The 144,179-nt window shown below is 45.6% G+C and overlaps 3 protein-coding genes across 5 annotated transcripts; 1 reads left to right on the top strand and 2 right to left on the bottom strand.

Moving 5' to 3' along the window:
- Positions 1-8,037: 8,037 nt before the first annotated feature.
- On the bottom strand, positions 8,038-11,874 carry LOC311630904 (uncharacterized protein). The gene is made up of 6 exons (XM_084900440.1): positions 11,689-11,874; positions 11,114-11,252; positions 10,013-10,140; positions 9,857-9,910; positions 9,009-9,179; positions 8,038-8,724 (listed from the first exon to the last, which is right to left on the bottom strand). Exons 3-6 carry the CDS (start codon positions 10,101-10,103, stop codon positions 8,696-8,698), a joined length of 345 nt encoding a protein of 114 aa, XP_084756566.1. The 5' UTR covers positions 10,104-10,140; positions 11,114-11,252; positions 11,689-11,874; the 3' UTR covers positions 8,038-8,695.
- A 21,652-nt stretch (positions 11,875-33,526) lies between these two features.
- On the bottom strand, positions 33,527-51,467 carry MFSD9 (major facilitator superfamily domain containing 9). 3 transcript variants are annotated; one of them, XM_084900906.1, is made up of 7 exons: positions 51,267-51,467; positions 51,171-51,227; positions 46,158-46,245; positions 45,132-45,175; positions 40,075-40,204; positions 36,684-36,893; positions 33,527-34,548 (listed from the first exon to the last, which is right to left on the bottom strand). In XM_084900906.1, the coding sequence occupies exons 1-7, from the start codon at positions 51,396-51,398 to the stop codon at positions 33,755-33,757; spliced, it is 1,455 nt and encodes a 484-aa protein (XP_084757032.1). In that variant the 5' UTR covers positions 51,399-51,467; the 3' UTR covers positions 33,527-33,754. The 3 variants fall into 3 exon arrangements, with proteins under 3 accessions (XP_084757032.1, XP_084757031.1, XP_084757033.1); XM_084900905.1 differs by having other exon boundaries at positions 51,171-51,467; XM_084900907.1 differs by lacking the exons at positions 51,171-51,227; positions 51,267-51,467 and adding an exon at positions 48,473-48,493.
- Positions 51,468-74,980: 23,513 nt separating this feature from the next.
- Positions 74,981-135,001, top strand: TMEM182 (transmembrane protein 182). The gene is made up of 5 exons (XM_084900926.1): positions 74,981-75,295; positions 75,513-75,612; positions 77,151-77,249; positions 115,164-115,301; positions 133,803-135,001. Exons 1-5 carry the CDS (start codon positions 75,164-75,166, stop codon positions 134,021-134,023), a joined length of 690 nt encoding a protein of 229 aa, XP_084757052.1. The 5' UTR covers positions 74,981-75,163; the 3' UTR covers positions 134,024-135,001.
- The last annotated feature ends 9,178 nt before the right edge of the window (positions 135,002-144,179 follow it).

Raw genomic sequence — 144,179 nt, 5'->3', positions numbered from 1 at the left:
TACAGCTGCCCAGTGAGCTACTTGGAAGAACTGTTTGTCTGCTGGCTCTTTGTGAGCAATGGCTGGTGGGCTGCACTGAAGCCTCTCACATGCCTACGGCTGCTCACGTCTTCTCCGTCTAACGCCAGCCTCTGAGGACCTGTGCTCCCACTGCTGGCACAGCCCAGCAGGATGAGGGAGGAACTTGCTCCCACAACGTGGTCTTCATGACCTTGAGCAAACTCAGCTGGGCTTGGTGGTGAGCTGTCTGCATACGAACCCACCCGAGTCAGCTATTCAAAACACGAGACTCCTTGCTAAGCAGGAAGAAATCATCTCTCACCCCATATGGTAAATGTGAGCTATTACTAGGCATTTTAATTCCCTTTTTGTCCTCTGCAGTGTATGGTTTGTGAAATGGGTTTTTGTTTACTAGTATTAATGTGCAGTGTCTTTTAAATCCAGTGATCAAAATACAGAGCTTTGCTGTAACAAGCTCCTTGCAGTCCACTCCCATGCCGCTGAGTTAGCAGTAGGAACACCCTTCCCTCTGCTTCTGCAATCTCTCCCCCCAGGAACAAGCTGGCAGCAGCCGCTTCAAAGTAAGAACTGGCGCTATTTCCTACAATGTGGAGAAGCAGGCCACCAGAGAAATTCTGTGACTTTTCACAGACACTATCTATAAAAGGGTGAGTTTAGACCATGGCTTGGGAAAAAGAAGACATCTGGAGTAATGTTTTAAAGTCAGTCCGTATTTGTGTGCCTGATGAATTAGAAATAAATCCTAGTGTGAAGTGACATGTGGCCTTGAGCCGTCGGCTGGCAGGCAGTGTAGACGCCTGCAGGCTGTGTGCACGCCTGGCCTAGCCCAGCCCGGAAGACAGGGCTTGTGGGTTACCTCCCAGCTGTGTGCTGGGGGTGGAGTTTTCAAGCTCTTCAGGATCCTGCTTTAAAACACACAGAATTCAAAAGAATGGCTCCTGAAAAGTAACGATTAGAATGAATAACCTTGCATTACAATTTTAAAGGGATTTTAATAAAGAAAATGATTACCATGTAACAGCAAATTCTTCAGGGAAAAGAGTTTAGCACTGAGGAGGGTTTTGTTGTTGTTTTCAGATCTAACCTGGTTCTCAGCTGGTGCATAGCACACCAGGCCCAGCCCCGTGGCTCTGGGCGCTGCGCACATGCTCTCTTCCCTTGGGGCGGGGCCCCTTTGTGTCCCAGAGGCCACATGAACCCCAGAGGAGTCCTGTTGTGGCCAGCAAGATCCAGTCGAGGCAGGGCTCCAGATGGCTAGCAAGACCCTGTCGAAGCAGGGCTCCAGGCCAGGGAAGGAACAAGCAACCAGACCCACAACAAAGAATACACTTTAGCCAAGCATAATTGTTAGCCATAAAATAGTTCTATTGCAAGGCTCAACCCCCAGGCAGGCACGTCCTGTTTCAAGTAGCCACAAGGCAGAACAAACAGACCAAACCAGGTCAAACAGAGACTGCTTAAGCTGAAAATAACCCCCCACCCCAGGTGTTATATAAACTTTAAATGTTACTGTACTAGTGGAATTTTCTATAGCTTATAACTGATATTTCTTTGTTAAAACTTCTAGCCAATCATAATCTGCCAGGCATCCCTAAGATGGGGATGAAAGTAGCATGCTTAGAGTGGGTCGGGGCTCTCGTTGCTCGCTGCTGTGTCAGTTGAGACGTGAGCCCGGACTCGAGTTCATAATAAAGGCTTCCTAAGTTCCAATTTGGCTGACTGGTGGTCGTCATTCGCGGGTCGCCCACAACATCTGGAGGCCCCCAGCGAGATCCACTCTGACCTCGTTGTCAGTGGATGGACACCCCAGGGAGGACACTCTGATCTCCGCCCCGGGTTCCAGGGATTCAGAGTGACCTCCGCACTAAACGGCGATCCGGTAGTTGAAGCCATCTGGGCCTCAGAGACTGAGGTAAGGCCTGGTCTGGTCTGGTCGGGGGACCGTCCAATCTGGGGGACCCTGGGAGGGCTGGACGCAGCGTAACCTCCAGGTCCAGAATCCCGCCGCGACGGCGCTCGGGATTCACAGGTCTGTGGTGTCAGGAGTGGGATCCGACAGGTGTGTCTGGTCTCTCTGTGTTGTGTTGTCTTGTGTTTTGTCGTGTTTGTGTCAGGCCTATTTGTTTTGTGTTTTGACCTCCATCAAAATGTTCAAGGTTTGTTTATGTCTTCGTGTTCCCCTCTACAGTGTTTTTTGAAAAATTTCCAGGACTTCAAGAAACGGGCGGACGAATACGGCTCTGATGTTAATGCTTTTGATTTAACCACTCTTCTTCCCAGGTCAACGCCGGTCTGTAGGATAACTTTCCCCTCACAGTTCCTAGAGTATTAGTCTTGTTTCCTTTGTCCAATATGAGTGCCATTTCTGTTTTGCTGAAACATTGTAATGTTACTTGTTTACTGAAGGGCTATAAGTACAGACGTTTGTTTGATATTTTGTTTATCTACTTGGGTATAATTATTTGTTCATATAAGTGTGAAAATCTGTGGGGAAAAAAAGAGAAAGAAAGAAACCTTTAATTTGTTTAAAGCTGAGTGCTCTGATGGCTAGCAAACTGCCCCGAGTGGCCACTGGGATTCCTTTTTCCCAGGGTGCTTTGCTTTCTGTCAGAGGAAAATCAGCCACCTTACAAGATTTATATGTTTATTAATTTGAAGGTATGAGGTTGTAACAATTATGGTCCAAAAAGGTTAAAAGCAGAGACCAAATTCTAAAATTAACTATTTACAAGAAGCAAGCTTGAGCTGGCAAAGTCACCAAGTCTGCCCAGCAAGCTCAAAAACTAAATGAAATCTTATTTCAGACACCTGCCTCCACCCAGTCTTCATCAGTGGTGGAGGAACGGTCTCAGAACTGTTTGTTTCAATTGGCCATCTAAGTTTAATGTGATTAATGATTACAGTACATTGTAAAATCTTTAGAAGAAAAGGAAAATATTTTGAGGGCAACTTGGTCCTTGTGTGTGTGTGTCAACTTTTAAGTTATAGTTTTAAAATCAATAATATTAATGGAAACACAGTCAAGCAGAGGAACTTTTCAGAACATTCAGGGAGTCTGATTGCAATGTAGGGGTCACCAGTTCCTCCACAGGAGACAAATGTTTTTCCCAGTGGGAACAGAGAGGATTGCCTCGCATGGGTGGAAGACACCTCCTTTGCCACCTGGGACCTGAGCTCTCCCTGCCTCCGCCCACCTCCAGGGGTTGTTTTGAGTAGCTGGAGGCAGCTTCGATGAGGAAAGAAATTCCTTTGTGACCCCCTGAACCCCAATGAGACCCCAAAACCCCGGGTGACTGCTTGGACACTTTTCACTGTGTTCTGTTAGGGGGCTTAAAGGCACAGCTAGAAATTCTCCTGTTCCCCTTTTCAGGCTTATCAGAATCTGAGATCCTTATCTGTAGGAAAAATGTGGCAGTTTAAATTTCAAGTGGCTGGAGGCCTGGGAAGAGGGTACTGAGCCTGCTCTCTCCTCCCTCTGCCTTTTCTAAATATTTAAAAATAATAGGAGGTTTGAGGCATGGTTATGCATTTTTGAAGGACATAGAAAGAAGGTTTAAAGGCTAATTTGAAATAGTGAAGGTTTTTGTGAAGGTTGTACATGTGATGAGAAGGGGAACAAGAAAGGATTGAAAGGAAGAGAAAGCCAGCAGCAAGGAAGGATGTCCTAGCAGATTAGCTGGAGAGGCAAGAAGGGAGACTTAGACTCCAAGGTTTTGTTTGTTTTTTTGTTTGTTTGTTTTTTGTTTTTTTTTTTGTTTTTGTGTGTGTGTGTGTGTGTGTGTGTGTGTGTGTGTGTGTGTGTGTTTATCTTAGAGGAAGAGAACTGACAGGACCGGGGCTCCTTTTCATTAAGCCCTCACAGGTAACCTCACAAGTGAAAGGCAAACCTATTAATTTCCTGGTGAGCACTGGGGCAGTTTATTCAGTCTTGACAGGGCTGATGGGACCTCTAGGACGATATCAATCCAGGGAGCCACCAGACAAACTGACTGTTTTCCTTGGACATCAAGAAGGACTGTGGACCTCAGAAGGAACATGTACTGAGGGAACACAACTGCTGAATTGGACCAAAGTGGAACAACGGGCCTTTGAGGAGCTAAAGAAGGCTCTGGTCTCAGCACCTGCCCTAGCCTTGCCAGATGTCACAAAGCCCGGCTTCCACCTCTACGTGAGTGAGGTAAGGGGCATTGCCAAAGGGTTCTCACTCAGACTCTAGGTCCCTGGAAGAGACCTGTTGCCTATCTCAGCGTTTTTCAACCGCTGTTCCTGGTGTGCCGTAGGTGCAGACAAGACAAGAATTTTATAATTTTTCACTATTTTGTTTACTTAATATTTCATAATAAAGTAATTATAAAATACTTTCTTTGTGTTTATTTGATTCCTATTCAAGAGAATTACTTTATATATAGTCAATATAGGCACAGAGTTAAATTTTTTAACATTTTCTAATGGTGGTGTGCCTCGTGATTTTTTTCATGAAACAAGTGTGCCTTTGCCCAAAAAAGGTTGAAAAACACTGGCCTATCTGACCCTGTGGCAGCAGGGTGGCCAGTGTGCCTCTGGGCAGTGGCCACCACAGCATTGCTGGTGAAGGAGGCAGATAAGCAGACTCTGGGCCAGGAGCTAGCCCTAACAACACCCCATGCCATTGAGGCCCTCCTTTGAGGTGCTCCAGAGAGATGGATGTCAAACACCAGAATCACCCAGTGCCAAGCTCTTCTCCTGGACCAGCCCTGCATCCGGTTCCAAAAGACACTGGCCATCGACCCTGCCAGTCTGCTTCCAGATGATCCAGAGGAACCCATTCATGACTGCATAGAGGTAACAGACTCAGTACTGACAGATGTCCTGCCATCATCACCAGATGAGGTACTGTACACTGATGGGAGCAGTTATGTTCAGGATGGGATCTGATATACAGGGGCAGCAGTAGTCACCCTGGACCACACCATTTGGGCACAGTTCCTGAACTTTTGGCCTTAATCCAGGCCCTTCAATGGGGACACAGTGCCATCCCCCAGGAAAGAGGGTTACCAACTTCAGCCAGAAAGAACATTAAAAATAAGGAAGAGATTTTAGCTTATTTGAGGCCATCTGACTCCCAAAAGTAGTTGCAATAGTGCACTGCAAAGGGCATCAGAAATGGGAGACAACTGAAGCCAGAGGAAATAGAGCCACAGACCAAACTGCTAAGGAAGATGCCCCAAAACCAGTGGGGCCTTTACAAGTCTTAGTAACCCTGCTGGACCCCAACCTACACCAACCAAGAGGAGAAATTGGCTGAACAGAAGCAAGCCATCAAAGGACCAGATGGTTGGTGGACCCTACCAGATGACAGGCTGTTGGTCCCAGAGGCTCTAGGTCAGACGTTAGTTGCCCAGTTACACCAGGTTACCCACTTAGGTGTCACAAAGACTTCTGAACTTCTGTGAGGAAGATACTACCAAGCTTAGATAAGATAATTAAAAGCCTAGTTGCTAGAAGTACTGTCTGTATACAGGTAAATGCTGAGATAGGAGGGTCCTCCTGGGAATTCAGGCCCCAGAAAAATTCCCCAGGGGAGCATTGAGAGGTGCATTTCGCAGAGATTAAGCCACCAGCATTGAGGTACAAGTACATACTAGTTTTTAAAGACACCTTCTCAGGTTAGGTCGAAGCATACCCCACTAGGACAGAAACTGTCTCTGTCAAGAAATTACTCCAGGAGATTATACCTAGATTTGAGCTGCCAGTAGTCATAGGATCAGATAATAGCCCAGCCTTTGTAGCAAGGTATCTCAAAGTATAACTCAAAGCCTTAGGACAGGCATGAGCAAGACTCTAAAAAGTTCAATTAAATTTGTCCTGGAAACCGGTGAAAATTGGACCAACCCCCTGCCCTTCGCCCTCTTATGGGCCAGGTGTATCCTCTACCGGGAGAGGTCCCCCCTCCCCTTTTTGAGATCATGTATGGTAGACCTCCCTCCATCCTTCCCAGGGTCAGGGAGAAACTGAAAGCTAGAATTCATAACCATTCCCTTGCTCAAGTCCTTACATGCTCTGCAATTTACCCAGAGAGCCACCCATAAGCTTGTTCCAGATACACTGCCAGTGCCCACCATGGACCCTGTACACCCCTTCCAGCCCAGAGACTCTGTGTGGGTAAAGAAGTTCACTGCCTAAGGGGCAGTCCCCCAACCTGTAAGGGACGATACACTGTTATCCTGAGCACACCCACAGCTGTTGAAGTAGACGGCACCCAAACCCGGGCTACACCACTCCCAGCTCCTGCACAGAAATCAACCTGGATCCTGGCAACCAGCAGCCTCTCCCATGAGATTCCTAGTCTGGGCTCCAGAAAGGCCAGGAGGAGACTTGATGCCTGCAGGAGGGGAATTGGACTTCAGTGAGGACAGTACTAATGGGAACTGTGATACTAGAGGTTTTGGTAACTGTAAGAACATTTTTGCTAGCCAGTGAGAAAGTCCAGGGCTAAGTAAGACTAAATGTGCTATGAGACTGGAGAACAAAAACAGAATAGAAAATGCCCTTAAAGGAAGTAGGATGAGTCAATGATTTGACTCATGCACACAAAACCAGTGGGGAATGAAATATAGTGGCAGCCATACTTTGGTAAAAACTGCTGTTTGAATTTTAACCCTTCTAGTTTGGTTCCTGCATCTGATTAAAACACAGGGTACTTACCTCAGCTTCCAGGTGGAGACCTGGAGGCTAAGGCAATTTTCCCTTGCTTGGGACCAGAACCACAGGAGATTAATTCCCACTGACTCAGTAACTTCAAGGATAGAAACTGTAGATAACCTTTAGAGACTAACTGCTGAGCTCTGCTTCTGTGTTATCGGCTATTGCAAGATAGGGCCACATTCCAATATCCAGCAGGATGTGACTGGGAACCAACCCTGTGGGCTGTCCCCAGTCTTTAGAATTTAGTCTTTAAGATTTAGGAACAAAGGAAAATTCTTGCAGTTTAGGCCTTTAAAAAGACTTGCCTACACTTGGAACAGTGCAGTCATGTGGAGTCCACCTGTGTGTGGTACTCTCGCGGCTGTCCTGGCCAGTTTTTCAATAAATCCTTGCCGGCTTTTTCTAATTAATCATCAGCCTCCAGTGGTCTTATTTTGAACCAAGGATTTGACCCCACAACATATTTCACAACCCAAAACACTTTTTTTAAGTTTCTCAAAGACAAGTGGATGGTCACTGAACATGGATACAAAATGCATCTACACTAAAAAGAGTTCCTTAAATGTTTTAAATTTTTTTTCTCATTATAAAAATAATACAGGATCTTGGGTAGAAATTTAAAAAGATAGTATAAAGTAAAAGAAACAACTTATTTCCACAATCCAAGGTTAACTATTGTGAACATTTCAAATTATTTCCTTTGGTCTTTTGTAAATTTATATATTCAAATACCATTTTGAGGTGATACTATTTATTTATTTATTATTTTAATATATTCGTATTGACTTCAGAGAGGAAGAGGGAAAGAGAGATAATAGTATGGATGAGCCGAAACTCGTTTGGCTCAATGGATAGAGCGTAGACCTGTCAACTGAAAGGTCCCAGGTTCGATTCCGATTAAGGGCATGTACTTGGTTGCGGGCACATCTCCAGTAGGGGTTGTGCAAAAGGCAGCTGATCGAAGATTCTCTCTCATGGATGTTTCTAACTCTCTATTTCTCTATCTTCCTCTCTGTAAAAAACAAAACAAAACAATAAAATATATTTTAAAATAATAATAATAATAATATGGATGAAAAAGAATCATTGATCAGCTTCATCCTAAAAGCCCCCTACTGGGGATGGACCCACAGCCAGGGCATGCGCCCTGAAGGGGACTCTATGAATGACCTCCTGGTTCCTAGATCAATGCTCAACACTGAGCATGCCTCCAGGACAAGATACTACTATTTATTACGTGTGTATCCTGATCTGTTTTCTTTTATTTGTGGTGCATCCATTCCATATGTTTATAACCATTTTTTCCGATTCAGTAAGACACTTTTTATTTTTCCCAACTTTATTGAGAAATAATTGATACAGTGTTGATAGCACAATGGTTTGATTTACAAAATTGTGAAATGATAACCACATTGGATTTAGCTAATATCCGTCGAAGATGTGACAAACCAACATTGAAATCTCTAATGTAATTTGAGTTAGTTTTTTTCTTCAAAGGCAAACCTTACTGTTGCAAAATGTTGTGCTGTTTGCAAAATGAGCTTATACTTGGAAATAAGTGCAGAGTGTGGTCGGTCTGCAGGCTGGGACTCTACAGCCCTGGCCTTTTGCCCTTGACCCTGTGCCTGTTCACATGCAGTTCCTTTCTCCTTCCAGACTTCACATGAGGCTGGGGATGGATGTGCTGCCCCTACTGGGCGGGCTCCACAGTCTGCCTTCCCACCACTGGGTGGCAGAGGTGAGAGCGCACTGTGTCAGGCAGTGGAGCATATGAAGTTCAGACCTCACTTCTGTGTCAGCAGCTCTGGGGGTGACCTCAGCACCAGCATGTGCGGAGCCTGTGCTGGCCTCTGGGGTGTGCTCTGTGCAGGCCCAGTTCACTCACAGCTCCTCTCCCTCTGATTCTCAGCCACCTTCCTGGTCCTTCTGCTAGAAGCTCTGGTTCTCTCAGAACTTAGACTCCTCTCCCCCCATGAGCTGTGTTGAAGCTTCATATAACAGGATGGTTTCCAGGGAAAACTGGAAAGAGAAAAAGAAAAAAAAATTAGCAGGAATCCCCCCAATATTTTAGAGTCTAGGGCCCCATTTTCCCATGTCCTAACCAGAGATGGTTTATTTCTCAGTATTTCAGAGACTAATGCCAGGGCCATGGCTTTAGTGCCAGGCCAGGAGAGAAGAGGGAAGGGTCCAGGTGAGCCCCCACTCTGGATCCCACAAGCCCCTGGTCCAGTCCCCTCTGAGAGTCATTCATGTCCTGCTCACAGAGCAGTGCTAAGACTCACTGCCACGACGAATCAGCTCACCCCCATGCTGGTCACTCGTCGGGTTCTCACTTCTATCCCCGTCTCCCCACTGCTGTTTCTCTCTGGAGTGCGCAGTTGCTATTCTGTCCTGAAACCATGTTATCAACATTGGGTAGAAAGCTGGCCACAGACCTGCTCCATCTTGGTGGATCCAGGATGATGTGTTCTCTTCTTTGAGAAGAAGAAAAGGAAGAAAATGGGTCTGGACAGCAAGTAGCCTTGCTTTAGAAATACATGGAGAGGGGTTTCTTTAAGTACTTTGAAGTGCTATGTGGATTGGCATGAGGTACTTTTATTTTATTGTTCTCTCTGGATGTTCTTCCTGAAAGAGGTGACTGCATTGTCTGGCTGCTCAGGTACAGAAACAAGAGGGTGAGTGTGAGTCCTATGAGCCAAATGCAAGGTGTTCGTCCTATTCTGAGTTTCTGAGCCTCTCTCACCATGTGAGTCAGGTCTGGCCAGAGACAAGGACAGTCATGAGTGGCTGCCCCAAGGCCTTCCTGACAGCACTCCTCTGTCTGACTTCTACCCCTGTGGTCTGTGCTCATTGCCAGCTGAATCCACAAGCCAGAGGAGGCTGGAGCCCGAGTCACTGTGGAGAAAGGACAAGCTTTGGTGGCTCCCTGGCCCACGTCATGGTACACAAGGAGCAAGATTTTACTGGGTTCAGACACTGAAATATCCTTCATGACAGCCCACATTATTAGCCTAATGTCTCAGTCTTTGATAAAGAATTAAACCCTTGCTGACTGGACCACAGTGTTAAGGGTCAGACCTTTGATGAATCATGCTCTGTCTCTCATCTTCAGTTAAGCCCCTAAAAATGGGGATGTGTTGATTTCACTCACCAGCATTCCTTTTTTTGTCTTCCAGTAAAGTTGACAGGTAAATTGGAGCCATCTCTGGAAGGAGAGAGCATATAAAGACAAGGTATTATTATTATTACCTTAATTTGAGCACCATGCTGCCGAGTACACACAGAAAAATTGTTTTTTCTCTCTGACCTTTAACATAGCATAAATGTCGTTTCTGCAGTTGCGATCGGTAGATGATTAAAAAGCACGTTCTTCCAATGACAACAGTGCCTTCCTTCATCCTTGTCCTTGGGTAGCATCTCTCCTGGGCACTGAGCCTAGGACCCAAACAAGACACCAAGAAGTGAATCTGCTCTGTCGACAGGACCCTGGCCCAGCATTCCTGGAATGGCACAACACGCCCATCCTTGTCACTTGGTGGATGTGGTTAATGAAGTAGAGGGTCACTGTGGGAGGACTGTGCTGCCCATGTTGTGTTTGTGAGAAGGTTAAAAGGTTTGTAAGCTCCTTTAAGAAACCATGTGGTACAGTGAAGGAGCTGTTCCCACTAGTGAACGCATAAGAAGTGGCTGAGACACAGCAGCTTATTAAAGCCTGTGGTGAGATGAGAATGTAGCTGTGGAGGTCACTGGTCTGGTGGTTGACCCACAACCCCACTGATTCCCAGTTCCCCTCAGCAATTCCTTATACTCAGCCCGGGCCCCAACTGAACTTGCTGGGCCCGAATCTCTGAGACAAGAAAACCAAATCTTGGTCACCCCCTTTTATCCTTTAACCTTTTAAAAAATGTAATTGTGGATTCACATTATTTGTAAGAGATAATGCAGAAGTGGCCCAGCTAATTTAACCCGGTTTTCCTCAATAATATCTTATAAAAAGCTCACAACCAGGTTATTGACATTGACCCAACCACCTAGTAAGGGCAGGTTTCTCAATTCCCTTTGTGCACATTTTCTCCTGTGAGTGTTGAGTCCTGTGCTGTTTGATCACGTGCATTCGCCAAGCGGTCCAGAGAGGGAACAGCTCTCTACCTGATTCCCAGCACCAAGGAAAGTGGCTTCTATTCTTGTTTTTGTTGGTACATTTTTATCCCAGAAAAATATACACAATGAAATTTAACAGTTTAACTGTTTTTCAGTGCGCAGTTCAGTGGTGTTAAGTACATTCATATTGGGGTGCTGCTGTAACCACAATCATCTCCATCACTGTTCTCATTTTCTCCAACTGCAGCTCTGGCCCCACTAAACAACAACACTGCACCCATCCCACCTCTGGTCCCCTCCACCTTACCTGTCTCTATGACTGACAGATCCAGGGACCTCATGTGAGCGGGGTCACACAGTATTTGTCTCTGTGACTGGCTTCTTTCACTGAGTCATGTCTTCAGGGTGCATCCAGGTTGTAGCATGTGTCACAATCTGCTATTTTTCTAAATTGAATTTATTGGGGAGAGATTGGTAACAACATTATATAGCTTTCAGGTAAACAGGTCTATAATATACATCATCTGTATGTTAAAATGTGTGTCTCACTGCCCTTGCCCCTGCCCCCAAGTCATGTCTCCTTCTGTCACAATTTATCCTTTCTAAACCCTCTTCTACACACACCCCTTTCTCTCTGAGAATCACCAAACTGCTGTCTGTGTCTTTGAATTCTTTTCTTTGCTTAACACCTTCGCCTTTTTCACCTAGTCCCCCAACCTCCCTCTCCTCTGACAACTGTCAGTCTGTTCTCTATATCGATGATCCTGTTTCTATTTTGATGTAGTTTAATTTGTTCATTAGATTCCACATATTAGTGAAGCCATAAGGAACTTTTGTATTTCTATGACTGGCTTACTTCCCATCACTGAGCGTAATACTCACCAGCTCCATCCGTGCTGTTCCAAAAGGAAAGATTTCCTTTCTGGGTGTGTGGGTGAGTAGTATTCCGTTGTGTATAATGTAGCACAGCTTTTGTCTCCGCTTATCTGCTGCTGGGCACTTGGGCTGCTGTGAAATCTTCGCTATTGTAAATAATGCTGCAATGAACAAAGGCGTGCATACATCCTTTCAGATTTCTGCAGATATATTCTCAGAAGGGGAAATGCTAGGTCATTCTGATTTTTAATTGTTGAGGAAACTTCATACTGCTTTCCACCTTCATACTGCTTTCCACAGTGGTTGCACCAATCTGCATTCCATGTGGGTTCCCTTTTCTCCACATCCTCACCAGCACTTGATGTTTATTGGTTTATTGATGATAGCCATTCTGACAGATGTGAGGTGATTCCTCACTGTGATGTTCATTTCTATTTCTGTAATGATTAGTGATGCTCAGCATCTTTTTGTTTGTGTAATGGTCACCTGCAGGTCCTCGTTGCAGAAGTATCTATTTAGGTACTTTGCCCATTTTTAAATTGGATTGTTTAATTTTTTATAATGTTGAGTTTTATAAGTTCTTTCTAAATTTTGGATATTAAGCCAGCCGTTACCAGCTGTATCATTAGAAAATATGTTCTCCCATTCAGTGGGTTGTCTTTTCATTTTGTTGATGTTTCCTTTGCTGTGCTAAACATTTGTTTGATGTAGTCCCATTTGTGTAGTTTTTCTTTTGCTTCCCTTGTCCAAATAGATATATCAGAATAAAAAATATTGCTATGAGTATTGCCTTTATTTTCTTCTAGAATTTTTATGGTTCAATTTTTACATTCAAGTCTTTAATCCATTCTGGCTTTACTCTTCTATAAGGTATAAGAAGGTAGTCTGTTTCCATTTATTTTTGTACATATCTTTCCAATTTTCCCAATAACATTTATTGAATGGACTATCTTTAGCCCATTGTATGTTCTTGTGTCCTCTATCAAATATTGAACATAAATGCTTTGGTTTATTTTTGTTCTTTTTATTCTGTCCAATGACCTACATGTGTGTTTTATGCCAGTACCATGCTATATTTATTACTCTGGTCTTGTAATATAGTTTGATAGCAGGTAGCATGATTCCTCCAACTTTGTTCTTCTTTCTCAAGATCACTGTGGCTTCTGGTTTGATTTTGTTTGATTTATGTGAGTGTGTGTGTGTGTGTGTGTTGTTGTTTTTTTTCCCCTCTTTTTTTTTGTACTTCTATACACATTTTCGTGATTTTTGTTGTAGCTTTCTGAAATACGCCATTGAACATTTTAATGTTGTTATTTCCTTATCTGTGAACACAATATATGCTTTTATTTGTATCTTTTTCAGCTCCTTCCTTTTTCTTTCTTTCTTTCTTTTTTTCTTTCTTTTTCTTTCTCTTTCTTTTTTTCCTTTCTTTTCCCTTTTCTTCCTTTTTTTTTCTTTTTTCTTTTATTTATTTATTTCTTTCCTTCCCTTCCTTCTTTTTTTACTTCCTTTCTTACTTTGTTTTTGTATGTGTGAATCCTCACCATAGGATATTGTTTCCTTTGTTTTTTGAGAAAATGTGGGAGGGAGACAGTGAGTAGAGAGGGAAGGAAGGAGGATGGAAGGGAGGAAAGGAGGGACGGAAGTGAGAGATAGAAAGAAAGAGAGAGAGCTAGAGCCAATGATATGAGACCCATGATTCATTGTTTCCTGCACTCACACAAATGGTGACACCAGGAATCAAAACTGTAATGCAGGTATGTACTCTTGACCGGAAATGGAACCTGTGACCATTTGACACTCTAACCATTTGGCAAAACTGATCAGGGTTTCAATTTCTTTTCTTCAGTGTCTTTTAATTTTTCGAGTATGGGTCTTTTACATTCTTAGTTAAATGTAATTTTAGGTATATGTTTTTATTCAAATGTGAATGAGTTTTTTTCTTAGTTTCCTTTTTCAGAGGTCATTATTGGAGTGTAAAAATGCAGCTGATTTCTGGATATTTATTTTCTGTCTTGCTATGTTCTGAATTCATTTATCAGTCCTATAGTTGGATGTTTTTTTGTTTATTTTTATTTTTATTTTTTTATGGAATCATTTGGGTTCTCTCTATACATTATGTCATCTCCAAATGATGACAGTCAAACTTCTTCCTTTCCAATTCAAATGCTTTCCATTTCTTCTAATTGCAGTGGCTAGGACTTCCAGCACTATGTTGAGCCCGTATGGTGGCAGCAGACATCTCTGACTTGCTCCTGATCTGAAGAAAAACACTTTTACCTTTTGTCCATGGAGGATGCGATAGCTTTGTCCTACATGATCTTCATCATGTTGATGTGCTTTCCTCTATTCACACTTTGCTGAGGGTTGTTAGAATGAATGGGTGCTGAGTTTTGTTGAATTTTCTTGATGCATCTATTGTTATAAATGTGTAATTTTATTCTTTATTTTGTTTATGTGGTATCATGTTCTTTATGTGCAGATACTGTACCAAGCTTACAAGCCCAGAATAAATCCCACTTTTTAATGTGTTACTGGGTCCAGTTTTCCAATATTTTGTTGAGGATTTTCGCATCAGGGATATTGGCTTATAATTTTTTTCTTTCTAATGTAATATTCTGGTTTTGGGATTAGCATAATGCTGGACTCATTAAGCCCAGTCTTTTAATTTTTGATTAAAAGCCCTGTCTTTTAATTTTTGTCTTTTTAATTGTGATTTGTTTTGGCCTTTTTGGGTTCATCTCATTTTGGGCTCAGCTTCCTGGACTTGTGTGTCTTTTCCTCCACCAGGGTAGAGAAGTGTACAGTCATTATTTCCTTTAATAGGCTGCAGTCCCTTAATCTTTTTCCTTCTCCTACTCCTTTAATGTGAATGTTGTCCCAAAAGTCCCTCATTTTTAAAACTTTTTTGTTTTTGCTACTTTTGTCTTCCACAACTTTATGTCTTCCAAATCACTAATTTGATTCTCTGCCTCATCCAACTATTTATTTCCTCTAGTGTATTCTTCATTTCAGAGATTGTAGTCTACTTCTGACAGGATCTTTTATGTTGCTTAATTGTGTGTTGGTTTTTTTTTTTTTTTGTTTGTTTGTTTGTTTCTTTATGCTTACTATCAGTTTTCCAGGTCCCACTGATTTCATTTATTCTTCAACTAACTGTTATTAACATCCTTAAAACCACTTTTAAAAAGATCTTGCATCTGATATATTGCTTGCCTTCACTTCGTTGAGCATTTTTTTCTGTGTGTATTTCCTGTTCTTGAAATCGGGGCATGTGTCTTTGTCATCACTTTTTGGGTGCCTCTGTGTGTTTGTTTCTGTGTATGAGAATCCACGTCTGGGTAGTATGGCTTTGTGTAGCAGGTGTCCCATGGAACCCAGTGGCAGAGTCTTCTTGATCACCTGAGCTGAGTGCTCCAGGGATGTCCCCTGTGTGTGTTATGTGGACCTTCCTGTGGTGGTTGATTCTTGATTACCATTGGCCCATGCATGTATTGAGTTGATGCTCAGGCAATTTGGCTGCGACCACAGTGGACCCTGCCTACAGTGTATGAGCTGCTGACAGGTGTTGACCACGTGGAGCACAATTCAACTCAGCAGGGTCTGGTGCTTGCTTAGATGTCTCTTTGGATATGGTGCTTGTGAGGCTGGCCCCTGGGAGTGTTGGTCCTTGGGCATCCTGGGAGGGACTCTGGTGCTGACCAATATCAGATGCTTTATGTGACTGGCCCAGGACAATCTATTTGGATCTACAAAGCAAGTCACATTTTGTGACTGCCACTGCTAAGGCTGAGTGAGCTCAGTAAGGTCCAAGCAGGGCACCCAAGCTGGCTTTTACTAGCACTGAGCCCAGGGACAGGTCAGCAAAAGTCCCAGAGCACTCTGTGGTCTGCCTCTCTGTCTGCCTCCACCTTCTGGGTACCTGTGAGCCTCAGTCAATGACAGAGCCTCTGCGAGTACTCAAGTTACAGGAGGACGGTTCTCAGGGAGTCCCCAGGTTGAGCTGAGTGGTGTTCACCAGATTGATGCAGGTTCAAGCTCAGTGTCAGTGTTGTGTCTGAGGCAACTCAGCAGAAGTCCCAGGGTACACCAGGTCCAGCTGCCACACATCTTTGAGCAGTGTACAGAAGATGCACACCTGGCATTCTTTGTAGGAGAAGAACGATAAAGTCAAAAGAGGCTGCTTCCCAGAATTTAAGATGTTTTGGGTCTGTAATTTGAGATCATCTGTGTGAGCCTCAGGGCTTTGCAGAGGGTCTGTGGATTCTCAAAGGCCAGAGAGGTGCTTCCTGTTGTGGATGATCCAGGGTCCCCTGGGAGGAGAGCCAGAGCATGGTGTGATCCTGCAGGTGTGATCCCGTCATCATGCTGTGAAAAGCAGAGTCCCCTCATGCTCAGTGGATTTTAGCAGAGTCATCCCTCCATTTCCATCCCGAGAGAACTGCAGCTCTCTACACCTTCCCACCACAGGCACGCTCACTGGCTTCCAGGCAGCACTGTTCTGCCTTCTTTCCTGAAGGCTGGGTGAGCCAGGCTGGCTGGAGTGTAGGGAAGGGAGGATAGAGGTCCGTTTGGTGGTTTGAAATGCTACTAGGACCTTTAAGGCTTAAATTTATTTTTTCTGTGTCTGCTCCCACTCTAGACCTAAGCAGCCAAAGTAGTGCTTAGCTCGCTCTCACGGAAGCACAGTTCTGCCTTGCACCAGGCCCCATGTCACCAGATCAGTGCAGGGAGCAACTGGAGGAAGAAGACAGGGCATTCCTCTCCCAGCAGTGCAACACCGTCAAAGGCATGATGCCGCCTGGAGAGCTACCACAGCTGGAGTGAGCGCTGAAGGCTTTTAGGCACAGAGTGAAATGATCTCATATCTTTTCAAGATCACTCTGATTTGCACTTTTATTTTACTTAAAATTGTTTTACTAATTTAATTTTTTCAATTAGAGATAACGTTCAATATTAGTTTCAAGTGTACAAAATATTGGTTAGACATTCATATAACATAAAGTGATCACCTGATAAGTCTAGCATGAAGTATCATTTAAAAGGTTATTAATCCTATTCATGAGGGCTCCAACCTCACAACCTAATCAACCTCAAAGTTACAGCTTTTCTTTATTTTTAATCAAACTTATTTGGGAGACATTCATTAATAAAATTGCATAGGTCATGTGTGCAATTTCATAATGCATCATCTATATACTGTCCTGTGTGATCACTGCCTTCAAGTCTCCTTCCATCACCATTTATCCCCTTTATGCCCACTTTTCCCACTTTCAACCCCACACTCCATAACCCTACCTCCCATCCCCCACATTTCACCCCCAACTGACACACCACAACCCACACCCCACAACCCACAACCCCAAATAAGATTCCCCACCCGCCAGCCCCCAGCACCCACAATTACACCAAGCCTACCCCCACATTTACCATCCACTCCACCCGCCACCCTACATCCCACACTCTGCACCCAGTTTCAACCCCCACCCCCACCTCCCTTCCACCAGCCCCCACCCCCTTCTTCCCACCCCCCCTTCCCCTTCCCCTGCTTGTGATTTGACATTTGAAATGATATTTGAGATGTGTCTTGAGGGCTCAGGTAGGATTCAGACAGATGAAGAGGGTGAGAATGTGCTTCAGCTACAGAGAGTGGACACTCGGCCTGGAGGCAGGAGAGTTGAAGATTGGAGAGACCAGAGCATATGCCCCTCAGCTGCCTGTGAGTGAGGGGTCAGGGCAGGGAAAGAGAAGACCCTTCATGGAGGGAAAAGGCAGAGGAAAAGGGGAGCAACCACAGAGCAAGGGAGAAAGGGGGCCCCCATGGGAAGACCGGCAGGAGGACAGGGGACCAGGGAAAGGGGAAGGGCTGAGGAACAAGGGCTCCACCATGGGAAAACAGGGGATTCTCCATGGAGGGGTGTTTCCCCTGTTACCTGTCTCTACTCCCATGTACCCCTTCCCTGGCCCCTCCATGGATGGTGCCCTGAGCCCACTCTCCTGCTCAGACCATGTGGGGTCTTTTTTCCTTCCTGCCCTCCGACCATCATGGAGGATGCCTTCTGCCCCCTGCCCTGCCATCTACTTAAGGACTGAGCCTAAGTCCTCGCTGCCTCAAAGTAGGGCTCCCTCCTCCCCCTCCCCAGCCTCTCCTCTGCATGGAGGGCTCCATTTACCCCTTGCCCTGCCGTCTATTTAAGGACATGAGCCTAAGTCCTCACTGTCTCAAAGTAGGATTCCCTGTCTCCCAGCCTCTCCTCTCCATGAAGGGTTCTCTGTTCCTATTCCTCAATGCCTCGTCCCCTGCATGTAGGGTTCTGTCTCCTCCCCACCCTTCTCCCTCAAAGTGAGATTCCCTGTCCCCCTGTCCTGCCCCATCCATGGAGGGTACCTTCTCCTCCCTGCCCCTCCCCGTCCAAGTTAGGATCCCTGTCCCCCTGCCCTCCCCCCTTCATGGGTAGTTTTGTCTCCTCTCTGGCCTGCTCTCAGTGGGTACCCTTTCCTGCCGACCTGCCCCCTGCATTGAGGGCTTACTGTCCAACTGCCCAGACTTCTCCATAAAGGGCTCCTTGTTTCCATTCTCCCTGCCTGCCTGCCCCTCTAACTGGGTTTCCCGATCCTCCTTCTCTTTCCTCGGCATGGAGTGTTTCCTGCCCCCATAATCCTGTCCCTTCAAGTGGGGTTCGCTGTCCCCCAGCTCTGACCCCTCTCTGAAGCATTCCCTGTCCACACTTCCTGCTTGGAGGGTTCCCTGTCCCCCTGCCCTGTCCCCTCTATGGAAGGTCCCCTCTCTCCCTGTCCTGCCCCATCCATGGCGGGTTCCTATCGTCCTGCCCCCATCCCTCCATGGAGGGAACCCTCTCCTTCCTGCCCCTTTCCCCTCAAAGTTAGGACCCCTGTCCCCCTGCCCTGCCCCCTGCTGTCTCCTCTCTGGCCTGCTCTCTCAGAGTGGGTTCCCTTTCCTCCTGACCTCCCCCTGCCATTGAGGGTTCCAGGTCCACCTGCCCTGCCCCCTCCATAAAGGGTTCCTTGTTTCCATTCTCCTCCCTGCCCTGCCCCCTCTAACTGGGTTTCCCTTTCTTCCTGCCCTCCCCGCTGCATGGAGGGTTCCCTTCCCCCTGCATTGCCCCCTCCATGGAGTGTTCCCTGTCCCCATGCCTTGCCCCCTCCCAGGAGGGTTCCCTGTCCCCTTGCCCTGTACCCTCCATGGAGATTCCCTTCTCCTCCCAGCCCAGCCCCCTCCATGGAGGGTCCTCTCTTCTCCCTGCCCTTCCCCCCTCCATGGAAGGTCCCCTCTCCTCCCTGCCCTGCTCCCTCAATGGAGGGTTCCCATCCCTCTACCCTGCACCTTCCATGGAGGATCCCCTCTCCTCCCTGCCCTGGCCCCTCCATGGAGGGTCCCCTACCTCCATGCCCTCTCCATGGAGGTTCCCCATCTCCCTGGCCTTCCCCTCCATGGAGAGTCCCCTCTCCTCCCTGCCCTTTTCTCCCATCCCTCTACCCTGACCCTCCATGGAGGGTCCTCTCTCCTCCCTGCCATGACTCCTCCATGGAGGGTCCCCTCTCCTCCCTGCCCTGGCCCCTCCATGGAGAGTCCCGTCTCCTCCCTGTCCTTTTCCTCCATCCTTCTACCCTGCCCCCTCCATGGGGGGTCCCCTCTCCTCCCTGCCCTGGCCCCTCCATGGAGGGTCCCCTACCTCCATGCCCTCTCCATGGAGGTTCCCCATCTCCCTGGCCTTCCCCTCCATGGAGAGTCCCCTCTCCTCCCTGCCCTTTTCTCCCATCCCTCTACCCTGACCCTCCATGGAGGGTCCCCTCTACTCCCTGCCCTGGCCCCTCCATGGAGGGTGCCCTCTCCTCCCTGGACTGCCCCCCTCCCTGGAGGTTCCCCATCTCTTTGGCCTTATCCCTCCATGGAGGCGTCCCCTTTCCTCCCTGCCCTGGCCCCTCCATGGAGGGTCCTCCTCCTCCCTGCCCTGGCTTCTCCATGGAGGTTCCCCATCTCCATGTCCTGCCCCCTCCATGGAGGATCCCCTCTCCTCCCTGCCCTTCTCCCTCTATAGAGGGTCCCCTCTCCTCCCTGCCAAGTCCCTTCCATGGAGGGTCCCCATTACCTCTGTCCTCCCTCCTCCATGGAGTTTCCACTCTCTTCCAAGCCCTATTCCCTCCATGAAGGGTTCCCATCCCCTACACTCCGCCCTCCATGGAGGGTCCCCTCTCCTATTCTCCCTGCCCACTTCCTGGATGGTCACCTCTCCTACGATACTCTCCCCTCCAGGGAGTGTCCCTGTACTCCTTGCCGTGTCCCTTCTATGGAGGATTCTCATCCCCTACCCTTCCCCTCCATGGAGGGTTCAACCCCCTACAATCTCTCCTCCATGGAAGGTCCCCTCTTCTCCTTGCCCTGGCCCCTCCATGGAGGGTTCCCATCTCCCTATCCTGCCACCTCCATGGAGGGTCCCCTCTCCTCCCTGCCCTGTCCCCTCTCCTCCCTGCCCTGTCTCCTCCATGGAGGGTTCCCATCCCCTACCCTGTCCCCTCCATGGAGGGTCCCCTCTCCTCCCTGCCCTCATCCCTCAATGGAGGGCTCCCATCCCTTACCCTGTCACCTCCATGAAGGGTCCCTTCTCCTTCCTGCCCTCACCCCTCAATGGGGGGTTCCATCCTCTTTGCTGTCCCCTCCATGGAGGGTCCCATCTCCTCCCTGCCCTCATCCCTCAATGGAGGGTTCCCATCCCCTACACTGTCCCCTCCGTGTAGGGTCCCCTCTCCTCCCTGCCCTCACCCTCAATGGAGGGTGTACATCCCTTTCCCTGACCCCTCCAGGAGGGTACCTTCTCCTGCCTTACCCAACCAACCCCTCCATGGAGGATTCACTGCCTCCCCTGCCCTGCCCCCTCCATGGAAGGTCACCTCTCCCCCTGCCCTGTCCCCTCTATGCAGGGTCTTCTGTTTCCCTGCCCTGTCCCATCACTCACAGGCTCTGAGAGGTATGTGCTCCGGTCCCCAGTGTTCATCTCTCCTGCCTCCATTCCGTGTCCACTGTCTGTACCTGAAGCACATCTCACCATCTTCATCTGCCTAAATCCTGCCTGGCTCTCAGGACATATGCCAAATATCATTTCAAATGTCAAATCACCGAGTCTTCTTTAAAAACATAAATCTTATGACCCTTTCTAATGCCTAAAAGCCTTCATGCTGTGACAGAATTTTCAACCCACACTGTGGCTTTTTTTTTTTGCCCCCCCCCCTTCCCTTTACTGTATCCATCCAGCCTGGCTGTCCTTGCCCTGGGGCACTGGCTCTCCTTTTGGGGTGGCTTCCCCAGGTCTCCAAGCCAGCTCTGTCTCAACAACTAGGTCTAAGTTTAAATATCTTGGGGAGCTCTTCGCTGAGCCTGCTGGGGATTCACAGTGCAGGGGAGCCCCTTTATAGCCCTGTGGGGTACACATGGCAATAGGTCACAGTACTAACAGAGGTCAGAATGGAAAGATAGGTCATAGAGGTAACCTAGCAACCCTTTGAGGTCAGCCATGTTGGCCAACCTCCTAAGTTTTTCTTGTGTTGTTGTTCAAAGTCAGTGAATAAACTTTTATTGATACCAACACACCCCAGGCCCTCTTCAGAAAGCCTGGAGGTGTTTCTCACCCAGAGGTGTGGCCCTCCATGACCAGCGGTTCTTTAAAGTGACAATTCGGTAATAGGGTTGGTTAGAGGAGCACGAGGGACTCAGCTTGGCTGGCTGGCTTTGAGGCTGGAGGCAGGGACCAAAGGCCAAGTATTTTTGTGAGGAGGAAGCTGGCAGTGACTTTGGCTGGACACAGAAGGGAACTGTCCCATTCGGAATGGATTCTGCCAGCTTGCCTCGGGTTTCTGACCCACAGGACCTGGGATCCCACACTTTGCCATTTGAGCCATTGTGTTTGATGTCAATGGTTAGGAGACCAATAGAAATCCTTGCAGTCTCTGTAGCTCCCTAGTCAGATAAGCCAAGTCTGTTTTCCTCATGGCCCTTCTTGTGTCCTAAAATCAAGCGTCGCCTTGGTTCTTGTTGGCCTGTCTGTCTCCCAGCCCCTCTCAGCACCTGAAAGGTGACCTGTTAAGGCTCCGCCCCAGAGACCCAGGTAGAAGGCCCACACTTGTTGAATGAATTTCGGAGCAAAGAGCTCTTTAATGGTTTCATAAATTGTGTATATATAATAAATGTGATTCATTAACATGCACATACATATGATATCTTATACCTCCCTAGCACATCCCACATAGATTCATGAATTATTTAAAATCTTATTTATTTATTTATTTATTTATTTATTTATTGTGAAAACCTGTGTCTCAATTTTTTGTTCAGAAATGCAGTAGCTGCTTTGTGAACTGCCTCTTGAGGGAGAGGTTCCTGACTGCATAATAAATAATCACATTTATTACAAATCTAGGCTGTGCCTCCTGTCATTCACAGGCCAGCCCTTTGGCCTCTGGGGGCCTGTTGACCCATGATGGGCCTGACACCTCATCTCGTGTTCCCCAGCCTGGTGTTGCTGCCTGTGTTGGGCACACAGTAACACAGAAACCCACACCTGAAACCTATATGTTCACATTGACCAATGTCACCCCAAAGGATTTAATAAATAAAAATATTTTTTTTAAAGAAACTCACACATTAGTAATTTTGCAGATTGAATCTGGTTCAGGGAGATGAAATGACTGCTCGGAGGTCCCCCAATACATCCATGGTCTGAAGCCCAGCACTTTCTTGTCTTTCTCCCATTAAACTTCAAAGGTGCTGCCTTTTAAAAATCCAAAGAAGGTAAAAAACAAACAAACAAACAAAACAAAACAAAAACAGCAGGAAGATTCAAATCTCCTTTTGAAAGAAAACTTTAAAGCAGAGTGGAACATTTACTCATCAATGTTTCTGAACCGATCTTTTCAGTACTAGATCTGCCTCCCAGAAGGCTGCTAGGCCTTTGCTAGGACCAGAGTCTCAGTTGCTGAGTGAGAATTCAGCAATTACATTTAAATGTTTTTTTCTTAAGAAATATATACACATTCTGAAGTTTACTTTTATCACCAGACTAGTGTCCCAGTGCATGAAATTCATGCATGGGGCATGGGTCCCTCAGCCCAGCCTGCACCCTCTCCAATCTGGGACCACTTGAGGGAAGTCTGACTGTCCGATGCAGTCAGACTTCCTCTCACAATCCAGGACTGCTGGCTCCCAACTGCTCATCTGCCTGCCTTCCTGATTGCCCCTAACTGCTTCTGCCTGACAGCCTGATCACCCCCTAATCACCATTAATGCCTAACTGCTTCCCTGCCAGCCTGTTTGCCTCTAACTGCCCTCCCCTGCAGGCCTGGTCCCTCCCATCTGCCCTCCCTTGTTGGCCATCTTGTGGCAGCCTTCTTGTGTCCACATGGGGAAGCCATCGTTGACCACATGGGAGCAGCAATCATGTGTGTTGGAGTGATGGTCAATTTGCATATTACTGTTTTATTAGAGAGGATATCTAATAAAATATTACTGTTTTATTAGATAGGCCTGGTGCATGGGTGGCCAGCTGGTTTGCCTTGAAGGGTGTCCTGGATCAGGGTAGGGATTCCCTTGGGGTATAGGGCAGCCTGGGTGAGGAGCCTATGGTGGTTTGCAGGCCAGCCATGCCCCCAGTGACCCAAGCGAAGGCCCTGGGGTCTGAGATTTATTTATCCTATATAATTGAAACTTTGTAGCCTTGAGTGGAAGCTTAGGCCAGTCAGGGTGTGCAGAAAGCTTGGCTTCTTCCATTACCAGGGAAACCCAAGCCTCCTGCTCATTCTGTGGCCACAGCCATCTTGGTTGGGTTAATTCGCATACTCTCTCCTGATTGGCTGGTGGGCATGGTGTGTGGGAGTAGTAGAAGTATGGTCAATTTGCATATTATCCTTTTATTAGATAGGACACTGGGAAGTGTTCTCTCCTCATAAGAGCTTTTATGCTATTCTCTCAAGACCCCTGCCCAATATCTGGTGAAAGGAAGCTTAGCTTCTTTTATAGAAATACAACAGCTGAAGCCACAGTGCTATATTTATAATAAAACATTTCCTTTGGACATTGTAGCTAGGAAGAAAAACCTTTAAGAATAAATGTCAGATATAGTTACAGTTTTGTATGAATAAAGATAAGTACAGATCAAAGTTGCAAATGTATTCATTATGTTAAACGTGCACAGGAAATATAGCTTGCTTATTTATTTATTTATTTTGTTCTAAATGAACTTTCTCTTGCCCCACCTGAGGACAGAGGGGAGAGGAGCAAAAGAAAGTATTTGGTCATCTGAGTTCAGTCTCATGAACTGATTACTGTCTTTAAATGTACAGTCCCTTCTGCATTGGTGTTATATGGGGATGGGAGGAGGAGCTATTTTGTTTTTATGGCAACAGGGGCAGAGTCTTTGTATCTCCTATTGTCTCTCATGGAGTAGCTAGCCTGGGTCCAGGCCTGGGGTCCTACTCCAAGTTTACCTCTGGAGTTCTACTCACCCAGAGAGAGAGAGAGAGTGAGGACATGCAGTATCTCTCCTGGGTCTGCCTATCTGCCCCGATAATCCCAGAGGAGCAGTCCTCCACCCTCCAATACTAACCCCAGTGTCTGTATGTTCCCCTCTCCCCTCTGAGAGTCCTGGCTGCAGAGGAGGGAACGGGGGCATCTGCAGCTCTCCGTCCTCAATCTCTTCATTTCTTCCCACAGTTATCAGAGCTCAGAAGGTGTTGCTTCTACTTCCTATCCTTACAGACCTTCCCTGATGGAAAATTTAAGAACAATTGCAAAACAGGACACGTAAAGACTTTTCAAGAGTATGTAAGTGTATGCAAAGTTTTTGAGAAAACTAATTTCCAAATGCTCCATTTCTTTTAGGTGCTCTTTGCAAATTTGATCTGTGACTTTTTTCCCCCCATCTCACCTTTCACAGTCTCTCCTCTCATTTTAGTAAAGAAAACCGTTCATTCCCCACCTCCTCACAGTAATCTTACCATTGCTCCTGATGTGACACTCTCCAGCCCTCTGAACCATGAGTGCACGTCAACTAATTGCCCTGCATAAACCAAACTCTATCTGAGAAGGAATTCTTAGGGTAATCTGAAGGCAGCAGGGGTGTGCGTGGGGGAAGAGAGAGAGAGAGAGAGAGAGACTTCAGAGGAAACCACTCCAGCCTCTGACACTCCAGCTTCATAATGTTAAACACAGCCTGGCAGTATAAAAATCTCACAATCCTCAAAATAGTTGATAAAGGGGGAAAATTGCTTATTTTTTGTTAAATAAACATCTGCATAATAAGAACTAAAAACAAACAACAACAAAAACCCTAGCTTTTCAGGCACTTTACATATATTGTTCTAATCCCACAATGGTCCCCATGTGCCTCCCCTTTTAGAAGGCAGAAAACTCAAGTCAGAGAACTGAAGACAGGAGGCCAGATCCAGCCAAGTCGGTTCCCCCAGATCAAGCTGCCTCCTGTGTCCTCGTCCTCCCTGATGGAGAGTCTGAGCTTCAGTTCGTAAGACACATACTGGTGTCTTCATTAATTTCAACCAATTTCCAAAAGTGGGAAAAGAATTTTTATGGTTCAGGACTAGCAATAGGGACACAGAAGAGACTCTCATTCAGAACAATTTGACCTTAGAAAATGTTTGATAGATCTGCTTCCAAATAAATGAATGAATGTCACACTGGGCTCAGCATTTAGACAGAGGCAGCTACAGAGAGACTCCAGAGACCGCTCAGCTGCTTTGTAGACATCGGAGCCTCCTATGAATGACACTTGCCTTGACAATTGCCTTGGTGACAAGAATTATTCAGATGGCTTGAGCGGATATACAAAACTTTATATAAATTAAAAAATCTTCAGTTGGTTTTTTTTTTTTTAATGAATTACTGAATCTTCTGAAACATATTTTGGCTCTTGCAAAAGATCAAAAAATTCCACATTCTTTTTATAGTCTCTTCTTTTATTGATTTTTTTCCTCCCTGGTATTGGAAAAAGATTAAAAGTAAAGGCATGTTGAAAGAAGAAAAATAATATCCTCCATAATTTCACATCCCACAGTTAACAGATAATAGTATGATCTTTTTCCTTTGTTTCTTTCTTTTTGTATAGGTATGTATATGTATGCACAGTATAAAATTTTCAAATTTGGAATTATATATTCAAATGTATATGTACAGGTATTTATAAAAATATATGTACTTTTTGCTTCCTCTTGTCCTTAAAATTATACCATAATTTTTGCTTCCTCTTGTCCTTAAAATTATACCATAAACCTTCCCACACATTCTAAGAAAATACTATTTTAATGGCTTTGTAATATTCCAGCATACATTTAAATCCCAATTCAAATAACTAAAATTCTATCACTGGTCCTTTAAGTCTCTTTCCACTTGTTCAGCATGATGAATAATAGAAAGAATCAGCACTTTCTCAAACTACCTCTGTTTTTTAAATTAAAGAATACTAATTTTAAAATCACTAGAAAGTCCTGTGAGAATAGAAATGTTTTATTTTGCACTGTTCACTAGAGTAGCCAGTAGCCTACATGGCTATTGAGTTCTTGATATGTGGTTAGTGCAACTTAGGAGTGTGATTTCTCCTTTTACTTAATTTTAAATCAGCCACATGTGGGGAATGACTACCTTCCTGGTCAAAGCAGAACTTGAAACTTGGTTCAGTGCACTGCTTTGAGCATTTTACTTGTATGCAGGAATACCCCCATCCTGTGGTCTTTTAGAATATGGCTTCTGAAATATTGAGAACTAAGGTGTATTAGCAAGTGTAAGCAAGTATTTTTTCTTATAACTTCAGAATGTTCATAAATCATAAGAGTCATCTGGTAAATTATATAAAGTATCTGCAAGTTTAAGACTTTGCGTGGGTAAAAGACAGTGCACAGGGCAAACGAATTGCAGGGGACAGTAAATGTTTAGAAAAGAACTAAGAATATAGAGTCACTTTTTTGATTGGGACACATGGCAGATTTTAAACAGACAGAACTTGCCTGGTCCCTCTCTCTGTCACACACTAGTTTATATTAAACTACTAGAGCCCTAGTGCATGAATTTATGCACCAGTGGGGTCCCTCAGCCTGAACTTTATGGTTGGCCCTGGGCGACTGGGCAGCCATCATCTGAGGCTTGCCTGTGCCTTGGGCCAGTCCTGGGTGGCTGGGGGCTGTGGGGGCTGGGGAACTCTGGTGGTAGGCACACAGAGCGGCCAGACCCACCTAGGAGCTGGCCTAGCTATGCTACACACCTGCTGCCCCAGTGTGGCTGGGGGGACTGAGCACCACCATCTTACGGCTGTGAGTGCTGCCATCTTGTAAGGGCATGGCAGTTAACTAGCATATTCCTGCTTAATTGGTGATGGGCGTGTCATCTTTTGAGGGTGTGACTGTCAATTAGCATATTATCTCTTTATTAGATAGGAAAATTGTCACCCAGCAGGTGTGGCTTAGTGATTGAGTGTCAACCTATGAACCAGAGGACATTTTTCAATTTCTGGTGAGAGCACATACCAGGGTTGCAGGCTCAATCCCTGGTGTGGGGTGTTAGGAGGCAGCTGATCATGATTCTCTCTCATCACTGATGTTGCTAGCTCTCTCTCCCTCTTCCTTCCCCTCTGAAATTAATTTTAAAAAATACATATAGTAAAACAAAAACAAACAAACAAACACACACCTAGAGTTATTTGTGATGGGTTCCTGGAGTAGACCCTCTATCTAAATTCCAGAGGCAGGGAATGGGGGAGGTACAAAATTCTTCCGAGTCTTTGTTTTTTTTTAAATGACCAGCTTAACATCAACATCCAAAGTGGTGACTTTGAGCTGGGTTCTGAAGTTTGAATACATGTGGCTATTACATGGATGAGAAGCAATTCAAAGGATTTACAAATATTTTTGTAAAATGATATTGCAGTTGATTACAATGAAGTTCAGAACATGACTATGATAGAGTAGGATGGAGAGATAATAGAGATTGTGATTTGAAAAGAAAAAAAAATCTCCCCTTCTGGCCTTTTTGTTGTTTATTTTCTTTGAGGCTGTAGGAAAAATATCCTGTGAGGGCCAATGGCATATATGAATTATTTATCATTAAGAAGTCAAGTAGCTGACAATAACCTTTGTTAAAACTATCTCTTCAAAAGCAGTGTTTTTCATTCCTCTATGCCCTGACCATGGGTTTCTGCATGTGATGCAAATCAGAAGACATATTGAGCCTGCTGTTACTCCCCACTTTCTTTTTAGGAGGAAAATCTTATATCACTGGAGACACAGGAGCATGTGCAGGCACCAAAACTGCCTGGGCACGTGGAATGCTGCCTTCATTGAAAACCCAGAGCCCACTCAGATGGAAAGATCCAACCACCTAGTCCACTAGCTTCCTTGCTCCAACACAGGCAGCTTGACTTGGAGTAGCCAGAGTTAATGAGATGTCTCATTAAAAAAGACTTTTGTCAGAATATTTTTCCTGCCATTTAACATTCTCCAGAGCATTGTTGTCAGATGTGGGGCTGGGAGTCTCCAGTCTCCTCCACTTTTGAGCAGTAACATAATGGAAAGGCCTCCCTGGGTGCAGAGCATTTCCACTGGGTGCCAGTGTTTCCCACACGCTCTCAGTAACTCTACCATATTCACCATGTGTCATCCCCCATGCATGCTGGTAGTATGAATCTAACATTTCATATGCGCTTACTAGATCTCTGTAGCTATAGGAAATGCTTCAGATGTGTTACCTCATTTATCCTTAAAACCACTATGACACACTTGTTACTATTGTTTCCATATACAAATCGAAAAAGCAAGATTAAGCTAGATTAAGTTGGTAAAGTTGAGATAGTATTTCATGCATCCAGACTAGTATGTGCATACTCTTTTTACTGTACCATTCTACTTCTAATAAGGCGTTTTGTCTCGACAGAAGGCTAAAAAATATGGAATAAATTCAACAAGAAGAAAAAAAAACGTTATCCAGGAAAATAGTACATAGAACAATTCATGTTCAGTGTGGTTTTGGAGCATTCATATCAGTTTCATTGGTTCCTCCCCTCCCTCCTCTTTATTCTTTCCTTCGTTTCTTCCTTTCTCCCTCTCCCCCCCCTCCCATCCTCCTCCAACTCCTCCTCTTTCTTCTCTCTCTCTCTCTCTCTCTCTCTCTCTCTCTCTCTCTCTCTCTATCAGTTTGTAAACTTTCTCAGGGTACATTATGAAATTTCCCTCTCACACTGGAGACATAGCAGACTAGAGATTTTATCTTCCCAATTACATGTGGTCAGTAGTAAGTGCGGGAATTTCACCTCTCTCATGAGTCTGACTACTTCCTACGGTCCACATGCTATCAGTACACCCATTTGTCAGAAAGCACTCCAAGGATAGAACTCTCTCTTCTAATTAATGATACTATACTATACACCAGTTCTTTCTCTCCTTTCTCAACCAATACCCCATTTTCCCACACCTGGAGATATGAACACAATATTGGTCACTTGTAAATGAGCTAAACTGACAGTTGGTGGCACTGCTTCTCAACTAAAATTCCTAGTGCATACCGTATTTTCCGGCATATAAGACAACCCCCTAATTTTACAGTTAAAACATAGGTTTAGGCCTATATTTGCTGTATAAGACTACCCCCCACTTCCGAGGCAACACCAGTTCTTTTTTAAATTAAATTTTTAATGAATGACCCCCAATTTTTGGTTGACTTTTTTTCATTTCAAAAGTCGTTTTATACGCCGGAAAATACGGTAATCGTAAGAAATTCTATCTTTGTTTACCACAAGAGGTGATCTAAGCTCTAAAAGACATGAGAATTGCTAGAACAGATTTCTGAAACCAACCTCCCTGCCTCTATAGTAGTCAAGAGATTATACCTAGATTCGGGCTGCCAGTAGTCATAGAATCAGATGACAGCCCCATCTTTGTAGCAAGGTATCTTAAAGTATAGCTCAAGCTTAGGACAGGCATGAGCAGGACTCTAAAAAGTATAATTGAATTTGTCCTAGAAAACCGGTGAAAATTGGACCAAACCCCTGCCCTTCACCCTCTTATGGGTCAGGTGTACCCCCTACCGGGATGGGTTCCCACCCCCCCTTCTTTTTCTTTTGAGATTATGTATGGCAGACCTCCTCTCCATCCTTCCCAGGGTCAGGGAGAAACTGAAAGCTAGAATTCATAACCATTCAAGTCCTTACAGGCTCTGCAGTTTACCCAGAGAGCCACCCATAAGCTTGTTCCAGATACACTGCCAGTGCCCTCCGTGGACCCTGTACACCCCCTTCCAGCCCGGAGACTCTGTGTGGGTAAAGAAGTTCACTGTCCAAGGACTCACCCCAACCTGAAAGGGATGCTACACTGTTATCCTGAGCACACCCACAGCTGTTGAAGTAGACGGCACCCAAACCCGGGCTACACCACTCCCAGCTCCTGCACAGAAATCAACCTGGATCCTAGCAACCAGCAGCCTCACCTGTGAGATCCCTAGCATGGGCTCCACACAGGCCAGGAGGAGACTTGATGCCTGCAGGAGGGGAATTGGACTTCAGTGAGGACGGTACTAATGGGAACTGTGGTAGTAGAGGTTTTGGTAACTGTAAGAACATTTTTGCTAGCCAGTGAGAAAGTCCGGGGCTAAGTAAAGCTACATGTGCAAGGGAACGGGAGAGCAGCAAGAGGAACCGAGAAGACAAGAAGGAAATTGGTATGAAAAGTTCTTTTCCTGGTCCCCCTGGTTAACGACCTTAGTAACAGCTATAGCAGGGCCCCTCACCCTACTCTTACTCATGTAACTCATTGGACCCTGCCTCCTCTGCAGCCTGGCAACCTTCATACAGGATAGAATTCAGGCAGTAAAGCTCATGGTCCTACATACCCAGTATCAGCCGATCCGGGAGGAGGAATGGGAGCAGCCAGAATCAACGATTTGATTCCCCGATAAGACCAGTGGGGAATGTTGTGGCCAGCAAGGTTCGGTCGAGGAAGGGCTCCAGATGGCCAGCAAGGCCCTGTCGAAGCAGGGCTCCAGGCCAGGGAAGGAACGAGCAACCAGACCCACAACAAAGAATGTAGCATGATTTGCTTTAGCCAAGCATAACTGTTAGCCATAAAATAGTTCTGTTGCAAGGCTCAACCCCCAAGCAGGCACGTCCTGTTTCCAGTAGCCACAAGGCAGAACAAACAGACCAAACCAGGTCAAACAGAGACTGCTTAAAGCTGAAAATAAACCCCACCCCAGGTGTTGTATAAACTTCAAATGTTACTGTACTAGTGGAATTTTCTATAGCTTATAACTGACCTTTCTTTGTTAAAACTTTAGCCAATCATAACCTGCCAGGCATCCCTAAGACGGGGATAAAAGTAGCATGCTTAGAGTGGGTCGGGGCTCTCGTTGCTCGCTGCTGTGTCAGTTGAGACGTGAGCCCGGACTCGAGTTCATAATAAAGGCTTCCTAAATTCCAATTTGGCTGACTGGTGGTCGTCATTCGCGGGTCGCCCACAACAGTCCGAGCTCCCGTGTGCCCCCAGTGCCCCTTGCCCATCCTGCAGACCCCTCCCAAGGCCTCGGCTTATGGGGGACGATCCTCAGGGGAAAATCCTTAGTTCTGAACCCAAGCCCAGCGGCTGCGCCCTGTGCGGTACCCAAGGGCGGCAGGATGCGCTCCCTGGGGCCCTCCTACCCTCGCAGGGCTGTGCCCAGGCCAGGAGCCTGGGTGCCACTCACACCCCTCCCAGAACCCCCTCCCTCAGGCTGCCCTGAGAGTCACCAGCCTTCTGGACCGTGCCCCTCCCTCTCCCAGGGCCAGGACCCCCCAACCCACCTCCGCGCCTGCCTCTGGGTCCTGCTCCACGCGGGCTGCTCCCTCTCGGGCTCCTCACCTCCTGCTGCAGCCAGAGCATCTCTACAGCATCCCGCCCAGAGCAGCCAGCAGGTCCTCAGTGGCCCCCTCTCCCCGGCTGAGGAGGGGGGGCCCTTCAGGCCCTCCACCATTCTCCATCCTGTGTGCCTTACAGGCACTGTCAGGGCAGGCCTGGGCGCCCATGACTAACATGCAGCGGGCAAAGACCACTGCCTCCAGCCCTCTGTTTGCCCTGGGCCTAACCTGCCCAACTTCACTGGTCCAGGAGGCCTGAGCTGAGATGGGAGCTGGACACCCTGGCGGCAGGGCTTCGTGTCCCTCTGGATCTCGCTTAGGCCTCTGGGCAGAGGGCCTGCCTTCCCTTCCTCTGCAAGGGCCGCTTCCCTCATAAACCCTGCAGGAGGCCCAGGCTCTGAAGCACGATTCCATGTAAAGGGTTACGGATGTCACTCCGAAGGATTTAAGCACCACATCAACACAGACGTTACCTGAGCAGATTTATTTCCCTGAGTTCGCTTTCCATCTAGGATCCAAACCCTGCCCAGCCCCGCAGTGGTTTTCAGAGCACAGAGGGCAGGCGTCCCGCGGCCCGCAGGTCGGAGGCGGCACATTCCGGGGGTCCTGGCACTGCCGGACCCAGAACACGCCCGCAGGGCAGCAGCGCATGGGACCACTACAGAGGGCTGTACGGCCATGTTCAGTCATCGTGTGGACGGCAACTGAGTCCCCAGTGCAGCAGCGTCTCTCCGAGGCTGTCTCTGGTTTTCAGGTTTCCATGTGTCTGAGTGAGTATAAAACCTCATTACTTCAGCGGCTTGTATTTAACTTCAGAATAAAGTGCTGTGGTTTTAAAGTAACAGCCAGGCTATGCCTAAGCTTCTGAGAAACCTATCAGAGGAGTTCTCCTTCATTGCAGAGCTTGGCTGGCTGCCGACTTCCGGTGCAGCCGCGTGGCGAGCCGGCCACTCCAGGGGCGGCCTCTGCACACCCAGGGCGCTCCCAGGCACGGCCCTGCAGAGGGGTCACAAGACGGCGCTGAGGAAAAGCCTCTTTCCCTGCGGCTGGACCGGAGAGGACGATCCTCACTTACACTCCAACTGACTCTGTCATAAAAATCGGAGTTTCCCCACATCCGAGTTCTAAACCTACAGAAATACTTCACCGCTTTGCTATAATAAGTAACAAAGCCATAAAAATAAGTGTGCTAGAACCTCACCCACAGTTCTCTGTGGTGGGGCGAAAGCAGGACTTCACCCCAGTGGGCTGGTCGAGAAGATGGACGTGGGTCGTTGGTGGAGGAGAGGGAGGGAGCACCTACGATGTCATTGGTGACCGCTGTGGTCCAAGCAGTCGGTGCCCGCAGTGCCTTCCCCGAGCCGTGCGAGCCCCGGGCCCTCGCCCCTTGGGCACTGACCTTGGAGTGGCAGCTGTCCAGGCCCCGGAAAAGGCTCACCAATCCGTGTCCGTGGAGAACAACAGCTCTTCCGTTCACAGGAGTGACAGCGAAATGAAGGAAATGACCTTCCATACCAGGCAATGCAGAACTAAGTCCCCGAGGAGGCGTGACGCCTGGCACTGATTCTGCCCAGAGTCAGGGCTCGGTGCCCGCTGGGGAGGTCCAGTCCAATAAGAGGAGATGGCCCCTCGTAAAGTGTTTTCCTCTCATCAAAACCAGTCCGTCTCAGAGCTCCTTTCTCTGCCTCCACGAGGAACTGTACGAGGAACTTCCCGAATGCAACCGAGGTCTGGCCTCACCGGGGCCGCAGGTCAGTCCCAGGGCCGAGGCTGGCCTCTGACTCTGAAGCGGGTCCCGGGTGGAACCAGCACCCACGACCCTGTTCTGACTGGAGGACGTGGCAGACCGGCTCTCAGCAGCTCCTTCCATGTCCAGGGGCCGGCAGCGGAAAAGCCCTCTTCGCTCAGTGGACAGGCGCGGTCCCAGCTGCCCGCAGTCTGCTTTTATCAAGGAGGGAGCCGGGTCCCTGCCTTCCCGCACAGCTTCCTGTCCCCTCCCCGCTCTCCTCTCCCGATGGACTCTGATCATCCACAGGCCTGGGCGGGAGCCGGAGGCTGGCCTGGAGGAGCCCGCCTGGAAATATCTTTTCACCACTCACCCCTCCTTCCCAATGCACCCTCCGGCCTGGCCTCTGTCCCCATCCCACCTCGGGTCAGGTTCGCCGGCTGTCCAAATGCTTCTATTCACTTTTTAACCGGCCGCTGCCGTCCCCGCCATAGCGAGGTCTGTGCAGCAGCATTATGGAAACAGCCGCCAGAGCCAACGCGGCCCCCAGGCTGGGGGGGCCACAAGGACTGAACTCCTGGGCGACTCCGGAGAGGAGGGGGGCCACGACCCGGCCCACGGCCGTCACGGACTGCCCCAGGCCTATGAGGGCGCCCCCGGCCCGGGCCCCGCCGGCGGCCAGCTGGAGGTCCGTGATGCAGGTCCTGCCCACGGCCGTGGAGAAGGCCAGCAGCAGGGCGGGGGCCGTGGCGGCGCCCGCGGTGGGGGCGGTGGCGAAGAGCAGCAGCAGCAGGCAGGTGAGCGCGCTGGAGTGCAGCAGCAGCCGCGGGCAGTCGTGCCGGTACAGCCGCAGGAGCGGCCCCAGGGCCAGGCCGGCCAGGGCCCCCAGGGCGCTGCAGCCGCTGATGAGGTGGCCCGTCGCCTTGGGCCGCACCCCGAAGCGCTCCTCCAGGGCCAGGACGAAGTTGCTGTGGTACAGCATGACGGCCAGCGCCATCAGCAGGCGCACCAGGAGCACGTCCCCCATCTCTGAGGTCACCAGGCTCCGCAGGCGCTGCAGCGCGGCCGCGCCCTCCGCCCAGGGCCCGCGGGCCTCCGCGCCCTCCTCGCCCTCCAGGCCGGGCCCTGGGCTGGCTTCTGGTCCAACACGGCCGGTCTTCCCCGAAGGGGCACGGCTTTCCCCCAGCCTCAGGCCGCTCCTTGTGCTCCGGATGCTGGCTTCACTCCATGGACACAGCCACACGAGACCTGTGGAAACAGGTGTTACAGGGGGCTGACATCACGGTCACACTCGCCTCCCACGGGGACAGCACTGACTGGCTAAGGTTTCTGCTGCAGCTTTTGTTAGCAGATTTACTCACCTGTATTCTCGAATCCAGCTTTTGACCATTCCCACAGCCACTTCTACTCCTATTAATATCAGAATCTGCAATTCACCTTAAGGGAAAATCTATGCCTAAGTAATACTATTTTCCCCAGATCAAAAGCCGATGAAGGTTTCCTATTTGCCACCATTTCATATCTAAGTTCTCAGGCTTCACATTTAAGATCCTCCCTCACTACTTTGCTGATTCTCTGACTATCCTCCATCTGACCACCCGCCCCACACTGAATAGTCATGCTTCTACATGCTGAATCCCATGCTGGCTACGACATTCACACACAAGGCCAGGCCTGTACAATCCCTGTCCCCCAGGAACTTAAACCTGAGGGGTGCGGACACACAAAGGGCAATTCCACTGCATGGTCAGCGCTATGCTTGGGGGGTGGAGGGGTGGAGCAGAGGTGCTGGGCCGGCCAGCCAGCCCTGCAGGGAGTGGCCGGGGTTCCAGCAACAATGGCCATTGGGAAGCACCTGCTTGGATCTATGCTTTTGCCAGTCTCATGTCGCAACCTCTGGGGGCACCATTCCCATCGCCCACGCCACCCTTACCCTTACCCAGCAGCTCTGTCCCTGCTCGGCTGATGCCCTCTGCCCCCAGGGGACAGGCTGGTCTGGCCTCCGATGTATGATCCCGCCAATGACTTCGTGCCAACCCTGCCTGAGTTTTCTGAAAACTGAACTGGAGCTGTCACCTAGGATAGTTTCCTAACTCATCCCTGTGGCTGCAGTCCTTCAGCACAAGTCCCACCAGCTGGGCCGCCGGTCAGGGCTGCTTCCCGCTGGCCCCAAGCTACATCATTCTCCAGCCACAGCATGTGGCCAGAACTAGCCAGGCACTAGTTTAGGCCAGAAAGCTGATCACGTGAGACAGCAGGCCTGGACTTCAGACTTCTCCCTCGCTCTTATGTATGCCAGTTAGTTCCCTGTGACAGCTCTCAGAATCCTGATAAGAAATGAAGAACTGTTGTTAATGGACTGGAAGAGAAGTACAAATAATAATAATAAAAGGATAATGATGACAGCAACTGGCATCTACTGAGTGGTTACCATGTAGGGAAGTGGGTAAACTGCTTCTGCGACAACCTTGACTCTCGTTCTCACAAGTCGACTCGTTCTCATGACTGTGCCCAATCCCTCAGACCGGAGCCCGAGTTCTTACCCCGAGAAAACAAGTCATTGTGAGGGACGTGAAAGACCGGAGCAAGACTGACATTAGTAAGCCCCTGAACTTTGCTTCTCGAGGCTGACATACCAACCCAGCATGGAATTCATCACTCAGCCTGAAGTCTTCAAAATGGATATCAGGGAAAGTAGAACATAATTAGATTTAGGACAACTGAACAGCATGAACCCTTTGTTAATAAAGCTATTTATCTAAGGGTTGCCCTGCACCAGTCTCTGGGCAAAGAGGTTCCTCCTCTCGGCTTTAAGCAGCTGGCTGAGCACCCACGGGGCTCCTATCCAGCATGCCTTCTTTTATTCATCAACTATCACTGAACATCGGCTACCTGTGCCTGTCCTCTCTGGGCACTGAGCAAATACAAGCTCTTGTGGAGTTGACTTTCTAATTGTGCGTATTGGGGGAAGGGGAGAAAATACATTAGTCATATGATTTCAGAAGAGCTATAAACAAATACAGTTATTTTAGACAACATCATCAAAGAAAGCTTCTCTGAGGAAGCAAACAGTTTAAATGTGATGACAAGAGAGAGCCAGTGAAGAAACGTGCGGTGGAGGGAAGAGCACGTGGCAATGCCGTCCTGTGGAGTGAGCCTGTCTGTGTGAGGGCGACCAGGAGGCCGGTGTGGGGAAGCACCTGGAGGGGAGCCATGCCTCAATAGGAAGAGCCGTGTGGGGGGGGGGGGGGTGTCTGTTTTTCATTTCTGAATAATGAACTGACCAACTCTAAGAAAAATAATTATTATAAGGAGATAAAAGCAGGTAGATCAGTCAGTATGAATGAGTAAACCAGTCTTTTCATTATTAAACAGCAACTTACCAGCATTGAGAATGAAGACAGAGAAACAGATGAAGCACGTTAGACAAAATCCACCGTCCAGTTCACTAAGATAGCCACCGACCACGGGGCCCAAGATGAAGCCCACACTAGACGCTGTGTTTAACTGTCCAATGGCTAATGGCCGCTCCTTCTCTGGAACCAGGTCAGAAAGCATGGCCCTTGAAATGGAGAGGGTATGTTTAAAAATACCTGCAAGGAGACAAGTAACAGATTCTGTAACATTTTCCACATTAAAAAAAGGGGCTTCACCTTTATCCCTGATGGGGGTCCCTTCCATCTTCTTTGAACCTCTAAGACCACATGGTCCAGCTGCCATGATGGACTCTGGTTAGCCCACCATCCTGGCTGGCCACCTTGTCTCTGGCAACCAGGCTCCTGAATCCTCAGCTTCCCACCCACCTCCCATCAGGACATCCCAGTGTCTCCAGCCATCTCTGTGGTCCAAGTACAATTCACGGTGGCTTCTATACGGAAAGTTATCCTTCATCATTCACAAACTCAGGGAACAAACATTGTCTGCATGCCTACTGTATGTCCAGCACGAACCTTGACCCTGAGGGTAATGCAAGGAACAGAAAGGCAGGAAAAAGACAAATAACCTGTCCTCACAGAGCCTCCATATCTCTGGAAGAATGAGAGGGAGTGAGTAAAAACCTAAAGATATGATGCCACCACTGATTTTCTACTAGCAAGAGGCTTGTGAAACTGTTGACTATACAAATTGAAAGCTGTGATACTTTACTGATGTATTTGACTTGTATGCACCCACACATTGAACAAACACATACATAAACAGAATTATGATGACATAGTTTGCCCACTAATTTTATCAAGACACTAGAGGCCCAGTGCACGAAATTCGGGAGGGGGGGGGTCCCCTCAGCCCAGCCTGCAACCTTTCCAATCTGCGACCCAGCGACTCCTCCTGCTGAGGCATGGCTCCCTTCCAGGTGCAACCCCTTCCCCGTGATTTCTTTGTTCCGCTTTCCCTCCGACTGCTGGTTTAGGCCCAGGGTCAGGCCTAAACCGGAAGTTGGATATCCCCCTCACAATCCAGGACCACTGGCTCCTAACTGCTCACCTGCCTGCCTGCCGAATTGCCCCTAACTGGCCCCCCTGTTAGCTTGGTCACCCAAATGCCCCCCTGCCAGTCCAGTCGCTCCCAATTGCCCCTGTCCCACCACCGCCGCTGGCCTGGTTGCCCCTAACTGCCCACCCACCGGCCTGGTTGCCCCTTACTGCTCCCCCTGCCAGCCTGGTCACACCAACTGCCCCGCCCCCCCCCCCCCGGCCCCGTGGGCCTGGTCGCCCCATGCAGCCTGCTGCTCAGTGGTTTGGTTGCCCCTCACTAACCCCCTTGCTGGCCTGGGCGCCCCACACAGCCTGTTCAGGGGTCCATTTGGTTGCAATGGTCGCTTAGGCTTTTATTATTATAGAGAGTAGGTCCTACTAACTAATGCTGCCGGCAGGTCTGCCTGATTGCTCCTGACCGTGATGGAACAGTGGTCTCCAGGGATCTCCCTGAAGGAAGCAGCTGCATATCACTACTCAACCAGTTTGGCTGACATTAACATCATCATCCTCCACATGAATCTCTACACATTTTGTAACAAGTTTATAGGTGGTATTGTACAGGGGGAATTGTCACCTGCCCCACCATTCCTGTGACTGTCTGTGATGCTGACTCTGACTAAGATGTAGCTTGTAGATGAACAGCGTGTTTGTGTAAGAATCCTAGGAACTAACCTCAGAGGATGCAGACTCCGATCTCGTCATCCCAGCTCTGGGGGATTTGCTGACCTTCGGCCATAGAACCAGAGGACACAGACCCAGGATGGCGGAGACCAGGATGATGCCACCAGTCCATCACGTGACCAGTTTCAAGGTCCTTATCGGGATGGACTGTGCTGGCCTGCACACAGAGAGCTTTCAACCCCTTCCCCGTGATTTCTTTGTTCCCTTTCTCTCTCCCTCCTCATAAAAACCTCTGCCTGCACTGAGATGTTGCAATGGGTTTTGTGACAAGAGTTCCCCATCTTATCAGGTGTCTAGTAGTTGAATACGTAAACCACTTTCCTTTTTCAGCAGCATATCTCACAAATTTGGCTTTCGTGGCAGCAGGTGGTCAAGTCTTAGTTCCAGTTACACTATTTATCTCTCATCTGTTCCTTCTGAATTCTGAACAGCCTTACCAGTGAAGGTGGAGTGTATTATACTGCACAAGGACACACTGCCACCCAAACCAAGAACATAAAATGACTGGGACACAAGGTGCATGGAAACCGCTGTCAGCTGGGTTTTGTGTGTGTGCAACAGTGGTGCTTGTTAGGATGACTGATCACGTTTAGAGCAAAGGCATTCATAAACCATTTTCTTAAATAGACAACAGCAGCAAACAGCGTGGGTTTTGGAGGGTGAATACAGGAGACTTGTCCACCAGAGTAGCAGAACCTGGCAGTGCTCTCATGAGGAAGGTGAGAAACTCAGGGCTCTAGTCACCAAAAAGGCAAGGAGGGAATTAAGAGTAACTACCTTCCCAGCATCTCAACACCCAGCACTCACAGGTAGTGTTTCAAAGAATGGAAAAATATTTTAATGATGGACAAAACAAAAGCTATTTCAAAATGGAAGAAACATGCCGAAACCGGTTTGGCTCAATGGATAGAGCGTCGGCTTGGGGACTGAAAGGTCCCGGGTTCGATTCCGGTCAAGGGCATGTACCTTGGTTGCGGGCATATCCCCAGTAGGGGGTGTGCAAGAGGCAGCTGATCAATGACTCTCTCTCATCGATGTTTCTAACTCTCTATCCCTCTCTCTTCCTCTCTGTACAAAATCAATAAAATATATATATTTCAAAATGGAAGAAACATTCAGGAGCAGTCTGGAACAAAACTAACCACTGAGCCACTACATCATAACCCTAACATCCCTCCACAAAGCCATGGCCAGCTTCACAGAAGGCAGCAGGAAAGCTATAGTGGTCAGGATCAATTTGAAGTCAGGAAGCCCAACTTCAAAACTATAAGCTCGCTGAGGGACAGAATAGTAGTCACAGTGCTGGTCAAAGACATTGAACAAGTCATCCTCATTGAGAGAGATCAATGGGAAGGAACAAGGCTCCCTGCAGAGAGAGCTGTGCCCTCTGACAGACACGGCACTGGTTCCTGCTCCAGCACGCACAAGGTCTGATGCCCTGGACAAGTCAGCAGAGCCTGACTGATGGTGGTGTTACAGCTCTAATTTCATCGCCATTATGCCCTCTATACAAGCTCTAATCAAAGGGGCATTGGCAAGCAGGGAAAGGTTTTCTCTATGCATATACATATAAGTGACTTATTTTGAAGGAACACACACAGGGGTAAGAACTCACCCACAGAGACTCTGGCGAGGACAAACAGGAACATGTTGGTGGATACTCCAAGAATGAGGTAACCCAGGGCACTGCAGAGAATGCACACCAGCAAGGAGAACCGTCGTCCAATCACATCACTCCAGCAGCCCTGAGGAAGCAAGAACACAAACAGTCCTTTGATTCACTGTAAAATCACCACCTTAGAAATGCCCCCAAATGCAAACCAGGGGAGAGAGCAGGGCACTGGGGCTAAGATCCTCAGGCGCTTAATTCCATTATACCATTTGTCAGAGTATTTTCTTTGGTCTTTAACAAGTTGAGTGGAGAATACAACATAGATCGTGTTCTCTCTCTCTCTCTCTCTCTCTCTCTCTCTCTCTCTCTAAATCCTCAGCCAAGGATATGCTTCACTGATTTTTAGAGAGGGAGGGTGAGGGGGGAGAGAGAGAGAGAGACATCAATCATCTGCCTCCCGTTTGAGCCCTAAATGGGGACCAAACCTGCAACCTGCTGATTGGTTGCATCCTGCACACTCCAGAGCGGGGTTTGAACCTGCAGCCCAGGTACATGCCCGTCACCGGGATTTGAACCCATGACCCTTCAGTGGGGGTGCTCTAACTGCCCAGACACACCAGCCAAGGCCATTTTTATCTTCATTATCACTTTACACACCTCAATTCATCAGAAGCAATATTCAATTTAGAAATTTAGGAAATACTAAAAAACAAAAACGAATATAAAAATGCTTCACAATCCCCAAATCTACAAATGGTATTTCTAACAAAATATAGCATACTGTATTTCGTAACTTGCTTTTCCACTTAACAATAAATCTCGAACATTATTCCATGCCATTAAAAATTTGTGTCCCCCCCCCTCCCCTTTTTTTTTTCTTTCTTAAGAGCACCTATATTCTAACATCATGACAACCTTGGATTTTATCATTAACTTTTTTGGTCTGTTAATCCTCACCTGAGGATATTTTTCCCATTGCTTTTCTGAGAGTGGAAGGAAGGGATTGCAAAGGGGGTGGGGGGACCTGAGAGAGAAATGTCAATGTAAGAGACATGCCTGGTTGCTTCCCACACACGCCCTGACTAAGGGTGGGGAGTGAACCTGAAGCCCAGGCATGTATCCTTGACTAGGAATCGAACCTGCAACCCTCTGGTATGGGGGCAACACTTCAGCAACACAGGCCAGGGCCTATTAATTTTGTCAGCCCATAGGACTTACATGTACTGCAAAATGATTCCCACAGTAAATGTAATTAACACCCATTGTCTTAAATAGATGTAAATAAAAATGAAAAATGTTCTTTCCTTGTGATGACAACTTTTAGAATTTACTCGTAACAACTTTCAAATATGTCAGTCAGCAATATTAAGCATAGGCACCACGCTGCACAGTACCTCCTAGTACTTACTGATATGGGAAGTGTGTACCTTTTGAACACCTTCACTCAATTTGTTCCCCTTGCCTTTGGTTATCAGAAATCTGACCTGTTAGAAATCTCATTCAGATGTTTTTAGATTCAGCACAGAAGGAGATCACACAGTAGCTGTCTACCTCGTCTTCCTGAGTTAGCAGAGTGCCCTTAGGCCCAGCCATGTGGTGACAGCTGGCAGGATTCCCCTTTGCATGACCAACAGCATCCGCTGCGCACATACAGACATCTGCTTTATCCATTCATCTCTTGATGGACCAAAGCTGTGTCCATGTCTGGGCTGCTGTCAATATAGCTACAGTGAACCTCTTCGCACATAGAATTGCTGGATCACATACGTGTTCTTTTTTAATTTCTTGAGCAACCTCCACAGGGTCTCCACAGTGGCTGCACCGGTCTGCACTCCCACCAGCAGTGCACAAGGGTTTCTTTCCTCCACATCTTCACCGTCATTTATCTTGTCTGAGGTGACAGCCATCCTAACAGGTGTGAGAGATGCCTCACTGCAGTTTTGATTTGTATTTCCCTAATGATTAGTGATGTTGAACACCTTTACCATTTACCGAGATCCTTTGCCAACTTCTTAATTGGATTATTTCTTTTTCTGCTATTCAGTTGTGTAAGGTCTATATATATCTGAATATTAATCCTTAGCAGATATATAGTTGCAAATATTTTTCCACTCCAGTGGCCTTTTCCGTCACATTGTTTCTTTTGCGGTGCAGAGGCGTTGAAGTTTGACATGGAGTTTGGGGGTGGTGCGGGGAGGGTCAGACACCTCAGGAGCAAAGCGCCGCCTTCCCAGCTCACCCGTCACTTCCCTGTGTTCGAACCATCTCCACCGCAATGGCTAACCCAAAACACACCTCCTATAGCTAGAGGCCCTGCCTTCAGAGATGCAGCCGGAGCACTGGCGAGGCCTCTGAGAAAGTTCTCTAGAGTGGGCAGGGTACTGGCAGTCTCCTCTTCCTCCTTTCCTCTCCTGCTGAGGCCCTATCCACCTCGCAGGAGGTGAGCTGCTGCTAGTAAGGAAGCTGGGTAAGATGATGCGCGGTCTCCAGCAGCTCCTCAGGCTCCTGCCAGCCTGGGCAGGCACGCTCTCCTCTTTCTACGCTGCAAGTGCCGTGCAGACTGACACACACCTGACTGAGGAGCCCGGCCCGGCTACAGCGCTGCCACACTGAGCAGATACCGAGGTTCTGGGCGAGGCTTTGTTTGTAAGAAGTGTCAGCATAAAATCACTGAACGCTCAGAGCTGGAGAAAGGTCAAGGGCAGGGCTCCGGCCACGTGGCCTGGCACTGGCTGGAAGGTGGTCCACAGCCTCCTGCTTCTTTACCCCTCAGGCTGCCAATGACCCCGCCCTCGCCAAGGAGCCGCCACACCGACACCGACACCGACAGGGAGCCTGCCTCTCTGCTTTGCCAGCAGCAGCCACCTCTGTCCTGCCCTTCCCCCACTTTTACATTTATGTTTATATTTTTCTAAAAAAAAAAAAACATGCAAAAGATCTTTTTACAGAGGACAGATATGTTTATAAAAATTAAAGGGCAAATATTCTAAAATACTATCAACTTCTTCCCTAGCTCTCATTGCAGTGGACTGAGAATTCTCCACTTCCCTCCTGTGTCCGGGGCAGTGCTGTGACCTGGCAGGTCCACGGGGCCCTGCGCTTGGTGTCTGGATGCGACCTGAGCTCTTACCATTCCACATGCCACGGGCCCTGCTCCTCTCTCTGCAAATTAGGAAAAATAATAGTATCTGCCTTGGGGAGTCTTCCCCTCCACACTGGCCGGTGCTTTATGGGAAATCAGTCCTTAAGGCCGCAGGACCTCAGGAGGCTGGCGGAGCAGTCAGGGCTGAATGAAACCAAGCGCTCAGCACAGGGTCGGATAGGGAGTAAGTACTTAAGAGACGCTAGTCATTTTTATTAAAATAGATATATTAAAATTATTAGTCAAATCTGACACATACTTTTCTTTTTAAATTAAAATATTTCTAAGAACTTATTAAAAATTTATGAAAGCACTGGTTGACAAGAAAATGTTTATTTGGTATTCCACGTGAATGGTTTCTAAGGAGTTTCTCTATAGACATCACAGCTAGAAGGTTTATGGCATGTGCTTTGTAAGTGCAGATATGGTAAAGCAAAGGCTTACTTGGAAAAGAGGCTGGGCCTCGGCTGTGATAAAATCTGTCACCACTGCTCCCACTTGCCAGTGCTCCGAGGAGCGCTCCTTCACTCAGACCAGTGGTTGGCAAACTGCGGCTCGTGAGCCACATGCGGCTCTTTGGCCCCTTGAGTTTTTAGTAAAGGCCAGCTTAGGAGCACCCTAATTAAGTTAATAACAATGTGCCTACCTATATAGTTTAAGTTAAAAAATTTGGCTCTCAAAAGAAATTTCAATGGTACCGTTGATATTTGGCTCTGTAGACTAATGAGTTTGCCGACCACTGACTCAGATCATCAGAGCCCAGCAGGAGGCGCTGGCTGGAGGCTCACACACTAGCAAGTGTGTGGGTAGTGAGTTTCCAAACAGAAAGAGAAGCCCTTTGCCAAGCACAGGCAAATGCTTTCTCAGGGCCCTGCTGCCCTGAAAGTGAGCGCACCTCCTGTGCAACCTGAGGCTGGGTGTCCTTCACTGTTTTGGATCTTTAAGGCCAAGACTGTTAGGGAGAAAAGAACCCAGGCTTACAGTGTGGGTACAAGATGAGTCACTTTGTCAAATTATCTCACATTTGTGTTTGTGAGCCTTAATTTCCTCCTGTGTAATAAAGGGAGATAAATACTTTGCTGGGTCATTGTAAAGGTCAAATGAGAATAAAATTATTATTGTTACACAAATTTAACCTATGAAAGACTTCAAAATAAGATAAACCAGGGAGTAGCTATTTATTTACCAAAGAATTCATTACAAAATCTGACCAAATTTCTTCTCTTTTAAAACACATTTTATGTGTAAGCCGCTCTTGGGAAGCAGTCCCACCTCCGTGTTCACTAACCAAGGCCCCAGCTGGTCAGCCCGTGGACTAGCCTGACAGTTCTGCCTGGCCCTCCTGGACCCCTGGACACCGAGGCTAAGACCCAGTGGCAGCGTGCAGGTCAGGAAGGAGAAGGGGAGGCTCGGCTCAGAATTCCAAATTTCAAACAGTGAGTGGTCCATGGGAGTGACAGTGCAGCTCTGGCTACTTCCACCCACGCTGTGGGCAGACATGACCTCCAAAGGGCTCCTGTCTGCACACTTCAGTTTTAGAATTAATAAACCACGCAGTTCAAGACGCACAACTTCAAACAGAACCCTAGAGGCATGGCTGGATTTGATTATTGTCAATTAATTGAAACAAATGCTAAACTTGGTAATAACCATTCTCTTTCCCAGTCAAAGGTCAGCAGGGAATCATGGGAAGGACATGGCACAGTGGGCTCTCGTTCTGACTCAAGATGCTCCTTCCAGAAGCCATCACTCTGGTACACAGAGGCCCAACGAGAAAGGCAGTGACTGAAGGGACCTTCTGATCTAACGCCGGGATCTCCCAATCATTGGCACACCCACTTTGGAAGCCCAGCCCCGATTCTGCAGCCGCTGGGCTGGGTACACTCAGAGGGTGTGAGCCTGATGGAAGGTAACTTACCACGGGGGTGCTAGACAAGAGCTGCAAGATGCCATAGGAGGAGCCTGCAAAACATCAACACCAAGAGCGAGATCAGCCAAGATCAGCCAACCCTGGCAGAACTGACAATGGGTAACAATGCACACAAATTAACAGAAAAACATCAAGAAAAAAAAGGTCATTTCAAAAAAGAAATACCCCCACAATGTTTTTCAATTGGAAGAGTATAAGTAATCTAATTAGTAAGTAATAAAAGGTCTTCAAAATAAAATGAAAGCAAGCAGAAGAGAGACTACAGGCAAGTTCCCTTAGGACCTTGAGACAGTCCTTCCTCCGTGTGAGGTTCCCGGAGACGAAGCAGAGCCGAGGGGAGCAGAGCCCAGCCTGGCATCCACCAAGTCTTCAGCTGTTAACATCAGCAATGCACGCACCTCTCTCTGCTCGCGGTGCTTTTATTTTATAAAGAACGTAGTTCACACAGTGCTTTGCCCTCCATTATATCCATAACATGTCTCGTAAATAAAACCCTTGTGCTGCCGGCTGGTCCAGTATAATTCCAGATCCCTTTCTGAGGGAATACAACACTGGCAGGGGCAGGGCTTACTGAACATGCGTCCCAAACTGTCCCCAAACACCTGCCTATGGAGCTTGTGAATGATCGGGGACTGAAGCCTTAATTGGTCATTCATCAGCCAATCCAAAGCCTGCTAGGTCCTGCCTCTCTGAACATCAGTGACGCCGGGTGGAGCTTGGCGTGTGGGTGGAAACTCCTCACAGCACTCTAACGTGCTGGTGCTGGTGCTGGTGCTGGTGCGGGGAGTTCGCAACTGACCTGGAAGGTTTGTCCCCCTCCCCTTTCTGCCCGTCTCAAAGCCGCTCAGAACATCGGCGGTCTAGGAAAAGATGAATGACGTATTCTGAGAATCCATTTCATAGCGTTTTTCATTTACTTTAGGGTAGCATTGAGCTCGAAGGCTGAGCCGCTTTCAGGCACTCAGTGCAGGGATGTAAGGCGCCGCTCTGAAAATGTGCAGTGCACTCACTCACCTGCTATCCCAGCCACAGTGGGACTCGCTCCAAGAGACTTGACGTGAAGGCCCAATAGAGGCACCACCATGCTGACACCAAACAAGTCCTGAACGACAGAGCACCGATTAACTCCAATAAGTCTGGTGTTTTTAAAGTGGCGATCCTAACTATACGCTGATTTTCCAATTAGGACCGCTATCTAAAACTGAGCAAATAAGAAATCCTAAGTGCATTCCCTATGCTATACTCATCAGATCCAAGTTATCCAGGATCCAAATGCAATGTGCTGTAGCAGAGGCGGCCTGCAAATGTGCGGGCCACTCTGACCTAGAAGCCATGGTAACTTCAGCGCCTCTGTAACCATCTTTAATATTCCAGAAGGATGTGCTGCCAGCGTCCCTCCAATAAGAAAACAAAACAATTCTGTGAGCAATAAAGCGAGAAAGGGGGTAGGGTGATGTGTGTTTCTGGACAAAGCAGCTTGTACTTAATGACACGCGTTTCCTCCTGCAGCTGGGGAAGGTACTGACCGTGGCTTACAGCCTAACAAGGTAATGCTGGAAAGGACATCGCAGTGAAGCGAAGGCCACACTCTGCAGCTACGTCACGGAGGGAGCGTGCGCTCTGAGGTCGGACAGACAGTTCTCAGCTCCAGTCCTCCACTTACTAAGCAGCCTGTGGATTGGGGAGTTATGTAAGGCTACCAAGCATGCTGCTGTCACCTGCCTGGCAGAAACACGATGCACATGAGAGGCAAAGGCTGAGAAAGCTGACACACAACACAAGCTCAAACATTTTCTCTTCAGTTCTGAGAATGAGTATTGATCCTTCTTTGTTAACAGATGGTTAATTTTCCCTTTAAATGTCACTCTCATTCTTACTTCACTTGGTTACTTGCTACAACTGATTTAGGAGAAAAAAACACACACATCATAGCACACACAGTGTCTTTCATAGTCAACCTGAATATCTTTTCTGGTAACTCTAAACAGAAATACTTGACCAAGTTGTGTGTTTTTTCAGCCAATAATTCATCTCTCGCTCCCTGTCTCTCTTGGTAGCAGTACATCCATCTAATTATAGAAACATAAACTTCCCATACCCTTTTCAGTGTTTTCCCCATGGTTACAGCTGTAGATAGTCATGTAAATATAATATCCAGTGACCTTAAACAGCTCATAAACCTACACTCCCAGAACTATGGCACACTGTTTTGGTTTAAGATTGCAGCAGTGCTCCCTTGTCCTTGGGGGATGCGCCCCAAGAGGGCATGAAAGCAGAGTGCCCACACCAAATGTGTTCTCCTATCCATGCATTCCTACGACCAAGTTTAATTTCTAGGTCAGGCCCGGTAAGAGGGGAAAACAGTAACTATAGAGCAGAACAATGATAACAACACATTGTAATAAACCTACAAACTTCTGATGGCTGTGCCCACCCACTTCCCGTGCTGCCTGGGATGTACAGTGCCTGTGTGAGGAGCTGGACTGAGGCGGGACGAGGCGTTGTGACCTAGCACTGGCTGCCGTGACACAGCACTGTGTCCATCCTGGTGCCCGAGAAGGCTACCAAGTGACTGACGGAAAGGTGCAGTGTCCAGTTGTGGACCACAGGGCGATGGGACACTTCGCAGACGGGCCTGGACGAAGGGGGCAGCGGGAGATTTTAAACGGCGCGCAACTTACGTCTGGATTTCCCCACGTAAGTTTTTGGACCAACGTTGACCACAGGTAACTGAAATCATGGAAAACAAAGCTGCCAGGAAGGGAACACTAATGTACTTAGCATTTCTTTTGAGTCCAAGCCAACTTTTGGGGAAGGGCTTTACTGTCAGCTTTGTTCTATCAGCCTACTGATATTTTATATCATTTATAAGACTCAAATACATTTTCTGGATCTTTAATACAAGGAAACTCAACTATCCAGCAAGTATGTTATCCCAAAAAATTCCCAGTACTGTTTGTATTTAATATTGGAATGGTTATTCTAAATAAGGGCTGGGAGAAATATTTCAGTAGGTAGCCAACATCTATGGAAGACAGATATAAAAACATAGACTCATAAGCAATATAGGTGATGAGTATTATTTTAGTATTTGTGAGCCTGAAAAGGATTATCTTTCCCCAAGGAGGCTGGCTGTAGCTCCTTCCTCCGAGGAAGCTCTGCCCTCAAACTGTCTCCTAGTTTAACAGAAAAGGGACTTCCAAGTTGGGACCTGGGAACCAGGTGAGAGGGCCATGTAACCCTTCCGCAGAACACCTACATGTCAATGCAGACTGAGGGGTACGTTACAGGTTACAGCGTTTTGGGATCTTTTGAAAATTAATTCTCACCTGACTAAAGGTGATGGAATGAGATACAGCTCTCCCAGGCACCGGGAGGGGAGAAGAGACTGAAATCGTAGGTCCTGGCAGCACCTTAGCGTGCTGACCACGAAGGACCTCCTCGCCTTAGGCTTCCTCTCCACACCACCTGAAACCTACACACGGAGAGCTGGAAACGAAGCATTTGCACCAGCGAACTCTTTAACTTATTCATTTCCTCTCCCAATTGGAAATCATTTCCCCAAAGTCTTAGGGGTCTTCTCATCTCTGTATTAAAAACCGTAACTGAGATATGTATAATATTCCTTAGCTGTTACCTAACAGGCATTAGGTGCTGCAAGTTGCATATATTTTGTTAACAAAACTTTCCATTTAAAAAAAAATCCCGACCTGATGATTCTCTTGCATAATTATTAAAATTAAACTTTTACACCAGGTCTGTCAGATTAGGCTTGCCATGAGGACAGCATATGAGGAGCTCTGATTGCAAAGCTGAACCCCAAGGCCAATCATAGGAACACTCTCAAACTAGGTTCAATTCTAGGTCATGTTGGCTTCCAAAATTCTCTGAATTCCGGTGTGGACTTTCTGGATGAGGGTCCAGATCCTGTCCACCTGGCAGATAGATCGGCATGCCATCAGAGGTAGGGCTGCAGTGCTTGGGGCCCCCTTCTTCTACCAGAAGGTGGATGGCGGCCAACCACTCACACTCAATGGTTTTGGATTTTCGGTGACTGGATTGGTAGGAAGAAGAGGAACCTGCATCCTCAGGCTCAACTAAGAAAGAAACTAGGCCTTAACCGGTTTTCTCAGTGGATAGAGCATTGGCCTTCGGACTGAAAGGTCCCAGGTTCGATTCCAGTGAAGGACATATACCTTGGTTGTGGGCACATCCCAGTTAAGGGTGTGTAGGAGGCAACTGATTAATGTTTCTCTCTCATTCAATGTTTCTTTCTTTCTTTTAATATATTTTATTGATTTTTTTTTTTTTTTTACAGAGAGGAAGAGAGAGGGATAGAGAGTTAGAAACATCGATGAGAGACAATCATCCATCAGCTGCCTCTTGCATACCCCCTACTGGGGATGTGCCTGCAACCAAGGTACATGCCCTTGACCAGAATCGAACCGGGGACCCTTCAGTCCACGGGCTGACGCTCTATCCACTGAGCCAAACCGGTTTCGGCTCAATGTTTCTCTCTATCTGTAAAATGTTTCCCTTCCTCTCTGTAAAAAATCAATAAATTAAAAAAAAGAAAAAAAAGAAAAAAAGAAAGTCAGAAGAAGTTCCAGGCTCTGAACTCGAGGGCATTAAGCAATCTTAGTGGGAGGCTGGGATCCCTCGGAAAAGCTGCCGTCCCTGACCGGCTCTCAGCGTGTGCTTACAGCAATAAGGGAAATACGCTTTCATTGCCTTACAGCTCTCAATCCCACAGTAAGCCTTTCGGGCCGTTGGACAGCTTGCACTGATGAGGGGAGGCAGACTGCCTCCAGCTCCTCAGCCAGCTAAGTGCGACTCAGGTGCTAACTCAAGCGAGGCACCCTTTAGTGGTCAAGACAGTTTGGGGCCCAAAAGGGAAAATCCTCCTGGGTCTCTGCCCACGCTGGATTAGCTCACAGCCGGACAACTGGAGCAGGTCTACACTTGGAAACAGGAGTGAAAAGGTGGGCCCGGCTTCCTACAGAGAGTGGTCCACAAACCTCCAGCACACGCTTCCCAGCAAGGCGGTGAGTCCTCCCAGGCACTGGTGGTATGTACAGCAATGGGAGCTCCACACTAACACACAGCCGGAGTCCAAAACCCCATGAATAATAAATGAGCGGGTGGACGAATGAATGTACTCACCACATACTCAGCTTCCTAAGCTTTCCATTAGACATGAAATTGTTAACTGTGCTATTAACCCCCCCCCACACACACACACACACAATGACAAAGCCCTGCACCCCACAGCATATAAAGTTTGTCCACAGGGAGAAGTGTAGACTCACTGTGACTTGCATTTTTAAACATTCCAGTGTGCCAGGAACCCTAATGAAAATGTGCCAAGTGGGGTCATCAACAGCAACCCCCGGACCCAGGCTGGAAAAGGCCTGCGTTTCCCCGGCAGCCACTGCCAGCGGGGCTCTGCCAAGCTTGCCCAGGAGAGCCTGCTCTCCACTGGCACGCCTGCACCGCCATGCCACCAACACCTGGGATCTAGCCATCAGGGTGGGCCAGGCCGGGTGGGTGGAGGCTCCGGCCATGAGCGGTGGGGTAAGTCCAGAATGCAGGCGGCGATGGGGCACCGGAGGCGCCACCGGGCGGACTCGGTTGGCAGCCGGGCTGAGCCTCGCGGGGCAGGCAGCTGCCAGGCGGAGCAGGAACAGTAATCAGCCGGTAGGATAGGGAAGGTCACCAGGCGCGGACCTCACAGGGTGGGACTGCCCCAGGGTGACCTCTTCCTCTCGGGCACGTCACTGGTCTCAGGTTCGGCCTCCCTGACTCTCCTATCTGGCCATAGGTCAGACCGCCTCCCGACCTTTCCTCCCCGGGCAGGGGCTACTCCTTAGAATAAACGTGTGAGTCTCAGGTTTGAGTCTTGCTCTGAAGTTTTTCTCGGCCCAAGCGCCAGGTCAGGGTCTCACACCGGCGCCCTGAGGTCACCCACCGCCCGGAGCGCCCCTCCCGGCTCAGCGCCGCCGCCGGCCCGGCCCCGCCCGCACTCACCAGGAAGCCCACCAGGCAGAGGCAGCGCAGGAACAGGGCGGCCCGCAGCGCGCCGGGCTCGGCCCCGGCCCCCGCCCCGGGCTCCGGCCGCTGGGCCCCGGCCCCCGCCCCGGGCTCCGGGCGCGCGGCCTCGGCCCCCGCCCCCGCCCCGGCCCCCGGCCGCTCGGCCTCGGCGTCCCCGGGGCCTTCCCGCGGGCGAGCCCAGGACGCGGAGGCCCGCAGCTCCATGTGGACAGGACCGGGTCGCGGACCCGCCGAGCCCGCGAGCAGCGCTCACAGCCCCGCCCCCAGCGGCCGCGGCCGGCGTGCGCCTGCGCAGAGGCGCTGCGGCCGGGCTCAGGGGGCGTGGCTGGCCAGGCCCGGCTGGAGTGGACTCCTCCCCTCCGTGTGATGGTGTTGATGATGCCGTTTCCTGGCGTAAACATCCTAATGTCCCGGCGTTCGGAGGCGGGGTGGGAGGTGGGAGTTGTGATAAGCTCCAGCTCGGAGGATGGGGTTGTCTATGAGAGTGTCTAAACTTGTAGAAAAGTTTTATAGGAGTTTGAGTCCAATTTTCAGGACACACCTAGAAGCAAAATCTCAATGGATTTGAGAAAAAGCCTTGCCACATGGCAATATTGCAGTTTATTTTGCCCATTACAATCAAAGGAGATGTAAGGAAGGTGCATGAAATCCACTGGTGGTGGGTTAAGGAAGCCAGGAGAAGTGTATGTGTGTGAGGGGGCGGGGGGGGGGCGTTTCTAGGATTGGATAAAAAGTGCAATGGAGACACTCCAGTTAGGAATTTATGATCTGATCAGCCAGTGTGGTTACTTTTGGTCCAGCTTGTCAGGCCTGCCATGTTTTTGTGATTTCCACATCTGGGGTAGATGCCTTGAAAGGGGATGCTAGTTGCCAAGACCAGTTTGGCTCAGTGGATGGAGCGTTGGCCTGTGGACTGAAAGGTCCTGGGTTCGATTCCAGTCAAGGGCATGTACCTTGGTTGCGGGCACATCCCCGGTGCGGGGTGTACAGGACGCGGCTGGTCGATGTTTCTCTCTCATCGACGTTTCTAGCTCTCTATCCCTCTCCCTTCCTCTCTGTAATAAATCAATAAAATATATTTTTTAAAAAAAGGAAAAAAAAAAGGGGGGATGCTAGTGTTCTTCCAGACCTATCAAACCGCCTACCTGCTTACTAGACAAATGGCTGGGTTAGACGCTCAGAGTGCTCCAGGGAGCAGGCAGTCACTAATGACCAGGGAGGACATTGCTGGCAACAAAATACTGGAAAGACTCTGCTAACATATAGCCAGCACAGACCCTGGAGGTCTTTGGCCTCTGGGAAGTTCCTTACAACCAGTTGACTGCAGAAGGAAATACACGAGTCTGGTGTACAAATAGATCTGCATAATGTTCCAGTATCACTTAATATCACTAGTTTGACATAGGGGTGGCTCTGAAGGATAGTGGTGAAGGGAAATCTTACCATTAATTGGAACTCCAAGTGGTATTTTGGTTATTCACTTTGTCTGGAGAGGTGGCCAAAAATAAATTACATTATTCATGGCCAGTACCTAACAGGCTATATGTAACAGAGTTGGAAGATTAATGACAAAGAAGTCTGGAGAACAGATGGGGATGGAGGTCTCAAAGGGGCACAGGATGGCCTGGTTGGTGGCCCAGGGCTTTGAGCATGGACCTATGAACCACGAAGTGATGGTTCCATTTCTGTCAGGGCATATGCCTGGGTTACAGGCTTGATCACCAGTAGGGAGCATACAGGAAGCAGCTGATCAAATGATTCTCTCATCATTGATGTTTTTTTTCTCCCTCTCCCTCTAAAATCAACACACACACACACACACACACACACATATACACTCACACACACACACACACACACACACACACACATATATACGTATGTGTGTGTGTGTATGTATATATGTGTGTGTATGTGTGTATATATATGTGTGTGTGTGTATATATACATATTAAAAAGGACACAGGATGTAGAAGATACTTTTGTCTCCTGGGAATGTTTGTCAATAGGTATCTACTGCAGAGGAGACTTTTAATAATCAGGTGGATTCTCTATTATACCTAACTAGAGTCCCAGTGCATGAAATCCGTGCACAGATAGGTCCTAGGCCTGGCCTGTGATCAGGGCTGATCAGGGCCTCCCCTGGCTGCCAGCTGCTGGCTGGGCCTTCCTTCATTCCAAACTACCCCCTGGTGGTCAGTGCATGTCACAGTGAGCAATCGAACTCCCAGTCTCCTGGTTGAACTCCCAAGGGGACAATTTGCATATTAGCCTTATATATACGTAGATAACTATTTTATAGAACACTAGAGGCCCAATGCACAAAATTTGTGCAAGGGGCTTGGCCCTTGCAGCCCCATCTTCGTCCGGAAGATTGTCCAATGGTCATTCCGCTGTTTGGACATCTGGTCTAATTAGCATAGTATGCTTTTATTATCATAGACTTGCTTCCCATTTTGGTAACGTTGACCTTTCATTTTGAGGACTTTAATCCCAAGAGGGCAGTGTGTCCACCAAATGGCACAGCAAAGGTTCTATTGAATTAAAAGATGTTTTAATGTTATATTTTAATGTTTTTGTTTTGTATATCCCCTAGCTACTTATTGTAATTATTGATTTTGCTCCTTTGTAGTTTAATCTCCATACTAGTCTTTTAAGTGTCTGATTCACTGTGTTTACCATATACTAGAGGCCTAGTGCATGAATTCCTGCACTGGTGGGGTCTGTTCAGCCTGGCCCCAATCAGGGTGGATCAGGGTTGGGCCTATCGGGAGGAGGAGATGGCGGGAGGTTGGCAGCTGGCCCACCCTGATAGAGCCTGATCAGGACTGGACTGGCTTGGGGGAGGGGCTGTAGGAGGTTGGCTGGCCAGCCCCGCCCCTTATTGGGGTGGGGGGCAACCAGGGGTGTAGGAATCTCTTTCACGTCTCACATGGAAAGGGTTCCAATTCAGGGTTCAGGTTCTGGAGAAGGGCCACACACAAATGAAAAGAGACTTAAAAGAAATTCAATTTGGGGGGCCAGGCGGTAGTCCAACTCTAGTGGGATAACTACTACTGCTCTAGCCCTGCCATCCCTTTTATTGAGGCTTTGGGGAAAACATCTTAGGTAACATAAACAGAAATTTACATGTAGCCCTTAGGCAAGAAATAACAGAAATGTACATGGGACAAACAAGGTGGAGATTGCTTCAGTTACAACTCTCTTTTAGTGAAACTGATTTGTTTCTGGCATCTCCCCCGTTTTCTTTCCTTATGCAGACTAGAAATAAACAAAAAATGAGACAAGCAACAATGGCTATGCTGAGAGTCAAATTAAATCAGTCTGTAGTAAGTTTCTTTCTGGGCCAATAGTTTTTGAATCCCAGATTCAATGTCCAACAGTTTTTTGAGTACATGTCAGCAATGGTATCCGGATGATGGACAAATGGTGGCAATGCAGGTCTGACCTCTGGTTTGGTCCTGGGCAACCTGCAGCGATGCACAGCTGCTGACTGCTTGTATGGCAAGGCATCCTCAGCATCTTCCATCTCTGGATTGTTTTTCCTCTTGCCTTTATGGCTGGAGCACTCCTGTCAATTCCTCTCTGTTGCAGGAATCCACATGGTCTTGGGGTTGTTTTCTGAAAATATACAAACATATTCTCGACCAAAAGTTAATAATGGAATCTTCTCTATAAATTTTTACTGGGGATCCTTTTTATTTTTGCCCAAACGGCTTATTCTGACATCATGTGTGTTTTTCGTCCTGCTATTAGCATTATGAATGAAAATTAGTTTTTAAAGAAAAAAAAAATTCTGGATACGTTTCCTTACATAGATTTGCCTTTCCTGGTGGTTTTTCTTTTCACGTATTTTCTTTTTTTCATGATTCCATTTATATGAAATACCCAGAATAGATAAGTCCATAAAGATAGAAAGTGGTTTTCTGAGGCTGGTGGAGACAGAGTGACTCCTAATGGGCAGTGAGCTTCTATTTGGGATAATAAAATTGTTCTGAAAGGAGATATTGTGATGGCTGCACAACTCTGTGAATATACTAAAAACCATTGAATTGTATATTTTCAAAGGATGAATTGTACTGTAAGTGAAAATCTTAGTAAAACTGTTATAAAAACTAATCAACAGAAGTCTCCAAACAGAAAAACGAGTCAAATAAATGAATAGCCAATTTACATAAGAAGAAACACAAGAGGTGTGTTTCTCTCTCTCTCTCTCTCTCTCTCTCTCTCTCTCTCTCTCTCTCTATATATATATATATATATATATATATATATATATATATATATAAAAGTTCAACCTCACTAAAAATCAGATCAATGTAAATAAGCACAAAATATCACTTCTAGTACCAGCCTAGAAAAAAACTGAAAAGATGGCCAGTTTTCATTGATTGTAGCCAAGGCATGTTCCCAATGAGCAGGAACAGAAAATGGAACTCTGTCCGGATGGCAGCCTGCCAGTACTGAAGCAGATATTGAATGCAATAATTGGTTGGGTAAAATGTAATGTTTAGATGTGAGTGATCTGAGGGCCCATGGTACAGATACTAGGTTTTCCCAAACTAACAGGTATTTCACCAGCTGTAAGGAAACTGTGAGTCCTGGTAAAGAACTATGCCCAGAGAAAATCCAGCCATAGTAATAAAAATAACTCCAAGCTAAGCACTCAGGGAGGGCCACGGGCCAGAGGAATTCTGGACTCACTTTGCCGAAGGGCAGTGGCAGATGGCAAGAACACCAACAGAGTTAGTCCAGTCCTGAGGGCATCACTGGAATAGCTGCTGTGGGAATCCACCTTCAAAGCCGGATGACACCTGTGGCGTGGATGTGGAGCAAACGGCGTTGTCTCATATATTCTCTTATTTCTGGTTATGACCTTTTCTGCTGAAAACCCTGAGCATGTTTTGTAAAGCCAGTTTAGTGGTGACAAGCTCCTTGATTTTGCTTATCTGAGGAACTCTTTATCTCCCTTCACTTCTGAATAGAGTATTCTAGGTTGTAGGTTCCTTTCTTTCAGCACTTTAAATATAACCTGCCACTCCCTTTTAGCCTATAAATTTTCTGTAGAGAAATCAACTGAAAGCCTTATGGGGTTTCCTGTTTTTGCTAGATATTTTTCTCTTGCTCCCTTCAAGATTGTCTCTTTAACTTTTGCCATTTTAATTGCAATATGTCTTGGTTTGAGTCTTGTTGGGTTCCTCGTTTGGAATTCTATGTGCACCCTGGACCTGGGTTTTCTCCCCAGGTTGGGAAAGTTTTCAACCATTATTTTTTCAATTAAACTGTCTACCCCAGCCCCTTTTGTGTTCGTTCTCTCCCTCTCTCTCCTCTCTCTCTTTCTGTAATGCCTATAATGAATGTTAGCTTTTTTATATTGTCCCAGAAGTCTCTTGAACTTCCCTCATTTGCATTATTATTCATTTACCTTTATGCTGTTCTGTTTGAGTGATTTCCACTACTCTGTCTTCCAAGTTGCTAATCTGTTTTTCTGTATATTCTAATCTACTATTGACTGCCTCTAGTTTATTTTTCATTTCAGTTGTTATATATATATATATATATATATATATATATATATATATATATGACATATATATATATATATATATTACCTCTAATTGATCTTTTTTAGTGTTTTCATAAAGAAAGTAAAGAAAAACACATTTGTTTAAATAAAAAAAACACACAAGATATAATATTGTACCCCTGAAACATATATAATTTTATTAACCAGAGTCACCCCAATAAATTCAATAAAAAAATAAAAAAAACTACTGCAGAAAGGAGATCTGGGCTGGACCTACCTCTTTTAGAATGGGTAGGGATTTATTAATGTTTTAAACAAAACAAAAAGGAAAAAGAAATAACTGTTTTGTTCAGTACTGTTTGGCACAACGGTATTGTTTTTTCATGCTTTAAACCACACATGTCAAACACAAGGCCCGCGGGCCAAATCCGGCCTGCCAGGCCTTGCAATGTGGCCCGCACCTCGCTGTCATCACTGCACTCCGCTGCGTTCCATCACAATGACGCGCGGTGACATAGGAGGCTTGTGATCTCGCCGGCCGCCGTACTTGCTATCTATTACGCATGCGCATAGATAACAAGTCACTGGAGATTCAGGAGGCATGACCTATAGTTAGTCCAGCATCCGATGTGGTTGTGCGGGTGGCAGAGCAGAGGAGAGAGTGAGTGTGCGGGCATAAAAAATACACAGCAGAAGCTGCCAGTTCCTGGCATAAAGTGCAGGCATAAAAATCGCAACAGAATCTGCTATCTGTACCCAGCCAGGCATTTATTGACTGACTTTTTTTTCCTCCACTCCATCTGCCAAATCAAGCTATCCCTGTGCAGTTTTCAACTTTTTCCTTCTAACGCAGATTTCCAATAAACTACATCTTTTACTGCCAATATTGATTAACCAGAGTGACCCCAATAAAAGAAAAGTTGACGGTGAAGGCAGACAATTTAATGACAAATGGGAAAATGAATACATGTTTGTGCTTAGAGAGGGCAAACCAGTGTGTATATTGTGTTATGAGACAGTGTCGGTGATGAAAGAGTACAATATACGTCGTCATTTTGACACCAAACATAATGTTAAGTATGGCAAATATACTTTGGAAGAAAAGCATAAAATTGTTAAAGAACTAAAAGGCAAACTACAATCACAGCAGCAAATGTTTACAAAGGCTACAGCGAAAAATGATGCTGCAGTGAAAGCAAGCTTTATAGTGGCTGAAGAAATTGCCCATACTTCAAGGTGTTTTTCAGAGGGTGCCTTTTTGAAGCAATGCATGCTAAAAGTGTGTGAGCAAGTATGCCCAGACCAGATACAGAGTTTTCAAAATGTCAGTTTGTCAAGAAACACCATTGCAGATAGAGTTCAAGAACTCTCAGGGAATCTATCATCACAGCTGGCCGAACAGGCATGCAGTTATCTCGCTTTTTCACTTGCTATCGATGAAAGCACAGACAACACTGATACAGCGCAGCTGTCCATCTTTATACGTGCTACGAAGACCGACCTCTCTGTCACTGAGGAACTTTTGGATGTAGCTGCCATGCATGGGACGACGACTGGTAGAGATATATTTGAGGCTGTGGAGAAATCTATAAATAATTTTAAATTACCCTGGGAAAAGTTGGTGGGGCTAACTACCGATGGCGCACCTTCAATGTGCGGAGAAAAGAAAGGCTTGGTTGGACTAATGAAGGAAAGAATGCAAAAAAGTCACTGCCACACACCCTTGATTACTTATCATTGCATTATCCACCAAGAGGCTATGTGTGGAAAAGTTCTGGACATGAATGACAATGACCACAGTCATTAAAACTATTAACTTTATATGGGCACGTGGCCTGAATCATCACCAGTTCCAGCAGTTTTTACAGGAGGTGGGTGCAGAGCATGGAGACGTGCCATACCACACAGAAGTAAGATGGCTGAGCAAGAGCGCAGTCCTCAAAAGATTTTTTGAGCTCAGAGAACAAATTGCTCTTTTCATGGAAAGTAAAGGAAAGCCCTTGCCTGAACTGTCGGATCCCGCCTGGCTATGTGATTTTGCTATGATATGTGACATATGCGAGCATCTCGCCCAACTGAATCTGAAGCTGCAGGGACGCAAACAAGTCATCACGAAGATGTCTGACATGATCACAGCATTCCAGCGTAAACTTCAACTATGGAAGTCCCAACTGGAACAGGACAATCTTGCCCACTTTCCCGTTTGTTTGAGTATCTCAACCACTATTTCTGGTACTTTTCCTTGCAGTCGGCTGGCTACCAAAGTTAGCCGTTTACTAAGTGAATTTGAGCGGCGCTTCTCTGACTTTAGAACACAGCACTCAGGCTTTGACATCTTTGCCAATCCTTTTACAGTTGATGTCAACAATGTGCCCCATCACCTTCAGATGGAGATAATCGAGCTTCAGTCTGACAGTGGCCTGAAATCAAGGTTTCAGGATGTTGAAATTGAGGACTTCTACCCTCTACTGCCCCCTGACTCAATGCCAGAGCTCTGACTTCATGCTGCCCCGTATTCTATCCATGTTCGGGAGCACCTATCTTTGTGAACAGATGTTTTCAATAATGAATCTGAACAAAAACAAGCACAGATCACGCATTACCGATGACAACCTCCATGCTGTTTTGCGGGTTGCTACAGCCCAAGAAATAAAACTGAACATTGACTCATTGAACCGGGAAAACGGTGTCAGACATCTAGCCAGAAAACAAAACAATGAGCATTTTAGGTACATTCCAATATTACTGTTTTGCTTGATACCAATACTACTGTTTTGCTTGATAGCATGTGAGTTGGTTAACAGCACTGTTAAGGAAAAGATTGTTCCACTCATTTTAAATTCACATTTCTGGTTAACATTGTCAGTTTATGACTGTTCAGTAAACCATTCGGCCCGCGATTTAGGCTGGATTTTAGATTTTGGCCCCTTCTCTGATTGAGTTCGACACTCCTACTTTAAACACTCAGAACAGCCACTTCAGGAAGCACTGAGATGAGACCAGCACGAATGGCTACTGGTGTCTCGGCTCTGTAATATTTGGGGAGAGGCTCTGAGAGGCAATTCACCAAAGGCCCCCCAAATCCACCCTATTTTTTATTCCACCTACTTTTGCAATGAGGAAAAAAAAGGCTCAAACTAAATTCTCGATATGTTATATTGGGGTGGGGGTATGTGCGCCAATGGCCAGAAAGCTGCTTGGTACCAGCTCACTAAGAAAGAGGGTGGTATTTGTTGTCCCTGCTGGATAGTGAGGTCCTTTTAGTGGTTTGGAAACATCACAGAAGATCTTTTCCCTCCTAAACTCCCCCAACCTTGAAGGGTAATTACAATTAGCAGCTTCCTGTAGGGACCCAGCTGGGTTAAGTAGCTTCCAGTTTTAATCTCTGGTTGTTGGTTTCCTGGCCTATTCCAGAGCTGGAAATGGAAAGTCAGTTAGAACAGGAGGCAGGACATGAGGCAGGGAGGGGACTGGGGCAGGGAGGAGGCAGGCAGGAGTGCAAGTGACTCCTGAGCAAGACGCCCAGCTATTTCGATGGCCAACCTAGAGCTTTTAAAGAATCTTTGTTGTCAGCCATACCTGGCAGCTTCAGATTAACTAAATTATGTGCCCAGAGCAAATTTCACTCCCAAGCAAGAGTTTCCTACTTCTCTTTGTGGTGATGGTGTGTGTGTGTGGAGAGAGAGAGAGAGAACAAACAAGTAAAGCATAGGGCCCCAATCAATCCCAGGGCAAGTTTTGATTTCCCCCAGAGCAAGTAGCCTGGCTCTCAGGGGAGACACTCAGGCTGTGGGGCACAGCACGGGCCAGGCGTGCCTGTGAGTGAGGAGCCCTTTACACTGCAGTGAGGGGCTCCCGGCCCACCATTTCCCCAAGCTCCGGGTTAGGCCCTGGGGTTCTGCCCCCAACAAGGGTGAGCACAGCGCGTCTTCTGGGGGCCGCTCGGAGCTCTGGTCGGAAAGCCTGCCCTGCAGGGAGGCCAAGGCGGGAGCGGGAGGAGGGGTCTCTTCGGTGGGCTGACACCCATGCTGGCCCCAGCGGTAGAGAACCGTGGGGCCTGCGATCCAGCGGGAGGCGGAGCGGTGGAGGGCTGGACGCCGGGAAGCCCAGGCCACCGAGGCCACCGCCTCGGGTTCCTTCGGTGTGCCCGGCGGGGTGCCCAGCAACTGCAGCAGCTTCGGCTGGGTCCGCGGTCCTTCCTGGCGCCTCACGAAGCACAAACGACCCTGCCCTCGAGCGTCCGCCTGAGGGCCGCCGAGGAGGAGGCCACGCAGCCGGAAGTTGATGCAAGGAGCGAGTGGCATGATTGGCTGAGAGGAACATAGGCTCCGCCCATCTGCGGCGTTGATTGGTGCCAGGCCAGAGCCTTGTGTCTGGCAGAAACATGCCCGCGGGCTTGGGCTGCACGTGATTAGTCCCAGCGGCAGTCATGTGGGGGCGCCGTGCCCAGGCGCTCAGCTCTCTCAGCCGCCCGTCCGCTTCCGGCTGGCCACTCTCACGTGGAGGGTGCGCGTCAGCAGGTCGGCCTCGTGCACGCAGGCCTCCCGGAACTCGCCCATTGCCTGTCCTCCCCGGAGAGGTGCCCGCTGCCCGGCGCAGCCCGTTTCCACCTCCGCACAGTGCCCAGCGGGAGGGCCTGCTGGTGCTCGGGCATCTGTGGTGGGTGAACCTGAAGAAGGCCGGCTGAGGGTCTGGACCCTTTGTCCGCTGGGAGGAGGGCCTTCGCGGGGCAGGGAGCAGGCAGGCCTGCCGTGGGCCGGGCCAGGGCTCGGAGGGCACAGCTCCAAGCTGACGCGGAGCGCAGGCTCTGGGCACTCGCAGGGTACAGGAGGTGGGGGTGGCCCCGCTGCCAACATCTGCTCAAAGCCCACAGATGGCGCCGATTCATCCCCAGGATAAAGTCCACAGACTGACTATTCACTGAGCCAAACTGGTTTTGGCAAACTATTCTTCATTTTGATTAGTGTGTCCTTCATTTCTGAGATGGTCCTTTTTCATGTCTTTGATGTTCTTATTAGTTTTTTCGAAATTCTCACTAAGGTCATTGGCATTCTCACTAAGTTCTTTGAAGCCCTCATTAAGTTCCTTGAGCATCTTTATAACCATTGTTGAACTCTATATCTAGTAGTTTGCTTGCTGTCATTTAATTTAGTTCCTTTTCTGGAGATTTCTTCTGTTCTTTCATTTGTGACATGTTTCTTTGTCTGCAAATTTTGTCTGCTTCCTTTTGTTTCTATGTATTAGGTAGAGTGCTAATTGGTTCTTTTTTTTTTTAAAACATAGTTTATTGATTTTTTTACAGAGAGGAAGGGAGAGAGATAGAGAGCTAGAAACGTCGATGAGAGAGAAACATCGACCAGCTGCCTCCTGCACACCCCCCATTGGGGATGTGGCCGCAACCAAGGTACATGCCCTTGACCGGAATCGAACCCGGGACCCCTCAGTCCACAGGCCAACACTCTATCCACTGAGCCAAACCGGTTTCGGCAACTAATTGGTTCTTTATTACATTTTCTAACTCTTTGCTGAAGTTTTCACTGAAGTCCTCTATTCTATTGTCAAGTTGGGTGAGTATACTTATGACTGTTAGTTTGAATTCTATATGATAAAGAGCTAATATGTGAATAGTCGCCACACCATAATGGTTCAGACACTCAACACTGGGGAAAGAAGAATGAGGACCAGCCTGGCACAAATGAGCTTGTGAGAGAGAAATGGCAACCATTCGGGCTGTGGCCTGGGAGAGAGATAAGCCATCTGCCCCGGGGTCCCAGGCTCCAGCAGCTGCATCTGCACCTGTGGCTGGGAAGAGGGACAAGCCGCCTGCCCCAGGGTCCCAGGTGCCAACACCTGCGGCTGTAGTCTGGACGAAGCCACCCACCCATGGTCCCCTGCAGCTGTGGCCAGCCTGGGAAAATCTGGCTCGGTTCCTGGGTGCCTGCAGCCAGCCAAAGGGAGGGAAACCTGGGTTCTGGGTGCCTGTGGCTGGCTGGAGGAGGGAATCCAGGGTCCCAGGTGTTGGGGCAAGGCAAAGGCCGTTAGGGGCGACCGGGTCAGCAGGGGAGCAGTTAGGGCGATCAGGCAGGCAGGCAGAGGTGGTTAGCCATCAGACAGGCAGAAGTAGTTAGGAGCAATCAGGCAGGCAGAGGGGTTAGGGGTGATCAGGCAGGCAAGCAGGGGAGTTGTTAGGAGCCAGCAGAACTGGATTGCGAGAGGCAGTCAGACATCCCCCAAGAGGTCCCAAATTGGAGAGGGTGCAGGCCAGGCTGAGGGACTTACCCCCTCCTCTCCCCATGCACGAAATTCATGCACTGGGCCTGTAGTTCTTTATATATAACCCCTTGCCTTAGTTCCATGTTCTGGGGTGACACATGAGGGCCCAGCCTCAAGTCTTCACTTAACCTGAATCCCCTTCAAATAGGCCCTCTTTCCAAATACAGTCACATTAGGGGTTAGGGATTCAAGATATGAATTTTGTGGTATGCAAAAGAGTCCATAATAAGAAATCTTGCCACAGAGAGATTCAGAATTGCCTCTTTTTCCTCACTGCTAAAATGGGGGAAAGTGTAGCACTTATTGCATTGGGTTATTGTGGAAGTTAAATGAGTTAATAAACCCAAAGCACTTAGAATACTGCCTTGGATAAAGTGAGTGCTCTCAGTGCTGGGCGTTATTATTCTGTTGCTGCTGTCATGTTTGGTATTTAGTTGTGTGTTATTAGAGTATCCTCAGATGTCCGAATTTTTAAGCACTTACCCATTACCACACGTGCAAGCAACTACAATACTAGCAAAGGAGCTGGCTGAGCAGAATCAGAAGAGAAGGCTGTGGAGCCATCAATGCAGGAACTGTGGCAGCACCTTCCAATCCTGAAGACAAGGGCCTCTCCCTCCCTATCTGCTGCTTCTGTTTGCATTTTCACACCAACACCAGCTACTTTCTCCTCAGGCAGACCTGGGGCAGTGAGGGCATATGAATGTGTCTCCTCCCCTCCCCCAGTCTCTTTCTCTTGATTGTCTTTCCTCTGGGGCACAGGACCTGACCTGAGTCAGGGACCCTGGGCTCCCCTGAACCTCTCTCCTTGGGAAGCAGTTGGGAATGGAAATTAAAAGTCCATCTTCATCTTTATCAACAAAAAGGACCTACTGGCAAGGTATTTAAGGAGAAGGTAGCATACCCCAGTGCCAAGGTGAAATAAAAATGTCTTTCTTTAAATTAAGGCTTACGTTCTTGCACTCAAATTAATGAAAAACACTTTCACCACCAAGGGGCAGGAGAAGGAAACCTTTCCATTTGTGTGGCTTCTGGCAGATGGAATGATATATACACCCTCAGAAAGAATTACAACAAAACAAAGGAATGAAGTAGATTAATCAAAATTATAATTGTTTAAAATGTCTATTTACCTAATAAATTCCTGCAAGTTACACTTCTTTCCATTTCTGGTTTTATGAATCAAAGAATCTCCACTTTGGTCTCCAGTTTTTTTTTCAAAATGTCTTATTGTAGATTGATTGCAAATTAGGGCAGTTTTTAAAGAAATATGTTCCAACTTTTTGCCCTTTCAGGAGTCAATGCACTTAAGTGCACTAATAAGGTTCCTTATGGAACTGAACCCAGAGTTGGGCAGCAAACCTTTTTCAAAGTGAAGGACCTTTTTGTAATGTAACTGCTTCTGTGTGAGTTGCTTGTGTGTGTAGCTTCAATCGAATGGACTGTAAACTGCCTAATTAATGGGGTGAGTGAGTCTCTGGATCTTGTAACAGTGTGTTCAGTGTGAGTTGTTCCTCAGGGCCTGGAGACTTTGATGGCACCATCTTAAAGCTGTAAAGCATCAAACTCTGTGAAAATAACAAATCCTCAACCACAGTGTTGCATTATATCAAAAACCTGACAACTGATCATAGTAGTCCTTGGAATGCAAATTTTACCAGTGGCCAGCAGATGGCAGTGTTCAACCCAATTCAATTCAAGTCAGTAAGAGTATTGGACCCGCTAAGTTTTTCTGAGCACCCACCTAAAGCACTGTGCTGGGTGTTGTGTAAGCCGTAAACAAAAACAGAATCGCTGAGAGTTATTGCTGCTATAGAGTTTGCTTGTTGTTCCTGTACTATGTGTGAGAGGAGAAGGCTTGTGAATCTGTTAATGTTGTACAGTGTGGTGCTATTGTCTTGTTGCTGAGGGAGGTAGTGCAGAGGATGAAACACAAGAACCAAGAACTGCAATACCAAGCAGAGATTAACAAGTTCATCAGAGTGGTAGAGACGCATGGTGATGGTTCACTGGGAGTAAAAGTCTGTTTTAATGATGATCCTGGGGAAACCATTGGTTTTAGGGTCATCACCCGGTCCATCTTGTATGTAGGACTCCAGGACCACACTCCCTTATGTGTAGCCTTTAGGACAGATGTGTTTGGAACTCAGGATTTGGGGCGATTTCGGACAAGTAACTGTGTGAACATACTGTGCATTGCCTAACACTCTTGGTTGAACTTGGGGAGCCCTGTTGTCTAACATACTCATTCTTCAGCAATCAAACAAATGAAAGCTCACACTATAGTTTATCCACATGCTATGCCAGTCAGGGCTGCTTTGTCTAAAGTTTTTGGTTTTCAGAGATTTTAGATGTTGAAGTGGCAGATATAAGTATTGTGGATGTATAATACATTACCTCATGATTAAAAAGAATCTACTCTAAAAAAAAAAAAAAAACCCACACCAAAAAACACCCTAGTTTTCTGGAAAATGATTCCTATTCTGTAAGAGCATTGGGAATTTGATTTGTACATTTATTTAAAAATTTGTTCAGCATTGTTTGATGCTCTTCTATTTTTTTAAGCTAAAGTGAACTGGAATTAATTTTGTATTGAGAATGTTTAAATAGTTTCATTAGATATTTTGAGATAATTAAGACTATTGCAACATCAGGATGGGAAATTATGACCTTAGAGGGGAAAGCACATGCACACACAGTTAACTAATAAAAGGACATTATAATAGATGAAAACAAGCAAAGCCTTTCATTACTTACAGTCATTCAGCCTTTGGTTGTCAAGTTTCGCCTAACAGGTAACAAGAAACAAGGGGGGAATTCAGTCCTGTATCCTGGAATGCTAATGATCTTCATATACAGGTTTTAAAAGGTTCATTTTTAAACTTTGTTTTAATTTAACGGTTACGTAAAAACATTTTTGCCACGATTTCTCTAAGTGACAAGTGCCTCCAAAAGGGGAGTTTGCAGGAAGTCTGGAGGATCTCAGGTAAGGGTGTGAGAGGAGAAACAAGCAGGACGAGGGGAAAGGGGGAATGGCTATAAATAATTCAGGGATCTTTCTGATGAAAAAACAAAATGAGACCAGCATTTTTAGCTGGACACGCACCCCCTATTACGTGATTTCACAAAATGTCTGTTTTGCTTCATTGTTTAATTTTCATGTTCTCAAAAGTATTTGAAGGAGCTTACATAAATGCATTCTAAATAACAGGTTAAAAAGGTGTGTATGAGAGAAAGTCAGGGGCACCTGGGAAGAAAACTGGGGAAGTCCGGGTTGAGGAGGGACCGTTGCCTTTTACCCATTGGCCTCCAACTGTGTAGGTACCAAAGGGAAGAGAAGCCCTCACAGTGCCCTGAGAAGATAGCTGGTTAAGGTTAGAGCACATCTCGGGCCTGTCTCTGCTCTGGGACACAGCGCTCTGGCTCAGAATGGGTGAGTGATCAGCACTGATGAATTGGCAGTGTCTCCAAGGTTAAAGTGACAGCAGTGTTCTATGGAAACACTTCTCTTTGGGATTCAGAAATTCCTACTGGTCTTCATAGGGGCACTATGGGACGCATTTTTTATGGGAAGATTCACTTATTTGGTTATTATTAAATTAATTGGCTAATGAACAAAACATTTCTTGATTTATTTTTCCCCCATGAAGCAGGGTTGCAGAAACTGCCTATGTTACTGAATTAAACAAAATGGAAAAGTGTTATAGGTTGTGTAACACAGTCTTGTTGAAACTCAATACTGGACCATGCAGCACACAGTAGAGACTTGGTGAATATTTGTTGAGAGGGTTAATGAGGAGTTGGTAAGGGAGGTGGGAGAGAATGGCCTACAACCACAGGGACACAGTTAGGCACAGGTTTGGAGAGGAAGGATGGTTACGTGAACATGGCACTTGGTGAGAAGTTAGTCTGTGAGATAAACTCAACCTGAGTCAGATCTGGAATGCTAACATAGGGACTTTTATTTTATTTTATTCCTTTTAAAACTTTTTCATCAAGAATGATCTTCAGCTAACGGCAGGAGAGAAAGAAGCCTGATGTATGATGCATCAACCTATTGGGCCCTTTTCCTCTTGTCTGATAGCCCCGTCACCCTCTGAAGCACTGTCCCCATTTTCCCCATAAAAGCAGACTCACAGAGATGAGCAATTTGCCCTAGATCACTCATCTCGAAAGAAAATGCTCATTCTTCTTAATTCCTTGAAATCCTCATTCTGAAAGACTGTCCATGGGTGGGGGGCGGGGACAGGATGTGACAAGGAAGCTGGCCCTGCAGTTCCTGTTCTTGCCCCTGGTTCACCGTGGAGGGTCACTCCCACAATCCCTCTCAGCTCCTTGCCCTTCATTTAGCTTCGGGGGTACAGGGAACTCAGGGTTGAAAGCTGTGGCGGAGCCATGATTAACATAGAGGACATAAACATAGAACATAACCCATAAAGCATTGGGAATTGCCTTTGGCACTGAGGGTCCACGCAGACACACAGATCTCTCTGCTTACCTCTGGCCTTTTTTTTTTTTTTTAATTTTAAAACCCTTTTCAATAACTTACTATGTAATTCCCCTGCTAAGTTGGCACCCATCTGGCACCATCAGATTGTTCTGTGCATTTATGGGCTTGTTTCTGTTTTGTTTGTTTTTAGATTTCACATTTGAAATGATAAGAGTGTCTTTCTCTGTCTGACTTCTTTCAAGTAGCATAATAACTTTTAGGTTCATTCTTGTTGCAAATGGTAAAATTTTATAATGGCTATCATCAATAAATCAACAAACAAAAGTGTTGGCAAGGATGTGGAGAGAAGGAAACCCTCGTGCACAGTTGGTGGGATTGCAAATTGGTGAAGTCACAATGGAACACAGTATGGAGGTTTATTAAAAAATTAAAACTACCATATGACGACCAGCAATCCCACCTCTGGATATTTATCTGAAGAAATCCAAAACATAAATTAAAAAAGACATATGCACCCGTATGTTCATTGTGACATTATTTATAATAGCCAAGACATGGAAGCAGCCTATGTGTCCATCAATAGATGATCAGATAAGGAACACAACGATACATATATGCAATGGAGTATTATTTGTTCATAAAAAGAATAAAACCTCTGGTCTTCTTCATGTGACCAAGGAAATGTTTAACTCCTACGATCAAGACTTTTACATGTTAAAATTTCTTACCAACAGAGTGGACACCCACTGAAAAACTGGTCCTTTCATATTCTGCCTATTGAAGACTTAGTTGTATTAAAAGTATTTAATGTGCTTACTATGGTGTCTGCTACATGGTGGGTGCTTATGAATATTAGTTATTATTATTCATCTTGGTTTACATTTTTGATAGTCCAGCTCTCCTACAGGTGGGAGCCTGAGCACCATGCTTATGCTTGTAACTATGAGAGTCAGTGTAACAGTCATATCAGCATGAAAGTGGGTTCAATATTCACACAAGGGACAGGTATGCACAGTAGCAGTGGAGTTGTTTCATCATAGGACTCTTGTGCATTGAGGTTGGTGCCCAGGTGTGGTTGTCTCCTCATCTCCTGGCCTTTCACTAGAAGAGGAAGAAAGTGAAAAGGGAACCTGAGCCCACATTTGTAGAGATCATGAGAACACACCTGTTTAACAATCTTCCTGCTGCCCAGGCAATTTTGTAGGCTGCTGAGAGCGGAGGGGAGAGATGCTGAAGGGCTGGTAGAAATATTTGAGAATCATGGAACTCTAGAGGAGTTTTATTTATTTATTTTTTTATTATTTTTTTAAAATCAATCTTTATTGTTCATATTATTACAAAGGTTCCTCATTTCTTCCCCCTTCCACCAGGTTCCCACCCCACCCCCCGCCCTCTCCCCACTCCCCATTGTCCTTATCCATAGGTGCACAGTTTATGTTCGGTCTCTTCCTCCCTCCCTTTCCCCAGAACAGTCAGTCCATTCCCCTCCCATATCACCGACTCTACTACAATGAACCGCTATTATCGTTCATCAGGTTTTTCAATCTCCTTTTGTTGTTGTTTTTTGTTTTTGTTTTTTTAATTAATAAACTTTTATACTTCTAAGAATAAATTTTAAAATCTAATAATTCTAAACCTTGTTTTTTTTTCTGCCCTGGGAATTGAGAGCAAACTTGTTTACATGTAAACTTGCCCTTAGGCTATCAAAAGGTGTAGCCATTCAAGTGTAAATGGACACATTGTTTAAACATAGCTGCTGGTTGGAATTGGATTACCTGTTCTGGGTGGGAAGGGCTTGTCATTCCCTTTCTCCATTAAAATTAAGGTGTTAGCTTTAAAACCTCTTTTTGGCAAGAGACCTTAAACTTTCAGAACTTTAAATTTTTCAGATAGTAAATCAGTTACTTAGCATTTTCTCAAATCAATAATACCTCCACATGCCCAAGGATACACTTCACACAAAAGACATTTCCCAATAGATGAACCAACCTCATCCAGGCCCCACACAAGGCACTCACAGATCAACACCCCAGCGCTATACTAACTCAATACATCCAGATATAAGCCTTCCTCATTTGATTCAACAGACCCTCAAGTTCCCCCAAAAGTTTCTAGCCATGTCTGAGAGGCAGCCTTGGGGTGGAGGCAGGCGAGGAGCGAGCTGTTCCGGGCCTGGCTGCTCCGGGCCTGGCCTCTGTTGCTCTGGTCCGGTCCACAACCAGCTGCTCTGGGTCTGGCCACTGCCGCTCCTGACCTGGCTGCTCCGAGCGTGGCTGCTGCTGCTCTGGGCCTCGCCGCACCCAACCCGACTGCTCTGGGCCCGGTTGCTCCGGGCCCGGCCACTCTGGGCCTGGCCGCTCCCAGCCTGGCAGCTTCTCCGGCCTGGCCGCACCTGACCCGGCTGCTCCAGGCCCGGCCGCTCCAGGCCTGTCTGCTCCCGACCTGGCTGCTCCAAGTATGGTTGCTGCTGCTCTGTGCCTGGTTGCTCCCAACCCGGCTGATGTTCTGGGTCTGACTGCTCCCGACCCAACTGCTCTGGGCCCGGCTTCTCTGGGCCCGGCCACTCTGGGCCTGGGTGATCCTGGACTGGCCACCCTGGGCTTGGCCGCCTCCGCCTCAGGCCTGGCTGCCACTGCCCCAGGTCTGGCTGCTCCAGGCCTGGCTGTTGCTGCTCTGGTTCTGACTGCTGCTGCTCTGGGGCCTGGCTGTTGCTGCTCCAGGCCTGGCTGCCACTGCCTTGTGCCTGGCCACTCTAGGCCTGGCTGCCGCCGTTCCAACATTCTGTCCTTTTTTAAAAAAAAACAAACAAAAAAAACCACGCATTTATGTTGCAATGTTGGCTGCTGAGTTGAGTTCTGACTTAGTCTTCAATTTTTCAAGATCTTCTTTATATTCTTTCTTAAGTAATTTTACTATCTTTTGCTCTCACTTGATTTCTTCACATTGCAAACTTCTTCGGTTTCTTCCTCCTTGTCCTGGAAGCTCAGCAGGTTGGCCTGTGGCACCCCTTTGTTCTCCGTGGGCTCCTGTGCTGCTTCAGCCTGTTGCAGGGGTCGGCGCTGCCCAGGAAGCAGCCCCCGGCCTCGGCTCCGTGGCCTGCACTCAGCGGTCGAAGGCCCAGGGGCTCCCCTCCCCCTGGGGGCCCCCATCGCCCAACTCCTTGCTGGTGCCCGGCTGGCCGGTGTCCGGCAGGGGCTCCTGCTCCTCGTCACGTTCCTCCAGTCTGGAGCTTTTTTTCTCCTTCCTGCTAGGGGCCTCTAGCATCAGAGTCAACAGACTGTCCTCTGCGCGCAATGTGCGCGACTCCAGGGGCTCGGCCTTTCACCGCTCCCCCAGGTCTCCACCTCACAGCCCCATCTCCTTCTGCTTGAGCCTGGGTCCCCAGGGATTGGCCTAGAACTGGGGTTCAGAGCAGTCAGGAGTGGGGCTCAGCACCGCTGGAGGTTTTGTTTCTTCCCGCCAGGGGAATCCAGCATCAGAGTCTACATTCCGTCCTCTGCGCGCAATGTGCGCGACTCCGGGGGCTCTGCTTTTCGCCGCTCCCCTGGGATTCCGCCTCACAGCCCCGTCTCCCCCTGCCTGTGCCTGGGTCCCCAGGGTCTGGCCTAGAACTGGGGTTCAGAGCAGTCGAAACTGGTGCCCAGCACGGCCGTAGCTCCTGTTTCCTTCCCTCCAGGGCAGTCCCGCATCAGAGTCAACATTCCTTCCCTTGCAAGCAATGTGCGGGACTCCCGGGGCTGGGCCTTTCGCCGCTCTCCCAGGATTCTGCCTCACAGCCCCGTCTCCCCCTGCTCGAGCCTGGGTCCCCAGGGTCTGGCCCATAACTGGGGTTCAGCGCTGCTGGTTTTGGGGTTCAGCCCAGGCCGGGGTTTTTATTTCCTTCCTGCTAGGGAATGCCAGGCATGCACCCAGCCTTCTCCTCCTCTCCGGCTGCGTCCTCTCCGCGCGTGTGCGTACGCGCAGCATGTCTCCGTACCTTAGAATTTTTCAGCTCCTCTGATTTTCCTCCTGGTTTTCTCTTTCCTTCTTGTTGTAGAATTTTCAGTCAGTCGACTACCTGTAGCTCTGGGCAATGTCCACTCTACATTTTAGTTGTATTCCATTGAAATTGTTGTGTGCTGCTGCGGTTAGGTGTCTACCTGAGCAGCCATCTTGGATCCTCCTCTAGAGGAGTTTTAAATGATTGGCAAAGGATCTCATTTTCTGAAGAAGATACTTTTTGATCCTTGGATTGCAAGTTTTATTTCATTTTTCCGTAAGAGTCTAAAATAGATTTTTAAAAGATGGTTTGTGGGCATCTTTGGAGAAAGCACACACCCTGATAAATTCCATCTCTCCAAATTTCACAAAGAGCAGGCCAGGCCAGATGGGGGCCGTCTCTGGATGGGTAACTCAGGAGGTCATGCATTTGCCTCTCAGCCAAGAGTTCTAATACACATTGATTTTCATTTTATTTTAGTCCTTGTTATGTGTCAAGTACTGTAAGAAGCACTGAGGATAATTGAGCTAAAATATTTCAGTTTTATGATGTAAAGGTATTGCATTATATTTTTCTCAAGTAGGTGCACATGATTGAATGGTTGAAAATAATTAGGTCACATTAATAACTGGCTTAATATACATTTTTAATAATGATGCTTATATGTTTTAGGATATGGTGAGAAAATCTTAGTCATTGGTGAGTCTATCCAGAAGATATATATTTTGTCATAAAAATGTATGCATTAATATGAAATCTCATATATTTTTATGACAAATCATTGAGATAGAAGTAAAATAAGTAAAAGTCTTCCTAAAAAGATTCTCGTTTCTCTCCCAACAGCAAGTTGTCACCTACAAGCACACTGCACAACCACAAACACGTCCCACTAATCCTGGGGGACGGTGTGAGGTGAGCAGAATGTACCTGGGGCCAGAAGGCCATCATTTCAACCTCTATGTACTTAATTCTAAGGAACCATTTCTGTCACCTAGCTCAGGAATTCCTCAAGGTCAAGGACTGTATTGTAACCTTAAAATTTGATAAAGTCCTGGGCCCTCACAAGTTCTCAATAAGCACTTTTTGCAAATTTATTCCCCCCTCCCCTGCTAAAATCTTATTTTGATCTGATATTGCATCAATTATAAAATAGCATCTATAATATATTCATTTCGATTTACTGCTCTATCAAATTGACACAAAGATAGTGGCTTATAACAACACAAATGTATGACCCTATATGCCCAAATGTCAGAAAGCCCCAAATTGAGATGCTGGCATTCCTTCCTGAGGCTCTCAGGGAAAAGCTGTCTTCTCTTCCAGCCTCTAGAAGCCCCACATTCCTTGGCTGTGTCCTCCTTCCTCCCTGTTCAAAACACTCTGACCATTTCTGATTACATTTCTTTCTCCCACCATTCTGTCTGGAAAGATTGTCTTCTTTAAAAAAAAAATGATTTCAGAGAAAGGATGAGAGGGATAGGAACATCACAGATGAGAGAGAATCATTGACTGGCTGCCTCCTGCATAGCCCCCTGCTGGGGACCCAGCCCACAACCTGGGCATGTACCCTGACAGGGAGTGGAACCGTGACCTCCTGGTTCATGGGCTGATGCTCAACCACTGAACCACACCAGCCAGGCAGAATTCTTTCAAGAATTCATGCATTTAGGTGGCCCTACCTGTATAGCCCAGGATATTACATATAAGGAATCACGCTCACATATTATGTGACTATGTTTAGGATCAGAGTTTGGCCACCTTTGGGAGGCTGTTACACAGCACCCAAATGAGGAAAGGGGTGGTATGAGGCCATAGACTACACTCAGAGTATTTCACTCTGTTCACTTCCATCTTCAAATTTGTAACAAAGAAGCAGAGCAGCAAGGAAATTTGGAGTTGTGTCGATCTAAGGGATGCTTAAAGGAATAGATGTTTACTTTAGAAGAAAAAGACCTATATTTAGGGGAGGTATGTGATTGCACTTGTAGGAGGCACGAGATGATTACCTCCTCAAAATATCAGGAGGTCCTGTCATGTGCAATCAGAGGACAGAATAGGGTCAATTAACTTTAGGGAAACAGCTTTTGGCAGAAATTAAGGCAGAACGATGTGGACATTACTGATGTCTTAAATACTACATGCTGGAAATGGCATGGCTTGATGACTTGGGGAGTCTTTTAAAGGAGATTTTGGTATTAGATGAGGGATCAGCTGAGATGAACTCTCAAATCCCATTTAACTTTCATGGTCACTGGTTTTGTGACTTAGAATTCCATTCATGTCTTCTGAGCACCTTCAGTTGCATATAGCAGGAGCTGGCCAAGGCCCTACATCCTTACTGAGGTGTCATCTTTGTGTTCTCTTACCAAATATATACCTGAAGATGCCAAACAGAAGTGGCGAGGGAAGCCAGGATAATTCAGATGCTTCTTAGAAGATGAGAATATATGGTGCCTCATTACCATTGAGAATATAAAACCACTTGCCATAGGGACAGTCAAGTTTAAAAATATTATACAAATACCTAAAAATATTCTCTGGCATATTCAGACATGAAAAGAAAACACAAACCATAGAGACAAGGCATGAAGAAAGTGTAGTTCATTGCTATTAGGTGGCTTATATGGGTATCAACTATGACTCATCTTTTGAGGAAATTGAATACTTACAATGAAGAAGGCAAAAGAAAGGGAGGACCAAATTCTTTGATCTTAATCCAGAAAACCATATATTTTTGAGAATTCTTTTTCATCAGTCCACTTTGGGGATGATTACTTGGAATGACTTGTATGAGATCTGGGAGCTGGTGTAGAAAATGCTATTTTTGTGTCAATACTGTGTGCTGCATAGAAGTACATCTTATTTTATTTTCCATCAACATTTATCCCCCTCTTACCTCTACCCCCACTCCTTTCTCCAATCACCACACTGTTGTCTGTCTCCATGAGTTCTTTCTCTTTCTTTTTTGTGCAATCCCTCCGTCCTCCCCCAGTACCCTTCATGCAGAGCTGTCTGTCCACTCTCTATTTATGAGTACAATTTAATACTTTAAACAGTTTATTTTACCATATTCTTGGATATTTTAAGTACACATCTAAATCTCTAGGTTATAAACTTGAACTTTATTCAGTTTTATGTTAGACCATTTGACCTACAAATTATTTCCTGTACCCAAAACATCCAAAATAAATTAAGAAATTAATTACAACTTCAGTTGTATTCAAGAGAAGTCTTTGTGTTTCTTTATGGCTGTGATTTCTGTATCTTCAAAACAAGTCTTACGTGTCTTTGGGGTTCAATGGCCACTCTAGATTAAGAGGAGCTTGTCAGGCACTTAAGACTGGGCCAATACTGTCAAGGCTGTGCCATTCCATCTTCCCTCCACTTCTATGGATTACCCACCAGCGATAATGATCATTCCAGCTCACGATACCCCTCTCCACAGTCAGGAGAAGGTCAGCTATTTTTTGATTCCCATAGGAGAGAGAAAGCTCCTCAATCAGTTTCCTAAAATAGCTGGCCATTCTCAGCTGCTGGGCTGGAGTCCCTCCAGGGGTGAGCAAAGGGAATACAATCCACCAGCTGGTTGTGAGTGAGAAGTCGCCAAAACATGAGCTAGGAGAGGCTTCTCAAGACGGTTCTGCCTTCTCAGAAATCTTTATTCCTTTTTTGTTGAGGAGCTAGGTGTTTGCCACTTAAAATTTTCTTGTTTTGTTTAAAGGGAAACCAGTGAGTTGAAAATGAGACTAAATATCGCCATCTTCTTTGGGGCTCTCTTTGGTGCTTTAGGGGTTTTACTCTTTTTGGTGGCGTTTGGATCGGACTACTGGCTTCTTGTGACGGAAGTGGGGAAATGTTCAGGTGAACAGAATGTGCGTTTCTTTTTCCTACTATTCGTGTATTTGGTGAGGAAAGTCTTTTGCTTTCTCTTGAAATGGGAGAATAGTAGAGGAGTGCCTATTTCTCCATAGGAGAGACGTGTAGAAAACTAGTGACCATCACTATTGGGGTGGCATTCGTTGCTTGCAAAGCCCCCTGGCCATGAGAATTCAGAGTGTGCTCCTTGTGCCCCGCTTGTGTTCTGTGCAGGTAGAGAACGTGACTTTCCACCACGAGGGGTTCTTCTGGAGGTGCTGGTTCAGTGGGGCCGCGGGGGAAAACCAGCCCGATCTCTGGAAGTTCTGGTACGGTAAGTGCACTTCAGTTTTACCTCCTTTGCCTTCAGAATAAAAACAAGCGGCTTCTTATTTAGTACCTGTCAGTCACAAAAAGGATTGGATTCTTAGTTGTAGAATTTCAATAGGTATCTCCAAAAGGTCCAGTGAGTAGGAATGGCTGTAGCAATCATTATTTTATTCCAACATATAAGTAGGAGTTTAGATTTTTATCTGTCGTTTTCTTGTTCATATTTAAAATACACCAACACTAACTAACAAAGAAGTATTATTTATAGTAGTTTTGAGCGTTCTTTATTATATTGCAAATAAAAATATTTATTTTTAAAAATATCCAGAAATAGAAATGTATTATTTTAAAAGTTAAAAAATCTCTTTTTAAATAATGAAACTTAATTACCACCTCTGGCAGATGAAAGTTTGCTCAATTTGAGTTTCAACCAGGTTTGTGGGCAATAGCAAGAAATGCCTTGTCTTTGATGTTCAAATTCTCTCACAGAAACGTTAAGGTTGTTAAGGTGGGTGAGCAGCTTCTTAAAAATGTGATGCATTCTTTTAACTTTATTCCTTTTATTGTATTAATCTTCAAAAACAAATTTACTGAAAATAATTAGCCTTTATCTTATTGCTTCCAAGAAAGAAAACTGTTTATTACCCTAAAGCTTATTGTGGGTTGACATTATTAGTCTCCTTATGAAATATTACTGTGATAAACCCAAGTATGATATTTACTCAAAAGTCAAAATGATGGAATAGATCGTAAAAATATGGGGAAGACTTGAGCAAGCTGATGGCAAGCCGGCATATGCAAAAGGAACAGCATGTGTAAATGGCATTTTGAGAGGAAGATTTGATAGACTTTCTTATAGTCATTTCGGGAGGAAAATAAGCATGTGATGTGTCAAAAATTATTTAGACTGTGGTAAAATGGAGTGAATAAGACTGTGCAAGAGGAAGATTTTGCCAAGGACTTAGAGAAAGGAAGAATATTTCACTGCCCCTTAAAATGTATAAAATGAAGTCTTCAAGTTTTCAAACATAAAAGTTATTTCTTGTGGTTTCTTCAAATGCTAGAAATGTATTTGAATTATTAAGTTTTGTGATCTATTATTTCCATCTTTTCCCTAGAAACAAGTTATAAAATAAATTTTATATTTAATGGGACTGATCAAGGTTAAACTTAAGTTTATGAGACTTTCATAACTATTATTTTTTAATAATTAAGTATGTGCTAGGCATTATGTCAGGAAAATATGGGCCTGAAGATAAGGGAGCCAGCGCCTTTGGGTTAAGGTGATGCAAGAAAGGCCTTGTCTGCATTGAATCACGCCAGGAGTCAGATGTTCAGGATGTGTCCAGGTTCCAGGTTCCTCGTGCTTCTTTCTACGAGATTTTTGGGAAGTCTCCCCCTTCACTCAGCAGTTCTCTGAATTTGTTGATCTCCCTACCGTTTTATTTAGCTGATATAACCCAGAATCCCTGCTTCTCTTCTTTAGGAACAGTGCTCACTCAAGTGCTCAATAACATACCACTGTTCTGCTCTCCTTCCTAGGCAATCAGCCGGCATCCAAGACCTGCACACATGCTTACCTGTCGCCATACCCCTTCATGAGAGGCGCGCACAATGCCACCGCCTATGACTCTGCAGTCAGTAAGTACCTCGGCCTGCAGTGTCTCGCTGAAGACATGCCCCTGAAGGATGCCCACAGCACTCTTGTGGGCTGTTACAAATAATTTAGCACCTTTACATACCGAACAATAGGGTATCATTTTAACATTATAAGCTACTGTAATTTACTTGCCACTTATAAAGATAACTTTTTAAAAGTATGTTTTCCCATGTGGAAATAGTACTGTTTGTTAGGAAGAACTGTTTTGTAAGTGTTTAACCGAACTTCTAGCTCTACAACAGAAAAAAACTGTAGTGTACACTCTGATTTTAGAGCATATCTTTTTTTGCAATTGCTACTCACATGAATCTGATTTTGTTGCTGTATTCCTGCAAGGTGAATGCACTTGGTTACAACGCACTGAGGAATAGCCAGGTGTCATTAACTGGGAGTTATGATCATCTAGCTTTTTGTGTGTGTTTTCATACTATTTGTTCTATTGAAAGTAGATGAATGTAGTTTCTATGGAAAGTACATAATATGTAGTACGTAAATCTAGTTTTATAGAAAGAATGTAAGCTCAATATGTCAACTTTATTCTCAGCTGGTTTCATGAAGTTTTAGATAGAGTGTTCATCCTAATCTTAAAAAAAAAAAAAAAAAAAAAAAAGCAACACAAATTGAAGCATTGGTAGGTCATTTCAGAGAAAGCTTGTGGAACCAAAACCAGGAGCTCTTAACACTGTGACCAAAGATTGAAGTTCTCCATATGTTGTAACTGTCACTCAATAATGCTGTATTTTCCTGAGGAGATAAAATATTTAATTGCTCATATCCATGATTCATGTTGTTGGAAAATAAATAAATGCCTCTCAAGTTAAAAAACAAACAAACAAAAAAAACCCCCAAAAAAACAAAGAGTTGGTATAGAACTTGATAATGTTCTGTAAATAAACAGAGTCAAAAATATTTGTTTTTTAAAGAGAATACATAACCTTATATAATAAAAGGCTAATATGCAAATAGACCAAACGGCAGAACTACTGGTCACTATGACTTACATTGACCACCAGGAGAAGATGCTCAATGCAGCAGCTGCCTCCTGGTGGTCAGTGCGCTCCCACAGGGAGAGTCTCTCCTGCCTCTGTGTTGGGGAGGGGGGACAAGGCCTTCAGGGGAGGGCAGTTGAGGGGGATGAGGCCAGCAGGGGAGGGCAGTTGGGGGGGGGAGGGACCCAGCCCTCAAGGGCTCCCAGACTGCGAGAGGGCTCAGGCCAGGCTGAGGGACCTCATCCTTTAACTCCTGAGTGCACAAATTTCATGCACTGAGCCTCTAGTATATTTAATATTCTGAATAAATGTAAATTAGTCAAGATTCTCCAGAGAGTCCTAGCTAGTTTGACTCAGTGGATAGAGCACCAGCCTGCAGACTGAAGGGTACCAAGTTTGATTCTGGTCAAGGGCAGGTACCTCTGTTGCAGGCTCCTCCCTGGCTTGGGCCCTGGTCAGGGCTCATGCAGGAGGCAATTGATTGATGTGTTTCACATCTGTTTCTCCCTCTCTCTTCCACTCTCTCTAAAAATCAATGGAAAATGTCCTCGGGTAGGATTTAAAAAAAAAAAAAAAAAGGAAATAAAAATTCTCCATAGAATCAATATAAAGATGAGATATTGAGGAAGGGACTTTAAGGAATTGGCTTATGTAATTATAAATGGTGACAAATTTGAAATCTGTAGGGCAAGCTGTAGGCTTGGAGAGTCAGATTATTTGGTACTGCTGTCTTGAGTCTGAAGGCTAGAAATTGGTAAAATTTCTGCTTCAGTATTGAAGAGAATTCCTTCTTATTCAAAATACCACTGTCCTTGTTCTTAAAGCCTTCAACTGATTGGATGAGGCCCATCCTCATTGTGAGGGATAATCTGCTTTACTTATAGTCTACTGATTATAAATGGTAATCACATCTAGCTAGCACCTTTACAACGACATCTAAATGAGTGCTTGACCGAACTACTGGGCATCATAGTCTAACCAAGTTGACACATAAAATTAACCATCACAGAACTTCCATTATTCATCTATTTTTCATCTTTCTTTAAAGTTATCTATTTCCATACATTATAATTTTTTTAAAGTATGTCAAAGGTTGTAGCATTTGGTGTTATCACAATATTAACAGGACATTTTATGGAGTAGCGTGGGGTCTTCATGGAAAAGAGGTGAACTGATCCACAGCTGTGCTTGTTCACCAAGGTTGCTGGCCATAATATGTTTGGAAGAATTGTGACTGCTGGTCTAACAAATGTGTGTGGCGTGGATACTCTTTCCATTAAAAACTGCATGAGGTGCCTGGCCAGTGTGGATCAGAGGGTTGGGCCTTGTCCCACGTACCAAAAAATTGTCGGTTCAATTCCTGGACAGGGCACATGCCCAGGTTGTGGCCCGATCCCGGGTAGGGGTCATGCAGGAGGCAGCTGAACGATGTTTCACTCTCATGTTGACTTTTTTTCTCTGACTCCCTCTTCCTTCCTGTCTCTCTTAAAAACAAACAAAACCTGCATAAGGAATCTCATTCACATTTGTTGGAACCTCCTGCATCCTGTGTTATGTGGACCTTCTTGCTGCTAAGAAAAGAGATGGTGTAGAAAGGAGTAGTGTAAAACATTTTAAATTACAAAAAAGACATTCCTTTCCCGGCATTCTTACTTTTATTAAATAAACTAAGAAATAGTATAGGATTGGCTTTCCAGACATTATCTATTTGCACACATATTAGTATTGTTATTGTTGATATTTATATGTTGAACTCCTGAGATGAGGTAGTATTGTAGGCATTATATTTTAAAGTGAATCCATATGATTGAAAAGTCTGTACCTCCAGAAGATAGTGGAAAACTTGAAAAACAGGTAACATAATCCATGCATAATAATTATGATAGAGATGGATAGTAAATGCATGACAAAGTAATTACACTGCAATTGCAATTAGAACTATTATGTAGCACTGCATATAATTACTGTGTCATTTTTGGATCTAATAACAAAACCATATTCAAATTTAAAAAAAAAAAATCAAATTCCTCTTTGGCTCATTCACTTTATGCAATTTTATCAAATACTTTAAGTAAAAATGACAGATGGGAAGAGGTATGTCCTGCAACTGAGACAGTGTAATCACATACCATTTATCTTCATTATATCATACAATATCTGACATTATATTTGGATGATTTTTTAATTTGTTCTTTATCCAAGATAAGGGCGCGGATTTCATGAGGTTTCTATCCTCCTGCAAGTATTTGTTTCCTAGTCACCGAGTCTTCACTGGACTTCGTGTGCTTTATAACATCGGGCATTATACATTACCAGTTTATCATTTGTAAAGTCTCATGTATCCTGTCTGGCAAATTATTGATAAATGGCTTTGTATTTGTAGGAATCTCTTTCACGACCTGCGTGGAAAGAGTTCCAATTCAGGGTTCGGATTCTGGAGAAGGGCCACATGCAAATGAAGAGACTTGAGACTTGAAGAAATTCAATGTGTTTATATGGGGGGCCAGGTGGTAGTCCAACTCTAGTGGGAGAACTACTCCTGCTCTGGCCCTGCCATCCCTTTTATGGAGGCTTTGGGGAAAAACATCTTAGGCAAGATAAATAGGAATTTCCATGTAGCCCTTAGGCAGGAAATAACAGAAACTTACACGGGACAAACAAGGTGGAGGCTGCTTCAGCTAACAATGTCTCAACTAAAGGGTGAGTGGTTAGAGCAATTAAGGTTGTTGACCAGCCTTCCTGGCTTCCTGTCAACATCTCTTTATAGTGAAACTGATTTGTTTTCCAGTAGTATTCTCCTGAGTTTTTACAGTTACAGTTAGCCAAACTGAAATCAGTGAACATAATATAGTGCTGTGTGATATTTCTGGAAAGACTGCTTTAGAATCATTGGAACTACTGACGAAGTTATCCTGTTTCTTAATACTGAGACTAAGACTGATTCAGAGAAACCACGTGACTGTCTTGACAGCTGCTCATTGCCAGAGCTGATCAAAGGTTCAAGTGTCTGGATTTTGTATACTGATAATCTTATAAGCTATAGTGAATAAAAGAGCTAATTTTAATGCTTAAAATTTTAAGTCTAAGTCTTTTAGTTTCATCTCAGTGAAAGAATAAATTAAACTCATGTTGATTTTCCCTACCTTTCTCTCTGATCCTGACCTGTGTATAATCAAGTCTAATTCAGTGTTTTCTTTATTTTTTAATATCAAATATATTAACTGGAATTCAATTATGCTCAAATCTATTATGTGAATGGCTGCCCAAGCCTACAGGGAGTGATCTAATACTAAGTATTGTATTTGAGGTAGGATTGTGTACTTTGAAGTCCATTAGACAATTCCATTGCCTTTGATATCTTCCAAATTTAGATTTTCTGATTTGTCTCATGCTTAAACTCAGTCACAGTTCACTTATTTAGTTTCATTTGATAATGATGTGATGAACATAGATGCATTTTTTAGATAACTCAATCCCGAATGAGCTAATCATTTCTTTTGGATGCCGCCCCTCCCATCCTGCCCCGTCCCAGTCTTTGACCACACCTCCACAACAGTCCTCCTTACACTTAACTGTAATTCCTTTTTTTTTTTTTTTTAATATATATATTCTAATTGATTTCAAAGAGGAAGGAAGAAGGAGAGAGAGGAAATTGTGGATCAGTTGCCTCCTGCAAGTCCCTCCACTGGGGAATGAGCCCACAACTGGAGCATGTGCCTATGGTCGGAATCGAATCTGGGACCCTTCAGTTTGTAGGCCGACGCTCTATCCACAGAGCCAAACCAGCTAGGGCTTAATTATAATTTCTTCTTAACCTCAGTTTCCTCCTTATTTATTGCAATCCCTAAGGCACAGACTGTACTCTCACATTTATATTCCCAGAAATTAATATAGTGTCTGGTGCTTAATAGATATTTGAAAAAATATTTGAAAAAAAATGACAATGCAAAAATTACTGATAGTATTTTCAACAGTTAACTATTTTGATTTTAATTTTTGAAGTGGAACATTTTAAAAACTAATTCCATACTTGGCTTTTTCTCTTGAGAAGAATATATTGAACCTAGTTTCATCTTTCCTCGCCGAGTTGGAACACACGCACAGGCTGGCCACTGTGACCTTGAGTTCCTCAGAGGCAGTATTCACCAGCCCTTCTCCCAAGTGCTATTGCTCTCCTTGCACCCTCCTCCCTCCATTTCTCTAACAATGCAGGCTTGTCCTTAGTTTTCTAAGGAAGCCTTCCTTGCCAGCAGCCTCTACCCCACTAATACTGGTACTAGACCAGTTCTCTTTTATAAACCTTAGTAAGGAGGACAGAGCATGAGACAAGAGGCTGCTCTGAGTGGAAGATGAGGATATTTTTGGATTTAGATATATTCAATTTGGGTTGATGGTAAACACCAGCTTGAAATAATTTAGCAAGTAGCTTGATGTGCACATTTCCTGAGAGACATTAATTAGCACAGCAGATACTAGTGAGGAATTTCAGGAGTGGTTTTTGAGATCAGATATAATCTTTAAGAAAAATGATAGGAAAGAAGACAGCGAAATATCAAAGGTTCTTAGTGGGGGAAGGAGAGAAAGAAGGTGGCCCCTGAAAAGGAAGAGAATGAAGCTGGAGAAGCAGGCTGGTGCGCTGTCAGAGGGGCTGCTGGAGGGGACAGTCTTGGGAAGGAGATGCTGTCCTCAGTGCGGAATGCACGTGAATGGAGATCAGAACAGAACGATGAGGCAAAAGTTCAGTGGCCCCTGATGGCTCCTCCCACCAAAAGACTCAGCCTTGGAGACCCACGAGGCAGCTCTTTTTAGGCACATCCTTCCACTCATGGGCATGAAAACCCACAGGCCCTGCTGTGGCCTGAGACTTCCAGACCTTCCGCCCTGTGTCCCACTCCTGCTCACTGCCAGTTCCTTGGATTGGACTGGAGGGCCCTGCTGTCTTTCTTGGTAACCCCCTTCCTCCATTCCATTTTCCTGCGCACTCTGCCACCTGAGGACCCTCCTGAGAGCCACGCCCTGCCCCAGGCGCCCTCTCCCCCTCTCATGCACCGGGCCTCTAGCAGAGAGGTCAGAAAGCAGTGATATTAAAGGGGTGGAGCCACAGAATGCTGGGAATGTGAAACCTCACACTGGGGCACTCAGGGACTGGGTAGTGAGAAATGTGAGACCTTTGCAGTTAGTCAACATTTGGACTTGGAATAGCTACCAAAAGAGCACAGCAGTACAGAGTACGAAGTCCTTATAAAGTCATCCCTTATGTACACATACAACATCTTGCTCTGCTATGCAAGGCATAATCAGATCAAATATAAAAAATGAAATATAAAACTCCATGGTTTTAAACAGCACAGAAATGAATTAAAATTTGAGTCTAAAGTTAATATAAATCTATACTAATAAAAGGGTAATATGCTAATTAGACCAGGTTGACTGGACATATTCCAGTCATCTAGTCCTCCTTTCAGAAAAAGCCATGATATTGGGGGCAAAGGTAGAGGTGGTTAGGGGTGATCAGGCTGGCAGGGGAGAGTTGTTAGGGGCAATCAGGCTGGCAAGGGAGGGAAGTTAGGGGTGATCAGGTTGGCAGGAGAGGGTATTTAAGGGTGATGAGATAGGCAGAGGGGTTAGGGGTGATCAGGCAGGCATAGTGATTAGGAGCCAGTAGTCCCAGATTGCAGGAGGGATGTCCTACTGCTGATTTACCAGCAGTAGGACATCGCCCAAGGGGTCCCAGATTGGACAGGATGCAGGCCAGGCTGAGGGACCCCCTCTCATGCACCGGGCCTCTAGTATGTAAATAACTGAGGAAACATATCTAATTTTGTTGGAATGGCCTTTTGCTTCCAGATCATTCATTACACTGGTGTAGCTGGATGTTATATATATATTTTTTTAATATTCAGGTATAGGGAATCTGGAAACTGTCTTAAATTTACCAAATAGTTTTAAGTACTTTACTCCACTCAGCTTTAGTTGTGTAGAAAAAGAAATACCTTGCAATCTATAATGGAAAATACATTTCAGTCTTTTTCTGGGGGTCAGAAATGTCAAGTGTTTCCCAAACTTCTCTCATGATGAGAATCACCTGGTGGAGTTGTTAAAATACAGATTCCTGAATCCCAACTAAGAAGTGCTAAACTAGAATTTTTGGGAATATATAGGTAAAATTGTATACTTAGTGCTCTACCAGGTGATTCTCATCATGAGAGAAGTTTGGGAAACACTGACCTAGATATTTAGAAATGCCATACCGCCCGCTCAATTTCCTCCTCCTCGTTCAGACGTGTGGACCACGTGGCCATGGCCACAGACACAGCAGTCCCTGACTCTGGCTGGCTTTTCACTGGTCCCAGCACAGGCTCCTTGCCTCTAAGCTGGAGCACCCACAGGCGCTCGCCTCGCTTCCCAGGGCTGCAGTTCATGAGGGCACAGCTGGCTTTTCAGTCCCAACATCAAAGCTGTAATTAAACACCAGTTATTCAGAGGAAGTTACTCTGTGTTTTCTACAATTATTCATGGGCATCGAAGGATTGGTTGGCAGTTTCTATAATGTCCTCCCAACAGAGGAGACGCTCGCTTTCTGTAAACAAGGCTGCATGCTTACTTATGACAGTGCGGACTGCCCTCCTTCACAGAAAACCCGCCCGGCCTCTATCTGTCTGTGCAGGCGATGGCCATGCTCAGAGGAAACATCTCCTCTAGTGACAGGGCACCTCTTGGTGCTCCAGACCAGGGTGTCTCACCTCAGCAGTGCTGATATTTGGGGCCATATCATTATGTGTGTGGGACTGTCCTGTGGCCGGTAGGATGGTTAGCAGCATCTCTGGCCTCTCTACTCACTAGATGCCAGTAGAGCCCCTTAATCACGGCAATCAAAATGTCTTCAAACATTGCCAAATGTCCTGGGGAAAGTGAGTACAAAATTACCTCTGATGAGAACCACTCGGGTATTCTAGACTTTCACTCCTAGCACTTCTGACCCAGGGCCCAAGCTCTTCCTCAGAATTATACTTATACTGCCTCCACTCTGTGCTCAGCTCTAGTTCTGGGCCCCCAAACACCTAAATAATGGCTTAGCTTCCTTTTGCCTTTTTTAATGCAGAGTATCCAAACCATAAAGGAGAGGCCTAAGCCTGTTTTTTCTTTAAACATGATTGCCTCTGCTCCAAGCTTTGGGTCTTTTTAGAAGAGAGTATTAATTAAATGAAATGGAAAAAAATATTGAATACCTATGTACTCTATGCTGTACACTGTTATTGGGTGCTTCAGAGTCAGTCCTAAATTCTTGTCCTCATTGAATTTTCGTTATAGTGGGGAGACAAAAAATAAAATGTCAATCAGATATTTTCAGAGAAATAAGAAGGAATGGAGTGTGTGCGGGGAGGGTGCCGTTTTAAGTAGGGGGCTGAGGAGGCCTCGTGGAGAAGACGATGCCCATTGTGGTCTCTGGCCCTGGGTTAAATGGTGCTGCCAGCCAGCTAAGCCAGCGATTTCAACCTGTGTGCCCCAAAGAGTTTTAAAACATGCAATCCTGGCTATGAGGTTGGGCACTGACCTCTTTTCCTTTAGAGTGTCAAATTTAGAAAATTAAAAACAGCCAGTGCATCAATAGCTGTCCTGTGTGAATGAGTAAAAAATTATACTTTTTTTGGGGGGAGGGGGGGATCAGATCAACAAAAAACACATTTTTTAGTCATTAGTTTATGTGCCATGAGATAAAAAGGATTGAAAATAGCTGGGCTGAGCCATCAGAGTCCCCTGGTTCCTCCTTTGGGGACTAGATGGGCGCTGTGTGAGTGCTGAGCACAGGCCGGGGCCCTGGGAGGCTTCGCGGGGCTGTAAATCCGTCCAGCCCGGTGTCTGTGCTGGAGACCTGGAGCCACGGCCCGGCTTCCTGATCTCCAGAAGTTCACTGCATTCATTTGTAGAAGGAAGATGAGTATCGTCTCAATCTCACCCCGTTGTTAAAATGAAAAAATAATAATGCAAAGGCTTAGCAGAGCAGTGGCCGTGTAGTTGGTATCCCATAGATGTCAGCTATTTTTATGACAGTGTACCAATTCAGAGCGCTGAAAGTAAGCCATGCTCAGGGCACGCTGATTCATCATGGCTTCTCCTTAGTGAACACTTCCTGCTCTGTGAAGTGTGTGTGTGTGTGTGTGTGTGTGTGTGTGTGTGTGACATCAAGTATTTGGAAAAAAGGAAGGACTTCAAAAATAATGTTCATTTTCATGATCCTGATGCCACCACCCTAGTACAAGATAGTTAACATTACCGTCTGTACTGGCCAAGATTTACCACTGCTTATCTGGTGATATTGATTAAAATTTATTCAACACATATTTATTGAATACACATTATGTGCCAGGCACATTTTTAGGTTTAGGGGACCAGCAGGGAGCAAAAGGGAAGGACAACTCTGTACTGTGGAGCTGACATTCAGTGAGAGGAGAGAGACAGAGCAACATGAAAGTAGTTAGTATGTTGGGAAAGGACTAGTGCTTTGGCGAAATAGGAAACATGCACAGAGGCTAGAGACTGAGGGCCTGGGGGCATGAGTGGGGGTGGCAGAGCTCTTTAATGTGGTCAGAGGGCCACATGCCTGTGAGGAAGGGACATTTGAGTGGAGATGTGGAGGTGAGCCGTTTGGTGTCCAGGAGAAAGTGTTCCAGAGCGGGACACCAGAGGCCAAGGCCTGGAGGCCGGGACACCTGATGTGTGCCAAGAGCAGAGAAGTGTGTGCAGCGGAAGAGCGAGCGAGGAAGGAGCAGTGGAGATGGTTAGAGACGGAGGTGCTAGGAGAGGTGGGCCCGTGTAGGGACCGCTTTCACCTGGAGAGGGATTGAGGGGGAGGCTGTGAGGGGAGACCTGCTGTATATTGTACACGAAGCTTGGCAGCTACAGAGAGGCAAGGGTGGGATCAGGGAGCCCAGGAGGTTTGCTTTACTTTAGGTGACTAAGGTAAGGATGTTAGAATGGGGACATTTGTCTGATTCCGGAATTTTAAAAAAATTATTAGCAGTTGGTAAGGAAATTATCAAATGGACAATACCTGTAACATAAGACAACAAAACAAAACAAAAACCCCTATGTCCTGGCTATTATGTTCCTTACAATATCAGTCCTAGATTCCATTTATGTCCTACTTTGTTTGAAACTGTTCTGTTATAGACATTTTCAACATTTATAGAAATGCAGAAAAGAGTGTAGTAAACCCATGCATTGTCATCACCCAGTTTCAATAATTATCTACACATTTTCTCAGTAAATTTTGCTGCTGTGAGTTGGAGAGTTCTTTATACATTCTAGCTGAGTCATTACTACATATGTGGTTTCCAAATATTTTCTCCCACTCTGCAACTTGCATTTTCATCACCCTAAGGGCTTCCACATAATAAAAGTTGTGAATTTTGTTCAAGTCCAATTTATGGAATTTTATGAATCATACCTTTGGTGTCTTATCTGTAAGACCAAGTCTCAGGGCCTGCAGATTTTCTTCTGTTTTCTTCTGAAAGTCTTAATGCTTGATATTTTAGATTTAAATCTATGAATCATTTTGCTTTTTGTATAAGGAATGACATATTATTTTTCAAATGTACATCCCATTGCTCTAGCCATATTTGTTGAAGAAACAATCTTTTCTCCATTGAATTGCTGTGCACCCATGTCAAAATATTGTTGATCATACTTGTGTGGGACTATTTCTGGGTTATGTATTCTGTCCCTTTGATCCCTGTGTCTGTCCCACTGCCAAGCCACACCATGTGGATTACTTTAGCTATATGTCCTGAAATTGGGTTGAACAATTTCTCCCACAAGATTCCTCTTTTTTAAAGTTTTCTAACTATTCTAGGTCCTTTTCTTTTCCATATAAATTTTAGAGTAGTCTTGTTTATATCTTAAATTTTTTTCTTGTATTATAGAATTATTTGTATGTCAATTTATAGAATTAATATCTTTATTATGTCGATTCTTCCAATCCACAAATGTAATATAGCTTTCAGTTTATTTAGATCTTAGCTATTTTCTTTCATCAGCATTTTGTAGATTTTAACATACAGGGCCTAATGTGCTTTGTTAGATTTACATCCAGGTATCTCATTTTTTGACCAATTATAACTGGTATTCTGTGGTGTTTTTTTTGTTTGTTTGTTTTGTTTTTGTGTGTGTGTTATAAAGTCTTTATTTTTATCTCCTTTTCTTTTTTTTAGTTAATCCTCATCCGATAATATTTTACCATTGATTTTTATAGAGAATGTAAAGGAGAGGGAGAGACAGAAAAATATTGATGTGAGAGAGACACATCAATTGGTTGCCTCCTGCATGCACCCAACCAGGGCCAGAGAAACTGCAGCCAAGGTACTTGCCCTTGACTGGAATCGAACCTGGGACCCTCCAGTCCACAGACCTATGCTCTATCCTCTGAGCCAGACTGTCTAGGGCTGGTATTATATTTTAAATTGTGGTTTGCATGTGTTTATTAGAGTTAGAAATATAATTGATTTTATCTTGTATTCTGAGACCTTGCTGAATTCACTTGGTTGTTCTAGGAAGTTTGTGTTTATTTTTTTATTTTTGTAGATTACTTGGGATTTTCTGCATAGATAGTCATGTCATTGGCATTTAGGTATAGTTTTATTGCTTTCTCTCTTTTTGTTTTTTTACATGCCTTTTATTTTATATTCTTGTCATGCTGCACTAGGTGTAACTTCCAGTGCCATTTTAAGTAGCAGCTGTGAGAACAAGCATCCTTGCCTTGTTTCTGGTCTTCAAAAATCACTCAGTCCTTTTTCATTAAGTAGGTTGTTTGTTGTAGGATTTTTACAGATTTTAAATTAAATTGAAGAGGTTTCCCTCTAGTTTCCTGTGAGGTTTTGTTATGAATATATGTTGATTTTTGTTAAATGTTTTTCTGCATTAATTGATATATGATCACAAGATTATTTTCTTTTAGCATATTAAGATTGTCTATGACATTTATAGATTTTCAAATATTAAAGCCATGACTTATCCCTGGAATAAATCTCACATGGTCATGATGTATAATTCTCTTTATACTTTGCTGAATTCTATTTGTTTATTTTTGTTAAGTATTTTTGCATCTGTATTTATGAGGGATATTGATCTGTATTTTTTTTTTTTTTGTACTATCTTTGGGTCTGGTATCAGAGTGATACTGGTTTTATAAAGTGAATTGGGAAGTGTGGAAACCATGCCAGAGTCGCTGGATAATGAAAGCAATGGAGTGTGAAAGTCCTTGTTGGTGGTACACCGGACAGCCAAGGCCACTCTGAACATGGAAATCTTAATCAGAATGTTCAAGGCTAAGATGCAATACATGGGTGCAAGGACACAATGATCTCACTATGCACTGTGCCCTTCTATAACCCAAATGTTTGACTGGCCTCTTTTGTATAAGTAATATAACATGTTACTGACAGTTACCATGTGAAGCTAGTGTGTGGGGAAAATTCAGAGAGAAGCAAGAGAGGCTGGAGAAGCTTCTGAGGCAATAGCTCTAAGAGAGATCTCAGGTGCTGCTACTCTGTGAGGTGGTAGGTCAGAGGCAACGTGCAGCTGCTCAGATAATGGCTGTGGGTACAGAGACTGCTACTGCCTAATGGGAAAGATGTATTCCTTTATTAGCAGGAGTGCGGCTACCTGTATGGGATTTTGCTGTGAAGGACTATTTTGTCTGATGGCTATATGGCCACTGGCTCCTACAATAGGACTCCTTCTTATACACCCCACTTCTCATGGCTTCTCCATCCACCATCCAGCGTCCAAGGAAGTCCAGCCCCTTGGCAGAGGGGCTTGGCCCTGCCAGTTAGTGCAATGGGCAGGGTTTGAAAAGGAATCTGTCCTGATGGTTGGCGTAGTCAAGCAGAATTCAGAATATATGGGCTCAGAGTATCTGTGCTCTGACAGGAAGTTTCCTCTCTTCCGTTTTCAGGAAGGTGCTAATTCTTCTTTAAATGTAAATGTATGTTGGAATTCATCAGTGAAACCATCTGGGCCAGGAGATTTAACTTTCAGGGACTTTAAAATTGTAAATTCAATGTCCTCAATAGTTACAGGGCTTTTAAAACTATGTATTGAGTATTAAGTGAATTGTGATAGTTAGTTTTCTAGAATTGATCCATTTTATCTAAGTTGTCAAATTTACATCTGTGCATCCTTTTATATATGTACTATCTGTGATGACATCCCTCCTTTCATTCCTGAGATTGGTCATTTGTTTTTTACATTGTCTGTGTCAATATTGCTAGAAGCTTGTTCATTTTATGGAGCTTTTCAATGATCCCGCTTGTTTTTTATGTTTTCTTTTCTGAATTTCATAAATTTCTGCATTTATATTTAATAGTTACTTCTTCCTGCTTGCTTTAGCTTTGTCTTCTTTTTATATTTTCTTGAGCTAAAAGATTAGATTATTGATTTTTTCTCTTTTCTATTTTAAGCATTTACTGGTGTAGATTTCACTCTCAGCGCTGCTTTAGCAGTTTCCCACACGTCTGATATGTTTCATTTTTATTTTAATTTAATGTGTTTTTAAATTTTTCTTGAGAATTCTTCTATGACTCATAGATTATTTAGAAGTGTGTTGTTTAGTTTCCAAGAGTTTAGGGATTTTTCTTTAATCTTTCTGTTACTACCTTTTAGTTTGATTCCATTGTGAGCACAGACCATACTCTATATGAGGTTTGTTTCGTGGTCTGGGGTGTGATCTGCTGTGCTGTATGTTCCATGCAGCCGGTGTGGATAGAATGCACTAGGAGCGTCAGTGTGGCCTGTCGCGCATTGCTTACTGCGCTGCTGAGTGCTCTGTATCCGCTGGTTTCCTGCCTCGTGTCCTGTTAATTGTCAGAGGTGGTATGTTTTCTACCTCTATTGAAGTCTCCAAAATAATTGCGGATTTATCTATTTCTCTTTTTGTTCTATCAATTTTTGCTTTGAAGTGTCATATAGATAGCATATATTGGATGAATTTTAAATTAAATCTGCTAAGCTTCTCTTTTTTAAATTTTAAGATAATTTTTAAAAAGCAGTTTTAGGTGTTATTCTTATGTATCATGTAAGTTGGTAGTCTAGTTTCATTGTTTTTTTTTTTTTTTTTTTTTTTTTTTTTCATGAACCTGTCTAATTTTCCCAACATCATTTATTGAAGAGACTGCCTTTACTCCATTGTATGCATTTGCTTCCTTTGTCAAATATTAATTGAGTGTAAAGGCTTGGGTTGATTTCTGGGGTCTCTGTTCTGTTCCATTGGTCTGTATGTCTGCTCTTGTGCCAGTACTAGGCTGTTTTGGGTACAGTGGCTTTGCAGTATAACTTGGAATCTGTTATTATGATTCCTCCAACTTTGATTTTCTTTCTCAAGATTGCTGCAGCTATTCTGTTTTTTTTTTTTTTGTTTTGTTTTTGTTTTGTTTGTCTTTTTGTTCCTTTTATATTTTTAGAGTGTTTGTTCTAGATCTGTGAAATATGACATTGGTATTTTAATGGGGACTGCATTGAAGCTATAGATTGCTTTGGGTAGTGTGGACATTTTAATGATGTTGATTCTACCAATCCATGAACACGGTATATTTTTCCACTTGTTTATATCTTTTTCTATCTCTTTTTTCAATGTCCTATAATTTTCTGAGTACAGATTCTTTACTTCCTTGGTTAAGTTTATTACTAAGTATCTTCATTTTGTTGTTGTTGTTGCAATGGTAAATGGGATTGTTTTTTTTTTTGTTTCTCTTTCAGAGTTTATTATTGATATATAAAAAAGTCATAGATTTCTGGGTGTTAATTTTGTATCCTGATAGATTGCCAAATTCATTTATTAAATCTAATAGTTTTTTTTTTTATGAAGTCTTTAGGGTTTTCTATGTACAATATCATGTCATTTGTGAATAATGACAGTTTTACTTCCTCCTTTCCAATTTGGATGCTTTTTATTTCTTCTTGTGTGATCACTATAGTTAGGACTTCCAGTACTATGTTTAACAAGAGTGATGAAAATGGGTTTCTCTGTCTTGTTCCTATTCTTAGGGGAAATTAGTTTAGTTTTGTCCTTTGAGTATGATGTTGGCTATAGGTTTGTCATATAAGGCTTTTAATATGTTTTTTTAAAATATATTTTATTGATTTTTTACAGAGAGGAAGAGAGTTAGAGAGTTAGAAACATCGATGAGAGAGAATCATCGATCAGCTGCCTCTTGCACACCCCCTACTGGGGATGTGCCTGCAACCAAGGTACATGCCCTTGACCAGAATCGAATCCAGGACCTTTCAGTCCGCAGGCCGACGCTCTATCCACTGAGCCAAACCAGTTTCGGCCCTTTTAATATGTTGATATATGATTCCTCTATTTCCACTTTGCTGAGAGTTTTTATCATAAAAGGGTGTTGGAATTTGTCAAATATTTTTCCTGCATCAATTGATATGATCATGTAATTTTTATCTTGCAATCTGTTTATGTGCTATATCACAATATTGTACCAGCCTTGCATCCCCAGAATAAATTTCACTTTTCATAGAGTATAATCTTTATAATGTATTGCTGGATCAGATTTGCTAATATTTTGTTGAGGATTTTAGCATCTATGTTTATCAGGGATATTGGCCTGCAATTCTCTTTCTTTGTAGTGTCTTTATTGTGTTTTGGAATTAGGTTAATGCTGGCCTCATTAAAAGAGTTTGGAAGTGTTCCTTCCTCTTGAATTTTTGGAATAGTTTGAGGAGTATAGGTGTTCTTCTTTAAATGTTTCATGAAATCCCTCTGTGAAGCTGTATGGACCAGGGTTTTTGTTTGCTGGAAGTATTAGTGCAAAATGGATAAAATATTTAAATGTAAGTTGTAAAACAACAAAAATCTTAGAAGAAACCATAGGCAGCAAAATCTCAGACATTTCTCATAGCAATATGTTTACAGATACATCTCCTAGGGCAAAAGAAAATAAGGAGAAAATAAACAAATGGGACTACACATCAAAATAAAGGGCTTCTGCACAGCAAAATAAACCATTGGCAAAATGACAAGAGAACCCACTACATGGGAGAACATATTTGCCAATGATACATCTGATAGGGGGTTAATCTCCAAAACATATAGGAAACTCATACAACTTAACAAAAGGAAGATAAACAATCCAATTGAAAATGGACAAAGGATCTAATAGACACTTCTCCAAAATGTACATACACAAGGTCAAGAAACATATGAAAAAATGCTCAAAGTCACTGGCCATCTGAGAGATGCAAATCAAAATGAAAATGAGGCATCAAATCACACCTATCAGAATGGCTATCCTCAACAAATCAACAAGTGACAAGTGCTGGTGAGGATGTGGGAAAAAGGGAACCCTATTACACTGCTGATAGGAATGCAGACTGGTGCAGCCATTGTGTGTCTGGGTGCTTGTCCCAGCCTTACAAAGGTAGATGATTAAGGAGTTCGGAGACGAAAGATAATTTTGAAAGGCATTGGGGGTCAGAGGATCTTCAGCTAAAGGAGCTGCAAGACTCCTTGTCTAGCACTCCGTGCTTTTATTCAACACAATTTGTCCTTAAGGCAAGGTGGAGATATAAATCTTCAAAGGGTAAATGGGGCACTCTTTTTCCCACTTCCTTGCCTTTTCCCATGTTTCCTCCATAGCCCTGTGTCCCTGAAAACATCACATGGAATGGGCTGGTGGTCTGCAGCTGAGACTGCAAACTAAGGTGGCCTGATGCTTGATTGGACACTGCTCCAATGCAGAATGAAAACTCTGGACACTGATTCTGATTTTAGCTCCACTGAAGCCCCAGCTATCCTTCTTCTATGCGGGACTGAGGGAGAGGGACCTTGGAAACACAGTGGTTTAGTTCCATGAAAATAAAGCTTTCTACAGTATTTCATCCTACTGTGTGAGTCTCAGAAAATTCTTCTTCTTGGGATATCACAAGGATTCCACTCCCATGAACAACAGGTGGGCGGAGGACTTCTCACTTCCATCAGTAGCAACTTCAGTTTCTCTCCTTTGTCAATGGAGGAAAGAGTTCCTCTTCTCCCCCAGTTGCTAGTGGGTTTGGATTTTTTGTGATATCCCAAGAAAAATAATTTTTTGAAACTTTCACAGAGGATGCAATATTATAAAAGCTTTACTTCTGTGTAATCAAACACTGAATTTTAAAATTCCCATTTCTCTTTGTCCAGTCATAGAAGAAATATAGATGTGGCTTCAGTAGACCTAAAATCAGAGCCAGTGACCAGTTTCCTTTCCATGTTGGAGCAGAGTACAATCCAACTTCAGGCTAATATAGTTTGTGTTCCCCTCTGTAGTACTTCAATCCAGTGCATATGGGGTTCACAGGGCCACATGGCTATGGAGGGAATTCAGGCAAATGCAAGGAAGGCAAGAATGAGCCAAGAGCATAAGAGTAACAAAAGCAACAAGAGCTACAAGAGAGCAACTTTCTTTGTTTAGGAGCTTATGCAGTCTCAAATTTTCATGCATTTACAGTGGCCACACCCATTCTGGCTAATGATCTTTGTTCCCAGGTGTGACTGATAGGCAAGTAACTTCCTTATGTCACCCCAACTTGACTGGGCATGCATCTCTCTTCCCTTCGTTGGATCCTTTCCCCATTGTTTTGCAAGGAATAGGCCAGTGATTTTCTGGGGAATGTAAAGTTGTAGCTTCCTGATGAAGCCCAAATGACATGCCTATAATGTCTGGCGTTTCCCTTTACTCATTTTCTATTATTTATAACTAGAGGAGGCCTGATGCATGAAATTCCCCTGGCTGCCAGCACTGGCTTCTCTCGGACTGCCTGAAGGCACCTGGGACCTGGGCTTCCCTCAAAGCCCTGGCTTTGTCCAGAAGGTTGTCTGGAAGGATGCCCAGTCTAGTTAGCACATTACTCTTTTATTATTATAGACTCGAGGCCCAGTGCATAGAATTTGTGCACAGAGGAGGGATTCCCTCAGTCCAACCTGCACCCTCTCCATTATGGACCCCTTATGGGACATCCCTCTCACAATCTGGGACCACTGGCTCCTAACTGCTCACCTACCTGCCTACCTGATCACTCCTAACTGACTCTGCCTGCCTGCCTGATTGCCCCTAACTGCTCTCCCCTGCCAGCCTAGTTGCCCCCAATTGACTTCCTCTGCTGGCCAATTTGGTTCTGATTGGTCAGTTTCAATGCCAGTCAGCATAGGCAGCCATTGGCTCCCCACAGCACCCAGATTTGGTTCTGATTGGTCAGTTTCTATGCATCAGCATCAGTAGCTCTGCCTTCTAGGCAGCCATTCACTTCCCACAACATCCAGATTTGGTTCTGATTGATCAGTTCCTATGCCAGTCAGCATCTCTGAGCCTATCAATGGGGCCTGATCAGAAAGGTGGGGATGATCAGCAGCCCTGATAGAGGCCTGGAGAGAAATGGAGGCCAGGCTGCTGGCCAGACTGGCAGAGAAAGAGAGAAACAAGTGCTGATCAAAAGCTGCATAAGTTTCTGCTTCTCTCTTCAGGCCTCTTTCTGGCTCTGATTCACAGCCCCCTCAGGAGTCAGTGCTGGGGCACCAGGCCTGCAGGGGAAGCAGTCAGCAACTTCCAGTTGGTCAAGCCTTGATTGTTATTGGTCCTTAAGAGCCAGGATTTTTATATATTAAGATTAGCTAATTATAATGTTATTACTTGCAGTTCTATTGGTTTTAGCCTCATGTAGTTTGATATTCTCTTGTTAAGTACATATACATTAAAGAAAAAATATTTTTAAATTAGTGTATCAGATACACTATTAGGCTCGGATCATTACAGCTTTTACCATGGCTTTCACTGACATGTGGCCCCATTACTACTGGATGGTGGTGAAATCTACATTTGATTTCATAGTTGATACGTTAGGAATTAATCCTGCTATTTTAATTTTTGTTTTCTCTTTATTCTTCTTTTAATTTTCTGTGTTCTTTCTCCTCTCTTATAATAAGTTACTTATTTGTTTGTTATTTTGGAATTTCATTTTATTTTTATTTATCTCATCTTTTTAGTATATCTCCTTTCTTCACTCCATCCGACTACTCAGAACACCAACTGAGTTTTTAGTTTTGGTTGTTTATTTTTCATTTCTAAAATTTCCTTTTGGGTATTCTTTATAGTTTCTATTTATGTACCAAGACTTTTTCTCCAATTTAGTTAAAGTATGTTCATCTTTCTCTTTGAGACATTTTGTCATGGATTATTTACAATCTTTGTTAAATAATACTAACACTTCTCTATTTGTTGACATTTGTTGCATAATCTTTTTCATTGAAGTTGACATTTTTCTTATTCTTTGTATGAATAGTTTTTTATTTTTCAATTAAAACTTGGAAGTTGGGGAGTATTATGCTATAAGACTCTGGAACTTCTGTTTTGGTTGGCTTTTTTGATACTGACCCTAGGAAGAGTGGACATTAAAAATCAAGTGGGAGTGGAATTCCAGGTTCCCCACTTGGTCTGTGTTGACAGGAGGAGAAACCTTTCTTCTTCTTCTATTTTTTTAATCCTTACCTGAGGCTATTTTCCCACTTATTTTTAGAGAAAATGGAAGGGAGGAAGGGAGGGAAAGATTGAGACACATTAACTTGAGATAGACATATTGATGGGTTACCTCCAGCACATGCCCTTACCAAGACCAGGGATTGAACCTGAAACTGAGGTATGTGCCTTTGACTGGGAATCAAACCTACAACCCTTTAGGCTGTAGTTTGATGTTCTAACAGCTGAGCCAAACCAGCCAGGTTGAGGAGCCTTTCTGGTACTGCTGGGAATGATGAGAATTTTGGCTTCCTGCTATGATTCCATTGATGCCATCCTGGCCAGTAGGCTGAGGCTCTGATCTTTACAGCTTTTACCATGGCTTCCACTGACATGGTGGGTATGCAGGGGTGGCCCCATTACTACTGGGTGGTGGTGAACGTTTTGACTCTCTATGAGGCTTGCTCAGAAATTCCCAAAAGGGCAGGGATGCCTCATTTTGTAGGTGTGGAGTCCAGCTCCCCACGTGATCTCTAGTGTTTCTGTGAATGGTGGCTTCATTACCCCTGCAGAGATGAAATCCTAATTCCTTATCTAGCCTTTTCTGCCACATCCTGTGTGCATGTTTAGTCGTGGTGTAGGGGGCACCTTGTTATAGCCTATCAAGGGTTCAAGTCTACCCTCTCCTCTTGGTCTTTGCTCATCTGAGTGTAATTGAGGGCCACTGCTTTATTCTGGGATGTTCGACTGATATAGAGTAGTTATTTTCTAAAAGTTTCTTGCCTTGTTAGGTGACCCCTTAATCTCTTGGTTAAATAGACTTGTTGGGTTTTTATTTTTTGGGGTGGTGTCTGTGATTGTTGGCATTTCTTGGTTTCTGCTTTTCATTGCCACTGATACCTGGTAGTAATGAAAGCCCCACCTCCCTTCCTTCTCTGACACCACCCCTGCGGGGGTGCTGGCATATTCCTAAGGGTCTGCTGAGGGTGCAACTAGACCCTCCACTCAGACTTTGTTGAACTTTTCTTCTGTGGTGTTTGACGGCAGTGAGCCGTTATTATATAAATGTTTTCTGTCTTGATATACTGCCCTTTTCCTGGTAGCTAGTCTAAATCAGTGGTCGGCAAACTGAGGCTCGCGAGCCACATGCAGTTCTTTGGCCCTTTGAGTGTGGCTCTTTCACAAAATACCACGCCCTGGGCTAGTCTATTTTGAAGAAGTGGCGGTAGAAGAAGTTTAAGTCTAAAAAATGTGGCTCTCAAAAGAAATTTCAATCTTTGTACTGTTGATATTTGGCTCTGTTGACTAATGCATTTGCCTACCACTGCTCTAGCTAAACCAGGTTTTTGTTGTCAGTGTCTGACTCCTCTAACTTCTGTATGAGATGCTAGTAAATGAGGCCAAAAGAAATCCCAGGTAACTCACCACTGCGTCATTCCTAGGGTTCCGAGATCCCCAATTGGTCTGCCCCTTCATCATTCGAATCTCTTTATGTTTATTTCACAGATAATCTCCAGGGGTTTGTGAATAAAAGAAAAATTAGAGAAAACTATGTCTGTTTCATCTTCCTGGAAGCAGAAGTTCACAGTATCTGGTTCTATTCTGAGGAGCAGCTGGCCAGATTAGCTAATGGGTTGGGTGTAGGGTGTGGAGGAAAGAACAGTCAGTGATGACCCTTTTTTATCCTTACCAACTGGCGGGATGAAGTGGCTATAATTAGAGATGGGGCAGGCTGATTTTAAAGAGGTAGTATTTGGACATGTTAAGTTGAAAACACCCTGTGAATATGGAATGTTAACTTTTGGAACAAAGCCTATTAATCTATTGGCAACTGAATAAAAAGAGACATTTTATTTTTTAATGTCACAGCAAAGAGGCTTACTTCATTTTTACGACAAATTAAGGGGATTGATGGGAGCATATGCAGCTGCTGTTGTGAGCAGTCACTGTGCAGGCCCACCTGCTGTCCGCATACTGCCCCTTGGGTCTTGGGACAGCGCTGGGAACTAGAGTTTATTGCTACTCCTTGAAAGCTGATAAATCTGAGATTGACTAAGTTTCTCAACATAAAGATCGTACTTTGCAGTGAGCTGTGTGCATTTCCATAATCACCTTCTTGATGTCACTGTAGGGAAAATTGTTCCATGTACCTAACAAGCAATATAGACTAAAAAACTTTATTTATTAACTAGAGAAGAATTGGTAAATCCTATTATTTTATTATTTTGTTTTGGTATGATGAGTCAATATCAGTTTTTTTTTTTCTATTTATTACTCTTTACAAACTAGTTTGGGAGTATAGAACTAAAATTAAAGTCACTTTTAAATATATATTAAAAATATGGTAGGTTTTAATAGTGTTTTTCCCAGTACTCAAATTCATTGCTTCTAGTCTTGGAGTAGCCAAGGCTATTATTCACATCAACAAAGCATTGGTTCAGTGCTGTTAAGGGGAAGTCAAAATGTTAACTTGTTTCCAGAACAACAGCTATTATCATGCAATGGGGCCAGTATTTGCTCTAACACTTTATGTTGAATAGCTGAAGAGGGAAGTCCTCAAAGGAGTGTCCTGTCACTGCAAATCCTATATAATAAAAGGGCAATATGCAGACCGACCCTAACGGCAGAACGACTGCTCGATCAGTCACTAAGAGGTCACTGACCACCTCTGGGTCCGTTTCCCTGGCTGGCAGGCTCTGACCACCCAATGGTGAATGGGAACCAGGGATGGGTGGCAGAGGATATGGGTGAAGCCCCCACCCCACCAGTTGTCCCCCACACAGAGACAACCTGCGGGTAGGGGTGGGGCCAGCGAGATGGTGGAATGGCTGACCTCTCAGTTCCTTCCCTGGTCAGCAGGCTCCAATCACCCAATGATGACTGGGGAGCTGGGGGTGGGTGGTGGCGGGGGTGGGGCTGGCTGCAGACAGCCTGGGAAAATGGCCCTGATCACAGGCCAGGCCTTGGGACTGTACCTGCACATGAACTTCATGCACTGGGCCTCTAGTAAATAAATACACCAGATCATGCTCCAGCCAGGTGGCTCAGTTGTTTGGAGCATCATCCTGTACACCAAAATGTTGCAGGTTCAGTTCTGGGCAGGGCATGTAACCAGGTTGCAGGATGGAGCCCAGTTGAAGCATGTATGGGTGGTAACTGATCCATGTTCTTTCGCACATTGATGTTTCTCTCTCTCCTTCTCTCTCCCCCTTCCTCTCTCTAAAAACCAATAAAACATATTCTCAGGTAAGGATTAAAATGACAACAAAGATAAATAAGCCACTGGACCATGTACAGAACAGCTATGGGAATGCTATGTTAGACTTTCCAGTGACTTTCTGGTTAAGATGGGCAGTGTTAGAAGGCTGCTCCTTGTGAACAAAGACCTGGAAGTTCCATTTATTATCACAGGGAAATATTGCCCTCCACTTGCTGGGACTCAGGAGAGCTAGCAGTTACTTCTGGGACTTCTGGTTCTCCCTTTGTGTCAAGAAACAAGCGGAGCCCTAATTGGTTTTGCTCATTGGATAGATCATTGGCCTGTGGACTGAAGGGCCCCAGGTTCGATTCCAGTCAAGGACATGTACCTTGGTTGTGGGCACGTCCCAGTAGGAGGTGTACAGGAGGCAGCTGATTGATGTTTGTCTCGATCGATGTTTCTAACACTATCCCTCCCCCTTCCTCTCTGTAAAAAATCAATAAAATAAAAAAAAAGAAACAAGCAGAATCTTAGGGAGGCTATTTAAATGGCTCACTTCTAAAGAACACACAGCAAACAGTTGACAGGTCAGTGTGACTTCAAGGCTGCCAGGAGGCATTTCAATCATATTTTTTCAGACTGATTCCTGGAAGAGGCCAAGTTAATGGAAGGGCCCAGGAAGGCTTTAGGTACTGTACTTGGTGAATACTGACTTTGTACACCAAGGATCATGTTTCGTGCAAAGTGGGAAATCATGACTCAATCTGTTGTGAATAAGCAAAGTAAGAACGTTTGTTCTGGAGTAAACGAGGCATGCTTGCCCTGCCAGAGATGCCAGCTGTGTCCCAGCAATCTTGTCTGTCCCCATGAGACACTCATCTTACTTGGGCTGAGCTAGCATTCCGTGCACGCGGGGTTCACAACCACATTACACAGGAGCTGGCGAGCATTCTTCCAGGTAGTCGCCGCCAGGGACCGGCCATTGCTTGCTGGGACAGCCCTCTCGCCCCAGCAGCTGATGGTTACTCTCATTGTAATACCTTTATTTTCTTCCTAGATACGTGTTTGGTTCCTTTCTTTTTCATTCCAATTCTTTGATAAGGCTTCTTTGCCCATTTCATTGTCCCCACAAGGCAGGGCAGTTACTGTGAAGAACTGTGAGATTTTTCTGGTGGCTTTATCTCATAGTATTTTACCCCTTTAAAAATATGTTAGGAAATATAAACTTCTATAAGAAAAAATGGAATATGTGTTTTTCTGCTTTCTATTTGTATTTCTTTCTCACTGAAATACCACCCCCCCCCCACCAAAAATAAAATAAAAAAAATAACCCGGACTGCAAACATGTTGCCAATGGTTTGAATATTGATAGATTGAAGCTCCTTGTGGATAAAAAGCCAATATTAATTTCAGTATCATGATTCATGATTTACAGGAAAGTCATACAGCATGGGTGAATTGTTCCAATGGAACTGACCTGCAGGACCACCATGATCTGCCCCCTCTGGCCACTTCCTCTAACACTAACACTGGCACACTGCCCTCCTGTGCTTTCTCCTCTCTGCCTCCATTTCCCACACTTCTGTTCTCCCTTTTAAGAGACACCTCCTTTAAGAAGCCATTAGTAATATGCCAAGATTGGGTCCAGTACCCTTCCTTTGTTCTTGGGTCATATGCACAATTTTCTCCTGGCATAGCTATAGTCATCTGATTGTGTATTTGTTCCTCTCCTATTAGACTGTTGATGGCACACATTGTACTTTTCTGTGTCATATCAACAATACCTGCATACCTAGCACAGTGCCCGGCATAAGGTAATTGTTTTTCAATCAATCACAAATTTGAATAGAGGTGGATGAAAGAGTGGAATCCAATTTCGTTGTCAATCATTCTTTTGTTGGGTGTTTTATGATAAGCAGAGGGGGAAATCCCAAATCATTGTAGGTCATGGAATTCCTAAACTAACTCTTCTGATGCAGAAGTGGTAGAACCTACTTTTGGTCCTGTCCCTACGAAAAGGAGTGCAACCTGGGTGCAGGTTGCTATAAAACAGTATAAAATCCCCAAAAGAAATGTGATTTCTAGGGTGTTAGAAACTTATAGAGACAAATCCTGGCACAAAAATTAATACTTAGAACTCAGTGAGCAAGACTTTGCAATGTTTATTTTCAATTGTGTCTAAAAAAGCTGTGGGTTAGCAGGTTCAAATCTAATGACAAAGAAGCATTGGATAAAATGTCCTCCAAATGTCCTTTCCATTGGTTGGTATAAAGGATAACAGGTCTTCTCAGGGACAGTTAAGATTTTTTTTAGAGGGAATTGGTGAATGGGGAATGTGTCTGTCTTCTGGCATTTTCAGATCTGAATAGGAATACTAAACAAATTCTTTTTTAAAAAAAAAATATTTTTATTGATTTCAGAGAGGAAGGAAGAGGGAGAGAGAGATAGAAACATCCATGATGAGAAAGAATCATGGATCGGCTGCCTCCTGTAAGTCCCCTCTCCTGGGGATCGAGCCCACAACCTGGGCATGTGCCCTTAACAGGAATATAACCTGGGACCTTTTAGTTTGCAGACTGATGCTCTATCCATTGAGTCAAACCGGCTAGGGCTAAACAGAAATTCTTGATCTTCTTGGCTTGCTGCCCTGGGCTGGTGTTCAGGAGCATGGACAGGCCTCAGCCCTCTGTCTGGGTCCCTTGGTGATAGCATCTCAACACTGACTCCTCAGTTCTTCAAGCTCCTGTTTTCCCTAGAAGGAATTTAAGTGATAAACACTCTTCAACTGTTAGATAGTTGCATGAAGTCAAGATTGTGATGCATTTCTGCTTTGAATGCATCAGCTTCATTCTGTTCCATGGCTATTAACTATCCCACCAGCTTTGGCTGTATACCTTGAGGATTCAGTGGGAACTGTATGTATACCTTGAGGTTTTGGTGGGAACTGAATGATTCATTGCTGATTATTCGCTCATTCACATTTTATTGAACATAAAGCTTCCCCTGGGGTTAGGCAGATGAATAAGGCTGAGTGTTTGCCTTAGGAATTCATAGTCAAGAAGTGAGGTGGAGATGAAGGGAAGGAGACAGTGCAGAGTGCTAGTTCAGTGGCTGGCTGAGTCCAGTGGCTAGGAACACTGACTGAGTCTGAGACCAGATATTCTGCTCAGTGCTGACCCGTGTTAACTCTATGAGCCTCATAGCAGCACTATATGATAAGTATTATCATCACATTTTATGGAAGGTTAAAGTGAGGCAGGGATAACTTCCACAAGGTCACACACCTGGTGAGAGGTGTTCTAGCTCTTGAGTTAATATTCCTACTGATTCCACACCCTCCTGCCTTTTGGTGGATATGATGGGGTAGCTGCACTATGTCCTTTCGGGGAGGCGTGATTGGACGTGGAAGCACAAGTGAGAGGGAAGAACATTGCACACGGCCAGACGCACGGTGACAGCATTTCCCCCGCAGCAACTGTCAGGGTCCATCAGCATTTCTGCAGGATGAAGTAGGAGCAGGGGGGGAGGGTGTGAGTCTAAAACACTTAGATGGAGCAGTGACAATTCATTTGAAAGCACAGCAATCACAGACAGTCCAGGTGTCTGAGGCTGAGTCAGAGAGCCTCACTCCAAGTTTTACCTTGCCATTTCCTGGCTACTTAATGTTTGAATTTCATCTCACTTCTCGGAGCCTCATTTATAACATACACACCAGGGATTGATGAGAGCAGGAGCCGCCCGCTGGGCCACAGCGTAGGTACAGCACTTCTCCAGGAGACCAGGAGCTCCGGGGAGGCTGGGCTGCAGAACTTCTCAGCTGGACGCACAGCCAGCTCTCCTGGAGGCTTCAACAACACAGTTGCTAGCGTCCACCCTCAGAGTCTGGTTTGGAACCCTGGTTTGGGAATGGTGTGAAAGCCCACCAAGTGGCTCTGACTCTGAGGCAGGGGTGGGGGCTCCCGTCCAGGGTACTCACCTTGCCTTGTGCCAGGATCCAAGAGGCCCTGTACACAACAGCTCTGTAAGGAAGGGAGGGCTTTTCCCTCTGCCTCTCAGATTCAGTGAGAGGCAATTGTTACAAATACACAGCGAAGATGCACATAGCCTCAATAATTTTTTATACTTTAAAAAAATAATAATAAATGTGGATATGTAACAAGACAAAGGGAAAGGAGTTTGGTCTGGGGTGGTAAACTGTGAGATGGTGACCAGGGAGTATGTGGGGAAGTGAATGCATGAGAAAGGTTCTGGTATAAGGAATATTGCATAAGGCTATTGTAAAAGGGCTATCATGCCAGGGCTGTCATACAAGGGCTATTGTATAAGGCTATGTGCAGAGAAACATTAAAAGAGAAACATTCAAAGTGCTTCATTCAAAGTAATATCCAGCACTAGCTACACATTTCCCCCATCTTTCAGATAATTTGTGGAGACCATCCCAACAGAACTTTTCTTGTTTTGAGGCAAACCATTCAGAGACCCAATTTTCTACTTCTTCATACATTTTGAAGTGCTGCTCAGAAAGTGCGTGTGTCATCAATCAGAACAGGTAGTCATCTGAAGGAGCAAGGTCAGGTGAATACAGCAGGAAGGCTAATACTTCCCAGGCAAGTTATTTTAACGTGTCTTTAACTGGCTTTGAAGTAAATGATGGTGCGTAATCATGAAGCAAAATTACTTTGCCATATCTTCTGGCTTATTCTGGTTATTTCACGGTCAAAGCATGGTTCAAATTGATTATTTGTCAGTAGCGATCAGTATTAATGTTTCACCTGGTTTTAGAAGCTCATAATACACCACACCTTCCTGATCCCACCAAACATAGAGCATTGTCTTCTTTCCAAAGTGATTTGGCCTTGCAGTCGATGTTGCTGGTTGACCTGGATCAACCCATGATTCTATGCATCTGGAATTCTCAAAATAAATCCACTTTTCATCGCCAGTCACTCTCTTTTGTGCCATTGAAGCAACATTTTACTGATGACTTTTCGGTTTTCCATTTATCTTTCATTCAGTTGATATGACACCCATTTTCCTTCCTTTAAAATCTTTCCCATTGCTTGTAAATGGTAGGAAATTCTTTGCTGAGCAACATTTAATATTTCTGCAAGTTGTTTTTCAGTTTGACACGCATCTTCATTCAATAATGCTTGTAATTGTTGGTCTTCAAACTTTTTTGGTTGACCTGGATATTCTTTGTCTTTCACAGCAAAATAATCAATTTTATAGTATTTAAACCGGCGCTCACAAGTATCTTGAAATGGTGCATGCTCACCATAAGCTTCCCAAAGTATATGATAACTTTCTTCAAAATAAAGTAATGAATTAAAACTTCCTGCAAATTCTCTTTTTTTTTTTGGCATGAAATTCAACATTTTTAAGTGTAAAATATTTATGATGTCAACACCTTTAGCAAATTTGACATATGAAGTTTTAAAACTTGCTGTCAATACAATAAAATAGCATCCATATCAAATCACGTATATATCAACATAGGTGTAACTCCATCTATTGAAAAAAAATGCGCATTATTAACTGGTACACCTAGTATATATCCAAGGAACTCATATCTGGGGTATATCTGAAGCCCAGCTCTTGTGGCTCAGTGGTTGAGCATGGACCTATGAACCAGAAGATCATGGTGTGATTCCCTGTCAGGGCACATGTGGGTTGTGAGCTCCAACTCCGTCAGGAGGGAAAGGAGACCTGACTCTGGCTTTCCTCCCACACCTGGGAAGCTCTCACCCTGTGAAGAAACCCCTCTCTCTGCTCCAGGGACCGCCCAAGGTCACAGCCTCAGGGCAGGTGAAGGCTGGAGCCTGCCCACCTCTTGCTTCCTTACTCCCTCGCTGCCAGTGCTCACCGCTGGGAGGTGACTAGCCTTTGTCCTGCCCTCCTGCTCTTTCCTCCCGGGAAACCGGTGGGCTGTGCAGGGCACGTGGCTTGGCAGGTCCCCAGTCATGCAGCTGGAACACGGGCATGCCCACACCCACAGTCTTCCCTCTGTTGTGGGTGGGCATCGCCGTACTTTTAGACTGGGCAGCTATGGGGCAGGCTGGTGTGGGTCCCCGTGGCCGGGTCAGTGTGGGGGGAATGGGGTGTGTGTGTGTGTGTGGGGGGGGGGCTTCACACCTTGGTGCCTGAGCACACATTGTTAGCTTCATCAACCAGCGGGTAAGCTGTTCTGAGGCAGGATATGGGCTTGGCAAAATGAATAACATCAGTGCATCTTTAAACTGCAAGTAATTTACATTTTATACACACAGAATAATTTATCAAAAAACTCTGAATTTGGGGTTGTGGTCGTTTGGGTTGACATTTTTACTTGACTCTGTATGGAAGGTTTGTTGTAGAAAGTATGATCTTGTGAGATCAGAGGTTTGTTAATATCCTGACGGACAAAAGGTTCACGCTGCAGGATCTCAGGCCCAGAGCAGCGGCCCCAGAGCTGTCTCTCTCCTTGCAGTGCTGCTCTGGCTCCAGTGTCCCTGCGGCGCTTGTCCTGCCAACCCTCCTCCACACAGTGCGAGGATACTGTTCCGACGCAGACAAGGCTCTTACACGCATTTCTGAGGGCTGACCTTCAGCATACCTGGAGGCCTTGACTACCTGACTAGGTCCCCATTTTCTCTTCCCCTCTCCTCTCTGGGACAGCTGCAGGGAACCACTTTCTCTTCCCCAGTCCCTGGGCCGCTCCTGCATGGGGTGCCCATGTCTATAGCCCAGGGCACTGCGAGAGGCCACTCAGCTCCGCCCTCCCAGCCCCGGGCTGGCCTCTGCGCAGCAGCGCTGGGCTAAGGCTCCTCTGCGTCCCCCCCCCCCCCCCCCCCCCCCCCCCCCCCCCCGGGTGCCTGCCAGCCAGGGTGAAACGGCTGCTTTCAGGCCAGGACTGACTTCCGAGGCCAGGCTGTGTGTATCTTACGGGGCAGTGTTTGTTCCTGGCACCTGGAGAGACCGGAGGCATATCTGCTAAGGTCAGTGGCTGCAGGGGTCAGCAGTGTGCCCAGCGCTCAAGCAAGCTGGCGGCCTGCCCATCTCCCGGAGAGACACTAGTTGGAGCTATTGTCTGCATGGGAGTGGTTTGGAATGGAGCTATTCTCAAACAATCCTCAGTTAAACCTGCTTTTGCCATTGTCTCAATTAATGAGGTCTTAGTGTCTGCCTGTTTATTACATTCCTACTGGAAAAAGAACTAGGGCAGGGCTTTATTTTTCTAACCCTTACATGCAACTAAGAACAGATGCCAATTCTAGCATTAGCTTCCCATCTTGGTCTGCATACAGGCACAGAAGCACACACCCACATGCACACATATTAATGTGCACAATTACTAGTCCACTCTGTTCACAGCCTTCCCTGAAGGTTTGGATGATTTTTAAATATCTGTATTTTATTGATTTCAGAGAGGAGGAGGAAAGAGAGAGAGAGGGAGAAAGAGAGAGAAACATCACTGATAAAAGAGAATAATTGATCAATTGCCTCCTGCACACCCCCTACTGGGGATTGAGCTCACAACCCGGGAATGTGCCCTGACAGGGAATCAAACCATGATCTTCTGGTTCGTAGGTTGACGCTCAATCATTGTGCCACCAGAGCTGGGCTTGGATGATTTTTGTTTCCTGCCTGAAGGATTTTTAATGGATGGCTCCCTAACACTTTCTATTTATGCTTCTTTGGAATTTAACCTTAGATATACACAGGATATAAGCTCCTTTGATATATATTTGAATCTAAAATTTGAATTTGCAATGAAGTTAATACTCTATATGTAATGTACTTTTTATAAATAAAACCGTGACATCAGGCCTTGGCTGGGTGGCTCAGTTGATTGGAGCATTGTCCTGCCCACCAACATGTTGAGGGCTACATTCCAGTTGGGGCAAATACCTAGGTTGTTGCGGGTTAGATCCCTGGTCAGATCGTGTACAGGAGGTGACCAATCGATGTTTCTTTCTCCCATCCACATTTCACTCTCTCTCTTGCTCTCCTTCTCTCTTAAAAAAAATCAATAAACATTTTTGGATAAGTATAAAAACAAACAAAAAATGGAGATATTAGGAACATAGCTTAGCATTCTATGTTCCTAATATACAATCTTATTTAACAAACTAGACCATCTCAGTGACTTTATGTCTTTTTCTATTTAAAAAAAAAAAGCAACAGGATTGTTCTCAAGTGAAAACTAGAAAATATTTCATAGCCGTTAAAATATTGTAATACAGGCAGTCCTCGGGTGATGTTGGACTCGACATACATTGTTTTGTAGTTATGTTGCCATCTCCCATTTATTTATTTTAAAAAGTTCATTTCAACATATGTACATATGTGCTTTATGTTTTTTATTATTTACCACAAGTAAAGGTTAATAATTGTTATCTTTCTTTTAATTTTTTTTTTTTTACTGTTTCACTCACTTCATTATTGCTGTGTATGTTGCTCCATGTGAGTGACATAGGTGCTTATGTAGGTGGGTTCCGACTTACAGCGAAAATCACATTACATCAGCCGTAGGAATGGATCTCTGAAATAAAATATTTATATAGAATATATTGTTAGGAAATTACAGCATACTCTGAGCTGATGATTCTAGATCTACTAGAATGAAATTACTAAGCAAATTAGTAAGAGTCATATTGTAAGGTTAAAAATTTACCCAGGAAAACAAACTGAGGACACTGGGAGGACCATTTCTATAGCATCTGTTGTCAGACTAATTACTAGTCATCCTCCTCATTACACTTGTCAATCTGTGGTCATTGATGCCAATTCAATACCAACAGGAACCTCCAATTTGGGGTACTATGAAGAAGGAAGCTTAATTCAGTTCAGAACAGCTCAATTTTGATATAGCACAGCTGTGAGGCAGTCCGGGGCAGGGCCAGACCCTCTCCTTCTAGGCAGCTTTGCTCTGCTGAGGCAGCTTAGTGTTTCAGCTCAGCCAAGGAACTGCACTCTTCAGTCTTAAGTGAAAAGGGAAAGTGCACTCCTCCAGCCGGAGGGGAGGTGGTTTATATGGATTGAAGTCCCTGCCCTTGGTCTCTGATAGGTCTATCCTCATGCAAATGAGGACTCCAAATCCTCAAGTTTGATTGGTCCAAAAGGCACTGTGGGACAGAACAGAACCACTCTGATTGGCCAGGATTGTGCAACTCTGATTGGATGGGGGAAGACTCAATCCTATTGGTTGAAATAGGATCCTAGGAAACCTTTATAAGGGCTGGCTCAGCTGACAGAAAAAAACAGGGCAGGCAGGCAGTTCAGTGTTGGGGAGCACAGGAGACTTGGTTGGAAAGTTTGTAAGAAGGACATTCTGAGAAAAGGGATGTGCCAAAGGCAGGACCCCTAATTATTCCTTGACCTTTCCAAACAAGTCTGTGCATATGCAGACCCCTGGGTGTTTACAGGAATCCTTATGCTTAATCTTTGGGTGTTCTTGCTTCAAGGGCACTGCACACACATGTGTCCTCCCAAGATTACTTACCTTACTAATTGTATCTATAAGATAAACTTTATCTCAAAGTGCTGCTACAATAAAAGCCTAATGAGTTAGGTGATAGAGGCTGTCAGGTTCCTTTAGCCAGGCAGTCCCTTCGCCCCTCTCTTTCACAGCAAATGTATCAGAATAATCCATTCATCCATAGCTCAGGGTCTGCTGGTCAGCCCAGGCAGTTCAGCACAGGCTTTTCCATGAGGTGCATCTTGCCTGAGAGGCCTCTGTGCATAAATGGCTACTAGGCTTTGTTTTTTTTTTAAAACTTGAGCCTATTTAACTACCAGCAGCTCTTCCTGGTAGGTGCCTTTTTTTCTCTGTGTTTACACACTTGACCAAAGAACACTTTGTAAGTCAAGTCACCACCACTTCATTTATAATCAACAGAACTTCATTTCTTTGGAAATAACCATTAATTCTTGCCTTTCACAGATTCATCTGAGACTTTCTTTTGATTGATCCAAATTGTGATGATAAAAAGTACATGTAAACCCACTTACATTATAAATCTTGCTTCATGTTCTAATAGGAACTAATAGAAATTCAATATTGCTCAAGTTAAGCATTGACTTGTATTTAATAGCACAGATGGATTTTAGAGATGTTTTCACTTGGCACAGTCCAAACTTTCAGAGAAAGCTTTTCTGTTTTATAGATCATATAATGAACAAGAAAACAGACTAAGGTTTTCTGAGACACATTTAAGACCTAGGAATCTTAAAAATATAAACCACAAAAACATTCTAACCAAACAAAAACTTTCTTCCCACTAACATTTTATAGTTCTGTGTATTAGGCAAACATATTTGAAGTCTTACTGCATGCTATTTTTTATATATTTCCTCAATCCTTTCTATCGATATAAACTTAGGTGAAGAATATTGTTTTCTATATTAGAAAACTTATGTCCATCAAAGTAAAAATTAGTAAGGGAAGAGGCTCCAATCTCTCTATATAAAAGGCTAAGTGACCATCGCATCCGAAACAACCGAACAGACTGTGTGGGGCAACCATGCCCACAGGGGGTGGGGGGGAGTTGGGGGCAACTAGGCTGTCAGGGAGGGAAGTGAGAAGTGACCAGGCTGGCAGAGGGGGTTAATGAGGGACAACCAGGCTGGCGGGGGTGGAGGGGAAATTGGGGGCGACCATGACAGTAGAGGGGGAAATAAGGACCGACCGGGTCAGTAGAGGGCAGTTAGAGGTGACCAGGCCAGTGGGGGGGGGCAGTTGGGGGTGACTATGCTGGCAGAGGGGCAGTTGGGGTGACCAGGCCAGTGAGGGGGGGCAATTAGGGGCGATCAGGTGGGCAGGCAGTTGAGCAGTTAATTATGGTTCCAGATTGTGAGTGGGCCTAAACTGGCAGTTGGACATCCCCTAAAGGGTCCTGGATTGGAGAGGGTGAAGGCTGGGCTGAGGGGACGCCCCCATGCAAGAATTTTGTGCACCGTGCCTCTAGTCTATAATAATAAAATGTAATATGCTAATAAGACGAGGTCCTTCTGGATGTCCTTCCAGACAAAGCCTGGACTATGAGGGTAGCCTGGGTCTTGGGTACCTGAGGGAAGCCAGTGCCAGCAGCTGGGGGAAGGAAGGTCTACTCTTGCACCAAGTTCATGCATCGGGCCTCTAGTATCATATAATTCTCTTCATGTTGAAGATTCTCTCAAGGCCTCAGTCTTACTTCACCCAGTGAAAGAACTCTACCCAATTCCACGTGACGATTCTTCATTATGATTGAACATTGTAATTCTGGAATCAAAGTGTGCCATATATTCAAACTAGGTGATATCATTAGCTAAGAAACAGGATGTTCCAAGACATTTTGAAATAGTCTTGAAGTTGAGCAACTCTGAAAGCTGAAGCACAGGCAGGAAAGAAAAGCACACTGTTGGTGACCGCAATGAGGAATCTCACTTGGAAGCTATTTCTGTGTGTCTAGACAGCCAGATCCCCCTTTCCCTTAAACACAAATCCATTGCTCCTGCCTTCTCCAGGGAACGCAGAATGAAAAGCCAGGCTGCTTTGTTAGAGCAAATGAAAGGACAGAAGCTAGCATTGTCAGGGGTGACAGCAGCTCTGGGGAACATTTATCCATCTTTCTGTCTGGCTCTGTCTCAGTCTCCTTCTCCAGGTGTTTCCTCTCTTTCTTATAGTCTCTCAGTGGAGAGGTATCCTGCTTTTTCTGTCTTCTTTGTAGCCTGATTCATAATTCCTCCCTCCTGCTTGCATGTGATCTTGGCTTCATGGTTCTTTTGGACTTGGCTAGTTCAAGGTTACATACATGTATAAATGGCAAACATTATATTACTCTAATTCCAAACCTATATTTCTTTCATGTGTTATGCTGACAGTGTATTTTTACATTTCAAGAGTCAATATATTTTAAATAAATTAAGATGAGGAAAATAGTCTTCTATATTTATCTAGATATTCACCTTTTCTGTTACCGCTTACTTCATTCTTGAAGTTACAAGTAAACTCTGGTGCCATTATCCTTCAGCCTAAAGAAATTCCTTTCACACATCTTTGGAGAGCAAATCTGCTGTGATAAATCCCATCTTCCTACTTGAGAAATGACTTTCTTTCACTTTCATCACTCAAAGGTGTTTTTACTAGAAGCAGACTTTTAGGTTGATAGGTCTTTACTTTGGGCATCTTAAAGATGTCTTCTGGCTGCCACCTTTTCTCATGGGAAACTTTCAGTTCTTGGGACTGTTGGTCCATACATTTAATATTGGCATCCCCACCTCACCCACAGTTTGGCTGCTTTCAAGACTTTTTATTTGTCCATAGTTTTCAGTAATTCTCTGATGTGTCTGAGCTGAGTTTTTAAATTTATCCTCTTGGGAATTTGTTGTGTTTCTTGAACCTGTGAATTTATTTTTTACCAAATTTGGAAAGATTTAGGGATTCTTTTTTTAAATATTCTTTTAGCATTGACATTTTTTGCCTCTGCTTTAGGGACTCCATGACACAAATATGAGATCATTTGATGTGGTCCCACAATTCTCTGAAACTGAAACTAGTCATTTTTGTTTTCAATCTTTTTTATTTCTATTGTTCAGATTGGATAATTTCTATTGCTCATTCTTCAAGTTCACCTGCTCTTTCCTCTCTCATCTCCATTCAGCCATTCAGCTTGCATAATTAATATTTAATTACATATATTGTATTTTTCAATTCTAAAAATTTTCATCGACTCTATCTGCTAAGAATTTCTACCTTTTTGTTCATTTTAATAATGTTCACTTTAGTTTATAGAAAGTGGTTCTAATAGCTATTTTAAAGTCTGCCCACTAATTCACGTATCTGAAACTTTGGGTTGGCATCTGCTGATTGATTCTTCCTTTGAGGATTGGTCAGATATTCCTGATTGTTAGTATATAAAGTAATTTTGGTTGTATCTTAGACTTTTTGAAGAATACATTGTCAGACTAGGCATACTGTTAAAATTCTCTGGCAAATACTGATTTGTTGTTTGAATAGGCAATCAACCTTCATGGCCTGCTCATTTTTTCTGATACTAGTTTCAATGTCAATTAAATTTTCAGTAATTTTTATGCTATATAGGTCAGGGGGACATGCACCCCTCAGGGCTAGCTCTGGTGCTGGGGTGACTTTATCACCCAAGAGCTGTAATTCAGTTTTTAAACTTTTGTTATACCTTTTTGGTCATTTTCTACATATGGTTAACTTGGGGTGTGAGCTCAGTATTTGAATAGGTTCAAACACAGACAGAGAGTCTCTCATCTTAGTTCTCGTATGTCTGTGGGATTTTCCCCACATCTTCTGGCTTCTAGAACTCCCTTGCCCAGTTTTTTTTTTTTTTTTTTTTTTTAAAGATATATATTTTATTGATTTTTTACAGAGAGGAAGAGAGGGGGATAGAGAGCTAGAAATGTCGATGAGAGAGAAACATCGACCAGCTGCCTCTTGCACACCCCCCACCGGGGATGTGCCCGCAACCAAGGTACATGCCCTTGACCGGAATCGAACCCGGGACCTTTCAGTCCGCAGACCGATGCTCTACCACTGAGCCAAACCGGTTTTGGCAGTTTTTTTTTTTTTTTTTTTAACAACAAAGTCTGGGCTTTTAAGAGTCTTGGTATTCTTTACTGTGGCACAGTTTCATGTAGTTAACCACAATGCAAAGCAGGAGGGAAAGGAGAAGACACACACCATGGACCCCCCACTTTTTGCACAATAGATGTGGAATTCTTCTATTTGAAGGACTGAACACCATTTGAGATCATACATGTCCACGACTGCACTGGGGAAGCAGTGCAGATTTAATTTTGAGGCAGGACTGAGAGAACACAAGGAGATAAGCAGACATGAGCGTTTTCCCTATACTTTGGCTTATAGGGGTCCTTCATTCTGCTTCTACAGAATGAAAACTTAACTAGGGTATTTTTTTTTCTTCTTTCTGTTTTCATCTTTTACAAAGTTCCCAACTTAGCTCACCTTCAGGCCAAGCTCAGGAGGAGAAAAAAAGGAAAAATTCAGGCGAGTCTTTGCAGCTGAGTTCACCTCAGCTACAGATTCGAGTTCCTTCCTTAATCCACTTGCTATCGCTTGCTTTCTGGAGTCCTCAGCTAAGTCTTTGCCATGATTGTCCAGCTTCAGTGTGATCAGGGGAGAGGCAGAATGGGCTCCTCTCAGTAATGTTTTTACCCTTCACACCTGCCCCGGAACCTGAATGAAAATCAACAGCATTGGTTTTTAGGTAAATTCCACTTGTTATTCCGGCCTTCAAGACTGAGTTATTAACACAAAAACCCCAGCTTTTTTCCTCCCACTTACCTGCACTACTCTTCAAATTTCCATCTTCCCATGCATTTTTCTTTACGATTCCAGTTGATTGACATATGTTTTTCTTTGCCAGGTGGGCTTATTGAGAAAAAAAAAATTCTTTGCTTCATTACAACATTTTAATATTTTCATAAAAATTATAATTTTAATATGTTTCACAGAGCTTTCCCTTGTTTACACCAAAAGGAATTCATTTTTGTGCCTTTGGGAAATGATACATTTGTTTAACAGATTAGTAATTATTCTGTTAAAAATTGATCATTAGGATTCCTCTTTATTTGATTACTATGAACATATCACCAAAACCACAATCTATTTTCTACCAACTGTATTCAACCTTGCTGGTCCTTAAATAAAAGATCACTATAACTTCTCATTTTGAACCTTTTTAAGAACAAAGTTGATAGAAAGAAAAAATCTTAGATAAATTTAAAATCTCAATCTGTTTACAAAAGTTTTCTTTTTGACTTTGCTTATTGTTTTTATTATAAAAATTATCTTAGCAAGAGTAACTAGCAGTGTTTATACATGTGAATTCCTTTCAGGTCTTTTGTGCATTTGGTTTGAAGCACCTTGAGGTGACCCAATGGGTGCTCACTCCTTTAGAACTTTAGGTGTTCCACTTCTAAAGTGGAACATCCGGTCAGGAAACCGAGCTCCCTAAGTCTACTAAGCATGTGGGTGGTGCACACCCCGAGCAGGAGTTGGATGAAGGCTGACTTCACTGAGTCCAAAGCCACCTGGTGAGGTTTCCACTTAACGAGAAGCCAGGGCCCACAGCCCGGGTCCCACCTGGCAGAGCTGTGGCTGCAATTACAAAAATGAAGAGGCAAGAAACTCAGCGCGCCGCCATCTGTTGTGTTCACAGTCTAAGTGTGTTTTCTTTTCTCCCTTTCTCCTGGGGTCTTCAGTTTACCGTGGTTTCTGGGCTGTCCTCATGCTCCTGGGCGTAGTTGCTGTCGTGACCGCGAGTTTCCTCATCATCTGTGCAGCCCCCTTCGCCAGCCACGTTCTCTACAAGGTCGGCGGGAGCTCCTATATCGCTGCAGGTATGTGAGTGCTACGCCATGCTTTCCAGCCCTGGGTCTGTATTATATATTTGCCATTTATAGGCTCAGGTAGCAGGCCTCCAGCAGTAGGAAAACAATTATATTCATGTGTAATCTTTCCAAGTGCCACCTGTGCCTCAGACACTTTTCTAGGGACTTGCATTTTCCGTGTGCTAACACACCCAATCAGCACGACAGTCTTGGCTCACTGTGTCCACATTATATGAGAGAGGACATTCGGGGAAATCTGTGCTCTGAGAGCCTGTGAGCCTGTTCACCCTGTCAGTTTCCTGTCTCTGTAACCTCAGGATAGACGAAGGCCTCTGTGTGCTCTGACAAGGGCAGCCGCATGCTGATGCTCTCGTGCCTGGTTGCCTGTAGGAGAAAAGCATCACCTACAATGTCCGCATTCGGTTTTCTCAGTGTGTGCATTATCTAAACAGTCCTCCTCATTGTAAAACCTACAGGTATTTCAGTCAGCTTTCCAACTAGTCTTTCTAATTCCTACTGAAATGATCATAGTACAAACAAAAAATAACTGAATAGGCAAGTCTTGTGAATTTTAAGCCCTTTTCATTTAATTAGGAAGTAAAAGCCAGAACACTAACTTGAAAAACATGAGCTCAAGGTTGTTTGTAAAGATGGCAATTCTGGAAAATTAAACTAATGTCAGTGTGACTTAGGCTGAGCTTTATGTGACTACACTATACTGTCACTTTAGACTAGGGGTGTCGAACTCAATCAGAGAAGGGGCCAAAATCTAAAATCCAGCCTAAATCGTGGGCCGAATGGTTTACTGAACAGTCATAAATTGACAATGTCATAAACTGACAGCGGAGTGCAGTGATGACAGCACGGTGCGGGCCACATTGCAAGGCCTGGCGGGCTGGATTTGGCCCGCGGGCCTTGTGTTTGACACATGTGCTTTAGACCAGAGGACAGAGTGTTTTTACAAGAGAAGGAAGTGGCAGCGAAGGGAAGGAGTGGGATGGAGAGCTTTGTTGTCTTTATTTATCATCATGGCTAAGACAGTGCAGGAACCTGGCCATGACTTAATCAACGGACAGTTATCAGATAGTTTCCTTAAGCACGCATTTTATATAGCACTGTGCTTAATTCTGCAGAGCGGGTACACTGAATGGCCAGATAAGGATCCTCTGCTCCGGGAGCTCAGAAACAAACTCTGAGATCAAGAGCCTGCTTAACTCTCTCATGTCAACAACGTTCTCCACTGGTCTTCAAGGGCCCAGATTTACCCATTTACACTAAGATGTAATTGATACAGTTCACACATTATAAAATTTACCATTTTTAAGTGCTTCCATACATTTACAGAGTAGTTCACATATCATCAGAATCTGGTTCTGGGATATTTTTATGAGCCTACAAAGAAGCCTCATCCTCTCCTCTACTCCCCCAACCCCCAGGGACCACTACTCGACTTTCTGTCTCTCTCTGTTTGCCTTTTCTGGACATTTCCTATAGGTGGAGTCACAATATGTGGTCCTTTGTATCTGGCATGCCGTTTCCCTGCTTTAATTCACAAGTCCTTAAGACTAAGCGCCTATGACGGCATCTTCTTTACCACATGTTTTTCTCTCCAAACACACTCCTCCCTCACTTCAGTCAAAGGTCTAGTTATAGACCTGGTCTTCCTAGAAACCTGGTCTTCCTGCTAAAATATGTAAGCATTTGTTTCTTCTCATTTCTTGATTTTCTTTTTGAATCTTTGTCAATAAAGGTAATGTGTAATAGAAGTAGTTTAGTACTAACACATAGGTGGCACAATTTATTTACTTATTTTTAAAAATATATTTTTTATTGATTTCTGAAAGGAAGGAGAGGGAGAGAGAGAGATGGAAACATCAATGATAAGAGAGAGAATCATTGATCAGCTGCCTCCTGCACGCCCCCTACTGGGGATTGAACCCACAACCTGGGCATGTATCCTTGACAGGAATTAAACTCAGGACCCTTCAGTCTGCAGGCTGATGTTTTATCCACTAAGCCAAACCAACTAAGGCAGCACAATTGATTTAAACACAGAAATGGTCTGGTCTTGAATCTGGTCTTAGGGAATTGTGTGTGTGTTTATGTTTAATGCTTTTGGGAAAAATTTAGCCATTTGATAAATGTGTGAAAAATTAGTATATCCAACTAGACTTTTCAGGGTGGTCACTTTGTAAGGTATCTAACTGTGGAATCACTATGTTGTACACCTGAAACTAATATAATATTCTGTACCAGCTAGACTTTAATACTACTTAAAAAAAAACACTACAGTTTTCCAAGAACCCTGCAGAGGCATTTAATATGTATTTTCATTTTTAGTGAATCTTCCATTGCATGAGGGTATGGGGCTGGGATCCTCCATGCTCAGGTCTTCATGCAAAGACTCTGGAGTCTAGAGGTGTTCTGGGAGCCCATTCTGCAACCACTAAACTACAATTATGAGGGCACTTCCTTTAAGAATTTAATTTCCTTCCTGGCCCAATTCCTTGTTTATGCAGGACTGCTGGTTTCGCAAGAACAGAGGGAGGCAAACTATTGGATGAGGTACAATATTACTGTTCATCTTAGCAGTTCAGAAAGGAAAATGTTATACTCAGGAGTAACTAAAGTTTACTTTCTAGTTGCAATTTCTATCATGAAACACAAACTTTTAAAGCAGCTGTGGGCCAGTAAATCATCCTTAAACTTATGTCATTATTGATAGGAGAATTTTTTAAATATTCCAATTCTGTTATTACCATTCCCAGATAATATGAAAGTCAACTTATTTTTTTCAAAGTTGAAGATGGAAATTTATATGCTATGTTATATAAAGATGAAGAATATGAAATATGAAAAAATCACTAGGATTGTTGCTTAGCCAAATTTTTTCTGTGCTACATTATATATAAGGCAGATAGCCATTTACTGAGTTACATTGAATTTATAATCATTTCCTTGGTCAATTTTTATATTTTGAAAATGAAGAGGTTTCATTCCATGCACCTCATATTCCAGAATATCTTTAGTTTAAGGCCTTGCTTTGTCATTCCCAGCCTTGGCGAGTCCCCAGGCTGCTGGTGTCACCGCTGTCCTCGGACAGGCGGGAGGAACAGGTGCAGCCTGGAACAGGCTCCTGTGGCTGTCTCGTCAGTGCCGCAAACAGGATAGGACACGCTTTTTATTTGGACAGATGGCCTCAGGGCAGGGCAGAACCAGCTTGCAGATGGACTGCTGGGCGTGTGCACACAGGACGGCTCTTTGGCAGCAGCAAGAAGGTTGTGGGGGGCATTGCACTGTGACTGGACATGCTGCTGTGGCAGCTGGTGTGAGGGGTGGGCCCATGGGCTTTCTCTCGCTCTGCAAACAGGCTCAGAGCAAGGCCTCGGGGGCGTGGGCTGCCACTCCCTGTACTGGGCAGAGGCCCCTCGGGCAGGCAGGCAGCCTGTGTCCCAGGGAGTTCCATGACTGTGTGCATGGGGTTGTCAGGGCATTCTCTAAGCCAAGCCTCTATTTCCATCACTCTCACCCCTCTCATCCTCCCCTCCCACCACAATGCTTAAACAATTGATGATTTTTTTTCATTTTAAAGTTTTTTAAAATTCCCTGATACATCATCTATATATTGTGTGTTCACCACCCCAAGTCAAGTCTCCTTCCATCTGGATTTGTCCCCTTTGCCCTGACATGGGCTTCCATGTGGGCTTCCGGAGAACTCCTACCTACAGAGGGGATCTTGTCTTCTCCTGACCCTGCGATCCTGGAGGCGATAGGAAAGATGCAGAAAGTGGAGAATGGCAGATCCCCAGCCGCGCCACGGGCCGGGCCACACCCTGCATTACAGAGGTTAGTTTGAGGAGAGTATTTGTGGACCACAGAGCTGAGTATTTCTAATGCCCATGCAGAAACATCTGTGCAGGAACTGGTCCATCAGTAAGACTTCTGAGTGAACAGCCGGGATGACCACACGGTCTGGAAGCTTGGGGCGCTGGCATGGATGTCAACCAGGACATGTTATTGACCGGCGTCATATATCAGGGTGCACCTGCAATCCACCCAGAAATCACCTCTTCCCGAATACTCGCTGGGGTCAGTTCTGCTGAAGGAGGAGCCGCCTCCTCATCCCCGTTGGGCCTTCAGGCTGGCGCGGCTGCGCAGGCGTCTTGTGAGTCGGGGGTACAGCAGCCCTATTCCGGGCCCACGATGCTCTGGGGGAGGAACGGCCTCATCGGACCCCTGACGGGGGTGGAGCGAAGGCGGGCCTGGCCGCTGCCCGCCTGCTCTTCCTCCCAGACAGCTGCTCGGGGTCGCTGGTCAGGGCAGTGGGAGCGAGGGGGGACCCCGCGGGAGGCGCAGGGCTCTGCCTGGGACAGGAACGCACCCCCACCCCCGGCGCCCTCTGCCCGGCGAGGACATGCTCCCTGAAGGAGGGTGAACCTTGGAAAGGGGTGGCTCTGAAGGGAATGCGCACGCTCCTATCTGCAGGTGGGACTGCCCCGGAAGAAATCCAATTGGCGGTTTGTTCTCCTTTCTCTTTCAAAGACCCGGGGCTGGTAGCAGCTCCCCAATAGAGCACACACCTTGCGTGGGGCAAGATAGCGGCGATGGGTGCATACCTGCCCCCGCCCCAGAGAAGGGCCCTCAGAAGCCCAGGGCCCTGCATCCCGGTTCCCTCTCCTGTGGCCCAGACAGCGCGGCTCCCGTCCTCCTCCAGGTCCGGCGCCTGCTCTGGGGACACCTGGCCCTGGGGACGCCTGGGCAGGAAGGGCGGGGACAGACCTCCGTCCTGAGGGCGCCTCCGCGCACCTGGCACCCGCCCTCTGCCTTCTCTCTCGGTGAGATGGCCACACCGGCTCCCTGCCGCAGCCCAGGGCAGGAGCGAGGACCACAGGCCCGAGGCCAGGGTCCTGGCAGGATGTGAGCGGGAAGGAGTTTTCCTGAGAAATCCTGAGCATGGCTTCCCACCAGCACAGAATACCCGCCAGCGCCTGGCGGGCTGGTCCTGCAGCCCTGGCTCCCGAAGGGCGGGGGGCGGGGGGGGGGGGCAGAGGCAATGAATCTGCCCATGGCGCCTATGGGTCAGCAGATGCGCTGCTCCTGGGGACTCTCCCACGGCGGGGCCTGTTGCGGGGAGGGGCGGGGGTCGTGCTGCAGGGTCACAGCCCAGGTACCCGCCCTCCTTTCCCCCCCTCCCCCCACTGGAATCAAAGAATCGAACCTGGGACCATTAAGTCCGTGGGCCAATGCTCTATCCACTGAGCCAAACCGGCTAGGGCTCACAGAAATATTGGAAAGCCTTATTACTTTCTTAAGGCTTGGCGGGGCGGGCGGCCGCAGGAAGAGGAGCGGGCCCGCCTGGGCTCCCTGGGGAGGACAGGGCCTGGGAGGCGCCTGCTCAGGGCCCGGCTCCTGCCCTGGGAGTCCGGTGAGGGAGGCGCCGGCTCGGGAGCAGCCTTGGGAAAGCTTTCTGGGAACAGGTGAGCTTCCCACGGGAGTAAGTGCTCCCTGCCCCTTAACCATGTGTGTGCGCCGTCCTCCGGAGGCCGGACCCGCAGGCCCGGCAGGCCTTCCTCTCCTGCCCTGTGGTTACGGGCAGACTGAACCCACCCGAAGCGCAGGCTCCCATGTCTGCTTAGAATCAGGACCCTGGTGTGGGTTAGGGTTGTCACGTGCAAAGGCAGGGGGAGTGTCCACTTCCTTTTTCCTTTTCCTGAGTGTGTGCACCGTTACCATCTGTTCACTCAGCACTGTCGGGAGTTCATTTCCTTGTGAATGTTCTTCATTCCATACCTGCCTCCGAATAGTCACTTTGCTCAAACAAACAAACAAACAAACACCGATTAGTGAGTGGCTAAAGCCTGCTGGTTTCTTTACGAAATTTTGTTAGGATTTCCTGAGGACGTTTTTTCCTTACACTTTCTCCTGTAGAAAGAGAAACGCACAGGAACACATCCATCGGGTGAGCAGGTCCACGTGTGCGGTCCTGGGAGGATGGCGGCGGCCATGCAGACTGTGGGGAGGGCGGGAGGTTTGCTTCACGGACACTTAGCAGAGTGACCTTCATACACATACACAAGGGTCTGGATTCACCTGCTGTTATTTCCCCAGTGTTCCCATGGGCTTGTGAGGGGCCTGGTGCCCCCTGGTGGCCAATCTCATTGAGTGGAAGCAGCCGAGAGAGGAGAAGGCAGGCTGTTGTGGTTTCGCTTCCTTCAGTAGTGACCGACGCTCTGGTGGGGGCGGACCTCTCTGGAGTGACAGGGATGAGTATGTTCCATTTTTCATGGGTTGTGGTTACACTGATCTTAATATTTATCAAAACACATTAAAACATTCACTAAACTTGTATTTTACTCTATGTAAATTATCTCTCATTTAAAGGAACGAGAAACAATGAACCCGAATGCCTTTGCCCCATTAGAAGAATTTTCAAACCTCTGAAGCCTAATAGAATGCTGTGAAGTATTATTACCACGTGGTCCTATATAAGACACGTTCATATGAAGATTGTTTGTGAACCTTGTGCAGAAGGCCTTGGGGGAGGGGAGGTTGTCCGGCTGCAGTCCAGTGTTCCTGTGCAGATCAGCAGAAGACATCCTATGTCTTGTCAGGAATTGCCGTTTCCTTTTAGGAAATGATAGTAAACACATAGTTTATCAAGCTTCTTTTCTGATCTATCCTCTGGGCACATGGGACTCAGCTTACCTTCCTTGTGGTGCTGCCGTCCTAGGCATCCCTGCCCAAGCGCCAAGCTGTCCCATCTCTCCAGTTAGTTCTGCTCTCCCTGCCTTCCCAGAGCTCGCCTCCCTGACCAGGAACACATCTGTCCCACTGTCCCATGTTTGTGAATGTCTTCATCTTTGTGTTACACTGTCAGTCTGAGTTTGAGTTCTGTCTGACACCTTTATTGGCAGACAGTGAACTACAGCAGACCTCACTTATACCCACTGAAAACAGCGTGAGTTAGCTGGTGCCACATCCCTAACATTTAGTGAATCTCACGTCCTAGTTCTGTGTAGATGCCCTTGCTGAACTGTGCCCTTTGTCTACAGTGTGTCCTGCAGAGAATTTTTCTGATTCTAGTTAACTGTTCTCTCTAGCTTCCTTCACAGTGCATTTCTGAACTATGGGATTCTTTGGCTTTCCTTACACCATTGAAAGCTGAAATGAGTTGCCACTGAATTTATGTGGAAGCGTGACTAAAAGAGGCCAATGCTTCCTCTTGATTCTTCTCCAATAACTGCCTGTGATTCAAACTTATAAAGCTCATCTCAAAGGCAATCCAGCCACTTTTAAGCAGTTAAAAATCACGTTTATTGCTAATCAGTATCCCCAAAGTTTCTGATTTTTAATACAGGTGTATGTACTTCTAGGTGAAAATATAGGTGATTGACATTTGATTATTTTTCTGCAGAAGAAAATTTTAATTTCTGTGGTTAACATTTCCTAGGAATGCATTGTTAAATTGATTCTTTTAAAACATATGATGAAAGATCTTTATAGTATCCTTCTTCTCCAATTCCTGTTTCTATGAAATATTGAAGGCATGTGGTTTTTTTCTCAGCCTGAGTTGGCATTGGAGAAATTCCTTTGCTTTTGTTTTCTGTTGTGATTGTTTCCATTTTGTTTATCATTAGCAACTGCATTCCTAATGGTCATTCATGAATGAATTTTATGTGACCTTTGCATTAAAAAAAATGCTTCCAAATGGAACTGATGCTATTCAGAGAGAAACCTTTTCAGCTCTGTCTGCAAATCTATGTTCAATAATCAGCTTCTAGGCTCTCGCCACACTGCCAATGAGAAAGCACCACCACGTTCTGGGTATGACTTAGCTATGTCTGTGGTTCTTTAATGATCACAGATCATCGTGGGGTTGGGGACCACATCTTGATTATGCCACCAGTAAGCTATTTTATAAATCTTTGTTGGGACAATAATTAATATTTTCCCACAGTATTAAGATTGCACCAGCTGGAGAGCCAAGATAGTGGCTAATGGGACAGCAGGCTGCAAGATAGTGTGTGAGTGAAAGAGCGAAAGGAGAGTGTGTGGACGTGTGGGGAGTGTCTGTATCTGTGAGGTACAGTTATCTCCCACAGGACTATTGGGGACTGGTGGACCAGGATCCCCTGGCCAGGCAGCCTCTTCTTCTGCTGAAATATTTCCCAGAGCAGCTGGCTCTGCCACACAGACCACACCAACTTGAAGGGGAGAGAGACTGTGATTGGCAACCCAGCCTTACCTTCAACTAGGGAGACCTTGGATACCTCCCAGGACCCTACAACCACAAAAAAAGCCCAGCTGCCTCAGCTGAGAACCCACGGACACTGAGACTCCAGCCTCCCCAGCCACGGGTGCCTATGTAGCTTGTCTAGGGGGAGACAAAGTGGTGCTGAATACTGGATGGATAGAAGGAACAGCTGAATCGAATAACACCCACCCACAATTGGAGAATTAAACACAGCTGGTGAGGCAATCATGGACAGAAAGGTCAGAGATCACCTGGAGGGAGCTCTGCCTCCTCAGATTCAGCTGGGTGTTGTTTGGGTGTTTGTTGTTTTCATTTTTTGGATTATTTGTTGTTTGTTGTTTTCATTTTTTGGATTAGCTGTTATTTTTTTGGAGTTTTCTCCTCATTAATGTATATTTCCCCCCCTTCTTTTTTCTTCTCTTTTTTTTCTCTCTTACATTTTTCCCTTTTCTCTATATCATTTATGCACACTTTTCTCTCCCCTAATTCTTTATTCTCTGTTAGTCACCTTTGTTTGGGTTTATTGGTACTGTGAATACATTTGCGTTTGGTGCTCCGTGCATTGTTTCTTGTCATGTTGTGTTTTGTGCTTTTAAGTCAACACAGGAGAGAGAAAGAGCTACATAACCAGACACCCTAAGAGGAGTGAACATGAGCAGACAAAGAAACAGCCCCATATAAAAGAAAATGAGGAATTACCAGAAAAGGAAGTAAATGAAATGGAGGCAAGTAATTTGTGAGAGAAAAAAATTCAGAGAAATGGTCATAAGGATGCTGAAAAGGATGGAAGATAAATTCAACAATATGTGTAAGAACCAAGAGGTAATGAAGAAGAACCAAAAATAAATTAAAGATGACATTGCTGCAATAAAGAACACAATAGGAAAGCATTAACAGTATACTAGAAGAAGCAGAGGACTGCATCAGTGAGCAAGAAGACAAACTAGGAAAAAATACCCAAGCAGAGCAGCAACTGGAAAAAAAATCTTAAAAAACAGGAGAGCCTAAGGCAGTGGTTCTCAACCTTTCTAATGCTGTGACCCTTTAATACAGTTCCTCATGATGTGGTGACCCCCAACCATAAAAATATTTTCGTTGTTACTTCATAACTGTAATTTTGCTATTATTATGAATCGTAATGTAAATATCTGTGTTTTCTGATCGTCTTAGGTGACCCTGTTAGCAGTTCTCAACCTGTGGATTGTGACGTACAGGTTGAGAACCACTGCTGTAGAGCCTAAGATCATTGGAAAACACAGATATTTACTTACAATTCATAACAGTAGCAAAATTACAGTTATGAAGTAGCAACAAAAATAATTTTATGGGTAGGGGTCACCACAACATGAGGAACTCTATTTAAGGGTTGCAACATTAGAAAGGTTGAGAACCATTGGTCTAAGGAAACTTTGAGACCACATGAAATGAAACAACATCTGAAAAATAGGGTCCCAGAAGAAAAGGAAACTGAGCAAGGAATAGAAAACCTGTTTGAAGAAATAATGACAGAAAACTTCCCTGATATTGGGAAGAAGAAAAAACACAAGTCCAAGAAGCACACAAAGTCCCAAATAAGATGAATCCAAAAAGACCAATATTAAGACACATTATAATTAAATTGGCAAACACCAACAACAAAGTAAGAATATTAAAGGCTGCCAGAGAGAGACAGAAAGTTACCTACAATGGATCTCCCATCAGACTATTGACTGATTTTTCAACAGAAACACATCAGCCAGAAGGGAATGGAATGAAATATACAAAGTCCTGCAAAACAAGGATCTGAATTCAAGAATACTGTACCCAGCAAGGCTATCAATCAAAATTGAGGGTGAAATCTGGAGCTTCACAGACAAAAAAAGAACTAAGGGAGTTTATTACCACCAAACCAGCAATGCAAGAAATTCTAAAGGGACTGCTTTAAAAAGAAGACATAGGAAGGGAAGAAGGAACATAGGCATAAAGAATAAAAATGATGACAAACAACTACCTATCCTATATAATAAAAAGGTAATATGCAAATTAACTGTCATGCCCTTGCACAAGATGGCCATCACAAGATGGCTGGTAGGGGAGGGCAGTTAGGGGAGACCAGGCCTGCAGGGGAGGTAAGTTGGAGGTGACCTGGCAGGCAGGGGAGAGCAGTTAGGGGCAACCAAGTTGACAGCAGAGGGCAGTTAGGCGTAACTGGGCCAGTAAGGGAGGGCAGGTGGGATCAACTGGGACTGCAGAGGAGGGCAGTTGGGGGACACCAGGCTGGCAGGGGTGGGCATTTGGGGTCAATCGGGCCAGCAGGGAAGCAGTTAGACATCAATCAGGCTGGCAGGGGAGTGGTTAGGGAGTGAACAGACTGGCAGACAGAAATGTTTAGGGGTAATCAGGAAGGCAGGGAGGTGAGCGGTTGGGAGCCAGCAGTCCCAGGTTGTGAGAGAAATGTCTGACTGCTGGTTTAGACATGATCCCACAGAGGCTGGACCTAAACTATCAGTTGGACATCCCCTGAGGGATCCCAGATTGGAGGGAGCCCCAGGCTGGGCTGAGGGGCAAGTGCCCATCAAATTTCATACACTGGGCCTCTAGTTTTAGATAAGCATTTAATCTACAAAATTTACAGAGAATTCATACTACTTAACAAAACGAATACAAACTACCCAATAAAAAAATGGGCAAAGGACCTAAATAGACACTTTTAGAAAGAGGACATACAGAAGGATGAGAGACATATGAAAATTTGCTCAAAATTACTAACCATTTGAGAGATGCAAACCAAAACAATGAGATACCATCTCACACCTGTCAGAGTGGCTACCATCAACAAATCAACAAATGTCAAGTGCTGGTGAGAGTGTGGAGGAAAAGGAACCCTCATGCACTGCTGGTGGGAATGGAGACTGGTGCAGCCACTGTGGAGAACAGTATGGATTTCCTCAAAAAGTTAAAAATGGAACTGCCCTATGACCCAGTAATTCCACTTCTAGGACTATATTCCAAGAAACCAGAAACACCAATCAGAAAGGATACATGCACCGTATGTTCATAGCAGCACAATTTACAAAAGCTAAGATTTGGAAACAGAATAAGTGCCCATCAGCAGATGAGTGGATTAAAAACTGGTACATCTACACAATTGCATACTAAGCTTCTATAAAAAGAGGGACTTTTATCATTTGTAACAACATGGATGGAACTGGAGAGCATTATGCTAAGTGAAATAACACAGTCGGTGAAAGAGGAGTATGACATGATCTTACTCATATGTGGGATATAATGATCAACATAATTTGATGAACAGAATATATCCAGAGACAGATGGCAGGGGTGGGGGGTTGAGAACAACCAAAGGACTTATATGCATGCATATTAGCGTAACCAATGGACACAGACACTGGGGCAGTGGGGGCTTGCCTGGGTGGGAATGGCTTGGGGGGCGGGGGATAAAGCAAGGAAAAGGAGACATATGTAAAACTTTAGACAATAAATAAGTAAAATAAAGAAGAAACTCTCCATTTGACAGGTGGACCAAGTCAATAATATTGTGCCTTAGGAATCACAATATCCCACCCAGTGAAGATGTACCTTTCTAGGTGTTTGAACACACATAGTCTCTCCCAACATTGGCCACAGGCTGCTACCGCACTCTTTTTTTTTTTTTTTCTTAAATATATTTTATTGATTTTTTATAGAGAGGAAGGAAGAGAGATAGAGAGCTAGAAACATTGATGAGAGAGAAACATCGACCAGCTGCCTATTGCACACCCCCTACCGGGGATGTGCCTGCAACCAATGTACATGCCCTTGACCAGAATTGAACCTGGAACCTTTCAGTCCGCAGACCGATGCTCTACCACTGAGCCAAACCGGTTTCGGCTGCCACCGCACTCTTATTTTTGAGTTGTTCATTTTCTTATTTGGAAATATTTTCTGATTTACACAGAAGTTTTCAAGTCCCTTTGCTAAGACCCATTGGAGTGTTACTAGCTATCTTAATAATGTCTTTCACAATCAAAGGATCCAGTCCTGGAACATGCTTTGCATTTAGGTGCTATGCCATTTGATTCTCCATCACACCAGAACAAGTCCTTCTTTGACCTTCATGATCTTGAAGAGTATAGGCCCATGCTTTTCTAGAATGTTCTTGAATCAGTTTGTCTTCTATATCCTCATGACTGGGTTTAGGGTCATTGTTTTGGCTATAGTATCATAGCAGGCCTGCTCTGTTTTTTCCATGGCATCTCCTGAAGTGATGACATCAATTTGTCACGTCACTGGTGATGTTAATTTTGATCACTTGATGAAGGTGGTATTTGCTAGGTTTCTTTAGCATAAGGCTATTTTTTTTCTCTTTACAATTATTAAGTGTTTTGTGAGCAGAAACTCAGAGCCTGTGTAAATATTTATTACTCATCTAAATTTTACCCACTAGTTTTAGCATTGTTACTTGCCTGAATTATTACTTAAATAAATGCCAAGTGGGGATTTCAAATTTTAGTCTTCCTTCAATTTCATAAGGAAAACCTTTCCCCTCTCCTCACTCTTTTACTCATTTTTTTTTGCTTATAGCACTGTGGGTTAATGGACCTTATTTTATACAATAATATATGATGTGCCACTATCATTATTTGTTTGATAACAAATTGTCTCACAATTGGCTATGGGAAGCCCCATCAGCCTGGCTCCTGAAACATCCCCATCATTCTCTGAGCACATCTTTATTTTTGGTAAAGCAAGATATTCCAGATTCACCTTGTACTTTGTGTTCCAACTTGAATTCATATCCTGGTTCCTGGTGTTTAGAAGCCAAGATCTGGACACTCAGTGTGCACTGGCTGCTGGGATGTTGTTGATCCCAGACTCTCAGGGGACAGTCAGGAAATGTATGTAGTATATACACAAAGGTATGTTTGAATACACACACACTTCTATATTCATCCCTCTACCCACCTCCATAAATTCACAGATATATTCAGTCCCAAACAAACACCACAGAGTTCATTCTAGCTTTCCCCATTTTAAATCTGTAACTCCCTTTTCAGGCAGTGAAAAACCTGGCTGCAATGAGCTCAATGTATTTATTCATTTGATTGGTTTGCCTGCACTAGCTGTCCGCTGACTGTTCTCTTGGCCACATTTCTCGTGCAGAACCCTGTCATAAGTTCTTGCTGCTCTATCAGCTAACCACTGGCCGTGGTGCAAACACTTCCCCATGCTTGTTAGTTCATTTCACTTCTCTCTGTTTCTGTGTGCACATGCACACACACACCAGGTGTAATTCTCTGACATTTCAATGGGCATAGAAACTGTTTTCCCCCAGCATAAGCCATAATAAAAACTGACCTGAAGTGAACTAAATGGATTATGCCTTCAGTTAGTGAACAAGTTAAATGTTATAGTGATAGAAACACCTATTATTCATTTCCTCCAGGGTATAATTATTCTTGCAATAATAGCCGTATTTAAATATCAGTAATTCTTCCTTATTAAGAACCATCTACATGATTTCCAGCAATACATTTTTTTAAACACTCTAAATTAGGAACTGGATTTTACAACTTTTGAAACAATGTATATCAGACTACTAGTTTTCACAGAGGCAATTTTATTTTTTATAAAAATATCTGTAAGCACAGGAGATTCACCTGATGCAATGAAGATGAAAACCATGTCAGCAATTAATAACAAAGGTTTGCAAAGAGTTTATAAGTCACTGAGTCAACCTTTATGTTAGCAGAGAACACTGTCTCCGTATTTGCTGAAAAAATGCATTGAAACGCGGAGTTGCCAAAGGACACATGGCTTGGTCATATTGTTGCTGTGATCTGAGTTGGCTTTGCTTGAGCTTGCTCACAGGCTCCAACTCCCGTTTTTGTGCTGTGATGTTGTTCAGTTAGGTTGCTCTGTTCCGTGCTCCAGTGTTTGCATTTGTATCACAGACCACGGTGTGAAAGGTGCTTCTTATCAGCGAAGCGTCCCATGCTGAGCCCTCACTGCTCTGTAGCTCCCACCACCTTTATGAGAAAGGTTAAGCTCTGGTACTGACACACCTTGACATATTCACGGGCCATTCTTTTCTGTTTACTTGTTAAGATCAGTTACAGATTGGTGGCCCTGAATACCGTAGGAGCACAATTAACACAAGTAGGGTGATGGATGGCTGGGCTCTTAAAGTGATCCTCTCCTGCCAATAAGCCTCAGCCCTGCTCCTGGCCAGAGTTCTGGTTCGCTTTCGGACACACTGGCATTTAGAATAATGTGATTTTATACCTGATGGGCCAGTTTGTTAAATCAAAGAGTATATAGTTCCCTGACATGTTTGGCTTGACCTTTTGGACAAATAGCAAGTCATCTCAAGTATCTTTTGCTTTACGACAAATTTGAGTTTCTCAGGATGTGTGGGACCTGTCCTCACTCATTAGTGACTCAGCTTACTTAGCTCATGCTTCTGAATCGGCAGCCCAATGTGGTCCTCTCCCTCCTCTGTTATTACAGCCACAGTTACGTGGAAGAGTATGTGCTTAGTGGTAGTCTCCGATACTAGTGTTCATGAAGCTCTTCTGTCACATTTCTTAAGATCAACTGTGCAACGCTATAGTATTTTCTCTACTCATAATTCCAACATCATTTTGAACAGGTGGATTAAAGTTACATGGAAATTGTTGGTAAATTGTGATGTTGTCTTACAGTCAGTGGTTCAACATTTTCTTTGCTCTCCTCCCCTCCCCTTCCCTCCTCTCCTCTCCCCGCCCCTTCCTTCCTCTCCTCTCCCCTCCCCTCCCCTTCCCTCCCCTCCCCTCCTCTCCTTTTTCCCCCCTTTCCGTCTTTCTGTTCCTTTTTGCCTCCCTTCTTTCTCCTCCTTCCCTCTCTCTCATTCTTTCCTCCCTTCCTGCTTCTCTCTCTCTCTCCCTCCCTTCCTCCTTCCCTTCTTCATTAATCTATTTCTGTGCTTAATAGGCTCCTGATCTCAAACCTGTGGTTTCCTCTTCCACTGATTCTTTTATTTTCAGTCCCCTCCCTCATTTCTACAAGACAGTGTTTCTTTTTTTTTCTTTCTTTCTTTTTGAATGAATTAATCGGGGTGATATATCCCTCTATATAAAAGCCTAAGCAACTGGTTGACCACTCAACTGGTCAACTGGTAGCTATGATGTGCACTGACCACCAGGGGCAAGTGCTCAATGCAGGAGCTGCCCCCTGATGGTCAGTGCACTCCCACAGCAGGAGCTCTGCTCAGCCAGAAGCCAGGCTCATGGCTGGCGGGTGCAGCTGTGGTGGCAGGAGCCTCTCCTGCCTCTGTGGCAACACCAAGTGGCAGTGGCAGGCGTAGTGGGACCAGGATGAGCAGGTGCAGAGCGACACCCAGACCCAGCTCAGGCTCCTCCCCAGCCACATGCGACTGCCACTGGGTCTCTAGTTATTAACTAACTAGAGACCCAGTGCATGGATTTGTGCACTGGAGGGGTCCCTCAGCCTGGCCTGCACCCTCCTACAATCTAGGGGTCCTAGATTGTAGGAGGGTGCAGGCCAGGCTGAGGGACCCCTCCAGTGCACAAATCCATGCACTGGGTCTCTAGTTAGTTAATAAAATTATATAGGTTTCAGGTGCACAATTCTATAATACACCATCCAGGTATTGTATTGTGTGTTCACCACCCCAAGTCAGGTGTCCTTCCATCACCCTTTATCCCCTTTTACCCTCTTCTAACTCCCCCTCTTCCCTCAGGCAATCACCATACTATTGTCTGTGTCCATACGTTTTTCTTTTCTTTGCTTAATCCCTTCACCCTCCTCACCCAGCTCTCAAACCCATCTCCAATAGCTGTCAGTCTGTTCTCTGTATCCATGAGTCTGTCTCCACTTTGTTGGTTACTTTATTTTGTTCATTAAATTCTACATGTAAGTGGAATTATTTAGTGCTTGTCTGTCTCGGATTGGCTTATTTCACTTAGCATAATACTCTGTAGTCCATCCATGCTGTAGCAAAAGGTAAGATTTCCTTCTTTTTTACTGCAGCATAGTATTCCACAGTGTAAATGTACCATAGCTTTTTTATTCACTCATCCACTGATGGGCACTTGGGCTGCCTCCAGGTCTTAGTTATTGTAAATAGTGCTTCAATGGACATAGGGGTGTGCATATTCTCTTGAATAAGTGTTTTGAGTTCCTTTGGATATACTCCCAGAAGTGGAATTGCTAGGGTCATAAGGTAGCTCCATTTTTTTTTCCAGGTAACTGCATACTATTTTCTATAGTGGCTACACCAATATGCATCCCCAATCCAACAAAAAATGGGCAAAGGACCAGAGTAGACACTTTTCAAAAGAAAACGTACAGCTAGCCAATAGATGTGTTCAATATTACAAATGATCCGATAAATGAAAATGAAAGCCATAAGAAGAAATCATCTTATACCTGTCAGAATGGCCATCATCAATAAACCAGCAAACAACAAATGTTGGTGAGGATGTGGAGAAAGGGAACTAGTGGTGGGGATGTGCAATTGGTGGGAATGCAGATTGGTGCAGCCATTGTGGAAAGCACTATGGAGTTTCCTCAAAAAATTAAAAATGGAACTGTCATATAACTCAGCAATTCCACTTCTAGATATTGATAAATGAATTCAGTTAAGTACCTGGATACAAAATAAATATTCAGAAATCAGTTGCATTTTTATATACCTATAATGTATTATAAAATGGTAATCTGAAAAAAAAACAAACACAAACCAATTTCATTTACAATTGCTTAAAAAATACCTAGGATAAATATAACAAAGGATTTAAAATACCTGTGCTTGGAAAATTATAGGACACTTAAGAAAGAAATTGAAGAAGATAAAAATAAGTGGAAACATCTACTGTGCTCATGGATAGGAAGAATTAACATCATCAAAATGTTCATACCACCCAAAGCGATCTATAGATTCAATGCAATTGCTATCAAGATACCAATGACATTATTTCACAAAACTAGAGCAAATATTCCAATAATTTATATGGAAACACAAAAGATCCCAAATAGCCACAGCAATCTTGATAAAGAAAAACAAAATAGGAGAAATCATGCTACCTGATATCAAACTATACTACAAGGCCATAGTAATCAAAACAGCATGGTATTGACATAGAAACAGACATATAAATCAGTGGAACCAAACAGAAAGATCAGAAAGAAACCCAGGACTTTATAGTCAATTAATATTTGACTAAGGAGGCAAAAATGTACAATGGGGTAAAGATAGTCTATTCAATAAATGGTATTGGGAAAATTGGACAAATATGTGCAAAAAAACAAACAAATAAACAAAAAAAAACCCTAGACTACCTTACACCATATAAAAGAATACTCGGAATGGGTTAAAGACTTTAATGTTAGATTCGAAACCATAAAAATCCTTGAAGAAAAGATAGGTAGTAAAATCTTGAACATTTATCATAGCAATATTTTTTCTCATGTATCACCTCAGGCAATGGAAATAAAAGAAGACATAAACAAATGGGACTACATCAAACTAAAAAGTTTTTGCACAGCAAAGGAAACCACCAACAAAATGAAAAGACAACCCACTGAATGGGAGAACATCTGATTAATTTCCAGAATTTATAAGGAACTTATAAATTAAAAGGCAGTATATTTATCTTTATGCTATAACCAATCTTCAACATATACTATATATTTTAATTTTAAAGAATCATGTATGTTCTTTTACATTAATGTTTTTATATCTTTTCTGGTACTTAATGTTGGCTTTTACTTTCATAGCCATATTTAATTGTAGCACTAGTTATCTGTATTATAGTAATATAAGAGAAAGACCTGAGCATAAAATTGCTATGTTTACACATACTGAAAAGTGGATTAATAGTACCTATTTTATCAGTTTATGTACATAATGAAATAAATAATGTACTACAGTGCTTATCCAAAACCAGGCAACAGTAAAGATGGTAAATGTTAGAATCAATTCCACCAGGCAGGGACCTTTGACTCTTATGCTCACAAGCACCTAATACAGTGCCTGGCACACTCAAGTTCTCAGCAACTCCACGTCAGCTGTTGCCTTGTCGTGGTTCTTACTCTATAGCCCTCATCCCAGGGCCTTGAAAATCAAACACAGCAGAGCTGGATGCATATAAAGCACATAACACAGAGAAGGCGGTTTTACTAGAATTATATGTTTAGAGACACCGTAGGCAAACGCTTGGTGAGTGTCCTTGGGAAACGCCCTCGGAAAGGCTAACGGTCCGTTCTCCTGTCCTCAGGCTTCCTGTTTTCCCTGGTGGTGGTCCTGTACGTCATCTGGGTGCAGGCGGTGGCTGACATGGAAAGCTACACCAATGCGAAAGCGGAAGACTGCCTGGATTTCATGCCTTCTGTGCTGTACGGCTGGTCGTTCTTCCTGGCCCCGGCAGGCGTGTTCTTCTCTCTGCTCTCTGGGTTACTGTTCCTCGTTGTGGGGCGGCACATTCAGCTACACCACTAACCACACTGTTGCCATTGAAGTTTTCTTGAGAAGTTTGAAAACAGCATATTTTATTTGTATTTGCTCCCATGAATCTAGCAGAGAAGTAGTTGATGTAACTTCTTAGTTGCTATTTCAATTAGCCATTTCACTTGTGATTTTCTCTAATAAGAAGGTTCTGGAATCTCTGCAGACACCAGCATGTTTTCATCTTTTAAGTGCCACCCAGAACCTGGTTCTTCAGGAAGCAGGTGACAAGGCCTCCTTCATGGCACTGCCAGACTTCACGAGGGCTGCAGACAGTAAAGGCAGAATAGCAGCATAATACCATGTGCTGGGGCAATTAAGATTTGATTCAAAGCTTCCTTCGTGGCATTCACTTCTGTTGCTACTTAAAAAAATTTTTTTTTTTGAAAGTCGTTAAGAAGGGGAAACAAGTATCAGATAATTTACTCCATTTCCCCCCCCCACAAAATGAATATGGAACTTAGACATATCTAAGTTCACTGACTCCTTTGAGAAAATTATTCATTATTTAAATTATTCATTATTTAGATAGCAGTTATTCTTGTAGTAGGAGCCGCACAAACGTATCAGTTAAAATTGGCCACACAGAAAGAAGAATGTCCACGTTCCTATCAGCAGTTGTTTGGATACATGACTTTAGAGTTTAACTGTGCATGCTTACATAACCTTGATCTATATTTAAAAGTTGTAGCAAATTTGTACACCAAAATACATATAATATAGATTGGATTTTTAGAATTTAAAATGGGTTAATTGTATATTTAATAGGATTGAAAATACACAAAACCCAAGAACCTTAGCTTACTACATAATTCTTTTTGATATTTAAAAACTTCCATTTAAAATTATATTGCTAATATGTTCATCTTATGAAAATTTATTGATGAAATGTGCTTTTAATATGCACAAAATACTTCTATATGAGGATGATAATAGATTTACTTTATTAAAGACTATGAAGCTTTAACTTTTTCGAGATTGTATGGGTTGTAGTTCTTCTGATCATTTGACTCCTTAATTATTGTCCCTCAAATTTTTCATCTTTACAACAACTATTTTAACACTTACAACTTTTACATTTCCTTTAATCTCTTCGAAGAAAACTTTCACTTTTTTGCAAGGGGTGGCACCAGGGGATGAGTGGAGTGGGAGGGGATGATTCTGTATTATTGATGAGCACAGACTTTTGCAATCAAAGATGTTTGTTTGGTACAGACTGTGAATGAATCAAACCCATCTGAGAAGCCTAGATCTCACATTTTGGGACCCTCCCATGGGAGGGTGTGCAGTGAAGGCGGCGGGAGCATGGCAGTGACTGTCCCAGGGCAGCGTTTTACTCCAGCTGCTGGAGGCAAGGCAGGGCTCAGCAGACGACCTGACCACACAGAGACTGGGGATGGAGGGGCTGTGCCTTCATCTAAAAAACATACCAAAGAAACAAAAATACAATAAAACGTCAGGATTTTAACTGGTTTCTCCACCCATTTCAATTAATCATTTTGTGTAGCTTCATTTGCCTTTTGCTCTTCTTTGATATTGTTTCAGTTAGTTCTTTGCTTTTGGCTTGGTGATTAGAAAAATAATTGTGGGTTCTATGCACATTGGTTGTGATATGAAATTATGGCATGCCAGTAAGTTCTCCAGACGATGCTAGCTGTATTTATTAGTTTACATCATCTGTAAGTACAGTTCCTTTCTGTGGAACTGTGGAATAGAGCCCTTTTCTGTCGTATTACATGTCATTTAGATTTCACACACAAGCTGCTTTCTCTAACCAACCGATCAACTTCCCAATCCTTCACAGGCTTCTGATGGGCATTCCCCCAACCTATCCATTTCCTAGATATTTCAGGCTCTGTGCCCCTTATCCAATCTGACCCTTCCCCAGGCTTGGCTCCTCTCCTCCTGGGCGCTGTCTAGTTCCTCCTGTGCAGGCTTCCAAAAGAAGCACCTCACCCAGACCTCTTGGCTTTAGAGGGCATGCACCGCAGAGGACTTTGCCTTTTATTGTCCCACTAGAGGCCTGGGGCGTGAAATTTGTGCACTCAGGGTGTGTGGGGGGCGGCGGTTGGAGGAGTGGTATGAGGGGTGTGGATTATGAGAAGGTGCAAACCAGGCCGAGGGATCCCACTGGTGCATGATTGGGGCTGGGGAGGGACGTGGGAGGGTGGCCAGCCAGGGAGGGATGGTGGGAGGGCTCCAGTGTGTGCCGGGTCGGGTCAGTCTCGCCCAGCAGCAAGCTAACCTACTGGTCAGAGCATCTGCTCCCTAGTGGTAAGTGTACATCATAGCGAGCAGTTGAGTGGTCTTAGTGTATCATTAGCATCTTACACTTTGATTAGTTGAATGGCCAACTGGACGACCAGACACTTAGCATATTAGGCTTCTATTATATAGGATCCCTCCCCCGGTCACCTGCCAATGGACAGGTGGTTCCCTGGGGAGCGTGTGAAGCTGTAGCTTCCTAGTGAAGCAGACCCAATGTTGGATTCAGCTTCAAGTTTATTAGGATTCTTAATGTCTGAGTTCCTTTGCTCCCTTTCTTTATTAACATCTAGCTTCCTATGAAGGATGGCTAGAGAGAGTAACTTTCTCTGCACTGAAACACCCAATAATGAGAGTTCTAGCCTGTACAGGGACCAAAAACAGAGGAGTGATGGGACATGTGATATGAAGAGATGAGAATGTTTTGAGAATTGTGCCTCACCTGTTTGACCTGAGGGGTTATTTATGCCCAAATAACACCTCCTAGATGAGGATCCATCGTGCCTGTCTCCTCCTTTGGAAATTAAGGTTAATAATAGTAATCAGCTGCACACAAAGCAATTGTGGGGATGGGGTGGAGAAGTCTCAATAAATGTAACAGCTTAGGGGAAAGCACAGTCAGGGACAGTGCTGAGAAGTGCTAAATGCAGTAGTAGAATTATGACTTCTCTGCACATTCCTACCCAAGGCCAAGTTAACACAACTGCTCCAGAAACATTAACTTGCACTCAACAAATACATACTGGCTCCATGTAACACCAGAATCTAACACTAGAGGGATTTTAGATAACAAATAACCACATCTAACCTTTTTAATAGACTTTATTTTATAGAGAAGACTTTATTTGTTAGGTTCTCAGCAATATTATTAAGAAAAATTCCTTTCCCATATACCTCATGCCCACCCCTTGACACATAGCCCCCCCTATTGCCAACATCTTACACAGAGCTGCACATTTGCTACGGCTGATAAATGTACATTGTTGCATCATCACCCCCTAACATCCATAGTCTACATTAGGGTTCATTCTTTCTTTTCAGAAAATGTTTTTATTAATTTTAGAGATAAGAGAAGAGAGAGAGGAAAACATTGATCAGGATGCCCTCTACTGGGGATTGAGTGGGCAACCCGGGCATGTGAACGGGAACCCACCAGTGACCTTTTGGTGCTGAGGAGACACCCAGCCCAGTGAGCACATCGGCCGGGGCCAGGACCCCCCCACCCCCCCCCAGTTGTACAGTCCATGGGGCTGGATAAACGTATAATGACACGTATAACCCGCCATTAATGAACTCCACAAAGCAGTTTCACTGCCTGAAAACCTGTGCTCCCCTGTTCGTCCCTCCCTCCTGCTTTCCCCCTGGCAGCTAGGGATCTGTTTCCTGTCTCCACAGTTTTAATTTTTCCAGAATGTCATATACGTATTTGTAGTCACACAGGATTTAGCTTTCCAGACTGGCTTCTTTTATTGAGTAATATTCATTTACATTTCTCCCATATCTTTTCATTGATTGATAACTCCTTTCTTTTTGTACTAAATAATATTCCATTGTTTTTTTTTGTGTGTGGGTTTTTTTTTTTTTTTTCCTTCTTAAAATCTATTTACCTACTGAAGACATCTTGGTTGCTTCCAAGTTTTTTATTTTATTTTAATAATTTATTGTTGAAAGTATTACATATGTACCACTCGCAGGTGTCCCCCCTCCCTGCTGACTCCCACCGCCAGCACATGCCCCCACCCCCCTATTGTCTGTGTCCACTGGTTATGCTCTTATGCATGCATACAAGTCCTTCGGTTGATCTCTTACACCCTCCCCTCTCCCCAGCCTTGCAAACTCTGGGGTTTGATGCATCTATGTCTCTGGATCTATGTTTGTTCATCAGTTTATGTTGCTCATTATATTCCAAAAAGAGTGAGGCCATGTGGAGAATGACCCAGGAAACTGCTGTAGGAACTTAAGTCCCTAAGGGTCTCACAGCTGTTCAGGATGGGACCTTGAGACCTCAACCAAGGGAGGATGAATTTAAGGTACTTTGTGGGTGTGAAAAATGGGGAGGAGGGGGGAGAGAGAGAGAGAGAGAGAGAGAGAGAGAGAGAGAGAGAGAGAGAGAGAGAGAGAGGAGAGAGAGAGAGAGAGAGGAGAGAGAGAGAGAGAGAGAGAGAGAGAGAGAGAGAGAGAGAGAGAGAGAGAGAGAGAGAAAGAGGTGTCAAGGATGGTTAAGGACCATCCATCCATCGTCTCAAAGGTAACAAACAGATCCTGCATTTCGCCCAGGGAGCAGCAGGCACGCCTTGTCCGTGGCCCCTCGTCATCACGGATCTGGAGGGCTGTGCTGGCAGGAGCAGGTGCTGGGGTTTCACCTGCCTTTTCTCTGTCCCTGGGCCCGGCCCTCCTGTCACCTCCCTCTCCCTCCGGCCTGTGAACGCGCTGATCTAGGTGCACAGGGTGGGTGCTGACACAGCCTCTCCTGCAGACCAGAGAGGACACAGAGCCGTTTCAAAGGCCCTGGCACTCTGGGGAGGAGCACCTGACACGGCCAGGAGCCCCCTGCCACAGCCACCCGGTTAGCACCACTTCCCCACTCTGCTTTGGGCACCTCCGGATGTGCCCTCTGCAGAGGCCTAAACTTTACTCTCTGGCACCTCCCCCATCACCTCCCCATCACCTCCCCCATCACCTCCCCATCACCTCCCCATCACCTCCCCATCACCTCCCCATCACCTCCCCCGTCACCTACCCCGTCACCTCCCCTGTCACCTCCCCCATCACCTCCCCCATCACCTCCCCATCACCTCGCCATCACCTCCCCATCACCTCCCCCATCACCTCCCCATCACCTCCCCCATCACCTCCCCCATCACCTCCCCCATCACCTCCCCATCACCTCCCATCACCTCCCCATCACCTCCCCATCACCTACCCCGTCACCTCCCCATCACCTCCCCCATCACCTCCCCCATCTCCTCCCCCTTCACCTCCCCCATCACCTCCCCCATCACCTCCCCCATCACCTCCCCATCACCTCCCCCATCACCTCCCCCATCACCTCCCCATCACCTCCCCATCACCTCCCCCATCACCTCCCCATCACCTCCCCATCACCTCCCCATCACCTCCCCATCACCTCCCCATCACCTCCCCCATCACCTCCCATCACCTCCCCCATCACCTCCCCATCACCTCCCCATCACCTCCCCATCACCTCCCCATCACCTACCCCGTCACCTCCCCCATCACCTCCCCCATCACCTCCCCCAGCTCCTCCCCCTTCACCTCCCCCATCACCTCCCCCATCACCTCCCCATCACCTCCCCATCACCTCCCCATCACCTCCCCATCACCTCCCCATCACCTCCCCCATCACCTCCCCATTACCTCCCCATCACCTCCCCCATCACCTCCACATCACCTCCCCCATCACCTCCCCATCACCTCCCCCATCACCTCCCCATCACCTCCCCATCACCTCCCCATCACCTCCCCATCACCTCCCCCATCACCTCCCCATCACCTCCCCCATCACCTCCCCCATCACCTCCCCATCACCTCCCCCATTACCTCCCCATCACCTCCCCCATTACCTCCCCATCACCTCCCCATCACCTCCCCCATCACCTCCCCCATCACCTCCCCCATCACCTCCCCCATTACCTCCCCATCACCTCCCCCATTACCTCCCCATCACCTCCCCATCACCTCCCCCGTCACCTCCCCCATCACCTCCCCATCACCTCCCCATCACCTCCCCATCACCTCCCCCATCACCTCCCCATCACCTCCCCATCACCTCCCCCATCACCTCCCCATCACCTCCCCATCACCTCCCCCATCACCTCCCCCATCACCTCCCCATCACCTCCCCCGTCACCTCCCCCGTCACCTCCCCTTTCACCTCCCCATCACCTCCCCCATCACCTCCCCCATCACCTCCCCCATCACCTCCCCCATCACCTCCCCCATCACCTCCCCATCACCTCCCCATCACCTCCCCCATCACCTCCCCCATCACCTCCCCATCACCTCCCCATCACCTCCCCCATCACCTCCCCATCACCTCCCCATCACCTCCCCCATCACCTCCCCATCACCTCCCCATCACCTCCCCCATCACCTCCCCCATCACCTCCCCATCACCTCCCCATCACCTCCCCATCACCTCCCCCGTCACCTCCCCCATTACCTCCCCATCACCTCCCCCATCACCTCCCCCATCACCTCCCCATCACCTCCCCATCACCTCCCCCATCACCTCCCCATCACCTCCCCCATCACCTCCCCCATCACCTCCCCCATCACCTCCCCTTTCACCTCCCCTTTCACCTCCCCATCACCTCCCCCATCACCTCCCCATCACCTCCCCCATCACCTCCCCCATCACCTCCCCCATTACCTCCCCATCACCTCCCCCATCACCTCCCCCATCACCTCCCCCATCACCTCCCCCATCACCTCCCCCATCACCTCCCCATCACCTCCCCCATCACCTCCCCCATCACCTCCCCCATCACCTCCCCCATCACCTCCCCTTTCACCTCCCATCACCTCCCCCATCACCTCCCCCATCACCTCCCCATCACCTCCCCATCACCTCCCCCATCACCTCCCCCATCACCTCCCCCATCACCTCCCCCATCACCTCCCCATCACCTCCCCATCACCTCCCCCATCACCTCCCCCATCACCTCCCCCATCACCTCCCCCATCACCTCCCCATCACCTCCCCCATCACCTCCCCCATCACCTCCCCCATCACCTCCCCCATCACCTCCCCCATCACCTCCCCTTTCACCTCCCCATCACCTCCCCATCACCTCCCCCATCACCTCCCCCGTCACCTCCCCCGTCACCTCCCCCATCACCTCCCCCGTCACCTCCCCCATCACCTACCCCAGCACCTCCCCTTTCACCTCCCCATCACCTCCCCATCACCTCCCCCATCACCTCCCCCGTCACCTCCCCCGTCACCTCCCCCATCACCTCCCCCGTCACCTCCCCCGTCACCTCCCCCGTCACCTCCCCATCACCTCCCCCATCACCTCCCCCATCACCTCCCCCATCACCTCCCCCATCACCTCCCCATCACCTCCCCATCACCTCCCCCGTCACCTCCCCCGTCACCTCCCCCATCACCTCCCCCGTCACCTCCCCCGTCACCTCCCCCGTCACCTCCCCATCACCTCCCCCATCACCTCCCCTTTCACCTCCCCATCACCTCCCCATCACCTCCCCCATCACCTCCCCATCACCTCCCCATCACCTCCCCATCACCTCCCCATCACCTCCCCTTTCACCTCCCCATCACCTCCCCCATCACCTCCCCATCACCTCCCCCATCACCTCCCCCATCACCTCCCCCATCACCTCCCCCATTACCTCCCCATCACCTCCCCCATCACCTCCCCCATCACCTCCCCTTTCACCTCCCCATCACCTCCCCCATCACCTCCCCATCACCTCCCCATCACCTCCCCCATCACCTCCCCCATCACCTCCCCTTTCACCTCCCCATCACCTCCCCATCACCTCCCCCATCACCTCCCCCATCACCTCCCCCATCACCTCCCCATCACCTCCCCATCACCTCCCCCATCACCTCCCCCATCACCTCCCCTTTCACCTCCCCATCACCTCCCCCAGCACCTCCCCATCACCTCCCCCATCACCTCCCCCATCACCTCCCCCATCACCTCCCCCATCACCTCCCCATCACCTCCCCCATCACCTCCCCATCACCTCCCCCATCACCTCCCCCATCACCTCCCCCATCACCTCCCCATCACCTCCCCCATCACCTCCCCCATCACCTCCCCCATCACCTCCCCTTTCACCTCCCCATCACCTCCCCCATCACCTCCCCCATCACCTCCCCCATCACCTCCCCCGTCACCTCCCCCGTCACCTCCCCATCACCTCCCCCATCACCTCCCCCATCACCTCCCCCATCACCTCCCCATCACCTCCCCCATCACCTCCCCCATCACCTCCCCCATCACCTCCCCCATCACCTCCCCCAGCACCTCCCCCGTCACCTCCCCCGTCACCTCCCCCGTCACCTCCCCCATCACCTCCCCATCACCTCCCCCATTACCTCCCCATCACCTCCCCATCACATCCCCATCACCTCCCCATCACCTCCCCCATCACCTCCCCATCACCTCCCCCATCACCTCCCCCATCACCTCCCCCATCACCTCCCCCAGCACCTCCCCCGTCACCTCCCCCGTCACCTCCCCCATCACCTCCCCCATCACCTCCCCATCACCTCCCCATCACCTCCCCCTGCACCTCCCCCATCACCTCCTGTATCACCTCCCCAGCACCTCCCCCATCACCTCCCCCAGCACCTCCCCCGCAGACAGCCAAACAGGGCCGCTCAGTCCTTGGGGAGCTCTGAGAAGCAAGACTGACCCGTTAGCGGTGATGGACACAGCAGACAATGGGACCTGAGGGTAACACTCAAACACTGGGAAACTGGAATCAGTTCTGCGGGATTGGACAAGGTCCCGCCAACCCAGCCCAGGCCTCCGCGGGGAAGGCCACATTGCATTGCATTTGCCTTCAGAGCTGGTCCACCATGACCCTCCCAGGAGCCGCCCATCGGGGAAGGGCCGCAGGTCCCACTCTCTGCAGGGGGTGAGGGTGAGGGTGAGGGTGAGGGTGAGGGTGAGGTGGGGGAGCTCTCTCAGGGGGTGAGGGTGAGGGTGAAGGTGAGGTGGGCGGAGCTCTCTCAGGGGGTGAGGGTGAGGGTGAGGGTGGGCGGAACTCTCTCAGGGGGTGAGGGTGAGGGTGAGGGTGAGGGTGAGGGTGGGCGGAGCTCTCTCAGGGGGTGAGGATGAGGGTGAGGGTGAGGGTGGGCGGAGCTCTCTCAGGGGGTGAGGGTGAGGGTGAGGGTGAGGGTGAGGTGGGCGGAGCTCTCTCAGGGGGTGAGGGTGAGGGTGAGGGTGAGGGTGAGGTGGGCGGAGCTCTCTCAGGGGGTGAGGGTGAGGGTGAGGGTGAGGGTGGGCGGAGCGCTCCCAGGGTGCATCAGCACCCAGATAGTAAAGACAAGAGGACGGGCCTGGGGTGTGGAGGCTGAGGGCAGGAGCGCAGCACTGGTTGGGAGGAGGCGACAAGGCATGATTCCATGGAGTCACAAGAGAACACCAGCCCTGTGGCCCTGGGAAGGAAGAGGATGCAGGGCAGGCACCCTCAGATCATGAAGCCAGAGGCTGTAACTTCAGAGGCGGCCACTAGAGGGCTCATTCCGTCTATTCTGTAAAGAAACTTTATTGGAAACCAGGGAACTCTCCAAAGGGCATTGCTTTTGGAGCACACCCGAAAGGGCGGTGGGAAGGGTGGGTTGGGGGTTTGGGCGGGAGGGGTGCATGTATCAGCGGGTGACTTTGGGGGAAGGTGTGGGCCTAAGTGTGAAGTCACCGCAGGTTAAGATGCAGTGTTTTCCAGCTCGCGAGGCCTCAGCGCAGCGCCCAGCCCAGAAGTGAATCCGTTATCTCCGTTATCTGGCACGCTCTCCGGGCGGGTCTGGACCGACGATGTGCTCCCGCTGTGTCCCAGGCCGGCCCCTCCCGGGGCAGCACCACGTGCACACAGGGTGTTTCTGGGTCCGGAACGCGGTGTGCGCAGAGACCGGGCCCCCTCCAACAGAGGCTGAGTCAGAGCTGAGGGGACTGACATCGGGCGGGAAGGCGACTGAAAGCAAGGCGCCTGGACAGCCACCGTGTGCCCCATCCTTCCCACGGCGATTCAAACACCCGGGCGGGTCCCAGCGCCCGAGGCCGGGCCGGCCCTCAGCTCCCCACCTGCCCCGGGCTCCCGGGCAGCCCCTCCGCCCGGGCCCAGGCGGCCGCCGTCCGGCTGCACTCACCCCCAGGCCCGCCCGCCT

Source organism: Pipistrellus hanaki, assembly GCF_964339955.1.
Source record: "Pipistrellus hanaki genome assembly, chromosome: 12".
Taxonomy (NCBI): domain Eukaryota; kingdom Metazoa; phylum Chordata; class Mammalia; order Chiroptera; family Vespertilionidae; genus Pipistrellus; species Pipistrellus hanaki.
The sequence above is the reverse complement of the archived record's forward strand: the minus strand, read 5'-3'. Positions and strand labels throughout refer to the sequence as shown.

Bases quoted from the DNA above. Each gene is read 5' to 3' on its own strand.
- TMEM182 (XM_084900926.1), top strand. From the start codon at position 75,164: ATGAGACTAAATATCGCCATCTTCTTTGGGGCTCTCTTTGGTGCTTTA. The intron at 77,250-115,163 runs GTAAGTACCTCG...TGGGGTCTTCAG, and splicing joins CGCCTATGACTCTGCAGTCA to TTTACCGTGGTTTCTGGGCT. The intron at 115,302-133,802 runs GTATGTGAGTGC...TCCTGTCCTCAG, and splicing joins GAGCTCCTATATCGCTGCAG to GCTTCCTGTTTTCCCTGGTG.
- MFSD9 (XM_084900905.1), bottom strand. From the start codon at position 51,398: ATGGAGCTGCGGGCCTCCGCGTCCTGGGCTCGCCCGCGGGAAGGCCCC. The intron at 45,176-46,157 runs GTGAGTGAGTGC...GATGTTTTGCAG, and splicing joins CACTGTGGCTGGGATAGCAG to GCTCCTCCTATGGCATCTTG. The intron at 40,205-45,131 runs GTAAGTTACCTT...TTGCTTCCTCAG, and splicing joins TCTTGTCTAGCACCCCCGTG to GGCTGCTGGAGTGATGTGAT.
- LOC311630904 (XM_084900440.1), bottom strand. From the start codon at position 10,103: ATGAAGGAAGGCACTGTTGTCATTGGAAGAACGTGCTTTTTAATCATC. The intron at 9,180-9,856 runs GTGAGTGAAATC...TTCTTCTCAAAG, and splicing joins AGACAAAAAAAGGAATGCTG to AAGAGAACACATCATCCTGG. The intron at 8,725-9,008 runs GTGAGCTGATTC...TTCTCTTTCCAG, and splicing joins GACGAGTGACCAGCATGGGG to TTTTCCCTGGAAACCATCCT.